General features: G+C 46.3%; 2 protein-coding genes, 2 long non-coding RNA genes and 1 other non-coding gene across 13 annotated transcripts; 1 reads left to right on the top strand and 4 right to left on the bottom strand.

The window, feature by feature from the left end:
- Positions 1-33,132: 33,132 nt before the first annotated feature.
- Positions 33,133-68,432, bottom strand: BRPF3 (bromodomain and PHD finger containing 3). 7 transcript variants are annotated; one of them, XM_042237073.2, is made up of 14 exons: positions 68,175-68,432; positions 66,880-66,917; positions 63,481-64,957; positions 59,990-60,146; positions 57,494-57,625; positions 55,641-55,769; positions 55,036-55,348; positions 54,016-54,318; positions 51,192-51,701; positions 47,557-47,650; positions 43,598-43,695; positions 40,630-40,727; positions 36,751-36,905; positions 33,133-35,434 (listed from the first exon to the last, which is right to left on the bottom strand). In XM_042237073.2, exons 3-14 carry the CDS (start codon positions 64,929-64,931, stop codon positions 35,251-35,253), a joined length of 3,624 nt encoding a protein of 1,207 aa, XP_042093007.1. In that variant the 5' UTR covers positions 64,932-64,957; positions 66,880-66,917; positions 68,175-68,432; the 3' UTR covers positions 33,133-35,250. The 7 variants fall into 7 exon arrangements, 6 of the variants coding, with proteins under 6 accessions (XP_042093007.1, XP_060259111.1, XP_027815010.1 ...); XM_060403128.1 differs by having other exon boundaries at positions 63,481-64,936; XM_027959209.3 differs by lacking the exon at positions 66,880-66,917.
- Positions 68,433-68,753: 321 nt separating this feature from the next.
- Positions 68,754-107,872, top strand: LOC114109624 (uncharacterized). 2 transcript variants are annotated; one of them, XR_006057278.2, is made up of 4 exons: positions 68,754-69,131; positions 86,302-86,351; positions 101,446-101,568; positions 103,881-107,872. It is a non-coding gene; the product is annotated as an uncharacterized LOC114109624 (long non-coding RNA). The 2 variants fall into 2 exon arrangements; XR_003586237.3 differs by having other exon boundaries at positions 101,446-107,872.
- On the bottom strand, positions 97,936-97,997 carry LOC114109759 (U7 small nuclear RNA). Its single transcript, XR_003586338.1, has one exon. It is a non-coding gene; the product is annotated as a U7 small nuclear RNA (small nuclear RNA).
- A 111-nt stretch (positions 107,873-107,983) lies between the features above and the next one.
- Positions 107,984-116,346, bottom strand: MAPK13 (mitogen-activated protein kinase 13). 2 transcript variants are annotated; one of them, NM_001139455.1, is given in 12 exon segments: positions 107,984-108,294; positions 108,558-108,734; positions 108,825-108,903; positions 109,147-109,226; positions 109,823-109,894; positions 110,037-110,151; positions 110,279-110,326; positions 110,707-110,736; positions 110,928-111,036; positions 113,596-113,654; positions 115,186-115,315; positions 116,173-116,346. In NM_001139455.1, coding segments are annotated over 12 exon segments (1,101 nt in total). In that variant the 5' UTR covers positions 116,292-116,346; the 3' UTR covers positions 107,984-108,211.
- A 752-nt stretch (positions 116,347-117,098) lies between these two features.
- Positions 117,099-121,518, bottom strand: LOC121817392 (uncharacterized). The gene is made up of 2 exons (XR_006057277.2): positions 121,470-121,518; positions 117,099-121,110 (listed from the first exon to the last, which is right to left on the bottom strand). It is a non-coding gene; the product is annotated as an uncharacterized LOC121817392 (long non-coding RNA).
- Between the last annotated feature and the right edge of the window lie 3,694 nt (positions 121,519-125,212).

Below are 125,212 nucleotides of genomic sequence, written 5' to 3'. Positions count from 1 at the left end.
GGAGAGTCTTGGAAAGGCAGTGAGACAGGCGGGAGGATGAGGAAGGAGGAGGGAGCTACATCCTTCTATGGATGTTGGCGGCCGGGTTACAGAGGCAGCTGAAGAAAGATAAGCTAATGATGCCATTGCATCAGAGACTCAGAGGACGTGGGGACCGGTTGGATAGGCCGGATGAGTCATGGCTGATGCCCGTTTTTAGCCTAGTGCTGGGAGGGGTGGGGTGGCCTTTGAGAAAACTAGGACAGAGCTGGGGAGACTGGGTGGAGGGTGAGTTTACGACACGTCTGAGATGATAGCAGGACATTGGAACTTTGGCGGAGGGGCAGGGAAGGCTCCAGAGAAGGGGAGAGAGACCCCTGCCGTTGAGCAGCAGAGAAGGATGAGCAGCTGGAGGTGGGTAGGTGTCATGTTGAAGGAAGACAACCTTGGACAAGTATTTTTCCTGATCATCTTGCTCTTCACAGTGAAAGAAGAGGCAGGGCCACCTGTTGTACATGGACTGTGGGGGCTCCAGAAGGCTGGGACCCCACCACCCTTTCAAAGAGAGCACTGTGGGACTTCTCTGGCGGCTCAGTGGTCCAGTTGCAGGAGGCACAGGTTCAATCCCTGGTCAGGGAACTAAGATCCCATATGCCATGCGATGTGGCCAAAAATTTGAAAGAAAGCAAAGACAGTGTTGAGTCCCGCCTCTGTCCCTGGCCCCTTGCTCCTTGGGTCTGGCTGTTGGATTCGGCCACCGACCTCACTGAGGAAAGACATTCTTCAGTTCCATGGGGATGGTGGAGACCACAGCAGGCACAGCACAGCGTCTATGCGTGCGTGCTAGGTCGCTTCAGTCATGTCCAACACTTTGCGACCCTGGGGACTGTAGCCTGCCAGGTTTTATGCAAACAAGCAAACTAGAAACTCACTGGGAAGGCCCCATGGGAGCTGTCAATGTGTTCCCACACTCTGACCCCAGCAGAGAGCTCTGCACACCTGACTTGGGCTTTGGGGCCACAGGGTTCCCCCACCCTGTCCCTCATCTCATTTCCCATTGTTCCTGGTGTTGAGCTCAAAGCCCTGAGAACTCCAAGTGGATGCTGTCAGCAAAGGATCACCTCCTGACACCTGCATTTGAGTTATAAAGTCGGCTTGTAATCCTCTCAGGTGTTTTATTCCAAGTTAACTGCTCTTATGACTCATCAGCCTCTGAGGAAATCACATGTAAGAAACTGAGCCTGCTTATCACACATGATTCTAACAAGACAACCCAAAGGAATTTATAGAAGAACCTGGGCTTTCCATAAATATAAAATATGTGGAATCACCCAGGACCCCACTCTCGGGGAGAAAGGCGGCATTGAGATTCTGGGTTAGCTTCTCGTTGATGGTATACCACCCTTTACTTAAATCTTATAAAAATGTTTATTTAGTGAAGAACCTGGTTGTTTCTGGACATGAAAGAATATGACCGTCATAGTATTGTCCTTGAGTAACCTTGCCAATGACGTTTAACCTGAATCGAATGAAGGCCTAGCTTCTAGTTACAGTGAACACACAGTATGAAGGGAAGCCTCTTGCTCAGTCGTATCTGATTCTTTGCAACCGCATGGACTGTAGCCCACCAGGCTTCTCTGTCCATGGGATTTCCCAGGCAAGGAGCCTGCAGAGTACGAAGGAACAAGTTAAATGACGCCATGTGGGAACAAAGACAAACTGAAACCGGGGGAGGTTCTGGTAGATAGCATTGCTAGACAGCAGCCATTCCCAGCCTGCTGCTCCTTGCTCCCCTCCCCGTAAGCAGTTTAAAGGGCAGATACTTGATTTCCCAGCCTCCCTTGCAGCTGGAGACCAACATAAGAGACACTTCTGGTCAACGAGAAGTAAGGGGGAATCTGCTGGAGCTACGGCAGCCCTCTCGTACCCATCAAGGGAAACAGGCAGACATACTAGTGTATTAGTTATCTATGGCCTTGTCACAAATTCCTTCAAAATGTAATTCCTTCAAAACTTAATTCCTTCAAATAACATCTATGAATTTACACAGTTTCCAAGCTTTAGGAACCTGGTAATGGTCTCTCATGAGGTCCTTGTCAAGCTGATAACCAGGGTTGCAATCATCTCAAGGGTCGCGGGGATGGAAGAATCCACTTTCAAATGAGCTCTCATGGTTGTTAGTAGGCACCAGATCTTGGCTGGCTATTGATAGAAAGCTTCACCACATGGGCCTCTTCACTGCACAAGATAACAGCTTTCTTTTGCCAGAGTGAGAGGTGCAGGGGAGTGAGAAAGAGAAAGAGACAGAGAGTGTGAACCCCCGATGGAAGCCACAGTCTTTCTGCAAGATTCTCAGAAGTGATGGCATTCCTTTGCTATATTCACACCCCTCCCACATTTTACCAGGGGCTGGTCTGTGAGACCAGAAGGTGGGAATTCTTAGGGACAAAGGAGGCTGGCTACTTCACTGAGGATAGTAGGAGAGAAAGACAGAAAGAGCCTGGATCTTTGAGAAGATCGTTGAGTGACTGTCCCAACCCCCAAACCATTTGTACGTTTCCTTTTATATCAGATAATTGAATGCCTTTATTGTTGAAGTCACTGTGCATTCGACATTTGCTGCTGAAAACCTCAGGACTAATGCAAGGACTATTCAATACTTCTAGTAAGATGTAGAAATGATCTTGAGAAGAAAAGATAAAAACTAGTCCTGTGCCATTAGAGGAAATACTTTAAGGTATAGATAGTTATTATAGCTGAAATCTGAACATAAAAATTCTAAAAAATTCAATCTGAAAATTTCAGATGAATTTTATTATACCTTTTGGAAATTGTTTATCAACTATTTCTCTAGTTAGAAGAAATAGGATATTTTTTTCTTCCTTATTCCCCCTAAAAAACAAGTGGTGTTCTACTAATTAATTGGATAGTCCTCTAACATAGCACTTGACTTTTGAGCTGTGTGACTTGGTTTTTATACACTTGATCAACATATATGTATATCCTCTGTGGGGTGAAAGTGTTTACACCTTTTATGAAAAGTCTGTAATAATGATAGTAAAAGACTTAAGGTGAGAGGAGAAACTTGACACCCTTGAGATGGGGACAGGGCTTGCTAGGTTATGACATAACCCTGCCATGTTGTCCTTTCATATGACCTTGAGATCATTCATGCAAATGAAATTACACCTTCTTCTCATTATGAAACAGCTCAAACATACAGTAAAGTACTGAAAATAGAACAGCAAACAACCATGTACCTGCCAGACAGATCGAACTGATCTTAACATTTTATCACATCTTGGACAAATATTTGCTTGGTTTTAAAGAAATGAAATTTTACAGATAGAGGTGAAACTTCCTTTCAACTCTTTCCTGATTTTGCCCCTACTCTTCCTCCGGTGGGAAACCATGTCCCAGATTGGAAAGTCTTTCTCTTCCATGTTTTCATATTTTTATTACATGAGTATGTTTTATAAACAATATACAGTATTGTTGTACAAATATTTTAAATTTCATATAAGCAAACACATTGACTTACTCTGTAATTTGCTGCTTTCGTTCAGCGTTGGGATACGTGGCTCTAGTCACTGCTCTTGGTAACCTATTTTACGACCATGGGACAATGTATTCATTATTCTCTTCCTGATGGGCATTCAGGTTGTTTCCAGTGTTTTACTGTAACCAACAATGCTGCAGTGAGAACTCTTTATTGTACATTTCCCTTTACACGATATGGGAATTTCTCAGATTACAATGTGGATTTATCAGTAGTATCTGTGGGATTTTAATTTATGGAGGTGACTGAGTGGTGACGTGGAAAAGCGAATGCCAGTGAAAGAAAATTTTTATTACTTACATCCTGGATTCGAGGAGGCTTGCCATGCCATGCATGGCCTCATGGAGAGCACCAGGTTTGGTCAGGAGACAGATGGGATGAGGGGAAGGCATGGCACAGAAGCTTGATTGTATTTTCTGCAAGAAAGGCAAGGAAAGAGCTTAGGACTGACTGATTTAAATAGCGTCAGCAGGCTCTGGCCTATAGAGGTGGTCTCAAGGTGTCTGGAACCTAGTCCTGGGTGATTAGGGGAGAGGAATATTGCTTCCTGGAGTATAACAGCCAGATGGAGGAGGTGGTTCAGAGTAAGGAGGTGGTTCTGGATTGGTTACTGTGCTATGAAAGGTGTGCTTTGAGCCCTTTGCTATCACTAAGAATTGGCCTACCCTAGGAGGAGTGTTCTCTCCTCAGTAGGAAGGCCACAAATGCCAGAGCATCATGAATACATACAAGGGGACATCCCTGGCAATTTAGTGGTTAAGACTCTGCTCTTCTATGGCCAGGGGTGTGGGTTTGATCCCTGGTCAGAAAACTAAGATCCCACGTGCCCGCCACCCCCACAATTATGTATATATATATTTATATACACACATATATGTTGTCATTCAGTCACTAAATTGTGTCCGACTCTTTGTGACCCCATGGACTGCAGGCTTCCCTGTCCTCCATCATCTCCTAGAGTTTGCCCAAATTCATGTCCATTGAGTCAGTGATGCTATCTAACCATCTCATCCTCTGCCATTCCCTTCTCCTTTTGCGTTCAATCTTTCCCAGCATCAGGGTCTTTTCTAATGAGTTGGTTCTTTGTATCACGTGGGCAAAGTATTGGAGACAGCAAGCTCAGCTTCAGCATCAGTCCTTCCAATGAATATTCAATAAGGTTGATTTCCTTTACGATTGACTGGTTTGATCTTGCAGTCCAAAGGACTCTCAACATATATACTAATATATATACACACAATAGGAAAATAGGGCACTTATTCAGTTTGACCAGTTGTTGCCAAATTACTCTCTGGAGCGGCTGTACCATTTTATGCTCCCAGTCAATAAGAGATCTAATAGCTTCTCTTCTCTTGGTATTACTAGAGTTTTTAAATGTTGCCAATTTGAAGGGTGGGCTACCCAGGTGGCTCAGTGGTAAAGAATCCGCCCGCCAAGGCAGGAGACACGAGAGACATGGGTTTGGTCCCTGGAGTAGGAAATGACACCCAACTCCAGTATTCTTGCCTGGAAAATTCCACAGGCAGAGAAGCCTGGCGGGCTTCAGTCCATGGGGCCTCAAAGAATCGGACACGACTGAACGACGGAGCAACAACAATCGGAAGGGTGTGAACTCACTGTTGTTCCACTGATATTTTCCTGATTATTTATGAGGCTAGGCATCATCTCACATTTCGTGTCCTTCCAGATTCCTCTTCTCTGAATTACTTATTCTTAGCCTTTCCCCACTGGGGTGAGGGCAGTTAATAATGTGTAGCCACGGATGCTAATATTAGCTCCACTAAATGCATTGTAAATATCCTTTCCCAGTTTGTGACCTGTCTTTTGACTTTTTAATGATGTCTCTATGGCACCAAATTTTAAAATTTTTAATGTAGTAAAATGTATCATTCTTTCCCTTTATGGCTTAAGTGCTTGTATCTTTAAGTCATAAAGATGCCCTCTCATATTAAATAGAGTCTTGGTTATTTTAAATGATTTACGTATCAAGCCTAAGCTATTCATTTAATCTCCCTTGAAAAACTGCCTCCTGGTTTGTCACCATGAGTTTTAAAATATTGGCTTGGCCAAAAAGTTCCTTTGGTTTCTTAAGTAAAAATAAAAGATATTTCATTTTCACCAAGAACTTTATTGAACAATGTGCTCACTGTTTTTTCCACTACCTCGTGCCATTTTTCAGACAGCTTCATAAAAATTCCATCTTCCCAAAATGTTTTATCTTTTTTAAGTGAAGAATTGTTCCACGTGCCTTTTACAGTCTTACAGGAATTGAAATATTTTCCATTATGAAAATTCCATAAAGACCGAAATAAATGGACATATGAGTGTGCAACGTCTGGTGAATATGGCGGATGAATCAGAACTTTCCAGCCAAGCTATTAACACTTTTTGCCTGCTTATCAGAGAAACATGCAGTCTTACATCATCCTTGTGGGAGATTATGCATTTTCTGTTGACCAACTCCAGAAGCTTTTCATGAAGTGCTATCTTCAGTTGGTCTAATTGGAAGCAGTGGTGTTGGTGGTGCTTGAGTTGCTAAGTCGTGTCTGACTCTTGTGACCCCATGAACTGTAGCCTGCCAGGCTCCTCTTGTCCATGGGATTCTCCAGGCAAGAATACTGGAGTGGGTTGCCATTTCTTTATCCAACTGGAAGCAGTACTTGTTGGAATTAATAATCTGATTTTCCAGAAGGAGCTCATAATAGAGACCCCTTCCTATCCCACATATACACATCATCCTCTTCTTTGGATGAAGACTGGCCTTTGGTGTGGTTGGTGGTGGTTCATTTTGCTTATCCCACAGTCTCTTCTGTTCCACATTATTGTACAATATCCACTTTTCATTGCCCATCACAATTTGTTTTTAAAATGGAACGTTTGCATTTTGTTTAAGTAGAGAATTGCATGTGGAAATATGATCAGGAAGGTTTTTAATCTAAATTATGTGAAACTCAAACATCAAAGTGATGAACATAACCAAGCTGGTGCAAATGATGTTCAGTGCTTGTTGGATATTTTGAGCATGTCAGCTATCTCTCACATAGTAATAACACTGATTGTTCTCAATTAATGTTTCAATTTGCTTGCTATCTACTTCAACTGGTATACCTGTCTGTGGAGCATGGTCCAGTGAGAAATCTCCAGCACAAAACTTCTCAAACCGCTTTGACACATTTCATCAATCACAGCGCCTTCTCCATACACTGCACAAACATTTTCTTGCATTTTAGTTGCAGTTTTACTTTTCTCATATAAAGCAAACTATGCTGAAAATGTTGCTTTTTCCCTTCTATCTTCAATATTAAAATGGCTACACAAAATTCACCAATTTTGATAATTTTGTTAAAATGCACGCTGATAATGGTAGCTGTCACAATACAATCTAACAAAACTGCTTTGAATCAAGTTAAAGACAACTAAGCGCTACTACAGCCAACTTATGGAGAGAAATGAATGAATATTTTACCAACCCAATAACTGCTTGCAGGGATTTATCCTGCAGAAATACTGATAAGGTTCCCTCCACCTCCTCAGTATATGCACAGGGTAGTTAAATAGAGCACCAAGTGTAATAGCAAACATATAGAAAATAACCTATCAGTGGAAATTAATTATAGTCAGTATCCATATATCACATAATGTAATTCTCTGCAGCCACAGAAAAGAATAAGGGAGATCTGGATGTACTCACATGGAAAGTTCTCCAAGATATAATTGATAAATAGAGAGCATTAAAAAAAAAAATCCAAAGAATAAATATAATATGCTACTATTTATGTCAAGAAAGGGGGAAAAAAGATTCTCTATGTGTGCCCACGTAAAATTTCAGAAACAAAGCTACTGAGGGTGGCCACTTCCGAAGAGGGGGACCAGGGTTTGAGGGTGGGAGGGAAACCCATTTTTCATTGCCAGCCTTTTCTGTTTTCACTGTTACTTGCATTACTGTAAACAAAGAAGAATTGCTGTGGGTGGTGCCATTTGCTGTAAGCTGCTATTTGTTTTGGCATTTGGAATATTCTGAGGTGAAGAAGGCCTTTTGTTCCAATAGCTGAGAAGAAATTGAATTATTAGAAATGGGGCAGGAGACTGGGCATCATTGGGACAGTTTGATTACATGTGTTCTTTCTGCAGCTGGGTCTGAAGACAGAAAGGGCAGTGCTTACAGCCACGTGCTGGTTGATGAGATCCAGGCTTGCCTTTGTCTTGGGGAGGGGGAGTTGTCTGGGAACCAAGGGGAAGTGTTTGGGAGTCTTAGGCGATGAGAGGTTGTCTGTGGGATGGGCGTGGGGTGTGGGGAGACAGAGGGAAGAGGTTGTGAGGCAGTTGGACTTGCCCAGGTCCCTGCAGCCCTGGGACCAGCTGTCTGAGTTGCAGCCTGGGCCACTGAAGGCTGAGTCTCCCAGCTGCAGAGTAGGAACAGACTCCGCATCCCTCCCCTAGGGGAGGAGGAGAGCCCCCACCTCAAAGGCACTGGCAGGCAATCCTCTGGAGAGGAGGAAAAGCTAGGCTCAACCTAGGAAAATTCTCACCCAATCAGTGGGAATTAAAGGCACCCCAAGTTTACCCTTGCTGAGATTTGAGCAGGGAAAGGGATTGGGTCAGCATCCACAGAACAAAGATAAAATGTACCCCAGGGTCAAGTCCAACGACCTTCCTCAAGGCAGTGCAGTGTAGCTGGGCAGGGACCCGGGCTCTCTGGGTTCAAGTCACAGCTGTGTCAATTCCAAGTTACTTAACGTCTCAGTGCCTTAGTTTTCTTATACATAAAATGGGAAAATAATAGTCACCTCCTAGAGGGTGTCCTGGCTTATGTGCTTATGAAGTATTAACCTTTGTAATTCCTCATTTACCACCTCTGTAAATTTCACTGTGGCTGGCACCCAGGGCAGTGACAGTCAGCATGTTGGAGGGTTGGGTCTGTATCTGAGGCGGATGCCCGTTAACCAAGCTCACAAACCTGACGAATAAGCTGTAACCAACTTGTTCATTCACACAGGCCAGTGCTTGTAGGAGGATCCATCGTCACCTTGATCTTCGCTCTTTTCCTCATGGAGAGCCCAGACTATACTCAGAGGCCCCTTGGGGGAATGGGGACACTTCTGTGCTCTTATTTATTTCTCTGTCTGCTCCCACTGCGTGACTGTCTGCCTCGTAGGGGAGGGCACTTTGGTACATTGGAGGCTGGCAATTCATCGTTGTCAAATAAATACCTGCTGAATGAGTAAACGGTCAACACGTGTTCCCTGGCATAAGCAAACACTGGAAGCAACCTGAATGCCCAACAACAAGTTGTTATTAAATCATGTCCCAGTCACCCCACAAAACCAAAGAGTCATTGAGAAGGATGATTTTAGCGACTGTATAGAAAGAGAAATGCTTGTGATGTAATCTTTGAAAAACAAAAGAAATCAAAATGGTCTGGGAACGATGTGGTGATCTTGATATTTTGTTAAGTGAAAAAGCAAGATGCCAGAAAAGGAATATGATGTGATGCCATTCATGTGAAAATGGAGACAAAGCTTGTAAGACTTATCTTCTAACTGTAAGCACAAAATACTTCCGACCAACAAACCAATTGACTGAAAACACCTGAGCCTCCAGGAAGGGGATGGAGAGGTGGACATCGGGGAACAAGCCACTGACAACTTATGTGCCCTCTGAATGCTGAAGCTGAATGTGCTTCTGATTTTAAAAAATCAACTAATTTAAAATACTTTCTGGGGGACTTGCCTGGTGGCCCAGTAGTTAAGAATCCACCTTGCAATGCAGGGGACATGGGTTCGATCCCTGTCCGGGGAACTAACATTCCAGAAAGCCCACACACAGCAACTACTAGCCCATGTGCTCTGGAGCCCTCATGCCGCAACTACAGAGAGTGCAAGCTCTGCTACGAAAAATCCTGCCTGATTCAGTGAAGATCCCACCTGCTATCATACAACCAGGACCTGATGCAGCCAAACAAACGAAAAAACCTTTTCTGGTACACAGCAAAGTAAAATAGATCAATATATTTTCTTTTTCCAGTATATTCCTCAACGCTAAGGCACAAAGCTTTTTTAAACTGTTTTATTTATTTATTTTTGTCTGCCCTGGGTCATCGTTCCCGCACATGGGCTTTCTCTAGTTGCAGCGAGCAGGGGGGCTACACTCTAGTGGTGGGGTGCAGGCTTCCCACTGCAGTCTCTTGAGACTGTCGCGAGAGAATTACAAGTGGATTCTCTTGTTGTGGAGCACAGGCTCTAGGGTGTGAGGGCTCAGTCGATGTGGAGCGCAGGCTTCGTTGCTCCACGGCATCTGGAATCTTCCCGGATCAAGGATCGAATGTGTGTCCCCTGCATTCACAGGCAGATTCTCACCCACTGCACCGCCAAGGAAGTCCTAAGGCACAACTCCAACACACACTTCAAAGTTTCTGACGTCAGAATACATCTCAATCAGTGGGCATTCCTAACAGGATCTTGGGATGGATTTTCCTGCCCCTAAAAAGCATTTGCTAAATTAATACTGAGTTTTAAAATCAATGATATTTTAGGATCAAGGAAACACAGTATATAAAAACGTGTCATCTAGAATGAAACTGTAACAGTATAAACCATTGTGTGATGGTATTTTGGGGATCTTCCTTTCTCAAAATAGTCCTGATTGATATTTTACATCATCTTTTCAAAAGTTTTTTAAAAATATACTTTTTAACATTTTTCAGGAGATAATCAATGGTTTTAAAGGGAGAGATCCCCCAGCACCAGGGTATAGATACCCACTAAGCTGTTCAGTTCAGTTCAGCCGCTCAGTTGTGTCCGACTCTTTGCGACCCCATGAACCACAGCATGCCAGGCCTCCCTGTCCATCACCAGCTCCCGGAGTCCACCAAACCCATGTCCATCGAGTCAGTGATGCCATCCAACCATCTCATCCTCTGTCATCCCCTTCTCCTCCTGCTCTCAATCTTTCCCAGCATCAGGGTCTTTTCAAATGAGTCAGCTCTTCACATCAGGTGGCCAAAGTATTGGAGCTTCAGCTTCAACATCAGTCCTTCCAACGAATACCCAGGACTGATCTCCTTCAGAATGGACTGGTTGGATCTCCTTGCAGTCCAAGGGACTCTCAAGAGTCTTCTCCAACACCACAGTTCAAAAGCATCAATTCTTCTGCGCTCAGCTTTCTTTATAGTCCAACTCTCACATCCATACATGACCACTGGAAAAACCATAGCCTTGACTAGTCAGACCTTTGTTGACAAAGTAATGTCTCTGTTTTTTAATATGCTATCTAGGTTGGTAATAACTTTCCTTCCAAGGAGTAAGTGTCTTTTAATTTCATGGCAGCAGTCACTAGCTGCAGTGGTTTCGGAGCCCAGAAAAATAGTCTGACACTGTTTCCACTGTTTCCCCATCCATTTGCCACGAAGTGATGGGACCGGATGCCATGATCTTCGTTTTCTGAATGTTGAGCTTTAAGCCAACTTTTTCACTCTCCTCTTTCACTTTCATCAAGAGGCTCTTTAATTGCTCTTCACTTTCTGTCATAAGGGTGGTGTTATCTGCATATCTGAGGTTATTGATACTTTCCCCAGCAATCTTGATTCCAGCTTGTGCTTCTTCCAGCCCAGCGTTTCTCATGATCTACTCTGCATAGAAGTTAAATAAGCAGGGTGACAATATACAGCCTTGACATATTCCTTTTCCTATTTGGAACCAGTCTGTTGTTCCATGTCCTGTTCTAACTGTTGCTTCCTGACCTGCATACAGATTTCCAAGAGGCAGGTCAGGTGGTCTGGTATTCCCATCTCTTTCAGAATTTTCCAGTTTACTGTGATCCACACAGTCAAAGGCTTTGGCATAGTCAACGAAGCAGAAATAGATGTTTTTCTGGAACTCTCTTGCTTTTTCCATGATCCAGCAGATGTTGGCAATTTGATCTCTGGTTCCTCTGCCTTTTCTAAAACCAGCTTGAACATCTGGAGGTTCACAGTTCATGTATTGCTGAAGCCTGGCTTGGAGAATTTTGAGCATCACTTTACTAGCGTGTGAGATGAGTACAATTGTGTGGTAGTTTGAGCATTCTTTGTCATTGCCTTTCCTTGGGATTGGAATGAAAACTGACTTTTTCCAGTCCTGTGGCCACTGTTGAGTTTTCCAAATTTGCTGGCATATTGAGTGCAGCACTTTCACAGCATCATCTTTCAGGATTAGAAATAGCTCAACTGGAATTCCATCACCTCCACTAGCTTTGTTCATAGTGATGCTTCCTAAGGCCCACTTGACTTCACATTCCAGGATGTCTGGCTGTAGGTGAGTGATCACACCATTGTGATTATCTGGGTCGTGAAGATCTTTTTTGTACAGTTCTTCTGTGTATTCTTGCCACCTCTTCTTAATATATTCTGCTTCTGTTAGATTCCTACCATTTCTGTCGTTTATTATTAACCTACAATAATCACCACTTCCTCAGCTTATCTTTGTTTAAATAATTATCAGACAAAGCTCTGGGCCCTAACTCTACCCGTGGTTATAAGGAAAGACCTATTATCCTTGGGCTTTTCCTGAGATGTCCATCTTCCAGGGATAGTTTGTCAAACCTGAGATAATACTTACTTGGCCACTGTGGGTGTCTATTCCAACAATCAGTTCAGACCTCGAGTTTTGATCGTATGACATGTGGGATACACTAACAACTGTCTAACTGATTATTTGAAGTCTGACAGGAATTGCCTTAGAAACTATTAGAAAATTTCATGTTTGCAAATTAAGCAGCGTTGATTCATACTCCAGGCCTACTGAATCTAAGGTCTGCTTTTAAAAAGACTCCTAAGAGATTCAGATGCACATTAGAGTTTGAGAAGACCTACTGTAAGCTATCAAGTGCAAATAGATGTCAGCTGTACTTCATTAATAAAAACAAAGTCAATAATAATTTTTAAATCTGTTTTCAGAGATCCTTATATTATCACCTCATTTGGTTTTTATAGCAAAGTACTAAGAAAGTTTTTAAATCCTGATGTATAGAATGGGAAACAAGATTCAAAGAATTAAAATGAAACTTACTACATTGAGTTTTGATTAGCCCTTTAATTGGGCAAAGGTTTGCTAATTCATTGCTCAGGTACTCCTGTGGTTTTTTGATGATGCAGACATCTGATGTCTAGCCATAATGGGAGGTAAGCCCCTCACATCCCTTTGAACATCCTTTTCCAGTCTCTGCTAGGATTGTGTTCCTTTTTCAACGCCCAGGACTGTCCTTCCCTCAGGAGGAGACAGATGACAGTTTGTCTGGCCCCTCTTGCTGCTTATCTGGGGGCCCAGAGTGGTCTTAACCTGGTCTCAACCTGTGGGGGGTGGGAGAGGAAGGTAAGGGAGTCTGAGACCAAGGCTGAAAGCTAAGCAGCCTCCACAGCCAGTATAACAGGCTGCTGGTCTAGGAAGCCAGATAGGTCCTTACATCAGCCTTGTGAGGACTTTTGAATTAGAACTCCAATTGAAATGGCCTATTCTGGACTTCCCTGGTGGTGCTGCGGATAAAATCCACCGGCCAATGCAAGGGACACAGGTTCGATCCCTGGTCGGGGAGGGTTCCACGTGATGCAGAGCCAACTAAAGCCTGTGTGCCACAACTACTGAGCCTGCGTCCTCGAGCCCGAGAGCCACAGCCGCTGAGCCCGCACGCTCGAGCCTGGGAGCCACAGCTACTAAGCCTGCGCGCTCGAGCCCGGGAGCCACAGATGCTGAGCCCGTGTGCTGCAACTGAGGAAGCCCGGAGCCTGTGCTCTGCGCAGGAGAAGCCAGAGCAGTGAGAAGCCTGTGCACCGCCACGAAGAGCAGCCCCCGCTCCACGCAGCTAGAAAGAAGCCTGAGCACGGTATCAAAAGCCCAGTGCAACCAAAAGTAAATTAATTTCTTAGAAAAGAAGAATGGTCCATTCCACTCAGAGGACCAAGACTAGAAGGCAATTAAGCTATGCTTAAAATAATTCAGGATAAGTGAGAAAAGAGCAGAAACATATATTTCTTAAGAAACCTAATAATAACTTAAACCTAAGAGTTAATTTTTTTTTAAATCATCACGTTGGATTTTTGGCTGTCTAATTGTTGCTTTGTTCAGCTGTTTGATGAGACATTGGAGTTTTGTTTCTAGAAAAGATGAGGAAACTGATTGCTTTCTAGCTCATTAACTGTATCTCCAAATTAAGCCCTGTATTCAGACCACATGAGCTCAGAACAGGAGCAGCCTGCCTGGACTGTTAGGAACCTAAGTTGGAAAGGAGAGTCCTGAGGGCTAAGCTCATAAGGCGGAAATAGCCACAATATACACGAAATTCTTCCTGAGTCAGGCGATCCAGTCTTGCATTTTTAATGTTAAATAAACATTTTAGAAAACAATTTGGCTATTTATCAAGAATTGTAGTCAGCTGTGTCTTGGGTGAGGCTGCCTTCAATATTTCTTTGAATGAGTTATTCCATTTCTGAAAATTTATCCTAAGGAAATAATCTAAGGCATTGGAAAAACTCTAGCCAAAAGAGCTCACCGCAGCACTATTTTAGATATCCAGCATTGAAAACCAATAGCACCTGAGAGGAAGGAAGTAGATAAATGAGCTACAGTGTATCTAACAAATGATTAAGTAGCCATATTTTAAATGATATTTACATTTAAAGTATACCTGGCAGGGACTTCCCTAGTGGTCCTGTGGTTAAGACTGTGCTCCCGATGCCAGGACCCTGGGGTCGATCCCTGGTACATGCTGCCTACTGCAACTAAGAGCCCGCAGCCATCAACCAAGATCCCAAGTGCCACAGCTCAGACCCGGCACAGCCAAAAAAAAAAAAAAAAAGGATATTTGACACTGAACTGGGTCCCTCTGTTGCCTTTCATCTAATATATGAAAATGGTTGAAACAAAAATGGAAGTCATAAGGCAAAGGTTATTTGTAGAGTACTAGCTATAAAATTTGGTCTAAGATATATCAGGAAAGGCCTGCCCAGATGATCCTTTATCCATCCAAACCCAAAGCCCAGCCATCCTTCAAGTCTGGGGCCAGCTCCCCATCCCTCCCTCCTCACAACTCCTACAGTACAGGTTGGCCCTTGGCATAGGCTGCCTTGTATAGTTGGTGCTTTCGTTCAGTATGTATCTCTCTTGCTGGGATCCTTAATATCAGTGTTTTAAACCTCTGGGGTTTAAAACCTGGGTTTTAAACCTCTTTTATTCTATACAGCCCACAGCTCAACCCCTGCACCCATCAGTCACCCCGCCTTACTGACTTTACTTCCAAGCTTTCCTCGGCTCTATTCTTTCCTTTCTGTGCCTCCAGTTAAGCCTCCTTTCTCACATGGGTTCCTGCCATAATTGTAGCAAGCAGTTCTGTATCAGTTATGGACGCTTTAGGCTGCAAATAACAGGAAAGTCAATCTGCAGTGGCTTAAACAATGAGGAAAGGCTCTCTTTTTTTGGCTGTGCTGGGTCTTTGCTGCTGCATGCGGGCTTTCTCTTGCTGTGATGAGCAGGGGCTGCTCCCCAGTTGCGGCTTCTCATTGTGTTGGCTTCTCGTTGCAGAGCGTAGACTGCAGTAGTTGTGCCCCACAGGCTTAGTTGCCCCGAGGCATGTGGGATCTTAGTTCCTGGACCAAGCATCAAACCGGTGTCCCCTGCATTGCAAGGCGGATTTTTAACCACTGGACCATGAGGGAAGCCCAAGGCTGTTCTTTTTATGTGAGAGAAAAGCCTTTTCCAGAAAGGGCTCCAGAAGACTCTCTCTCAGGGTCCACTAGCCAGCAGTGGGTCACACGCTCATGCCTTAGCTGCAAGGAAGGCTGGGAAAGCCATCATTTGGCATTTTCAGTCTCAGTGGGATGCAGACTCTGTCAGCAGGACGAAGAAGAGAGTAAAGAGGCAGCTTCTGTTAGGGTAGGGAACCAGTACACTTGGTTTTAGCCAAAAGCCCAGGAAACAATGACAGGGAACCAGTCCTGTTAGCCCCAAACTCCCTGCCTTGGGTCTCCCCACTCTTTATTCCCTCCCCAACACCGCCACAATTCATTCATTCATTCATTCAACTAATGATTAATTCACTGTATTTGTCAAGTTTGGCGAGTTTATGTTCCAGCCATAAACAGCAAGGGGGAAGACAGAGTATAGAGATTGGGACCACCTTTTACCTATTTCCATCTGAAAGTGACATTTATCGATTCTGCTTACATTTCATTGGTTAAAGCAAGTCCTGTGGCCACACCTAACTTCAAAAAGGCACGGAAGTGAGCTCATCCTTCAGTGCAGGGTAAGCAGCAGTAACAGTTAACCAAATCCATTGACTATATACTAAGAGAGGTGCTAGAGATGTATTGGTAAGCAAAGTATCTATTTTGAAAGCATTTTCAAAAGACTAGAAGGAATCGGCTACCACTTCCATTATGCACTCAGGCTAACATCTAGAGACTTCAATTGTACCACATCTTACATTTTTATTGCATTAAAAAAGAAAAGCCTGTCTGCCTGAATAGGCTGTAAAACCTTAAAGATGTCTTATCCCTCATTGTAAACCTCATTCCTACAATTGTGTCTAGTACTAGTAGAAACATAATAAATGCTTGTTGAATGATGTATGAGATGGGATGGGCTCGGCTATGGAACTGGAAGCCCAGATGACGGTGGCTTAAACACACAGGGTGTGCATTTTAACATAGTGGGAAGTCTAACAGCCAGCAGCTGCTGGTTTCTTGGTTCAGCAAAGTCATCCAGGATCTAGACTCAAGCCTTACACGTTGGTACACCTGGTTTGTTGGCTTTTCCTCCCTGGGATTGTGCTTCTTGATCACAAAGGTGTTGCCACTGCTCCACATAATATATCTATTTTTAAGGCAAGAAAAATGAAGAAGAAGGGGCTGCAGCAGCGGGCTCTCTTCCGGTGACTGTACGTTCTAGCAGGGAACAAAAGGTTTCCTAGAAGCCACCCAGTAGCATACGTCTCATGGCTAAAACACGGGTCACCCCAAGCTTCAAGCAAGTTCAGATTTTTATGATCTGGTTCTTTATTGATTTTTCATAAAATAAAGGACCCTCATCACTACTGTGTCTAACCATTATTGAGTGCATCTTCAGTTCATGCTGGCACTATAGAATTTTCACATTCAGTTATTGCAACCCTGTGACAGATGTATTATCAATCTATTTTACATATGAAGAAATTGAATCCCAGAGTAGCTTGTCTAACATGCTCACTTACCAGCTAGTATATGATGACTCAGGAGTTTGAATTCCAGTGTCTGAGTGCAGAGCCTGTGATCCTATCCTCAGTTCAGTCGCTCAGTTGTGTCCGACTCTTTGCGACCCCATGAATTGCAGCACGCCAGGCCTCCCTGTCTATCACCATCTCCCGGAGTTCACTCAGACTCACGTCCATCGAGTCCGTGACGCCATCCAGCCATCTCATCCTCTGTCGTCCCCTTCTCCTCCTGCCCCCAATCCCTCCCAGCATCAGAGTCTTCTCTAATGAGTCAACTCTTCACATGAGGTGGCCAAAGTACTGGAGCTTCAGCTTTAGCATCATTCCTTCCAAAGAAATCCCAGGGCTGATCTCCTTCAGAATGGACTGGTTGGATCTCCTTGCAGTCCAAGGGACTCTCAAGAGTCTTCTCCAACACCACAGTTCAAAAGCATCAATTCTTCGGTGCTCACCCTTCTTCACAGTCCAACTCTCACATCCATACATGACCACTGGAAAAACCATAGCCTTGACTAGACGGACCTTAGTTGGCAAAGTAATGTCTCTGCTTTTGAATATACTATCTAGGTTGGTCATCACTTTTCTTCCAAGGAGTAAGCGTCTTTTAATTTCATGGCTGCAATCACCATCTGCAGTGATTTTGGAGCCCCAAAAAATAAAGTCTGACACTGTTTCCCCAGCTATTTCCCATGAAGTGATGGGACCGGATGCCATAATCTTCATTTTCTGAATGTTGAGCTTTAAGCCAACTTTTTCACTCTCCTCTCTCACTTTCATCAAGAGGCTTTTTAGCTCCTCTTCACTTTCTGCCATAAGGATGGTGTCATCTGCATATCTGAGGTTATTGGTATTTCTCCCAGCAATCTTGATTCCAGCTTGTGTTTCTTCCAGTCCAGCGTTTCTCATGATGTACAAAAACTTGAGGTTTAGAGGGGAACAGAATGCTCATCAGACATAAGCCTTTTAGTTTGTAGTGCTGAGGTAACCTGCTCAAGGTCACACAGCAAGCCCAAATCAGAGCCAGGTCCAGGACCCAGGAGTCCTGACCCCCAGCCCAGAGCTCTATCACACTGAGTTGCCGCTATTTAGAAATCTCATGTTAGTTCACTGATCTTTAAAAAGACAAAAATGCCAAGTGGGATCCTGTGGACAATTCAGTTACAAAAAAATATATTTGACCTAAGGTTTGGCAAATTAGAACAAGTTGTTTCCTTTTTTGGAATCAAAACTTTGTGATTAGTTGGTTCAAACTCTTTTATCCATCTCAGTGGAAACTCTATTCTGTACATAAATTTTTAGTTCTCAAGTGATAAAGAGAAAGGAAAGAATGTAATGGTCAGAGCCTCAGCTCGGGCTTACCAAGATTACTTTAAATTCCAAGCCCATGACCCAGAAATGCCTTATTTGTGGTGTTTAAACACGTCCTGTGTAACACAGCCTTGGGAAGCCTCTTGATAGATGAAATGTGTGCAGCTGGAATCCCATTTCTACCACCAGCTAGTGTGGGAACTTATGACCTGGGCCCACTGTGAGAACTGAGCAGAGCTAATGTACAGAAAGCATCTGGGATACAAAATGGGATAAACCATGCCTCATTTCCCCTTCCCTGTCCTCTCACACTTCCCCTGCAGACGTGGGGCTGAAACACCTCTAAGCATACGCTTTGACAAGCAGCGTCTCCCTCACCACAGGGCTTCCTGTTTCAGATGGTCAGAGTTCCTTTTGTCGACAGGACTCAGAGCCTTCAAGGGAAAGTTTGCTTCCGTTGAGAAGTCATTTTGGTGTGGCCTTCACGACCCTAGAGCATCAAGGTTATAAACCTAGGCTCTTGAGTCGCACAGAGGCTCCGTCACTTCCTGTGTGTGAAGTTGTGTAGCCTCCGTGTGCCTCTGTTTCCTTCTCCATACAGTGGGGGTAATAACAGCACCAATCTCAGGGGCCTGCTGTGGGGATGAAATGAGGCAACGTATGTTGCTCTGTAAGCACATCATTCAGGTTTGCTGAAGCCTTATCGGATCCTTCCGTCTAAGACAGACTGCGACCTGCGAGCCTCTACCAGAGCAACGCAATACAAAGAAACTGTAAGGGACTGAAACATAATTTCAGGCATGCTCAGTCAGGGAAATTATGAACAATAAGATACAAAAAGGCCACAAACCTTCTAGCTGTTTCTGAGGTGCTAGGGGCCAAAGCAGGATGAGCCTTGAGCATGATTCCTGTACACGGTACCACCAAGAGAGTGGGCATACCCCCCAAGCCATCCCTGGCCCAACCCCTAATCCTCCCCTACCCTCACCCTTCTAGCAGAGCGAGCGAGGAAACCTGTCACTTGTTTTTGCTCCTTGGCCCTGTAGCCTGAGTCCCAGTAAAGCGTTGCCTGAATTCCTCGTCTGGCTTCTTACCAACTTCGCTGATTAAAGAGTCCAAGGACTCGACCTGGTAACATATCTCTTCCCCGGCGTTTTTCATGAGTGTTCAGTGTGGGTTAGACAACATGTTCTCTGGTTCTTTTAAGGGCAAGGACAACTGGGCAAACGACAGGCTGTGACACAGAGTGGGGCAGCGCTGCAGACAGCAGCAGAGAACTGGTGGCTGCAGGGTAGACCCCTGGGCCCACAGGGCTCCGCCTCCAGCGCTCACCTGTCCTGTTCTCTGGGCTTCCGTTCTCTGCTAATCACAGCTATTCAAATGTTTTCTCAGAAGTCTTAAGTAACCAGCTCTAGCAGGAAGCGACAATTTAGTAAAGGTTTTAGAATTCTGTAATTTGGGCTTGCGAATGAAGAACTTTTTCCAGATCTTCTCCCAGAACAAGAAGAGCCAGTCAGGAAGGAACAAGTTTCTCCTTGGACAAACTTGAGGAGTTTGCCTGTCCTCCTCATCCTGCTCCCTCTGCTCTGGGCCTTTCTCGTCACACTGTGACTTCCATCCTCCACTTTCCCCCTGTATGCTTAGTCGCTCAGTTGTGTCCAGGCTCTTTGCGACCCCATGGACTGTACCCCACCAGGGTCCTCTGTCCTTGGGAATTCTCTAGGCAAGAATACTGGAGTGGGTAGCTGTTGCCCTCTCCAGGGGATCTTCCCAACCCAGGGATGGAGCCCACGTCTCCCACACTGCAGGTGGATTCTTGACCGTCTGAGCCACCAGGGAAGCCCCACCATAAACGAGCTCTCAGATCCTTCTCCAGCCTCTGAAAGAAATCCATGCAACGGACATGCACATTCACTAATGTGCCTCCAGGATACACCAGGCACTGGGCTGACTCTGGGACAGAGTGGGCGATGAAGACACAGCCCCTGCCCTCCTGGGGCTGACATTCTTCCGAGCAGACAGAGGCGCGCCAAGTAAACAGGAAAATACACCGCAGAACAGGTGGAGCTGGATTTGACTGGGCTGGAGTTTTGCCAAGTGAATACAATCTAGCAAGTTTGAGGTATGGGAGGGGAGGGTGTGGGCAAGAGAGGAGTTGCAATAACTAACCATGGAGTCCAGGTGGGGAAAGGAGGAGAGAAGGGACCTGAAGGGGGCGGTGAAAGGTGGTGGACTATGGGGCCTGTGGGAGTAATGGCTTGAAGAGCTAAAGAGAGGTTTGAGTGGGATTTTCAGGGGGCCTCAGGGTTAAGTGCGGGGCTGAATAGTGAGCCAGGGAAGACGAGGTCACTGCAAGAGAGCAGGCCAAGGAAGAGGGAGGCCAAGGCAACAGTGGATGGGGTGAGTGGATGGCGAAAGCACGGAGCAGAGTGGCAAGACCGGGTGGACAGAGGACAGTGGGGTGGGAGTGAGAGAGACACTTTAGGACCCTTTGGGTGTGTGAGCTCCCCCTCCTGGGTTCCCCATCTCTGTGAATGAACGACTTTGCTTCAGGCCTCCCCTCAGTCTCAAAAGTCTGGCTCAAGAGTTAATGATTAGGAAATGTGAACACATAGAAACAAAGAATAGCTGTCGGGCTGGGAAACTCATAACAATTTAGGCCATAAATCAGCCTCGTAGCGGTCACTGAACTCCCAGTTCCCTGAAAGATACAGATAACGATGTCTGACACGCATTCCTAAATTGTTTTTATAGAAACCAGACACTCCTCCCACCTACCCCACCCTCTACCACTGATGAAAACTGCTGACCGTAAGCACACACAGAATCTCAGGCTGGTTGGGACCAGAAGGTTTATGATGTTGACTCCTGAAACATTACCCCATGACCTCACCACTCACCAACAGACAAAAGAGCTGATCAAGCACCTTGGGACCCACACCCCTAATATTGCCTTAAAAAACCCCTCCCTGAGAGCCACTGGGGAGTTTGAGTCTATGGAGTGTGAGCTGCCCATTCTGCTTGGTCAGTGATAGCAATCAACACTGTACATTCCTTCCCACAGCCTGGTGTCAGTGGCTGGTTTTGCTGTGCAAGGGGCCCTGAAACAGGAGGGGAGGGGGCAGCACACAGCCTTTAAAAGAGTGACGAAGCCTGAGGACACAGACTAAACTGACTAGAACTGAATAGGTCCAAGTCAACTTCCACTAGACCTTGATCCTCGGTACAAGCCCACCGTAACACATCAGCTGGCTGCCATCTACGGGGTCACACAGAGTCGGACATGACCGAAGTGACTTAGCAGCAGCAGCACATCAGCAGGCTACGTGACGCACCCATAGGTGCCAAGACCAAACCTGGGCCCGATTCCTGGAAGTCTCCACCTCTTTCCCAAATGGTTGGAATAATCCTCCCACTCATTAGCCTAGGAAATTACCCAGCCCATAAAAGCTAACCATAGCAGGTTTTGAGGTGGCCCACACTGTCGGAGAAGGTGATGGCACCCCACTCCAGTACTCTTGCCTGGAAAATCCCATGGACAGAGGAGCCTGGTAGGCTGCAGTCCATGGGGTCGCTAAGAGTTGGACACGACTGAGCGACTTCCCTTTCAATTTTCACTTTTATGCATTGGAGAAGGAAATGGCAACCCACTCCAGTGTTCTTGCCTGGAGAATCCCAGGGATGGGGGAGCCTGGCGGGCTGCCGTCTATGGGGTCACACAGAGTCGGACACAACTGAAGTGACTTAGCAGCAGCACACTGTCTGTGGGGTATGTCTCTCTCTAAATAGATCCACTTCTTACCTATCACTTTGTCTCTCAATGAATTCTTCCTGCAATGAGACAAGAACCTGAGCTTCATTAAGTCCCGAAACCAGGTGTGTGATCTCAGTTGGAAGACCGTGGATTTTGGCTGGGTTCAAGTCCCAGACATGTGGGTTGAGTCCCAAACTGGGTTTTGGCTGGGTTGGAGTCCTGACACGGGGGTTCAAGTCCCAGTCTGAGGTGAACGGCATGTGTGTATGTTCAGTCACGTCTGAGTCTTTGCAACCCTATGCACCATAGCCTTCCGGGCTCCTCTGTCAGCCTTCCAGGTTCCCCTGTCACGGGATTCTCCAGGCAATAATACTGGAGTGGGTTGCCATTTCTTCCTCCAAGAGATCTTCCCGACTCAGGGATTGAACCCGCATCTCCCGCCTTGGCAGGCAGATTCTTCTACCACTGAGCCACCTGGGAAGCTCTGAGGTGAATGGTTTCAGATCAGAATCCAGGTTTAGTAACAGGAGCTTAAGACCCTCAGATGATTCATAAAATAGTGATGGTGGTGAGGGGAGGAGTTTGTAAAGTCATATTTAATAGTGTGATTTAATGTTACATTTGGGGACAGTCCCTTTTGCTTTTACCATAAGAACTATAGAGAAGGAAGCTGTTCATGGCATGAAAAGCTCATCAAAGGTTGAGCAAGACCTGGGAATATCTTGTTTCATCCAAGATCAAAGCTGTCAGCCTAAGGGATATAGTTCTACTTATGCAACAGTAAGCAACTCTTAACTGGTGGGAAGGTATCTAGCTTTTTTTTTTCAATATTTATTTTATTATTTGGCTACACCAGGTCTTACTTGCAGCATGCAGGATCTTTTAGTTGTGGCATGCAAACTTGTACTGTGACATGTGGGATCTAGTTCCCTGACCAGGGACTGAACCCAGGTCCCCTGTCTTGGGAGCATGGAGTCGTAGCCACTGGACCACCAGGGAAGTCCCAAGGTGTTAGTTTTATAGGTGAAGGATCTTCCTCTTTTATTTGTTTGCTTGTTTTTCACTGCTTGTCTTGTGGGATCATTAGTTCCCTAATCAGGTATTGAACTCAGGCCCTCAGCAGTGAAAGCTCAGAGTCCTAACTATTGGACTACAGTGGAATTCCCCCAAGGACCTTCCTATCATCCCTAAAATACTAAGCAGAGAGCCATCATTTCAACAGAGTCTTAAAATGATATTATAATGACAATTTATTAGTGTCATATATTAAAAGCCACTGATTGAGAGTCAGTGGTATAGACTAGTTAAGAAAGCAGGCTCTGCTTGGGTTTAAATCCCAGCTCTGCCACCCACCACTCATTTAACCTCATTTATATGAAGGGGATAGGGCCTCCCAGGTGGCGCTGGTGGTAAAGAACCCACCTGCAAGAGACACAGAAGATGCCGGTTCAATCCCTGGGTTGGGAAGATCTGCTGGAGTAGGAAATGGTAAACCATTCCAGTATTCTTGCCTGTAAAATCCCCTGGCCAGAGGAGCCTGGAGGGCTACAGTCCATGGGGTCACAGAGTCGGACTCAGCGGAAGCAACTTAGTACATGTATGAGGGGATAATAATGTCACTTGCTCCTTCAGCTTCTGAGAAGTATATGCAGAGAGGTTCCCTAGAGTGTTTGCGAACTCAAAAATGTTGGGTAAATATTCTAATAATCTTTCTAAACTTTGTTGGCAAATAATAAATAAGAAAATAAGGCTTGGAAGGCCCTGGCCATTAATATTTCTGTGTGTGGAAAAACAGCCAGAGAGTAAGACTGTGGCAAGGTTCCAACCTCAGAGTACGGCCCAGGGGGAGTGAGTCTGGGAGTAAGGGGCCCTGGATTTCCGTTCCTCCTCTGCCTGACACCAAGGCCAAGTATGACCAAGGGCAAGACGAGGTGGCTCTGAATCTCAGCTTACCCACCTGTAAAGTGGGGATGATCATCCCGCCAGGCCCACATAAGGTTGTTTTGAGGACCAGGTGAGGGGATGTTCCATGAAGTGAGTGGTAACTCAGTTTACCTGTGTTGAGTGCCCCACCTACTGTGTGCTGGGCACAGAGGTTTGGAATTCAGCCTATTCACTCCCCAAAAAAGTACCCAGAAGACAGGACATGTACCCAGATAGCCAGAGTCTATGGGAGAAAGTGCTAGGAAAGCCTAATTATGGAAGGGAGAAGTCTCTTTATGGTTGAGTTGATGGGCAGATCCAGGGGAGGACGTACTGAATGGTGCCCAGCGCACTCAGCGTCTCCCCTCCTAGAGCCTCATTTAGCAGATGTACGTGCTCGTGCCGGACGACCTGAGGTCAAGGCTGTTCACTGTTGGCTTTATTGCTGCACAAGTTCAGAAGCCCCCTGAAACACCTACCAAAGACAGCATACGTGGGCTCTATAGCAGAATAAGGAAAAGCTCCTTGTGAACCAACATGTTTCCTTCCCCTTCCTCTGGATGCTCTCAGACCCTCAACTTGCATCTACCACAGTCATGATCATGGCTTCCCTGAATGAGCTTCCCTAGGTAACAAAGAAAGCTATGACCTGCAGGTAAGTGAACAGAGACCCCACCCCTCCCCAAGCCCCAGGGGAGGTTTTTGTAAAGCCTTTTGTCCTCCTTTTGTAAAGAGCCTTATGGGGCCTCCTTTGGCCCAGGCTTACCGGGGCAGCACAGCCAATAGGCGCCGGGCTGGGATTTGTCCTAAGACTTCCTCGTTGATTTATGTATCTGCCACCCCCTCCCCTTTGAGGCTATCCATTGTGTAAGGGTGGTGGTCAGTTTTCTTTTCCTTCCCTTGGTGAAAGTGTTAGCTACTCAGTCATACCTGACTCTTGGAGACCCCATGGATGGTAGCCCGCCAGGCTCCTCTGTCCACAGGATTCTCCAGGCAAGTATACTGGGGATATTTCCCACCGAGGGATTGAACCTGGGTCTCCTGCGTTGGAGGCGGACTCTTTACCATCTGAGCCACCAGGGAATTCTTGAGGCAGGGATGGTCACAGGAAGGAGATGCCAGGGTAGGCATCCTAAGGAACCGTGTGGGGTGGGGTAGAGAGGGGGTGGAGCAGAGCGGCAGACAAGTGGGTTCTGGATTGGTTCAGAGAGGACGGGGTGGGGGAGATACACACCATCACGTGAGAGAAACAACGCTAGACAGAAACAGCTCCCATCTTCAGAACTCGGGAAATTAAGGGAATTGCCAGGAACAGACGGACAAGAGGGCCAGAGAGGAGCAAAAACTATCTTCCATTTTCATCTAAATGGCTCAGAAGTTTCCTGTGTCAGAAACCTACACACAGACTCCCTCACAGATGGACACACTGCCCCATCTCTATACAAAGCTATTCATTGCAGAACGGATTGTAAAACAGTGGAGACAACCGAGCGTCTATCAATAAGGAACTGGTTAGTCAGATTTTCATATGATGGGACACTCTTCAGTCCAAGAAAGAAGGAGGAAGTCTTTGCCACTATCATAAGGAACAATTGTCAAAATATATTTTAAGCAAAAAAAAAAAAAAAAGCAATGGTGCATAATCAGGGAAATAAAAAGTTAAATCAGAATGAGTTACGTATCAGTCTGTAAAATTTTAAGAACTGATAATTCCAAGCATCGGCAAGGGAGTGAAGCAAAGGGAACTCTCAATCAGCTGGCAAGTATGTGAACCGACACAACCACTCTGGGAAACAGTGTGCCTTTATCTATTTGAAGCTGACAATGTGTTTTCCCTCAGCTCAGCTCAGTCACTTCGATCGTGTCCAACTCTGTGTGACCCTATGGACTGTAGCTCGCCAGGCTTCTCTGTCCATGGGATTTCCCAGGAAAGAATACTGGAGTGTGTTGCCATGCCCTCCTCCAGGGGATCTTCCTAACCCAGGGGTCAAACACATGTCTCATGCATTGCAGGCATATTCTTTACCAGTGAGCCCCCTGGGAAGCCCCATGTGTGTTCCCTAGGCCCCTACAAATGCCCCTCAGAAATCCTTACCCCAACCACCCCGCTAAACATACACGTACACCAGGAGAAGCAATTAAGAACACTCATACCAGTGCTGATTCTAGTAGCAAAAAATTGGAAGGAACCCAAAGGTCCCTAAATAAGTGCAATGAAAAATTAATTGTGGTGTTTTCATATGATGGAATTCCACACCAGAATGAAAATGACTGATATCACATAACTGAACCTCAGGACTCTTAATCTAATCATGGCTGGGATACAAGCAAGCTGTAGAAGATTGCAAGCAATAACCTTCCTTCTCTTTAAAACCCCAAATGGTAAGACCCTACACAATACTTATTGCACGATGGCGTAAACATTTGGCAGGACTATAAAGGAAACAAAGGCATGATAAGCCTAACATTCAGGATAGTATTTAGGAGAAGAAAAGGTGAAGGTGAGAAGGGCCACAAAGAGGATTTTAAAGAGCCTCCTTCCTTGTCTAGAAGAGGTAGGTAAGTACCAGGTGGTTTATTGTATCATGGGTTTTTAAAATTTATATATATTGTATCCTGGAGAAGGACATGGCAACCCACTCCAGTTTTCTTGCCTGGAGAATCCCATGGACAGAGGAGCCTGGCAGGCTACAGTCCATGGGGTCACAGAGTCGGACACGACTGAGCACGCACATATATATTGTATAACTATTATTTTATATATAATCAACATTTAATAAAAACAATTCTAAAGCATGAGACTTGGGACCTCCCTGGTAGTCCCAAGTGGGGTTAAGAATCTGCCTGCCAGGGAATTCCCTGGTGGTCCAGTGGCTAAGACTCTGAGCTCCCAGTGCAGGGGGCCCAGGTTCGATCCCTGGTCAGGGAGCTAGATCCCATATGCTACAACTAAGACCCAGAGCAGCCAAATAAATAAATAAAAAATTTTAAAAAAATGTTAAAAAAAAAAAAAAAAAAGAATCTGCCTGCCAATGTAGGGGGCACGGGTTTGATTCCTAGTCTGGGAAGATCCCACATGTTGCACAGCAACTGAGCCCGTGTGCCGCAACTACTGAAGTGTGCGGTAAGCTATGCGTACCGCAACGAACAGTAGCCTCCGCTCGCCGCAACCAGAGAAAGCCTGTGCACAGCAGTGAAGACCCAGAGCAGCCATAAGTAAATACTCTTTTTTAAAGATAACAAAGTGTTAAATAACAAGGCCTAGACCAGTGTGAACCATTTGTTTAAAAGAGGAGACACACACACACATGTGCACATGTGCGCATACACCAATATTAAACTACCTCTGGAAGGTTCCCTATAATCAGAAAAATCAGTTGCTTCTGGAGGGGAACTAGGAGGCTGGGGACAAGAAGCAAGACTTTCCTGAAGATTTAAAATTTTGAATCACATATGTCGATTGGAGTTAAAAATAAGAAGTAATAATAAAATGTGAAGAAAGACAGAGAGGAGACCGAGAGGGGAGGGAGGAAGGGAAGGGAGGAGGGACAGGGGCAGGAAGAGGAATGAATGGCAAGGCTCTGGCGGCCAGAACCTTCTGAAACCTTGCGGGTGTGCCCAAATCTCAGGCGGAGCCAGAAGCCCTGCCAAACAGCCCAGGGAGGCCTGAGTCCTCATCCCCCAGCTTGGCCTACACCCCAACATGCTCTTGCTCCTAAAAACAGGGCTGGCCTCCGTGAATGCCCACATCAATTCGGCTCCGCAATCTTTTGTTTCCAGAGCTGTTTCCAAACAAGACTCCCTCCCCGAGTCTCTTCCCCTGCCCCTGCAGTCTTATCTCAGACCTTTGGTCACCTGTGATCTGAGCAATTCCTCTGAAGTCAATTCCCTGAGCCTTCATCCTGGTTGGCTCTGAAGCGTGCATCTGTGTCACCAAGGTCAGCCAGAAGCAAACGGGCCCTTTTCATCCCCTCTTTCATCCCCCTCAAGGACTCAGTGTCCTTGGCCTACCGCCTCATTGAGACCTGCTCGCAATTCTTTACCATGCTGGAATACCAATAACTCAGAGGAAACAAGGGTCCCAGGCGTCCCCAAGGATCATGGCCTTGAGAGGTAAAGGGATGAAGGGCTAACGCGACTTCAAGCATCAGCCATTGCGGGGGAGGAAGGATTTGAATGCAGTGTGCCCGGGGTGCCTTCTGCCCTGCTTGTACACAGGATGCCTGATGGGGTGAAGTACTGGAGGTGCGGGTCTGCATGAGAGAGGCTCAGTCCCCCAGAGCCCAGTGGCGAGGGATGAGGACAAGGGGGCGAGGGAGGATTGTGTGACTCTGAACCAAGAAGGTCCTTATTCCCCAAAGAGCCAGTACAGGGATCTGCGTGGCTCCATAGTAAAGGTGGGTGCTAAGAGAAGGCTGTGCCACACAGGACAGGATTAGCTCTCCCACCTTACCCATCCCTTCAGTGAGGGGTTCTGCGGTTGCAAACGCCTTAGCTGTTCATACCTCTGTCTTGGAAGCAAGATGGTATCACAAAGGAAGAAAGAAGCCAGGCAGTATGATGGCACTCAGCGGAAGCTGTTCAGCAAGCAGGGCTAGCGCCAACGTCGTGGGCTGACAACACGAGTGTTGGTGACGATGTGGAGCACCTAGGTTTGCCTGCATGGCTGCGGGAGTGTAATCATCCAACCAAGGGAAAACCGTTTGGTAGAACCTTCCAAAGCTAGCAATTCTACTCCTGGGGATTTTCTGAAGAGAAATGAGCGGTGTGTCTACCAAAAGACCTAGATGAGAATGTTCATAGCAGTGTTACTATGACAGCTCAACGTGGAAACAACCCAATGCCCACCAGTGGGAGAATGGATAAACAGTGTAGTGTTTTTGTGCAACAGAATACTACCCCAAACAAGCACAGCTACGTGCATGACATGGACAGAGCCGAGACACGGTGCTGAATGAGAGGAGCCGGACACAAGAGCACACATTGCATGGTCCCATTTTACAAAGTTCTTCAACAGGCGACACTGATCTCTGCTGTGGAGTCCCACAGAGGAGTTACCCTCGGCTGGGGGATTGGGCAGATATTGACTGGGATGGAACATGAGGAACTTTCTGGGAGGAAATGTGCTATACTTGGGTCCTCTGGACTGTGAAGCTGGGATGGGTGGGAAGACTCTCCTCAGGGCCCCTATTTAACCTGCATTCTCACCCACCAGGAGCCATCAATGTTACATTATATCCCCAAACTATCTCTGCTGCTGCTACTGCTGCTGCTAAGTCGCTTCAGTCATGTCTGACTCTGTGCGACCCCATAGATGGCAGCCCACCAGGCTCCCCCGTCCCTGGGATTATGCCCCCTCAAAGGGGCCAATATAAAGAAGGAAGAGGAAGGAACTCAGCCATTGCTTCTCAAGCGAGGGGAGTTAGACTGAAACCACTTCCAACCAGCCTTATAGGTGCCAAGGAACATGAGGAAATGTTCTGTATTTTAATCTGGTTAAATCCGTGGCTTCATGGATGGAAACAAATATAAAAACTCAGAGATTAAAGTTTGTGTATCTTAATTACTATATGTAAAGTAATATCGAAAACAACAAAAATATTCTTGGTCTGAAGCCCCACTGCTCTGGCCCCCTGGCCTGCCTGCTCGGCAGCAGGGCGCGTCCACCTTGGAATGACCGTTCGTGTCAGGTGCTGGCGCTGCCCCAGAGAGCAGACAGAGGGAACTTCTCAGGCTGCAGAAGAAAGCATATGGCCATTTGGGGGACACCTCGCTCACAGTGTTTGAACATGGGGTGGAATTTGGTCTAGGACTGATTTCCACAGAAATGTACCCCAGTAAGAAAGTTCTTGGGATGGAGAACTACAGCTCCCATTCAATCTCAGTTGTTAGCGTCTACAGACATCTTAGCAAAATAAAGGGAACAAACAAACATTGATGGGCAATGGTTGGCATAAGCCAGCCCATGATACTCAGCAAGAAAGGATAAGTTAAATTTGGGCAGAAAAGTTGTTGGGCCTTGTGTTCCCATCATGCTGAGCACTTCTGCAGTGACTGCAGAAAGCTACCAGCTGACTTCTCAGCTATCCAATACAAGAAACTAAAATACATGCTCTATCTAGGGCGGGGGGGGGGGGGGGGAGGAATGAGACTATAAGGGAATTACATTAAAATGGTGGAAATGGTTATTTCTGGGTGGTTAAAATAGTCTTACTTTCTCCGTTGTACTTAGAAAAAAAAATTTCCCCAAGTTATATAGCAATGAACAATCTTATATTCTTTTGTGACCAGCTCAGATAAAAATCGTTCATGGGTCCTCTGGACTGTCAAGCTGGGACGGGTGGGGAGACTCTCCTCAGGGCCCCTATTTAACCCACACTCTCACCCACAAGGAGCCATCAATGTTACATCCCCAAACTACCTCTTTGTCCCCTCAAAGGGGCCAATATAAAGAAGAAAGGGAGAGGAAGGCTCAGCCATTGCTTCAGAAGTGAGGGGAGTTAGACTGAGATCACATCCAACCAGCCTTATAGGTGCCAAGCAAAGGATATACCATGTTCTTTGAAATATTAACAATAACCTTTCTGAAATTTTGGGGACATCTGCCTTTTTCTATGTCATGTAGCCTATGAGTCCTGGCCCTCTAAGAATATTAAAATTGTAGACAATACTAAAATATATATAGTATAGCATAATATATATATATATATATTTTTTTTTTTTCTTCACTCTTTAAGGGAAAGAACAGAAGGGAACCCCCAATGCCAAGGTCAAGTCAGAGACCCCTCCAGCTGTGGCCCAAACATGTATCTCCTTGGCCCCTCTTTCCCACCATACAGTGAGGTGGAAACTTCTTCCTCATCTTTTGGAGAAACCATTTTTCTCCTCCAAAGACCTCCTCCCCTTGTTCCCGGTAAAGGCCAGAGTGGCTGCAGTTGGCAGGACCAAATGTTCACACTCCTTGCCCTACAGACACCATGGATAGCCTGAACAGCCAGGGGCAGACAAGGGCCCCCTACATTCCTGTCCCAGAGCTCAGCAGTCCTACCGCCTACCCCCTCTTCTCTCAAAGTCAAAGCTCACAGCCTGGCCAGGTCAGGAGAGGCTGACAGGCAAATTCACACTCAAGTGTTAATGGCAACTGTGGCATTAATGAAAACGACCAAGCTGTCCAGGGTCTTGGCAAATGCTTTTAATATTTTTTAACTTGTTAGGAAAGATTTTCTCTTCCTAGCCAGGGTGCCCTCACAAGCTCCAGTACTGTATTTCAGATTTGAGGCTATGAATTTAGCTTTGATAAAAATATATCAAGGAAACTTCTACTCACCTCAAGGGCTCTGAAAACGTGGGCGTGAAGAGAGTAGAAAGTGCTCGGCTCTGGTCTAGCGCTGCCTTTTCCTGCTCTGTGATGCTGAGCACACCTGGCCTGCCTCTCTCTGTGAAATGAGTTGTTGGCGGGGGTGTGTGTGGCTAGGTGACTCTTAGGGCTCAACACTGTCCACATGAGGCCCTCCTTGGGGACTGGACCCCTCTGAAGGTACTGTCTCCAACCTGCCCCCAGTGCCAGTCTCTAGATACAAGGGGCTTTTCTCCACTCTGTCCTCTCCCCTCTCTCTCTCCTTGACCATTCTCCTAACTACCCTGATGGGCTTCAGTGACCACACATTTCTGTCATCTGCTCCTATGTTCCTAGGGAACTCCAAGTCCAGTTCCTCTTGTTTGCTGGGGGCTTTTCTCAGATGTCCCACAGGCAACATAAACTCATCAAAACCTACTTTTCCTTCCTCCTCACCTGCAAACCCACTGCTGGTCACTCCAGGCACACGATGACCCTGCATAACACTCCTTTTTGACTCTGATTATCAGTCTAATTAGTTGCCAAGTTTTAATCAAGCTTCCTCCCTATTCAAATCTTTCAATGGCTGCTGCCACCTACCATGCACTACTGCTCACCCTGGCTTCGGGGTCCTCTTTTACCTCAGTCTCAGAGAGGCTCAGAGAGGTCCAGCACCATGCATGAGATCACGCAGCAAGTCAGTGACAAAGCCGTTAATCCCAACACACGGTCTCACTCCCTAAGGGGATGGCGGTTATTGGAGTTGGAATACACACCAAACCTCCCAGAGGCCACCATTTGTTTAAGTTGCTTCATCTGTTTATAATGACTTCTTTTTCACCCCTCTCTGTTTAAATCCTACTCATCTGGTCATTTTATTTTATTTTATTTGTAATTTCTCTTTAAATTGCTTTTATAATCCAAAATAAAAATTTATGTATAGGTATTTTTAACCCCAATTTTCAAGGCTTGAATTAATTGCTTCATTCTTCTGGAACCATTTTGAGAGTTGTCTGCAATGTTTATAAATCAGGTTGTTAGCATCCTGCACCCTAACATGTAATACAAGAGCTATCAGTACATTAGAGATATTTTGTTAATGTTATACCAGAGTGAGAACCTTTATACTTTAGTGACTTCAATGATAAGAATTTCCAAAGCCCTGTGGAGGAGGTGACTCCTGTATTCTCCAGCCACACACTGAGACACATAACTCGCAGCCAAGCAGAGCAGCCAGGCAGAACCAGAGGGAAAAACTATCCTAGGCCCAACAACAGAGCAGTTGGCCCCAAGGAATACTCCTGTTTCTGCTCAAGATACTGCTTTCCAGAAATGGTGGAGCCAGAGATACAGAGAGGGGAAGGAGGTACCGAACAGGCCAGCACAGCCAGATCCTTGTCCCAGGATTCTGCCATCATTTCTTGGCTGGCTGATCTCGGATAAGTCTTTTAATTTTGCTGGTCTGTTTCCTTGTCTGCAAAATGAAGACTGGGTAAGCTCAAGGTTCCTTTCTAGTTGTAAAAGTAACCAGGATCATGTTCTGCCTCTCTGAGTCCTGGCTTGCCCTCTATAGAAGGGGGACAGCAACAATGACAGAGGAGGTGGGAACAGCCTAGAGTCTCCAATTCTGCAAGCCTGGTGAACAGGTGCCCGGTTTGTCCAAAGGGCCATTTCTTCTGCTGAATGTGGAGCACATTCTCCTGAAGGAATGTGGCCACAGGGCAGCTGAGGTGCGGGAGGCAGGCTGGACCTTCCACAACTTGCAAAAGGCAGCGCTGCTAGGGGGGAAAACATCAGAAACCATCCTCGCCCCTCTTCCAGGGGTCCGCGAGACAGACAGACAAGCAGATAGACAGAGCACTCTCTAGCTGGGAGTCTGCAATGGCTAGTCAGCCCCATTCTTTTTTTTTTTTTTTTTTGCATTTTTTCAGACAGATATTTTAGTCAACCCCATTCTTAATGCAACCATTGATGGCCCTGGCCTCCTGAGGAGGGAGAGGGCTGCAGAGATTAGGTGAAGGGCAGGCCCCACTGACAACCATAAACACACACAGCAGCTGCTGCCCATTAGAACATTTATTTCTCAGAGAGAAAATAAGTTTAAGACAGTCATATTATAGTAGGTAAAATTAACTTTTGTATTCTTTACAAGCATAGATTTTTCTCTGTTTATTACCTCTCTTATACCATCTGTTATAAACAATTCTAGAAAGCAAATAAAGTTACTTTCTACAATAAATAGAGCATCGTGTGCTTCACAGCAGACGCGACTGAGACACATAGGCCCCATGCCACAGCAGGATCTGAGCCGTTTCCCGTTCTAAAAGAGCAGTTTTAAAAATGAGACTCAGAGACGGAAAGATTCAAAGAGACTAAGAAAAAGAAAAAAGGAGAGAGAGACTAAGAAAGAGAAAGTGTTGGGAGGCAGAGACACACAGAAAGAGAAAGCCCCAAGATCTTACAACACAGGTTGAGACAAAGGTCACAGAGTCCACAGCCGACCGACTACCTGGGGAGGGGGGACGTATTGGCTCCTTTAAATAAAACACTGTGTGCATTTAAAATACTCAGCCACACAATGGAGGACTCCAGTAATGGAAACTATAGGCCTGAATAATTTAGAACAGTATTTTACAATTATATACACCATGTCCTTCCCTAGCCATAGGCATTGTAGTTTTATTATTGTACAAAATCCAAAACCCCGTCCTTTATTATGTTATAGAGAGTTTTGTTGGTTCCCTTTTAAACTCTGGCTCGTGTCCCAAACGTATAAGAAGTCGTGGCGGTTGGTAGGTTGTATTTTTAAAAAGTCAAGTGCGTAAAAATGGCAGTGATCTCCCCAGTGACTTCGTTTTGTCCAAAACTCCCCTATGAAAAATTTAAAACAATTAAAAAGAACATCAGGTTAAAAATCAACATGGCGATCAGTGGCCGGCAACCTGGCCCTGCAACTTTGGTGCTTAAGAGGTGAAAAGAAACATCAGAGAACAGACATCGAAGCCTCTGAAAGTTGTGTTGGTTTGTCAGTCAGCATTCCCCCGTTTCACAGTTTTTGTTTTTTTTTTTTCCCTTCTGTTTTTGAGAAGGTAAAGGTGGAGAGGGGGTTGAAGGAAAAGAGGGAAGGGGACAGAGGGTTTGAAAGAAAAGTGCTGCGTTCCTTGAAGTTTAGAGCAGCAGAGGCTGGGCAGGGCAAGCACAGCACAGGAACATGCTGGACTATAGGCCCCTCGCCATCCCTGGTGGTAACGAGAGCCTAGAGGCTGCAGGACAGAAAATGAAAACCCATGAGGAGGCTAGGAGGAGGGAAAGGGCAGACCCGGCCAAAGGGCACAGCTTCACCCCAACAGCCCACAGAATCCACATGGACAGATGGCCACGGGCACCAGAAGCCTGGTCTGCTGATGGGAGCCCGCCCAGCCTAAGCCCACCTCTCTGCAAGGCAGAGGCCCGAGGCCCCGCCCCAATCCAAGGGGGCAGCTCTCACAGTCTGGCCTCTGCTGTTTGCCTGCAGCACATACAAGGGGAGGGGAGGTATGCTGGTGAAGGGGTCACCCAAGTGGTAGCTAGCAGCTGGCCTCAAAGGGAATGAGACATAAAAAGAAAAAAGATCAGTTTGGTGATGGTTTCTGTCAGTTTGGCACAAGAGAAAGCTGGGAAAGGAACACAGGAGAAACAGAGGCTGGGCAGAAGATGGTTCAGGCAAGAGGTAGGAGGAGGGGTGATGGAGGGAGAGGGTGAGCTCCGTGAGATTCCCACAGGACCCGAGTGTATCCACAGCACCTCTGGGGTCAGCGTTAGAGCCTCGCTCACCCTGAGGTGTAGTTAGCTGGGAGTGGGTTGGAGGGCACCAGGCACACCCTTGAGCAAGCCCAAGACCTCTTGCTTTCCAGGGCCAGGTTCATCTCTGTGGCTGGGCCCAAGCTTCACAGCTGTTTCTACTTCTAACTGGTTCTTCAGTGGACCAGCCCCGGGGGAGCTCAGGTGGGAGTTTTTGGCACAGCAGGCCCACCAGGGGAATTACGCAGTTAGTAAAAACTGGGGCCTTGCCCTTGGGGAGGACACAGCCCAGTCCCTGGCCTGCCATAGGAGGGGGAAGCTGCCAGCCGTATGCCTGGCTGGGGCCGGAAGAGGCTTCTCTGTGCCCTGCAGGACGGAGGCAGGGTGGGCCCCCCCTCACAGGTAGCTGGAGGTGACGAAGGAGTGGGGCCCCCGCACTCGGCTCAGGTGGATCATCGCACGGTCGTAGGCCACCTGAACTGACTTGCGGATGCTGGTCTTGCGGCCTTCCAGCATCTTGAGCTTGTCCACAGTGTCTTCCACACCGAGGGGCAGGACTTTGTCCCTTGGAAGCCACTGCCTAAAATATAAGCATAGTAAGAGGCCTGGACCGTAGTGGGTCCCACAGGAGGCTCCTCTGGATTCACCTGCCCATGACCAGCAAAGCCAGGGGGAGGGGACAGGGAGAGGGAGGCAGACTGGGACGCTGCGGGCAGGAGGCCACAAAGGGACTCATTTTGTAGCCAGGCCCTTATCTGGGCCCCAGGACACTCGGCTTAGAAGGTTGCCGGAGGGAAGCCCATGTGCCCCTTGGGAGACTAGCTAAGCCATCTGGAGGGCTCTGAGCCTCGCCCTGCCTTGGGGAGTCAGGCAGCTATGTCGAAGAAGTGGAGCTGATGCCAGGAATCAGTGAAATGATTTCTGGTGGGGCCTACACCTGTAGTGTTTAAAAGATCCCTGGGTGAGTTGAACATATGGCTGAGAGCCCAGCCTCTGGAGCCAGATCCTGGTTTATATCCCAGTTCTAGCTATAGGTTCTTGGCTTTCTGAGCCTCACCTTCCTCATCTGCAAAATGGATTGGGAGGGGATTAATGAAGATTTAAATGAGGATCAAATGAAATCACTCATATAAAGCAATCTGCCTAAGGACATGGGGTAAATGCTTGACAGATGATAGTTATCAGCTAGTCCTGCCTCCCCACTCTACAGAAGCAGGGGTGAAAGAATCCTCCTGCTGACCTTTTTAAACCATGAGCAGACAAGCCCCTTGGAGTGCGTTCTGCACTTTCCACAACTGCCCCCCACCCCCCCAGGACCGAGACACGCATTCCCGCAGCCACTGGGAGCAGTGGCAGATTATAGGCTCTCAAGTGAGTCTCTCTCCAGGAATCACCCCCACCAGGGACAGCCAGCATTCAAGGCCTGGTTGATGTTGAGGTACAGGGGCACAGCCCCCATTTCTAACATCTCTAATGAGCTCAAATAGATCAGCTGTGGCCTCTGCAGCAAGTACACTGCAGTTCAACTGCTTTCTCTGCCTAGGGCTGCACTCCTCACCCTTCATGCCCACAGCTCTTCCCAAGAAGCCTCTAACACAAATCTCCATCTCAGAGTGCTTCTCAGAGACTGATATACCAAACTCCTCAGTTACCATTAACACTGTTCATCACTGTTATTCCTAAATTACTACTAAATTATTACTAAATTACTACTATCATGGCAAACGCAGAGACTAGCTGCTGGCAGGTAACCTTCTGCTTTCAACTGAGCACAGAGGCGGAGTGGCTGAGTCCACAGCCCTGTGTACCCTCAGCATGTCAGCATTAGAACAGCATCCCAGCCAGGCTCCCCAGCCTGCATCCTGGCGCACCCTTCCAGCGGCAGCACGCACTCACCAGGTGCGTTTGTTGTCAAAGAAGAGGACAAGGAAGAGCTTCTCTCCAGCCTCGGCCTGTTTCTGCTCGCCCAGCTTCAGCACATCCAGGGGGGGAACAGGGATGGGGACACCATTGTGCAGGAGGCCCTCCCGGGGCATCTTGGGGTCGATGATCTGAAAGCAGAGGGCAGAGGATTCAGCAAGGGACAGACGGGGTAAACTGTGCAGCCTGCTGCGGGACTAAGCACTGAGCCACTCTACACCAGAGCTATGCAGCGGACTGGCCCTGCCTGACTCGGTGAGGGAGGGGCTGACCTCTTCCAATGACCCTCAGTACCCCAAACGTAAATCTCGACTCCATTTCCCCAGACACCATCCTAATCCTTCAGCTCTTTCCAAAAAGAAAGCTTGCTCCATCAACTGTCAGGCCCCAAAGCTGAAAGAGAAGTTCTGGGAAGCCAAGGTCATGGATTATCAGAAGTGAGTGGACTATCTCTGATGTCCAGGTCAGATAGATAAACACGTTCCTCCCAATGTCCCTTAGGGGAGAGAGGTTGTTTACTTCCCTGCCAATTTCCCTTTAGAACCTGTATAATTCATTTCAAACCCTCAGGGGCCTTCCTAGACACCATGGCTGTGAAAAAGGTTTTGCCTCAGCTAGAGGGTCCATCCCCTTGTTTCACCTAAACATATCTTCTGGTTACCCACCACCTTCCTGTCTATTATCCTTCTGGTGTGTAGACCAGATATAACTTTAACATCCCATGGTAAGATTAGAGAGAAGCCAAGAGACTGAGCTTGGAGGGCTGCTGGAGAGGGGAGAATGATGTGGCTGGAAACAAGGGCCACTGGAAGAATCAGTCCTTGAGGCTGCATGCTCCACAGGGGCAGGGGCTCAGCAAAATGCCTGGTGGCATCAACACAACAATAACTCACCAGTCTATGGAGTACTGACACTGTTACTGAAGCTCCTAATTAGTCACATATCATCTTATTTCATTCTCTTGCTAATGCTGAGAAGTCTGCTGCCTACAGAGGAAAATGCCAAGCACAGAAGGATACAGCTGGCTGGAACAAAAACCAGGCACCTGGACTTGGGGCTTGACTGCCCACCGCCTCTTGCACAGCCCCCTGCTTTGGCTGATAGTGTCTGTGCACCAAGGCCGGGGAGACTTGGAAACTTACCGAGGAAGCAGCTTTCCCCAGAGATGGAAAAATCGTAATTCCTATACCCTGTCCCAGGGGGCCTCTTCTCATAATAATAAATTGCTCTATTTACTTTTGGGTGTCTGCCAGCTTCCTTACATCTGTCTCAAGATAAGCAGCTAAAAGCAGGTGCTCTGGTTAAGAGTTTACTCTAAGGAAGAACCACCCCTACCCTGTCCCCAGCTGTGTGATTTGATAAAAACTCTTAACTCTCAGCCTGTCTGTCCCTCCTAGGACTGATGCTAAAGGTCCTAATGGGAACCACCAGACAAGCTCTCCTGAGCTTCCTCAATCACCAACAGTGGGGCTAGTGCCTGGCTGGGAAACTGGAGGCAGACTGTGAAAAATGTCCCCTTCAAGGGCAGAAACAAGATGGGCAAGTCTCCCTCTTAAGGAGAGGTCACCTCTCTTTTTAAAGAAGACAGAGGCAAATGTACTCCAAAATAATAAATAATGGGCCACACTCACTCAAATGTTACGCAGATGTAAAATAACATGGAAGTAAAGTTTATGATAACATTTAACATATTACATAATAAATGTGTACACCCACTATTTTTACAGCTATAATAAACAATAAATAGAAGGAACAATACAAAATGCTTATAGATGATATGTCAGGATGCTGGAGGTTTGTGTTGATTGTCTATACAAGCTTCTATAATGTAGATATGTAATTTTTAAAGAAAAACTTTTTTTAAAGAACAAGAGCCCCAGAAAATTAAAAACCATGGTCACTATATGTGCAAGTACATATTTAAGTACATAGAGGAAAATGACTGGGAGAGTAGAAACCAAAATAAAAACAGAGGTTGTGTTCAGGTGGTGGCTAAATTTAATTGCAAAAGAAAATTATAATTAAGAAGATAATTAAAAAGGAAAAAAAGAGACTAGTTTTAGACTGACTTCTTTGTTTTGGGAGATTTAAAAAGATAAAACCAAACCTGCATAGCCTTAACCTCTTCTTCAACAACTAACCTGGGGGTCTCACCGAGAGCAGAGGGCAGAGCCTGTGAAGGCAGCCCCAGGCCCAACCTCCCCAGCGCTGGGTCACAGTGTGGATTTCCCTCCTGCCCCTGCTAAGGAGTTGGGGAGGCTGGCAGCATGGGTTCCGATTTGACTCCAGCGAGTGGTATAACCTCTGGGAGCTAGTTTCATCACAAGTAGAAAAAAGATCAGAGTTCTTGCACTCTTTACCTGAAGAAGCTGCTGTGAGACCAGAAAGAGCCATAGACACAAATGAGCAAGGAGAGGCTCAGAGCTTTGTGTGCACACATAGGCTGGCAGGGTGGTTCTCAGCTCCCACTACAGATCATTGGGGAAGTTAAAAAAAAAAAATATTCATGCTTGGGTCTGATTTCAGAGTCTAATATGGTACTTTTGAGATGGGGCCTCAGTATCTGCACTGTTTAAAAAATTCCCCGAGATGATTCTGCTATGTCTCAAAGGTTAGAGTCAGTATTTACCAGGGCCAGATGGACATGACCTTCCCAATCAAGATGGTAAAAATAGAATTTTTAGCTACTATTAGTGGGAGTATAAACTGGAAAGTGAAAGTGTTAGTTGCTCAGTTGTACCCAACTCTTTGCGACCCCATGGACTGTAGCCCACCAGACTGCTCTGCTCATGAGATTCTCCAGGCAAGAATACTGGAGTTGGGTAGCCATTTCCTTCTCCAGGGTATTGAACCTGAGTCCCCCACACTGCACGCAGATTCTCTGCTGAGCCACCAGGGAAGCCCCATATAAACTGGGGTTGCCCCTAACTTTCTAAGGGGCAACTTGGCAATTTGCATCAGAATTTTGCATATGCCCCAAAGAAGACATTCCTAAGACTTCTTCACTGTAAAGAAATAATCATAGACGTGCACAAATGTTAAACTACAATGATGCTTACTGCTGGCTGTTTGTCATAGTGAAACATTCAAAATGATCTAAATGACCGACAAGAGAATGATTAAAATAAGGTACATGCATACAGCTGAAGACGACGTAGCCGTGACAGTGATGCCAATGAAGAACGTTTGATGGCATGAGACACGCACGCGCATGGTGTGCTGTTAAATGAAGGGAAGGTTTGAACAGCACATGGTCTAATATTTATGCATTACACAACAAAAAAAATCAGGGCTGAGGGTATACATCAAGAGGTAATCTCTGAACAGATGGGACTATGGGTGACTTTGAACTCAGTGGCTCAAAACACAGGCTTTGACATTACACATTGTCAAATTCCAACCCTGCCACTTAAAAGCTAGATGACCATGGGTAACAGATCTTCAGTGTTTTCCCCTACAAAATGAGAATAATCATACCTTTCTCCATATTTCAAGGACTTAGCATAACAGACATTTAGCCAAACAGCTAAGCATTATTAGCAGATTTTATAATTCTCTACAATGAGCACATATAACTTTTATGCATAATAATAATTTTTCCATTTAGCAAATAAATATATTCTATTAAAACCCTAAGAGCCCTAGCCTCTGTCTGCATACTGTAACCTATTTTAAGTACCCTAAGCCTAGCTGGTGTGACCCACCCAGGCTGGGATAAAACCTCCCTCCCTTCTGCAGCTAAAGGCACCCTGACTCCCAACCACACTCTGCTGGCTTGATCCAATCAGATAAGCCCTCAAGGCAAGGTAGGGGCCAGAATCCCCCAGGGGAGGGAGAATGGAAGGGCAGACTCACCAAGGCAGGGTAGGAGGGGTAACCTCGGCACTTGGCCCACACCAGCTCCAGGGGCTCCAGGTCTCCGCGGTCTTCAAAGGGCATCAGGAGGCTTCTGCCTGGGGGTGGTGGAGGGGAGGAGACAGGGGGGCTTGGAATAGCTCCCAGGAGGCCTGCCTGGGGCCTCCATTTGACTGGAGCAGTCCAGGAATGAGTCAACAACATCCCCTCCACCCTTCCTCTTCCCTACCCTCTCCTGAGTTCTTAAGACTAGATTAGGGGTCAGCAAACTTGTTCTTTAAAAGGTCAAATAGCACATATTTTAGGGTTTGTGTGCTACATGTCTCCACTGCAGCTACTTATCTCTGCTGTTGTATCATGAAAGCGCTCACAGGTGATTCCTAAGGGAATGAGCACTGCTGTGTCCCCATAAAACAATTTCTGGACACTGAAATTTGAATTTTGTATAAATTTTTGTATTACAAAATATTAATATCATTCTTTTGATTTTCAATCATTCAAAAAAAATGTAAAAACCACTCTTAGCTCATGAAAGTGAAAGCGTTAGTCACTCAGTCGTGTCCAATTCTTTGCGACTCCATGAACTGTAGCCCACTAGGCTCCTCTGTCCATAGAGTTCTCCAGGCAAGAATGCTGGAGTGGGTTGCCATTTCCTTCTCCAGGGAATCTTCCCGATCCAGAGATTGAACCTGGGTCTCCTGTATTGCAGGCAGATTTTTACCAAGTGAGCCAACAGGCAACAGGTTACAGTTTGCTGACTTCTAAACTAGAACCCTAGGTTGATGTTCCTTGAAAAAATATAACTACTTCATTACCAGGAATACAGACTATACAGCAGCTTGGCAAAGCCACAGACTGCTCTCTGGGCCTCCCTGACTGGTGGGCCCCCAGATGACAGCTTCATGGAAAAGATGCCTAGGACAAACATCCCAGAAAAACTACCTGCTAAATGAGTTCTTTTCTGGCACGGCCACACCTGGCTACAGGTCACCTTGCTGCACAGCACTGAGCAGAGGTTCTCTCTGTGCCTGTTTTGTCAGAATCTTGCACAGGTCCTGGGGCAGGCACATGTCTTCAGCTTTCCTTGTTCTGCACCTAACGCACTCGCACACAATGGGTCCTTCACAAACATCTCTGAACACAAAGAGGAACCTCCCTTCCCCTTCCCAGCCTATAAACTAGCAACAGTGAGGGGACCACACTCGACTAAGGAAAAACGCCCAAATTCCAGAGTAGAAATTATGTTCCTAAGGAAACATTACCTCCCATGTTTATATTTTTAAAAAAAAATGTATCACTGGTAATGAGGTCTTGTTTTCTACCTACTGAATCAATAGCAATAACCACAAAAAGATAAAATCCAGCATGACTGAAGAGGCAGGCTGCGGGGACACTGGTGCAATCATGTACTGCTGAGGAAACTGCGGACCAGTCTAATCCTTTCACAACACAATCCTGTGGCAAGTCTCAAGAGCCATAAAAAAGCATGAACCATCTGTTCCAGTAAATGCTTTCCCTGGGAATTTGTTCTTAGAAAAATAACTTTTAAAATGACTGAGAGGCATTTGGACAAAAATATAGGTTCACTGCTTTATGTATAGTGTTAAAAGGTGGAAATAACCAAATGTCTAACAATGAAACAAGTACGTACATTACAATACATTGATTGGAAAGTTAACATTGAAAAAAGCAAAATATGAAAGAGCATGAGTTCTGCTTTAGCATTCTGTTAAAAATGTGCCTGAAATACACGAAGGCAACGTAGAGAAACGAAGACAATGGCGGTAAGGTGATGGAACAGTGAAAGGTTGGTTTCCTTTTTAAATCTCCTTTGGCATTATTTTAATAATTACATGGTTCTTAAAATAAGAATAAAATGTCACTACCTGAAGCACATAGTATGTGCCAAATCCATTCCCAGTTATGCATTAGATGCTGTACAAGTTAATCCAGACATGAGCCCTGCCTTCTAGGCACTAACAGTCAGACAGCAAGGAAATATGCAGGCATGCATTCATCATACACATATGAAAAAAGAAATGGATGCTAAGGGAAAATAAAGCAGTTGGGAATAGGAAATAGGGGAAGAGAAGCCCTGAAGCCTGTATGTTAGATGGAAGCTTCAAAGACAGGGCCTCCAGAGTGCACGCCCTCCACGGGACGGCTGGACACAGCTGTGCTCCGAGGACAGCTGCCCTGCACCTGCCCCACCTGAGCACCACCTAGTCCTCTCCTTTGGCTCCACCCTGCCCTTCATTCCCTCAGGCCCAGGAGATGACATCCAAGCACTTTACTGTTTGGACCTGCTGGAATAGACTTTCTCATGGGGAGAGGGGTGGAAGTACTGGATCACATGAAATTTAATTACAAGGTCATGTGTGAAATTCAGTAACATGGAGCAGACTGGAAATAACTATCAAGAATACAAATGCATACTTCCTTCAACATAGCAAGAGTATATCTGTAGATATACTCCCCAGGGATACAAAATGAGCTTTGTACCTGGTTGCTCACTGCAACACTGACTGACAACTTCATGAAAACAATCTACATGTCCATCTGCAGAGGGCCGGCTGAGTACGCGACAGCACTCCTATGTAGTGGGGCATCAGGCAGCCAATAAAAAGCACAGACGAATCTCCAAGATATATTATTAACCGAAAAAAGGCATGGTTTAGAGGAACGTGCATGTCAGGCTTCCCTGCTCACTCTTGAACATATGTACAAGTTTTTGGCTTGTGTACGTATGGATTACATCTGGAAAGACACAAAAGAAACCACTAAACACTGGCTCATTCTGACTTTTTTTCACCAAAGCATGCGTCACTTATTTAAAATAAGATGAATTATTTAAGAGGAAGGAGACATCTCCCTGCCCAGTGTCCCTGGGTCTGGAGGAGTTCAGGGTCTGGCTGTGGTTCTTCAGAAGGCCTGGTTCCCCCAGAGGCACCTGTATAGCACTCCTTACCTGAGCTGTTGTAGTCGGAGTCTCCATTCACACCTTCCAGGAAGGGTACTCGAGACAGGGCTGGCTTCCCTCGGCTGCGTTTGGGAGGTGTCCGACCACTGCATATAGGGAGGGAGAGGGGAGTGAAATGAGCAGTTTAAATGGCTAACACATCCACTTCTGCTGTCTCATGTCTGCCAGGGGCAGAGTTGCAACAACTCTTCAAGGAGAATGGTTTCTCACCTTCCCCTAAAAATTCACACAAACCCATGACATACTTCTGACCAAAATGTTCCCACGAGGCTTAACGAAACATTTCACCCGTGTGGAAGGACTGAACTTGGAAAGTGAAGCCTGCTCCCCTGCCTGGGGATATTGGATTCACCCAGAGGGTAGATCACCTCGGGCACTTGTCAATCCTTCCACAGTCTAAGCAGTCAGGCCACGAGGAGGGCCTGTTCTCATATCCGCCCAGAATCCTTTACTCTGTGGTTCACACAGCTTGTCTAAGAAACCAATTTCTTTTTGAGGCACAAAAATCTGCCTCATTCCCAAATTTTCTATAATGGACATGCCTTACTTCCTTAATTAGGAAAGACATTTTTAAATTGGAAAAACAATCTACTTCTCACTTCTACTTTATGTGTGTGAAGTTTTTCTTAGACAGAGATGGATTTTTTTTTAACAAGCAAGCAGACGGGGTTTTTTTTTAATACGGTTATTGCAAAGAGAAAAAAAATCATATATTAGATAAAGACTAGATGGTAATAGGCAAAAATGAGACTAGTAATATAAGAATAATGATATAACTGGAACCCACATAGACACTAGTATTTTTAAATTGCTTCCAATGCAATTTCTAATGTACCACCATAGTTAGAAGCCTTTGGGCAAGAATGATGTGGCTATGGGTTTTTTTTTTCCAATCAAACTTTAAAAACTATTACTGCTATATGCTGCTGCTGCTAAGTCGCTTCAGTTGTGTCCGGCTCCGTGTGACCCCATAGATGGCAGCCAACCAGGCTCTGCCATCCCTGGGATTCTCCAGGCAAGAACACTGGAGTGGGTTGCCACTGCCTTCTCCAGTTACTGCTATATAATTATTCCAATAACAAAAATGCTTAAAAGACAGGCCAACAACCTGTAGCAGAGCAGAAATGCGTAAGAAACCTCTAGTAGCATAAGAGGTTGAGGTTAAGACTGGTTGGAGAGTAGAGTGCTCCTGTTTTACTGAATCATAACTGACTTTATCATGGTTTTACACAGAAAACCCAGCACAACCAGAACCTAATCAATCATAATCCTTCACTAACTAGCAGGTTGGGAGCTTTATTCCTGCTGGTCAGGACCTGTTGGGGAAAAAAACAAAAGAACACCCAGTTCATATTCAGGATTCAGTTCCCATGCACCCTACAAAAATCTGTCACTGGGCTTAGAGAATCTGAGTCCCTATAAAAATGTAAGAAATGGTAGTTCGATTAGGAAAGCCTCTCCAAGTTTACATCATGAATCTGGGGAGACATCTCCAAATACAACAGAGGAGGTTGCAACCCAGTGGCTATGAGAGAAACTCTGGAGCCAGACTACCTGGGTTCAAAATCTGACTCTTCTACTCATTCATTCTGTTACCCTGAGCAAGTTAGTTAGCCTCTCTGAGGCTTGTGTTCCCCATGTGGTAGTATGAGGATTTAATGGGTTAATATACAGAAAGCACTCAGTGCAGCACACACTAAATACTCAATAAATAGCAAGTATATAGTAAATATTGTTGTATGTGCAGGCTCAGCCACTAAGTCGTATCCAACTCTTTGTGACTCCATGCACCAGACTCCACAGGATTTTCCAGGCAAGAATGCTGGAGTGGGTTGCCATTTCCTCCCCCAGAGGATCTTCTCTACCCAGGGATGGAACCGAAGTTTCCTGCATCTCCTGCATTGGCAGGTCGATTCTTTATTACTGAGCCATCTGGGGAGCCCAAATATTATTATATAAAAGGCACTAAATTTTAATGTCTCACTTTAATATTATAAATTACTAATGTTATACTACAGGAGGATGAGCTCTGAGAAGGATGAGCTCAATGGGATAGGATACAACACCAAAACTAGATCCCTATTTCCTTGTTTTACAGAAAAAAAGCAGAAGTGACTCAATCATGGCTGGCATTTCAACCTTCTCTCCAAGTTACCCAGGCCTAAGCAGACAGCCCAATCTATAAGTATTTTGTTTACTGGTTTAACATTTATCTCTCCTTTCTAGAAGATAAACTCCATGAGAACAGACATCTTATCAGGGCTTAGAACAGTGCCTTGCTCAATTAATAATTGAGCAAATGACCCATAGAAAAGAGGGCAGCTCCAACTTGCTCAGAAAATCATTAGAAAAGATAAACCCAGAGACAGGAGGGGAAGGGGATGGGATTAGTAACCAGAAATTCTTTCAAGGTTCTTTATCCTACAGTCATATGATCCCAGTCTAATTAATAAGGAAAATCTTCCTTTATGTACTTACCACCACAGTGTTAAGGAGGGAGGAGAGAAGGGAGGGAGAGAGAAAGAGAAAGAAAGAAAAAATTCTGTGGTTTAAGTTCTAAATCTCCTATTTCAAACCCTGAAATTCTACTGAGAACCACTGAGTTAAAGAGGAAATGCCTTCCAAGGGCATTGTTTCCACAGTAAGCAGGAACCCAGAGATACTGGTGGCTTTGGCATGCTCTGCAGAAAGGCAAGCAGTGTGAAGAGGCAGGCTAGCCAGAGCCTGGCCTGGCTTGCTCCTCTGGCTCACAGCTGGGAAGAGTGCCCTTTGTGGAGAGAGGAGCCCAATACACCTTCCACTTTTAGTCATGGGCTAAGCGGGGACAGTGTGATAACCCCACTCCTAACTGAGTTTCCAGGCACCCTATCTTTGAAAGGAGTCAGGAATTTCAACCCAGGACCAGGCTAGCAGCATCCTGTAAGATTCTGAAACCTCTGCCTCTTCTCTATGCCTAGTAAGTGTTTACCCATCCACTCCCCTTTTTACTCTAGGGCTGCAACAAAGAGAGAGAAAGCTAGGACATATCTGCGGCTTTGCGGGGAAAATCTCAAAGCCCCACTGAAAGCTGGCCCTTGCTGTGGTCGGGGGGCAGCCCAGGCCCAAGGGGCAGCGCCAGGGTAAAGCGAGAACCCAATAGAACCTACACCCAACCTGCCTCGGAGGCAATTCAAACAAAGACACAGAGTTTTCTGGTGCTGTCCTGCAACTCCTTCCCCTGCTCTGCAACCAGGATCCATCCAGTCGCCATGTGGAGGAACCACGAGGTCAGCCTTCAGGATAAGTCATTATCCCTTTGTGGCACAGAGAGTCTCCGATTTCCAAGAGTCCCACACTCCCTGGTATCTTGCAGAGGACACAACACAGAGCAGAGATTCAGTAAACTCTTAGACTTGGAAGATACTCGAAGGTTCTGCTCTCAGATATCCTCCCTTTAGGTGAAAAAATGGGAAGAGAAACCCACCCCTTCCCAGATCAAGGATGGTAGAAGAGCTAGGGCCTCTGTCAGAATAAAGTCAACACCAACCTTCTTATCTGCTCATTTCTTACTCCCACACCACACTTCTAAAGAGGCCATTGCTATGACACCCCAAAAAGCAAAGGACAAAACCATCTATAACTGGGTTATCTATGGGCTGGGGAGTGGGTGGGAACTGGCTCAAATGCCAGCTTCCCTGGGCAACACAGTCCTGGCTGGCCCCACCCCCTGGAGCCCATTCAGCTCTACAAACCCTGTGAAGCATGAGCCCCACTCCTCCCCTGCAGTCAGATCAGGCCTAACAGTCAAGAGCTACCAGAATCACAGACAAGTGGCTTCAGGAAATAGCAGGGGTAGGGAAAGGAAAAAAACTTGAGATCAGCCGGAGGAGGTTCGATCTGCAGCTGGAAGGAAATTAAATGGAGAGGTAGCAGAGCTGCCGGCAAAGCTCTGGGACAAGGGCTCTTACCTGCAAGCTTCAAAGGCCAGTCCACTGCCGAGACCCAAACTACATTCTGAGTCAGATCCACTTTCGGTGTGTTTTCCAAAGCCGTTGGTCACGCCTGCCAAGGACACACAGAGTGAGCCTGAGTGCAGAAACCCCCAACCCCTGACACGCCACAGTGTGAGGCAGCTGCCTTGGGAGGGCTCGGGGAGGAGGGGTGGAGAGGCCAGCAGGCCCCTTCTCTAGGGAAATGGGTCTCAGGTGGTGGAGAGAACCTGATGAAGTTGGGGAGACGGTGGGTAGCGCAAGGAGCAGACACTGCATTTTCCTTCCCATCCTTCTGGGTATTCTTGAAGGAAAACAGCCCACAACTCATTCTAGTTACTGTCACTTGACTCCAGTGGGAAATACCAAGACCTCCTCACTCTGGCTGGCTCACGAGACCCTGAATCTGCTTCTAATTTCAAGCCTCAATTATCGGGGAGTCTGCTCTGCCTCTTGGGGAGCCCACCCACCTTGCCTCTTTAGATAAACAGTCACACACCCTATCCATCACATGGCTGGCAACAACTAGCTTCATTCTTTGGGGATGGTGTCAGGGGAGGCTGGGGCCGGATAAGGGCTGTGTCAGCCACACCCTGAGATATCTAGCAGAGCTAGTCAAAGTTGAGGATGGGGGAAACTTTCCAGCAGATCCAGAGAGATGAGACCTTCCCAGGATGGGGAGTCAAGATTCCCTGGGTTCTACACTGGGCTCTGAAATATGGGTCCCTTTTCCTATTTAAGCCTTGGCTTCTCTTTTCCTAAAGTGAAGGTAATACTTTTTCACTTATAGAGGATGCTATTAAGTATGAATAAGAGAAGGTCTGGTTACAGCAGGAAGCCCTTCAGAGGCAAATGAAGACTGATCATCCCAGGGACATAACTTTCATCTGCTCTGAAATCTTCAGCTCTCTATCTACCTATCCAATTCCCAACCACAATCCAGAATCCTACAAGTCTTGAGCCAAGTGCTCAAGAGCTCAAAGTCACATATACCTCAGCCAGAAAACAAGTCACACCTGTGAGAGCAGGTATCTGAGCCAACATATCCGTGCCCTAACCTGGCTCTGCCTCTAACATTACCACCTCAATTTAAATCACGAAAGCCAGCTGTGCCTCATTTGTAAAGGATCAACACCTGCTTTTGTGAGACTCCACTAAGGCTGTGCAAAAATATTCCTAGGTACCAGGTAGCTGAGAGAGTGGAAGAGAAACAGACTTCAGCCCCAAGCAGTGGGCCCGCAGGCTGCATGAGCCTGGTATCCAGATCTATTTCCCTATGGCAGGATCTTTCATTTTTAGTGCACAGTGCTGTTTGGCTGTGCCTGATATAGCTCAACAGATGACAACAATAACTGCTACCATCTACCGCTATATACCAAGTGCTTTATATAGGCTGCTTCCAATCCTTAAAGCCCCGCAAAGGAAGTATCACTAGCCTCATGTCAGAAATAAGGAATAGAATCAGAGGTTAACTGATATGCCTCAGGATACCCAGCTGGCAAGAAGATGGGATTCAAACTCAAGTCTGCTTAATTAACTTCAGGGCTTCCCAGGTGGCATAGTGGTAAAGAAACTGCCTGCCAATGCAGGAGACATAAAAGACGCCAGTTCGATCCCTGGGTTGGAAGATCTGGAAGAAGGCAAGGCAACCCACTCCAGTATTCCTGCCTGGAAAATCACATGGATAGAGGAGCCAAGCAACTTAGCGCACACACACAGCCTACTTCAGGCTCAAGTTCCTGACACACATACATACCACACACACAGCCTACTTCAGGCTCAAGATTCTGGCTCAAGTTCCCAACACACACACACGGCCTACTTCAAGCTCAAGTTCCACACAGACACACACAAAGCCTACTTCACGCTCAAGTTCCTGACACACACACACACACACACCACACACACAGCCTACTTCAGCCTCAAGTCACACACACACACACACATGCTACTTCAGGCTCAAGTTTCTGGCTCAAGTTCCCAACACACATACACACACAGCCTACTTCAAGCTCAAGTTCCACACAGATACACACAAAGCCTACCTCAGGCTCCAGTTCATCACACACACACATACAGTCTACTTCAGACTCAAGTTCCACACACACACACACACAGCCTACTTCAGCCTCAAGTCACACATACACACGTGCTACTTCAGGCTCAAGTTCCTGACTCTATATAGGCTCAAGTTCATACATACATACATACACATATACCCTATTTCATACATAGATACATACACACACACCCTATTTCAGGCTCAAGTTCCTGACTCTATATACCATCCTCCTGCTCTAATACAGGCAAGCTTGGGCCAGATGGGAAGGGAAGGTATTGCTTGAAACAAAGTGTTAGGCAGGAAGCAAGCAAAACAGAGAAAAGCATGTGTTAACCACACAGTCCAAACCCACCACATAACAAGACATGAGAAGCAAAACCCAGGGGAGGCCCCTCCCTGCCAAGTGAGCTGGGCTTCCATACCCCACCGGGACTAAACTGCTCTGTCTGGTAACGGAGACCCTGCACATTCAGGCCCACCTCGCCCAGTGTGTTGGTTCCTGACGCTCCAGGAAGCCCCTCTCCAAACTGTTCCTCACAGGCACTCTGTCCTTGGTTCCATATACCACGGCTGGAGCCCTTTGCTGCTTTTTACCCTGTCCTCATCCTCAGGGCCAGCTCAGGCACTGTCCCCTCATGAAGCCTTCCCAACCCTCTCAGCTCTCATTCCCTGACACATAACCACACACTGTCCAGCACTGGGGCATCTCTGCACCTCAGAACAGCATCTAGTCTCCCCAGTGGGCCATGGACTCTTTCCGTGCTGCTCCCGAGTCTGCCTCATTCCTCTCAGTGAGCAGCCTGTGCTGGACATGCACTAAGGACTCCTTGGTGACAAGCCCTGAATACCATCTCCTAGGACCCCTTGGCTCATTTTGCTGTGCCCACAGATTCTTGTTTCTCAGACACGCAAGCATGTTTCCACACGCAGGGCCCATGCACTTGCTGGTCTATTTTTTTGGGAACATCCTTTTCCCAGATACCCCAAAAGCTCACACCTCTGGCTCCTTCAGATCTTTACTCAAATGTCACCTCCTCAGAAAGCCTTCCCTGGCCACCCTCTCTAATACTACCTCAGCATCCCCTGTCCCTCTTCCCTGCTGGACCTTTCTCCACCACTTCTAATATGAGATACAATTTACTTATTTGCTTTCAGTCTAACTCCTCTACAAGGGACTTATCTGTTTTATTTAATGATTTCCCCCCCACACACAGTAGTGCCTACAATAATGCCTGATATAAATATTTGATAAATGAATGAACTAAAATGAAGGTCGGAACCATTTTATCACATACAGCTTTGTATTCCCCTAAGGGCCAAAGAGAGCCCTTAGGGCCAGACACAAGCTGGCCCTCTCAAAACACTTGCTCAAAGCCCGCTTCCCCAGGCCACTGCTCGTGTGCCAGGCCCAAGTGTGCGCTGTGGAGCCAGCCTCAACGCTACTACTGGCATCCACAGGGGCCACTATGGACACAGCTGACTGGGGAGGTGCTGGCTGCCAAGCAAAGCAAGAAAGCATAAGAGGAGCGAGAGAAGCCTCAGGCGAGGTCACCTGTCTCTTCCTCCTGCTGGGGGGACCTCTCCCCTTCGCTTTGACTACAGCTCCTGCTCCTCGGCCGCTTCCGGGAGTGTCGTTCATCCTCGATGCTGGCGGGAGACATGGGAGAGTCCGCTGTGCCATGGTCCTCACCATTCTCCAGGGCCCTGTCTGGGCTCCTCTGGAGCTTAACCCCGTTTCTGGCCTTCTTGAAGAGGACTGATGTGCGGCGGCCCACGCCACTGAGTGGGGCGCCAGTGGGGGATGTGTCGGGGGCCATGAGGGACACTCTGTTGATGCCATTGTCACTGAGCAAGCGTTGCAAGGGCTCACTCCCTAGCTGCAGAGGTGATTTTTCCAAAAGCTCATCTTCTTCCGCTTTTCTGGGCTTAAGGAATTGGCTTGGAGGCTTGCTATCATTGATGGGTTTCAGAGTGGGGGGGTCTGGAGGCGATTCTTGCTCAGACAAGGAAGGTGCAGGTCCAGTGGGTTCCAGGGTTGGTGGGGGAGGCATTTTGGAGTCATCTGTTAGAGAAAAAGAGAACCTGCTTGAACATTTTAGAAAAAGTCTGCCCCTACAAGTCAGATAACGACACTGACAACTCAGAGCCCAAAGCACAGGCTGTCAGCACACTTGAGACGCATCCCAGCTCTCAGATTTGAGGTGAACAAAAGGTAGGACTAAACTACGTCGATGTGCTTCCCAGGTGGCTCAGTGGTAAAGAATCTGCCAGCCAAGCAGGAGACATGGGTCCAATCCCTGGGTTGGGAAGATCCCCCAGAGAAGGAAATGGCAACCCACTCCAGTATTCTTGTCTGGAAAATTTCATGGACAGAGGAGCCTGGTGGGTTACAGTCCATGGGGTCGCAAAAGAGATGGACACGACTTATCGACTAAACAGAAGCAGCAGTAAGTTTTGTATACACTGCTGCTGCTGCTACTGCTGCTAAGTTGCTTCAGTCGTGTCCGACTCTGTGCGACTCCATAGATGGCAGCCCACCAGGCTCCGCCGTCCCTGGGATTCTCCAGGCAAGAACACAGGAGTGGGTTGCCATTTCCTTCTCCAATGCATGAAAGTGAAAAGTGAAAGTGAAGTCCCTGAGTTGTGTCCAACTCTCAGCAACGCCATGGACTGCAGCCTACCAGGCTCCTCTGTCCATGGGATTTTCCAGGCAAGAGTACTGGAGTGGGGTGCCATTGCCTTCTCCGTTGTATACACTAGTAGCTCTAAACCCTGGCTATGTATTAGAGAACCTGAAACCAAATCACTAAAGATGGAATTCTTTTTTTTAAAAAAAAAAAAGCTTTCACCAGGTGAGTCTGATAAAGATAGGGTTATAAACCCCTAAACCCTGATTAATCAATAATTAGATAAGTCACCACCTCATAAATTAAGGGTCTACAACTCTCTGCTGCTACTGCCAAGTCACTTCAGTTGTGTCCGACTTTGTGTGACCCCATAGACGGCAGTCCACCAGGCTCCCCTGTCCCTGGGATTCTCAGGCAAGAACACTGGAGTGGGTTGCCATTTCCTTCTCCAATGCATGAAAGTGAAAAGTGAAAGGGAAGTTGCTCAGTCATGTCCGACTCTTTGCGACCCCATGGACTGCAGCCTACCAGGCTCCTCCGTCCATGGGATTTTCCAGGCAAGAGTACTGGAGTGGGGTGCCATCGCCTTCTCTGCTACAACTCTCTAGACCCAGGTATTTTCCCATCTGTCAATGTATTTTGTTTCATATCATGCAAGTGAAGCAAGCAGGACAAGCAGAAAGAATAAGCTTACAGATAGGAAAAATGAGAGCAAAGAATTTAAATCAGAGGCTCCTAAACAAGTCTGTTCAACCTCCACCTTGAAACTTTTACAAATTGAGACTTTTAAGACAGCTCATATTTCCCTAATCTGAGTTTCTGGAACATGAACCCTAGAAATTTTTGAAACCTCTAGAAGCTGTTGCAACTGGTCCACTGGGCGTGACTCTGCACTGCCTCAGCCCAGAAGTGGGGATGGATACAAATGGGATGCTGACTGCCACACAGGGAGCTGGGAAAAGTCACAATGGACATGAAGCCCTCTAAGGGCTGAATCTGACCTCGGCCACAGCCCCACTCTCTGCCAACCTAACACAGAGTGGGCCATTCCCTGCAATTTGGCCTCTTTGCCTCTGAAGAGAACTTCCAACTTTCTGGACTGTATGGATGACAGGCCCTCCTGAGTTGACAATTCTGACCCCAGTGAAGTGGAGAGGATGGACAGCAACTCAGGTAAGAGAATCACTTCCCCCAGCGTCTTTTTAATATGAGGCCTTTCATCTTGGGATGGGCCTGTAGATTTGGCCAGCTGGAGTCAAAGCCATGAGCCCAGACCATCTTTAAGGTTCTTCTTTTCTATTCTACTATACCATAACCTAACTTGCTCCAAGAGCCTCTCTACATGATGGGTAAGTTGAGCTAATATTTAACTGGTATGTACAATACGGCCATACCAGGTTCAAAATACCAAAATACTTCTTACTGTTAGTAAACAGCCACTGGACCTCAGCATCTGAAAGTCCCTGAATCTGCTCACAATCCAGTAGCTGAAAATCCAAATCAGTGGCCCTCAGGAGCCCCCTCCAGGACAACAGCTAACATCTACTCTGACTGATAGATTTTGGTCTCAATGGATTACTAAGTATTTTGAATACCATCTCTAGGTATGCATCAAAGTGTGACCCTTCCCAGGGCTTTTGCTTGCCCACTAGGGTCAGAATTAGGGAAGGATGCTCCCACAGTGGGATTTCAGCTTAACCCTCCCTTTCCCGAGCCCCAGCCCCTTGCCTGCCCATGACTGTCTCTCACCTCTGTCCCCATTGTCTTCTGGCTCCTCCTGCGGGGCCTGCTCCAGCACAGCCACATCCCCTCGGGGCCCTGCTGGGAGCTCCCCACTGGACACAGTCTTGTTCAGTGATGGTGGTTGTGGCGGTGGCGGCTGCGCCAGCTTCTGCCGAAGAGCATTGATCTCCCGGCGCAGCAGGCGGACTCGGCGAGTCCGGGCCCCACTAGACCGCATGGCGCTCACCAGGTCCAATTTCTCCAGCAGTTCCTTCAGCTGCACTTCTGGGGACAAGTGGGCCCGGTTCTCTGGGATGAGGATGTTGTCCACTGCCAGGAAGAAAGGAGGACAGAAGGGGCTGAAGGACCTGCCCAGGCCAGGGCAAGGGGAAGGGGATTCCTTCAGATCCAAAATATTCTCCTGGAATGCCTGGGTCAGTGGATTCCAGCAGCATCACTGTGGGGCCTTGGCCCTGCGGCACTGCTGCCAGGAGGGCGGCCATAGGGATAAGGCCAGAATCTGGGAAACGTGCAGGAAGCAGTTCAGTCATGGTTACAGGCTTGTGGAGTAGGAACAAGGCAGCCTGGCCATCCCCCAACCTGAGTGACTGTTTGGCTGCTGCCATCAAGAAGCAGAGAGCAGGGGCAGGCAGACTGGGGATTTCAGAGGCAATTCCACTTTTCTGATGCTCCACCTGCATTCTTCTGAAAACGCCAGACACCACACTGTACTCCTGCTGCCCAGGCTCCAGTGCCACACAGTGGGAGTCCAGGAGAGGAAGACCCCTTGTGAAGCTTTAGTTTTTAAACAGACAGCTAGTACCTGACTCCCGTCCTACCATTCAAGAAAGGCTTGGTGAATAAAACTTTAACTCCTGGAACGATTCTAGCCACAAGCACATGGACCTCAGCCTGTGCCTACCTCCAGTTTTGCTCCTATAGTCTACCCGGTAGCCCCCAGGGCCATCCTAATCTATAGTTCTCCAGGCTTTTATACCTGTGCCTCTCCTGGCCCCTCTCTCCTCCCCACCCGTCCCGGCTTCTCACCGTCTTCCCAGGAGAAGCGGTAAAAGTCCTCCGATTTGGGTGACTCGGGCAGATGGGTGCCCGTCTCAGGGTCATAGCCGATGTTCTCTGCCTGCCGCCGGGCGTGCCGCAGGATGGCCCCTCCCAGGTCCCGCAGGCGGACAGCTGCTCGGTGGAAAATTGTGTCTTTAGCATTATACTTCATGCAGTTGGTAACTATAAGGTTAAAGTCCTCCTCAAACTCCTCCAAGGTGTGGTACAGGTGGGACTCCAGCTTCCGCCTCATAGTAGAAAAATCCATTGGCTTGGATATGAATTCCAGGTAATCTGGAACCTAAACATATAAAACCTGTACAATTACAACAACCATTTACTAGCCAAACAGGCGCACCCTTCACCGGCACTCTTGACTCCCCGTTTTCTGGCTTGGCCACGCCAGACTCATTCATAGCCGCCGGGCCCTGGACCACCCTGCTCTGCTGAGCCATCACCATGAGCCAGTCTACTAGCCTTGCCAGACTCCCCCAGGTTTTGTACACCCTGTGCCCCAACCCTTTCCTGGCCTACTCAGACCCTATTTCCATTTCAGGCACGGCTCATTGCTCAGAAAGTAGTGGGGAACTTGCCTCACTCAGGTTGACAGGCTCGGCAAAGATGTGTGCGGGATCCTTCTCCTGCAGCAAGTCCAGTGTTGTCCTCAGCAGAACGTTGAATGGCATCAGCTCCAGCTCCATGGCAGCTTGCTGGATCTTGATCTGTGGGAAAGGTGGGGAGAAATCAGGACATCCCCCCTAAAGAGGCATGGAACTTTTTCTTGATAACTTGATTTTCATCAGTCATGTACAACAAAGTTTCACAAGACAGTAAGCTAATCAGTACTTGAGTTATCACTGTACGTAGCTTAGAAACAATGATACCAACAGCTACCATTTTGTGAACCTTTCTTATGTATTCAGCTCCGTAACAAAACTTATAGTACTAACAGTTAATACTTTTATGGTCCAAATAACATTCAAGATAGGTACAAATGAGGTATTTTACAAAGAGGAAACTGAGGCATGGAAGGACTGGCCTGAGGTCACACAGCTAATAAGAGGCAGAGTTGGGATTCACAGTGTGTGCTTTTGACTACTATGCACACTGCCTTTCTACTTATATCACCTCAGTTAATCATCACAACAACCTTGAAGGAGAAACTGTTATTATCTATGTTTTACAAATATGGAATCTAAGGTTTGCAAGGAATACAATGAGGAGTTACTAACCCAAGGTCACCTGGCTAGAAAAGAACAGGGATGGGATTTAAACTGAGGTCTGACTTAGCTCAAGAGGCACATGATATAAAATGTGCCTTGGGCCACAATTCCCATCAAATTGACCCTTGGGGCATTTAGGTTGGCCTAGCATGACCAGGGCCTCAAAGCTCACCCCCTCAGGCAGCAAGCAGCCAGACACATTCGCAGCAGTGTGCTATACAAACGTTATTTTCCATGTGTCCCCTAATGCGAAAAAGGTGGGAAACCATAAACTAGACTATGAGACATTCCTGCCTCTTGACTACATTCAAACAGGCCTGCCTGCATCCCCTACCTACTTCCTTTCCCCTTACATTTCTCTGAATCAGAAATGGGAAAAGATGCTCAACTGGGGGATTAGGCCTGGGATGGCAGAGACAGTTTGACTATAAGGATAAGGTCCTTATGTACAGCAAAAGCTGCCCAGTCTCAGAGGTGGAAATTCAGGCTATTCAGCCCACAAGAGAAGGGTTTGTGCTGGGGCTGAACGGTGAAGCAGAGTTTGGAGAAATAAAGAAAAAACATCTTTAACTTGAGCCTCTGAAGCATGGAAGTAACAGCTGCTATTCCTGGACCAGAAAGAACACTTTTGGCTCGTCATCCATTCAATTAATAGTTTTTGCTCACTGTCATATGCAGGGTGCTGCAACAGACACTTTAGGGAAGCAAACAGTATCAATAATGATGCTAGCAGCTGATACTTCTATAGCCCTACTGTATGCCAGGCACTGTTCTAAGCTCTTTATATACACTAAGTCATCTAATCTTCACAACCTTATGAGGTACGTTCTATTAATATCCTCCTTTTATAGTCAAGGAAACTTGAAGTATTAAAAAAAAAAGACTATAAGTGTTTAAGGGTCAAATGAGAACCCTCAAGCTCTCAGTCAAAAGTGATACCCATCTGAATGGCCTGAGAAGCTCTCCAAAATAGTCAAGGCCAGGCTCCTCCTGAGATTTCATAAGTGAGAAACTCCAGGGATGGGCTCAGACATATAATATTAAGCTTAAGCTTGAGGCCACCAGAAGCTAAAAGCTCCCCAAGTTTGAAGCCATCAGTAGCACCACACCCAATGCCTAGTAGGCAGGACTTGGAGCCCATAGTGCTGGGCAGGAAGGCGACAAAGCTGACACTGATGGGGGGAGAAAAAGACTGAATGAGAGCTCTTGGGGCTCCTCCTCACCTGCTCCCGCTTGAGCTTTTCTCTTTTCCGAATCAGTTCGATTAGCAGCCGTGCCCGCTCCAAATCGTGCCGGAGCTTCTGCCAGTACTTCAGCTCTTCCTTTACGGCACTTGTCTTCTCATCCTGCTCCCGCTGCAGGAGGGGAGGGAAAAGAATGAGGAGTTGTGGGCTTCTCTCCTGCCCCAAGTCCTCTCCCTGCTCAGCCTCACAGGCACTCTGCAGCTAAGAGCCCCATGCCCTTCCTGGATCCTCGGCTCTGGAAAGCCCTTTCACCCTCTTCCATCACATGCCTTCCTCCTGTGCTTCCCCAGTCCTACGACAATGTCTCTTCACTACAGCACGACCACCACTGCTGGGGAGAGATAGGACTACCTCCTCCTACCCTCAGGGACATCAGAGAGCAGCTGTGAATCCTCCGGACTGGAAAGAATTTCAGAAGGAAACTAATAGACACCTCAGGGTGGAAAGAATTTCACCCTAGAGCTTCGACTTGGCTAGAAAATAAAGTGAAGTTTTTACCATAAGCTTGTACCTACTTATTTCAACATACTTTAAAATACCACCACTACCACTAACATCAAACATGTGATTCTTGCCTAGAAAAACTACAATGTAGTTGAGGCCCAGGGTTTGATACACAAGGGCACAGCAGCATAAAGACAACAAAAATTGATCTGATAAACTGAATATAAAATGCTGAGAAGATATAAAATAGAGAAGATCTCAATGGGTGGGGCTCAGGTAAGGGATTCCTGGGGTGAGCAAGCTTACTAGGATTTCACATGTAGTGATGGACGTGGATGAGCAAAGTGTTAAGAAAGGCCTCTTTTGGAACTGAAGGGACCACAGAGCTGAAGTATGAAGGCACAATCAGTGATTCTTTGCTTGTTGAGAAAAATGGCCGGCCAGAAGAGAGGAACTAGAGAACCATACAAGCCAAGGAAGATCCAGGATCCAACTGGCAAGAAGTTTCAAATGCCAGGCAAAAAAGCTTAGCTGTAGCCTGCCTGAAGGGGGGGAGGGGTGAATATATTCTGGAAAAAAAGAAATGACAGGATGGAAAATAGTTAAGTGAATAAGGCAGTACCAGTGGTGAAGCAAAGAAAGAATTAGAGGCTGGAGACCGTCTAGAAAGCTACTGCTGAAATTAAGGGGGCATGGGTGAGCAGAGTAGTTGTAGAATGGAGATAAAGGGCCATACACTGATTAACCCCCTGAGACAGACTGAGGGATGATTAACTGTAGCTCCTAATGGGGGGGAAGAGCCAAAAGTAACTCCAAGGTGGACAACATCTGAGGTCAGGAGGAAGGAGCTTCCATATCAACAACAGAAATACATTTATGGAGACGAAGGAAGATACTGAATCAAGTTTTCAATATCTGACGTACAGGAAACAACATATACATGGACACCTACAGTTCCTCTGCCCCAGAGAGACTGAGGGCAAAAAAAAAAAAAAAAAGAGGGGACAAGACAAGAAACCTGGAGCTACAGCCACACAATTATGGACAACTACAGCAGTAGACAAGCTCTCCAAGCCAACGGGCAGACAGACAGCAGGGCCCCTGGGAATATTACCACTAAGGAGTAAGAATTAGGGTCAGCAGAGGGTGCGTTCAGTGGGGTACAGGAGGTGGGAAATGGTGTCACAAAGAAACTTTAAGACAAAGTGACTGTGCTGTCAAATATTGTCCAAGAGTCTACAAGGTGAGAGAATATGAGGGAAGACTTGCTGGGCTGGAAGGGTGTCACTATTCTCGAAGAAGCTACAAGGGAGCAAGCAGACCATTTCAAGGAGAGAGCAAATATACACTTCTCTTTCAGGACTTTAGTTACAAAAGGCAAAAGTGAAATCAGACAGAACAGAGGACAGCAGAGTCATGGGAAGGTTTGCTTTGTCTCTGAAGTAAAGGTGTAGGAATATTTAAAGGCAGAAGTAATGGAACAAGTGAAGAGAGAGAGACAACTAAATATGCTTTTAAAAAATCTCTCAGGGTGCCTCCACCATGTTGGAAAACACTGAACATGCAGCAACTCCAGATGCTAATGTCTACAAGGCCACCCAACTGGGCAGGCTGTGTGCTACAACTTAGACAGTTAATTTGTGTATTTCTTATGGAACATTTTTTGGCAGATGGCAGTATCGTGTCTTATGCAAAGTATGCTTTTTCCTAACTCATATATCATGGCCACCTAACACACACTTAGCCCACTTCTTCTTTTCTGCAGTATCTAAAGGGGTTTCCCCATGTACAGGGAAAGTTGGGCCTGCTCTCCACTCTCCCCTAGAATTTGCTCCAAGCCAAGCCTCTCATCTAGGAGGATGTCTGGTCTAAAGAGCGTTACAATGCTGGAGGTCATTCCTGGGGTGGACCACCCAGAGGGGTGAAGGCTACAGGCAAAGGCTCCAGAGGGCTCAGGGAACACTGCCCCACCATCTCTCCTTCATCACTCTCCACCTCCCTCCACTGCCCTCAAACCACTACTTCACTTACCTGCTCAGCGTTCCTTTGAGACTGCAAGTGGGAGTGCAGGCGCCGGATGAGGGGGACACCATTCCGTGCCTGCCGCTTCAACAGCCAGTAGTTGTGAAGCCGTTGCATGAACTGGGTTTTCCTCTGAAAGGAGAGACCACTACAGATCTTGTTCAACCTTGAGTAGAGGCACAGGGAAGCGAAAGACACGGTCAGTGGGCAGCCTGGATTACAGCCTCCTATCAAGACCCCGTGCGTGGTTCATTTCTGAACTTGGTAGAGGAAGACAGAATAAAGTAGCCAAATGCCTCACCTCAGAGAAAGGTTTGAAAAGGATGGCAAAGTTAAGCAGCTCAGATTCAGCATGAGATATTTCACTTGACTGTCCATCTCCTGCCTTGCAGGTTCCAAAAGAACCCTCCCCCAGGAACCCAGACCCTTTAGTCCTGGACTCCTAAGACATAGGTCTGTGCCCCAATACCCTCACTCTTTTCTTGATAAAGGAAGCAAAAGGCAACAGGAACTTGTAAAAGCTGTGGGCAATGTAGTCACTATTTCCTGCTCTTCTGTGGCTAAGGGTCCCATCAGACCAGGGAGTAGTCCACAGCCAAGCTGGAAGGAAAATTAGTAGGAATATAGCAGGCTACTGCCCTCTGAACCCAAATGCAACCCTTTGGAGTTGTCTGACCTCAGGTTTTTCATTAAAAAACTCAGCAGCCTAAAAATGCCTAATTTTGAAACAAATTGAAAAAAAAAAAAAGAATCTAAAGACATAAGAGGACGGAGAATCTGAAAATTTAGCTGGCTCCACAAAGAAAAATAAATAGTATACAATATCACTTATATGTGGAATCTAAAAACTATGAGAATATGAGAATTCCCTGGCTGTCTAGTGGTTAGGACTCAGTGCTTTCACTGCAAGGGCCCAGGCTCAATCCCTGGTCAGGGAACTAAGATACTGCAAGCTGTGTGGCATGGCCAAAAAATATAAATAAATACAAAATATAACACACTGGTGAACATAAAAGAAGCAGACTCCGAGAGAACAAACTACTGGTTCCCAGTGTATGGGGAGGTGGGCAATACAGGGCCAGGGGAGTGGGAGGTATAAAATACCAGGTATAAGATAGCTCAAGGGTATACTACTGTATAACATAGGGAATATAGTCAATATTTTATAATAATTGTAAGTAAAAATTAATCTTTAAAAATTGTATGAAAATAAAATTTTAAAATTTAGCTGGCTTAACTACCCCAAAAGAGAAGTCTGCAGGTTAGGATTTAAGCCAATAACACATGAGGGGGTGGGGGGAAGCAGTAGGAAAGGCATTAATGAGAGTTCATAATCTCTACAACAATGTTCAGACTGCAAGGTGGGTCACATTATTCTGTTTCAAATGATGGAAAGGCAGAAGAACAGCCTCTGTTCTTGGCTGAATACACTGTTGAAGCCACTAACGCAGCTAATAAGATGGTGAAGTTGGGCAGGATTTGAACCCATGATCTCTCTGCTATACCATATTGTGTTCCCAAATTGATTAAGCAAGGACTCAGTGCTCCTCTGGCTTTTCCTCTGCTTCTCTTACTCTAACTTGCACACTTCCACTGAAAGGAAGATAACTGTGGCTAAACAAGGAAGGTGGAACCTAAAAAGTATGTTCATGTTGGGCTGGACATTGCTCACCTAGGCCTTGCGCCTTTCCATGGTCAGACATCCCTGCCCCAAAGCCAAGCTGACAAAATCAAGGCCTAGGCCTTTCCCCAAAGAACAGATTCCCCCACCAACACCCATGCCAAGCACACCTGCCCAGATGCAGGCATCCCCCTCCCTCTACAACCTCTTGGCCATGGAAGGTCCCAATAGCATTTGTGCAGGCAGGGAAAAGAATAATAATAAAATAGCAGTAGCAGCAGCAGCCACCATTTATTGAGCGCTTACTATTTGCCAGGCACTGTGCTGAGTGCTTTACTTATACTATCTTACTGATTTCTCCCAATAACCCTTTAAGGTAGGCTCATTTACAAATAAATACACTAAGGCTGAATAGAAGTTAAGCGACTTGCCAAAGATCACACTGGTAGTGACAGAAGTTCAAGGTTCAAATGCAGGTCTCTCTGGTTCTTAGTCAGCAGGACCCTGCTGGACCCTGCAAGAAACCACCTACAAGAGCAGACCTGACAACCAAAAAGTCTAGCCCCAGGGCATAACCACCAGGGGACTAAGCATGGACCCACTCATCCAACAGAAGCGGGGAGCCTAGAACAGCTCTGTGACTAGAGGGCCCATTTCCTATTGACTAAATCTAACTCCAATCATGGTTCACAAGAGCCTCTCCCTCTGGATCTTCTGTCTTCTTGTCTTCTTTCCAGATGGACAAGTCTGACTGCCTGCTTCCCGCAAACAACTCACTTTCCTCTGCCCACCAGTACTCCTTTCTCCCTGTCTCTTACACAAAGAGAGACAGACAGACAACAGGAACAGAACCTAAAGGCATCATGAGCCCCAGCTGGTGGTCCAGGGTCTGTCACTTTCCCTTGGTTCCTTCCAGCCCTTAGAACAGGACTTGGCATATAGTAAGTGCTCAATAAACATCTCGTTGAATGAATAAAGGAGTGAACAACTTTACCTCCCGTGGCCGCAGTTTCTTCATCTGGGGGTGTGGGAGAAGGTGCAAGGACTATGTTAGATGAATAATCTCCGAGACTCCTTCCTGCTCTAACACTGCAGTCTTTTTAATGAACATCAACAATGAGATGAGCCTCCAATGGAAAATCTTCCCTGTCTCTTGCTTCTCTGCCAAGCTCCCATCCCTCCAACAGCTCCAGATACCTCTCTGATTATTTAAAACAGGCTTGGTGGGAGCCAAAGTTTCTTAGTTATACTGCAGAACTGATCTTTCCTCTACATCTAAAAGTTTCTTAGGAGGAGACACAACATATCTTTCCCACACAATAACCCTCTTATGCAAAGTCCCCATCATTCCCAGGATGGAGCTTTCTGGACAGCAGATACCCATACTGACCCTTTGAAACAGAGGTTCTCAATTGGAAGTAGTTCAATCCCCATAAGGTTACTAGAAACGTATGTAGGGAGCATCTGAGGTTGTCACAAAGATGAGGCAATTAGGGAGGAGATGTGAATGGCACTCACACAGACCAGGGATGCTAAACATCAAGAAATGTATGGGATGGTCCTAATAATGAATTACCTCCTATCGAAAATGCCACTGGTGCCCTGTTGAAATATTACCTTAGACATCCCGTCGCCTGGGTTTCTAAGCAACTTAAGTGTGTGTCTCACCTTGAACCAAAGGAAATACATTGCTTTGAAGGGCACAATCAAAACCACAAACCAGACTGGGCGAGCCCAGGGTCCAAAGGAGAAATCTAAATCTGAGAGCACAGAAGAGAACAGGAATTCACCAACATTAGGGAAGGAGGTCTGGCTCAGGGCCAACACCAGCCCAAGAAGAAACCATGTGTCCCCAGGGAGACATCCTGGGCAGGCTCACCTGTAAGAGGGTATCCGTGGGACAGTGACCATGGGGACAGTGGAGGTCGTGTCTCGACCCACTTCCTCTGGCTCCTTCTTGATCCTTTGCTTCAAAGCCATCTTGTTCTTCTTGGACACTCCCTTGAGGGGGCCACCTACCCCACCCTGCCCTTCACCTTCCTCCTCCTCTTCTACCTCTTCCTTTTCTTCCTCCTCCTCACAGGCCTCCTTCAGCCCTTCCTCGTCCCCTGCCTCACTCAGGCTTCCAGGAGAGTCGCCCTTCCTCCTAGCAGTGGCAGCACCTGGCGGTGAGTGGGCCTCACAGTAGGCAGTCTTGCGCACTGTGAAGATGGTGCCATTGAGGCTGGTCTCACGCATAGGCTCAATCTTCATGAAGAGCCCGGCCCTCTGTGCACACGTCACGTGGAAGGCCGTGTAGCAGTTCACCTTATGGCACTGGATGGCTGCACCTAGCCCCTTCTGCTTGCAGATATAGCAGGTTAGTTTCCAGCGGGCAGGTGGGATGTTGTCGATGCCCTCAATGGGCTCCAGGAACACGGTGTTAGCAAAGCAGACTTCAGGGATCCAGATGGCACACACCACATGGGCCCAGTGCCCATCACTGGTCTGTTTGAAGGCGCCACCCTTGTTGGGGCAGAGGACGCAATCCACAGGCCGGGAGGGAGACTGTAGGCAGCAGCGGCATAGCCACTGGCCCTCAGGGATGTAGGGGACACCATAGCACTCCTGGTGGACAGCCAGGTTGCAGATGTCACAGAAGAGAATGACGTTGCTGTTGTGGCATTCATCATCCAGGCACACACAGCAGAAAGCATCTTCATCAATGAGTGACTGTTGGGCCCCACTACTGCGACTTTCCAGGTACGATTCCTTCTCAAGCCGGTCCACCAGCAGCTCAAAGGTGTCTGCCGACACCAAACTGTACCCATCTGCTCGCCGCTTCTCGTTTACCAAGTCCAGCCAAGCGAGGTCCTCCTCATCCATGTCATACTCGACTTCTGCATCCAGATCTTCAGGTGACTTTTCAATGTAGCGGTAGTAAGCAGCAGGCAGCGGGGGTGCTTCTGGCTGACTGCCTGAGTCCACCATGCGGAAGCTGGGTTGCGGGAGGTGGAAGGAAGAGCCAGATGCATGCTTGGAGCAGGACTCCTTCTTTTTGCCCTTGGATGAGGGTTTTTTGGACTTGCCAGGGAACTGAGGCTGCTCACTGTTTTCCTTGTTACTATTGCATTCGGTGATATCCTGGGCAGTCAACTCATCCTCTGTGATGATCTTGAGCGGATCATAGATGCTAATACGATGCAGGCGTCCATCGATGTCCACCTCCACAATCCGCTGGGCCTGGGCATACGTCAGGGTCTCCCGAGTGGGTGAGCACTTCAGACTATAGGGGGATGGGGAGCGCCGGCCCTCGGCATTCGGCCGCGACTTCCGGCGAGGCTTCCTCATGGCACCTGGGAACCAATGAGACAGACCTAAGGAGAGAAGGCCAGGAGACTGAGCTGGATGGTTAGGCACGCATGCACTCATTCACCTTTCCTTCTGATCAGGTGGCCACTGGTAAACTGGCTATTTCCTCAGCCTGAGCACCCTACCCTTCAGGCATCATTTATAATGGCTTGCTCCTTCACCTCTTCCAAGCCTTTCCATAAACAGTGCTTCTCAGTCAGTCCCTCTCTGACCATTCTACCCAAAACTGCAAATCTCTTTCCCTCATCAGTCATCTTTCATCCTGCTTTGTTTTTCACTGTTACTTACACTCACCAATTTTTGCTGTGCTATTTAATTTACTTATTTGCCATGTATATTTTCTTCCTTCCACTAGAATGTGGGCTTTCCAGGTGGAACTGGTGGTAAAGAACCTGCCTGTCAATGCAGGAGATGTAAGATAGAAGAGATGCAGGTTCAATCCTTGGGCTGGGATCCCCTAAAGGACATGGCAACCCACTCCAGTATTCTTGGCTGGAGAATCCTGTGGACAGAGGAGCCTGACAGGGTACAGCCCATTGGGTCGCAAAGAGCCAGACACAACTGAAGTGACTTAGCACAGTACAGCACTAGAATGTAAGGTCCATGAGGAGAAGGATTTTTGCTTGTCTTGTTTCCTGTTGTATCTCCAACAAGTGTTAGCTGAATGAAACGAGAAGCCAAACATACGTTATCCCTACCCTTGAGGAGCTCTGTCTGACTGAAGGGACAAAAAAGTACAGATCACTACAGGGAAACATGGGGAGAGAGCTAACGTTCTAATAATGTACATAAGGCTGTGGGACAGCTAACTATGAAAAACGGGGGTGGTGGTTAAGGCTTAGGAAAGGAGTAAACAAGAATAGCATCCATTTATAAGCTCTACACATGAACAGTGTAGAGCCATGAACAGTGGCCCCCATGGGGGATCAAAAATCATAGGTCTAGAGCCCTTTCCCAATCGATCTTACCATGATCAGAAACCCTATCCCCTGATCACACTCAGGGGTGAACGGGGTGAAGGTACCTGAAATGTCTACCACATGTGGTCTAAGCACTTCAAACTACAATGTGCAGGGTATTCTCTGCAAAAGACAGCATTCATGATGCATTGGTTAGAACATCTCCAAGCAGAAACCCCAGAAGCTCTGGGAGTGGCCTCAAGTGGCCTATATGGGACTCTCACTGGACCCAAGGCCAAGATAATGAAGGTAATATCTGACATAAACTCTCAATGTATCTGTTACTTCAAAGTCCCTCTCTCCCAAAATACATCGTCTACCCCTGTGCAACAAGGAGAAAGCTCTAAATTTTTCTCACATTGTTTTCTGGGATGGAGAGAATTATGACAAGCTCAGAAGGAGCTGTGGTTGCAATTACTGAGGCTATCAGTGCTAGAAAAGACCTTTGAGGATATGATGCCCTGAGGTATAAGCAGAGACTTGGAAGGCTATGAACAAGGAGATGATTTTAAGGAGACAAAACAGAATCTGCCCCTTTGGTTGCAAGATCTACCATCTTTATAAAGTGTAGATGGTGATGATAATGTAACACACTTTTCTATAAAGCCCTTTTGCTTTTAATACTGTTCACAACTGTTTTGGAAGGTAGAATAGATATCCTCATCCCCAATTTACAGATGAAGAAACAGAAGCTCAGAAAGGTATTATTCCACACAATGCTAGTTAACGATAAAGCTACAATTCAAACCCAGATCTTTTGATCTGCTCAATTCATCTCACTAGGATGTAAATACACCACAGAGATGTCATGGTCTGGTACAAAAAGAGGCTCTGAGGCAGTGCAGATTGTAATCTTGGCCCAGTGTGACCCCCAAGAAAGTCACTGAATCGTTCTGTGCCCCCCTACTTCATCAGCAAAATGAAATTAATCTCTCAAGGGTTGCTACTTGTTAATAAAGTACCCTTACCATTCTTGCTCAAAATGCCTTTCAATCCCAAAGTGTGACTGAAACAAAAACAAACAAAAAACAACTTTACTGAGGCACAGTGCCAGGCAAGCACAAAACGTATTTGGAACCAAAGGAAAGAGAATCATCACAGCAATTCTGTGCAGGTTCCAGAGACCCTTGGCCACTCCATGCCTGACAAACGCCAACTCCCTGGGGGGCAGCCCACGCTAACAGACCTGCTTTATTACCCTCCCCCCTCCTTCAATGGCGTGGAGACCCCTCCAGAGTAAAAATCTACCTCAGTACTAACTCAAAATGGCCCAGAGAGCAGATGAAGCCCCTCCTTTGTCAAAGTCATGGTATATTGCCCCTCCCTACCCGCTATCTGCTACCTCCTGGGCAGCTCGTAGCTCGGGTCTCTCTCAGCCGGGCGGCAATATCTACAGAGACTTCTGCTGTCCTACCCAAGACGCTGGGGGGCAAACTCCAGAGGGGGAAGGGCTGCTGCTGAGGAAAAGAAGTTTCGCCCGCAAGGAGCTTACAGTCTAGTTTTTTGGCGGGAGTTTCTCATCCCACACAGCCCTTCCCACATATAGAGCTTCAAATACCTCCCAACACCCTCAGGGGTCTACCTGGCACCCCCTGAGCCCCGCCTCGCCCACTCCACACAGGTCCTCGAAGAACGAGCTTCTGCAACTAGACTGTTGCCCCTGCACCCCACACGAAATACTCATGAGACAAGAGAGAACCCCAGCCAAAGCTCCCTGCCCCTTTAAAGGGGCACCTCTTCCAGAAGAATCTTAATCCTTCAGCGGAGAAAGGAGGGAAATAACATCTCCTCACCAAAGGGGAGGGGGCGAGCGCGCCAGAGACAGACTGACGCGGAGTCCGACCCTCAGACAGAGAAAGCTAGCGCCTGCGAATGAGCGGGGCACACAGGCGAGAGCCCATTGGCCACCTCACCTACCCGTCAAGAGGAACTGGGGGGCCAAGGGACGTTCAGGGGGTGGAAATCTCCTCCGGTCTGACCAATTGGAGAGTGTGGAGGGGGCGGGGCTCGGTGGCTTGGCTTCCAGGACCGGGGGGAAAACAAGATGGCGGCTGCGGGAGGGGGTCCTCGCTTTTCAGCTCCCCCCCTCACTCGCCTTCTCCTTCCCCGCCGCCACCCTGGCTCCAGGAGAGAGCTTTCGCGCGGCCTTCGTCCCTGTCGGGAAGCCCCTCGCTTCCCTCCCCCACCCCGCTCAGTCCCTGATCTCCATAGGCCCTGCTGCCCTCGCCCCCGCTCCGTCTGGCCCCGCTGCCGCCCCCATTACCTCAGCCGCCGGCCCGGCCCTACCGTTCGGGACCCCTGGGCGCGGGCGGGCCAGCCGTCTAGCAGGTTGGCGCGGCCCGGGGAGCGGAGCGCGGCCTCCTCCCGCGCTGGCTTCCGCGGCCACCGCCGTGCCCCCTCCCGGCCCGCGCTGGGGCCCCGGCCCGGCCGCCGCCGCCGCCGCTCCCGGGGGAGGAGGGGGAATGGAGCCGCCGCCGCCGCCGCTGCCGCCACGGAGCCCGGCCGAGGGGAGGGAGGGATCAGCCCCCAGGCAGGATCCGCCCCTCCGGCCTCCCCCCCTCCCCCCGCCACCTCCACCCCTTCCCTCGCTCCCTCTATGGCTCCGCGGGCTCTCCCGCTGAACGGGATCGAGAGCGCGAGAGGGAAAACAGGGGAGAGAAAAAAAAAAAAAAATCCCCCCGCCCGTACCCGGCGCGGCGGCGGCGGCCGGGGCGGTGCGGAGCGGAGCGCGGAGCCGCTGCCGCCACAGGGCACGGTCCCCTGCTCGGCCTCACGGTGGCGGTGCGGACGCGGCAGGGGCGCGGAGCAAAGGCGGGATCTGCGCTCGCCGCAGCCCGGGTTCACCCCGGCCCGGCTCGCCTCCTTCGGGGCGAGCCCGACCAGAGAGCTGGAGGACGTTCGGATCCAGCTGGGGAAGACACAAGTCCCTAACTCCTCTTAGAGTGGTTGGTCATCCCCTCTCCCCAGCCCTGCGGGGGAGGAGGCTAAGGTTTGGAGCGACAGCCCCTCTCCCCGAGCTAGAGGGTCTCTAAGCCAAGAGCAGTCATTGAAGACAAAATCGGTCTGCAGTTTTTCTGTGGTGCAGGTGCCTGCACTACTTGTAGAAGTCGTCCCCACCCCACCCCCGTGTTCCAGTTCAGAGGACAAAGGTCTATCGATGTCCATACCTTCCCCCAGTGAGGACAACCGGGGAAGACCTGCCTGCCCCTCTTGTGTACAGGTGAGCGTCTTATTCCCCACCAGACATCCTTTATAAGAATCAGACCTGACTTTTCTTCCTCTCCCTTCTGGGTTTTTAAAAGCGTAAACATAGAAGTTTGACAGTCTTACTTAGGGACGTCTGGTAACTCATTTGTCACCATAGACACGGGAAACACTCTCCTTATACCTGTTGGCTAGGAGTCGGTTAATTTAATGCAAAAGCGGTTTCCTAATAGATGTTCAGACTCTCAGGTTTCAAAAATCAGCCCGGCTTTTGCTTTCGTATATAAATTCAAGAAAAGGGCGCGTTTGCCACCCCTCTTTTCCTATAAATTGGAAAGCTTACCGCATATGACTGAAGTCTTAAGCACCAATATTTAACGATGTTTATAAAGGGTGTATGGATAGACTGCCTTTAAATGTGAAGATGAATGACATGTTTTGAAAGCGATACCTCTGCCCGCGCTGGTGGTGCAGCTTGGTAAGACTCACAGTTTCTTGCTTGGTTCTGATGATCAACAACACAGATTGTAGAGTCAGAGGATGAAGAATAAAGGCTTTAGGACCCAAGTCTTCCAAATGTTTGAACTGAACCAACTGCAACTTTTGAAGTATAGATGTTTATCATTCTAAGGAATTTAAACATTGTATTTTGAATTTGAAAGTTTGATTAAAGACGCTCATTTGTATAACAAAGATGTTTTCCTGATTACATGATAGTACCTTCTGACAAAGTAATAGCAAAAATACTTTCTTAACCTTTAAGCCAAGAAAGGGCAGGGCATTGTTTTGAAAGCTGTGATGGTAAAATAGTATGAATTAATGTCAGGTGTTTTAAGGCTAGGGGGAATAATCATTTGGAGGGGAAATGTGGAAAAAAGATGATTAACTGTAGAAAGGAAAGCCCCAGAGACAAGAGACTATTACAATTACTTTTAGTTAAAGAAGCAAGAACACTGAATTTCATTCCTTGTTCTTTTAAAATGTGAACTATAACCATTTCTACATATAACTAGTAACTTTTATTTCTTGATGGATGTTCTCACATTTTATTTAGTACAATTCTCATTGGTGTGATTGGGAGCTTTTTCCACTAAAGTTAATGAAAAATACTTTGAGGAAAATGTATTTAAATGATTTTAAATGCTGTTGAAAATGCACTGTTAAGCTGTTACATATAATTTCCAGGTTTTTCTATTCGAAGACTTCATAGAAGACCTTATTCAGCCTAAATGTTTCTTTTCTATTTTCAACGTCCACTTTCTTAATGGTAACATTATAGTTGTCCTCACTTATATTTTTGACATTTGAAATTGGTTTCTGTTAGTATAACTGCATATATAACTGGTTCACTATAATGTAATTTTAAATGTAATGTGGGACAATTATGTCATTAAAAACAATTTTGGAACATGTATCAAAAATTCCAGAGGCACTAAATTTAATTCAGTTTAATCTTTAGCTATTTTGAAGTGTTTAAATTCACCAGCCCTTGGCCTTTCCATTAAACCATACAGCAGTTAAGTTCAACAGACAGAGGCACAGACCTTTGATTCCCAATAGCAGTTTTTAATATCCTCCATTTTTTAAGTAGAGACTAACTTAATTTTGAGTAGGAGATTGTTTTACCACTTACACCCAAAAAGGGAACCATGAATACAAAAAGTGTCCCCTTAATTTTTTCTTCCAGCATCTCAGGATATCTTTGTCAACAATTTACTATTATCATTAGTTTACTGAGGCAAGAAACCTCTGATGGGTCAGATACAATACCTACTGGATTAATGAAATATATGTGAATAAAAGAGAATAGACTTTGATTGTTAAATTATTTTTAATAGAATATTCTTTCTTTAGACCTTGGCCAAAAAATTCTAAAGCCTAAGTGGGAAGAATATGGGAGGTTGGAATCATTGTGATAGTTTTATGCTGTGATGAAAATGCTTTCTAAGAATATGTTCTTAGAAAAAGGAAAAAAAAATAGCTGTGCTAACAACAAGCTTTAAACTGAATACCACACTCTCTAAATTTAATTCCATTCACTTATTCCTATAACAGACATTTACTGGACACCTCCTCTGGGTCCAACACTGTAAAAGTTGCTTTGGAAACTAATGACAAAATTTCAACCTATAAAGGGCATAGTGATCATATGTAAACATAGAGTCTGTGTGGGTTTTTTTTTTTTCCCTTAAGTAGTATGCAATCAAGATGGTAGCTAGAAATAATTAGAAAATATATGCAGGAGAAATTAAATAAAGCAGTGAACAGTGTAGGGTTACTACTATTCAAATGAAGGATAGGAGACTTCTTTTAGCCTGGTTCTAAATAGTGATGGATGTGACTTGGAGAAAAGAATATAGAATGACATTATTAGACTGGTGCCTGGGCAGCCCAGGCAAAGGGACAATATGCAGGAAATAAGGAAATTATCCTCGCTGGTCTGTATGGGGAAGATGTTAAAAGAGAAAAAGTTGAATTAGATATGAGATATGGCAAGGGTGTAGGGATAATAAAAATAATAGCTAACACTTACTTGCAAGATACTGTGCTTAGTGCTTTACACACATATTATTTAATATCTTGGTTGAACTTAGAAAACAAACTAGTTTAATTAATAAAGGAAATCTGTTGATTCTCATAACCAGAAAATCCAGGGGGGCATCTGGTTTTAGGTAAGGTCAAGTCAAGAAATTCAGATTATGTCATTGGGACACAGTCTCTTGCAGTCTCTCAGCTAGCCTGAACTAATAGCTGTGGCCGAAAGGACATGATATTCTGATGAGACTGTGGTCATTGTTCACTACCAGAACCAGAGGACGTAGGCACAAGATAATTCTCCAAAGAGATAGTGGCCACTTTTAGAAAATAGGTCCAATATGCTTGCTGTATCTCATTTGTCTGTAACTCTATGAAATTATTATCATGGTCCCCATTCCACACAAAATAAACTAGAGCCGGCAAAGTATTAGGTAAACTAGGAGGAATTTACTCTAGGTAATTGGGTGGTATGAAAATAAAAGGATACTAACCAGAGTGGTGGAAGAGATGGTAGAAAAAGAGGAGGGAAAGGAAGGGTCAAATCAGAAGACAAATCAACAGTTTTTTTGAATGATTGGACATAGGAACAAAGGAGAAGATGAAAGACAAATCTAAGAGAAAAAAGGAATCTAAACTCAAATTTAGGAGGTTTTGACAATGCTGGTAGGGTCATTGCAAAGTAAGAGGTGGCAAAGTGTTACTCAGGAGTTCCTTTTGGGTCTGAGGGTCTGAGGATTGAGGAAATGATGTCAGCTCAAGTTCTCTGGAGCCTCTTTTAGTGACACTGAAATACATATGCATTCAGTAATTATCTGTGAGCTGCAGGTAAGGTTCTGTTTTATGCCTGTGAAGAGTACAAAGGTGAAAAGGCTACACTCTCACATTTGAAGTCACGTAAAATCTAATCACAGGAATAAAACAAGTATATTAATAACCAGAACGTGCAATAGCATGTAAGCACCTCAGGTGAGATGCAAGCAAAGTGGCATGAGAGTTAGATAGGCGAGACAAGAGGGGAAGGCTCTGTGAAAAAGGTGCCAGCTGAGCTCCACCTTAAAGCTTGGGTTCAGTGTTAACTGGGAGGATGGTAGAGGGAGTGTGATCTAGGCTAAACACCAACATGAGCAGAGAAAGGTGAGATACCACAATATTGATTCAAGGAACAGTGGGTTACCCTGTTTGACCAAAAATGGGAGGTATCACAGTAAAGACTGGAAGGATAAAACAAAATCAGAACATAGAGTCTGTTATGTAGGGAACTGGATGTGAGGGGCAGTGGTTCCTCGTGATTTTTAGAACAGGGAAATGGTTTGACTAATTCATGCTTTAAGATCCAGTAAGGCAAGAGAGTAAGATACAATATGGTTTAAATTATCCAGCTAGTATGGCTCACATTATCCTCTCGACTTGAATTCTGGCTGGAACGTTTTACTGTATACTTAGTGAAATACTAACCCACAAACCTGAAAGTAAAAATTATGTGGCAAGTGTAAATTGTTCAGCCTGATTTAATGTCCTTTCGTTTTAACCTTTGATTAGCATTTCTGTTAAGTCCTAAACATTTTCTAAACTTTAACGAACTTGCTTTTGGCCGTGCTGGGTCTTCGTTGCTGTGTGTGGGCTTTCTGTAGTTGCAGTGAGAGTAGAGGGGCTCCTTTCTGGTTGCACTCTGTGGGCTTCTCATTGCAGGGGCTTCTCTGTGGGGCCCGGGCTCTGGGCATGCAGGCCCAGTAGTTGTGGCTCGAGGGCTTAGTTGCCCTGCAGCATGTGGAATCTTCCTGGAGCAGGGATCGAACCCCTGCGTTGGCAGGCAAACTCCCAACCACTGGACCACCAGGGAAGCCCAGGTCCTAAACTTTTAATCATGTGTGAAGTCAGGACACCATAAAATATGTTATTTCCATATTTTAATAAAAGAAAAGCGTCAGTACCCTGCAAGTAGCCACCTACTTGGTATAATTTTACTAAAGAGAGAAAATACACAAAAATAATAGCTCTTAAATAATAATAATAATAGCATCTACCAAACCATAATCTATATTTTAACAAAATCCCTCTAGGTGATTCATATGTGTGATGATTAATTTTGTGTGTCCACTTAATTGGGCTAAGGGATAACTGGTAAAACATTATTACTGGTTGTCTGCGAAGGTGTTTCTGGAAGAGATTAGCATTTTAATTGCTAGACTGAGTAAAGAAGATCACCCCTACTAAAGGGGATAGGCATCATCCAATCTGTTGGGGGCCTGACTAGGACCAAAAGGTAAAGGAAGTTTGCATTTGCCCTCTGGTTGAGCTGGGACATTATCTTCTGCCCTTGGACATTGGTGGTCCTAGCTCCCACGCCTTTGAACTTGGCTGAATCATACCAGCAACTATCCTGGTTCTCCAGCTTACAGATGACAGATCATGGAACTTCCTTGCCTACGTAATTACTTGAACCAATTCCTATAATATCTATTGGTTCTGTTTCTCTGCAGAACCCTAACTAATACAATGTGCATATTAAAGTTAAGTAGCAGTGGATTAGAGGATATTCGATAATCCCAGGATTAAAATGTGCTAAGGTCCTTGCATTGTCTGGGGAAAGGGAAAAGCTCAAGGGTTAATATTTGCCTTTGATGAGTCAAGATTATTTGTTGTAATGTATGATTCCATATATTTGAAATTCTTGAAAATGCAGACGAATCTGTAGTGACAGAAAGTAGATTGGTGGCTACCTGGAGGTAAAGGAGAGGACTGACTATAAAGGGACTTGTGAGAATGTTTGGGAGTGTTGGAAACATTCTATGAATTGATGGTGGTGGTAGAGAAACATTGGTCAGAAGTTATCAAACTACTGGATAGCCGTAATGTATTTCACGTAAACTGTGCTACAATTAAGTTGATTTTAAAAAAGACTACCTGTTGTAATGTTTTTGTTATTGTTGTCTAGTCACTAAGTTGTGTCCGATTCTTTTGCGACCCCATGGACTATAGTCCACCAGGCTCCATTTCCATGAGATTTCCCAGGCAAGAATACTGGGCTGGGTTGCCATTTCTTCCTTCATGGGAATCTTCCTGACTCAGGGGTCTAACCTGCATCTCCTGCTTGTCAGATGGAAACCCTGCAATGTTTAGGCTGACCATTAAAAGAATGAAAAAAAGAAGATATAACTCACAAACTAGTAGAGAGGAAAAAAGGAATCATATATATTCAACCAATCTAAAAGAAGAAAAAGGAACATAAATAAGCAGTAAGAACAAAAATAAGTAATAAGATGTTGGCAGATATTGTATAAACTCAAGTCTGCTCTGTAGAAGGAACCAGGCTACAATGAGAGGGACATTTGAGGGAAAGTTTAATAATAGATGGTTAACATGTATGGATTGAGCACATGCATTTACCTCAGAACTTCACTTAATGTGTCAGTGGGCTGCTGTCTATGGGGTCGCACAGAGTCGGACACGACTGAAGCGACTCAGCAGCAGCAGCAGCAGCAGCAGCAGCAGCAGCAAAGCATTAAAAAATCCGCAAGATAATAAAGTCCATGAGAACAAAAAGAGGGGAAGGAAACAACAGCAGATGAGAACTATCAATAAAATTTTGGAGAATGGAAGAAGATGGATGAACAAATAAGAAAGCTAAAGCATAAGTCTACAAAAAGAACTGGTAAAAATCAGCTAATTTACATTAGACCCACTAGAAAGGCTTAGAAGTAGGAAACTGCAGTAATTCTGAAGAACTGTATGTGCTGGGGGAGGGAGGTGGTAGTGAGGTGTTGGTAATGGCTTGGAGAGCAGGCCTAAAAGTAGGATTGCCTGAAAAATCTGTTGAAAGGGTGGTTAGATGCCACCAGATCTCCCCAGTACTCCTTGGAGATTTCCCATCTCTGAACAATGAACTAAGGAGAGCTGGACTTGGGGATTCCAGGCACCAATGAGGGCAGAGACCAAGTGCCATTCTGAAAATGGCAGTTAGAATGGTACTCTTAAAAAAAAAAATGGTATTCTACATACTGAATGATGAGACACCCCTCCCCACCTCCTTTCCTTTCTCAGGGCTGATAAAGAGGAAGGAGAAAGCTGATACAAATTGATGGGAGCTGGTGGTCCAGAAGGGGGCTGAGAAAAAATCCCATGAAAATAGTTTATCCTTTCAAGTGAGGAATTGAAAAAAAATGTTTTCATAAGATGAAAATCCTCAGGGGCCCAGCCTCTTCCCACACCTCACATTTTAGAACACTGGGAGCCAAGTGTATATTCAGTTCAGTTCAGTCGCTCAGTCGTGTCCGACTCTTTGCGACCCCATGCCAGGCCTCCCTGTCCATCACCATCTCCCGGAGTTCACTCAGACTCATGTCCATCGAGTCCGTGATGCCATCCAGCCATCTCATCCTGGGTCGTCCCCTTCTCCTCCTGCCCCCAATCCCTCCCAGCATCAGAGTCTTTTCCAATGAGTCAACTCTTTGCATGAGGTGGCCAGAGTACTGGAGTTTCAGCTTTAGCATCATTCCTTCCAAAGAAATCCCAGGGCTGATCTCCTTCAGAATGGACTGGTTGGATCTCCTTGCGGTCCAAAGAACTCTCCAGAGTCTTCTCCAACACCACAGTTCGAAAGCATCAATTCTTTGGCGCTCAGCCTTCTTCACAGTCCAAGGCTCACATCCATACATGACCACAGAAAAAACCATAGCCTTGACTAGACAGACCTTAGTCGGCAAAGTAATGTCTCTGCTTTTGAATATACTATCTAGATTGGTCATCACTTTTCTTCCAAGGAGTAAGCGTCTTTTAATTTCATGGCTGCAGTCACCATCTGCAGTGATTTTGGAGCCCAAAAAAATAGTCTGACACTGTTTCTACTGTTTCCCCATCTATTTCCCAGGAAGTGATGGGACTGGATGCCATGATCTTCATTTTCTGAATGTTGAGCTTTAAGCCAACTTTTTCACTCTCCTCTTTTACTTTCATCAAGAGGCTCTTTAATTCTTCTTCACTTTCTGCCATAAGGGTGGTGTCATCTGCATATCTGAGGTTATTGATATTTCTCCCGGCAGTCTTGATTCAAGCTTTTGCTTCTTCCAGCCCAGCGTTTCTCTTGATGTACTCTGCATAGAAGTGAAATAAGCAGGGTGACAATATACAGCCTTGACGTACTCCTTTTCCTATTTGGAACCAGTCTGTTGTTCCATGTCCAGTTCTAACTGTTGCTTCCTGACCTGCATACAGGTTTCTCAAGAGGCAGGTCAGGTGGTCTGGTATTCCCATCTCTTTCAGAATTTTCCACAGTTTATTGTGATCCACACAGTCAAAGGCTTTAGCATAGTCAATAAAGCGGAAATAGATGTTTTTCTGGAACTCTCTTGCTTTTTTGCTGATCCAGCGGATGTTGGCGATTTGATCTCTGGTTCCTCTGCCTTTTCTAAAACCAGCTTGAACATCAGGGAGTTCACGGTTCACGTATTGCTGAAGCCTGGCTTGGAGAATTTTGAGCATTACTTTACTAGTGTGTGAGATGAATGCAATTGTGTGGTAGTTTGAGCATTATTTGGCATTGCCTTTCTTTGGGATTGGCATGAAAACTGACCTTTTCCAGTCCTGTGACCACTGCTGAGTTTCCCAAATTTGCTGGCATATTGAGTGCAACACTTTCACAGCATCATCTTTCAGGATTTGAAACAGTTCAACTGGAATTCCATCACCTCCACTAGCTTTGTTCATAGTGATGCTTTCTAAGGCCCACTTGACTTCACATTCCAAGATGTCTGGCTCTAGATTAGTGATCACATCATCATGATTATCAGGGTCGTGAAGATCTTTTTTGTACAGTTCTTCCATGTGTTCTTGCCACCTCTTCTTAATATCTTCTGCTTCTGTTAGGTCCAGACCATTTCTGTCCTTTATGGAGGAACAGTCCCAATTAAAAAAAATAAAACTTGCTACCTTTTGCCTTGTACTGAAGCCTACCAGATACCAAAATACTCCCTCCCTTCCCCCAATACACAATTTTAAACAACTTTTTATTACCTCACTCAAAGTTGAGTAGACAGTCAATAAGCAACATTTATATGAGGAAAATCTCATTAGCGTCATAGCCCAAAACCAAGAAACAGAGGGGAAACAGAAAATCAAATCTTAACAAACAAAAATCTCAACCTCAAGGAGTAACAGCCATGAAATGGGAACATGATCATATTTAGAAAGGAAGTGGGGGAGGGAAGAAGGGAGACTGAAAAGACGCTGTCCAGAAGAAACCTAGAAAATTTAAAATAAACTGTGAAAGATTTTCAAAGATACTGTGGAAGATTGGGAAGGTGAAGTTGAAGTCTCAAAGAATAGAGGGAAAACAGGAAAGTAAAGAGAAAAGAGAATTTGAGGATGAATTCAGGACACACAACATCCCATTTATAGTAATTCTAGAAAGGAAATGATTGATTTTCCCAGAAATGAAGGTCTTGAGTTTGCAGAATGAACAACTTCCCCCTGTACCCTGGTACAATGAATGCAAAAAGATCTTCACAACATTAGTGATAGAAAAATAAAGGATCCTAAAAGCTTTCAGAGAGAAAAAGCAGGTCACCTAGAAAAGATTATGAGTCCAAGGTACCAGGTTAGAAGGCATCAGAATAATCCCTTCAAATGCTGAAAGAACACTGTTTTCCTGTATAGAAGTCTATACCATGCCAAAATGTCTATCAAGTGTGGGAATAGTATAAAGACATTTTCAGACTTGCAAGGTCTCATTTATCTATTCTTTCTCAGGAAGCAACTGGATGATGTTTTCCATAAAAATGATGCAGGGGAAAAAAAATCAAGAAAAATAAAAATCATGGTATCCATGAAATGTGTATGCTGTGTGCTAAGTCGCATCAGTCATGTCTAATTCTGTGTGACCCTGCGGACTGTAGCCCGCCAGGCTGCTCAGTCCATGGGATTCTCCAGGCAAGAAAACTGGAGTGGGTTGCCATTTCCTCCTCCAGGGGATCTTCCCGACTGAGGGATTGAACCCATCTCTCTTATGTCTCCTGCACTGGTAGGCAGGTTCTTTACCACCTGGGAAGCCACTCGTGCTATAGGATCCCCAGTTATGATGAAAGGAAAGTTGTTTGGCAGGCTTAGAGTGCAACCATTGCAGTTGGAGAATTCCAGAAGTGATTGGAACGGATAATTTACCAGATATATTTGACCATATAAGAGGAGGCTTTCAGTACTGAGAAAGAGTTTAGAGAAATGGCAACCCACTCCAGTATTCTTACATGGGAAATCCCATGGACAGGAGCCTGGTGGGCTACAGTCCATGGGATTGCAAAAGAGTTGGACAAGACTTAGCGACTGAACAACAACAATAATAAAATTAAAATTTTTAAATAGGCAATTATTAATTCTAGCAAAGACAACCCATGTGAGAAAGATATAATTTCAGTTGAGCCTATATGGCTCATTTACAAGCATTTATACAATCATCATAATGAAAAACCATAGAGATTTAACTGAAAATTACGATTAAAACTTTTTTGAGACTATGAGGTGAGTGGTAGGAGATATAAGTTAAATCCTCATTATCTGTAGTTGAAGTATAACTATAAAGTTGAAAACTCAAGAACTGATAGTAAAAGTGTGTTATTCAGAAGTGGAAGTTGAGTACTGGGAGAAACTACTAAAGAGCTTGCAATTGTCGGTTGTGGATTGGGAGAGAAGGAGTTGGGCTGAAACAGTGATCTCCGGTTTTACTTTATTTTTAACTAACTTGTGTAATTTTGATTGCCTCGGGTCTTTATTGCTGCACATGGACTTGCTCTGGTTGTGGCGAGCGGAGGCTTCCCTCCTCGTGATGCACAGGCCCTGGGCACACGGCCTTCAGTAGCCGTGGCACGCGGGCTCAGTGGTTATGGCTCGAGGGCTCCAGAACGTGGGCCCTAGAGTAGTTGTGATGCATGGGCTCTAGTTGCTCCACGCATGGAGAGGCTTCCTGGACCTGGGATCAAACCAGTGTCCCCAGCATTGGCGGGTGGATTCTTATCCACGGTACCACCAGGGAAGCCCTGGTTTTATTTTTAAGCCTTGGTATTTGACTTTTAAAAAACCTGTAAGCTCATAAAAGTTAATATGAAATATACTTAAATGATATTACTTCAAAAGTTAGGTGGATGGATTGAAGAGTGGCTATAATAAATTAGCTTTCCAATTCAGTATGTCAGAAAGAGTATGTGTTATGCAGAAAAGGTATTCGGTTGGCCAGAAAGTTTGTTTGGGTTCTTCTATAAGCTGTTACCCGAAAACCCAAATGACCTTTTTGGCCAACCCAGGATTAACATAGCAGACCTGATTGCTCTCCTTTGAAATGCCTGCTTACATGGGTGGCATCTGGGAGCTTCCTGGATTTCAGGAAGGTTCTCACCACCCTCACTGATAAGAGTGGGTTCACTGTGCCTAAACTGTTTGTGCAGACAGTATGGCTTACCGTAGCCATCTGCTTTCCTTCTGGAGTACATGTCACCAGGCAGAGGGTAATCTTTGTAACCAACCCCCAATAAATCTCCTGTTCAGTCTCTGATGAGCTTTCCTGGTAAACAACTTTTGGCATGTGTTGTTACAACTCATTGTTGAGGGAATTAAGTGCATCCTGTGTGAGAGAGAACTCTTGGAAGCTTGGTCTTGGTTTCCTCTAGACTACGCCCCATGTGCCTTTTTTCTTTGCTGATTTTACTGATTTTGTTCTGTATCTTTTCTCTGTAATAAATCATAACCACACATACAGCTGCATGTTGAATCCTGATTCCTCCTAACAAATCATGGAATTTGGAGGTGGTCTTGAAGACCCCAACACACATTTTTTTTTTTTACTCCAAATACCCATTAAAATATTAGTGTAATTGCAAGATGTGTGTTTGCAAAAGCAATAAAACCCAACTCTTGCTGTCTCAGGGGAAAAAATAGCATTTATTGGAAGGGTTGAAGCAAGGGCTCTCAGAATTGAAAGGAGACTGGGGGAGCAAGCTAGAATGTCATTGCCACCACTGCTTATATACAAATAATGTCTTAATTTTTTTTCCGTTAAGTTACTGGTATTGGAAGTACAGTTTATTGTTGCCTGTCCATTTTGTATTTAGCCACCTTGCTAAACTTTCTTATTATTTCTAATAATGTGGTTGGTTCTTCAGGGTTTTCTCTGTAGATAATTGTAGGTGATAGTTTTGATCTTCCCTTTTCAACATTAGGTCTGACCTACCTTCTTCCCCCTTTCTTTCTTTCATCCCTTCTTCCCTTCCTTTCTGCCTTCCATCCCTTTCTCCCCCCACCCCCACACCCCTCTCTGTCTTACTGACCTTCAGCACAATGTTAGAGGCAGTAGATGCCCCTACCTTGTTACTCCAGTTCTAAGGAAATGCTTCTGACATTTCCCTACTAAGAATGATGTTTGGTTTTAGTGTTATGTGAGATACTCTTTAACAGACTCAGATCATTTCTATTCTCACTTTGCTAAAAGCTGTTTCATCATGATGAGTGTTGAGCTTTATCAATACTTCTTCTGCATATATTAACATGATAATTGGTTTCCTCCTTTACTCTTAATGTGAAGAATTAGTTCTCTAATATTAAACCATTCTTGTATCTCCGGAATTTACCTGGCTTTGTCATGATTTATTATCTCTTTTATACATCACTGATTTGATTTGCTAATGTTTTAATTAATGTATTTGCATCTACGGTCACAAGTGAGATTGACTCTAATTTGATAGTTTTGGAAATTAAGTTTTATTAATCTCATAGAATGAGTTGGAAATATTTCCTCTTTTTCAATTTTCTGGAAGAGTTTGTATATGAAATGAACTGTTGCTTGGAAAGTTGGAATGTTTTTCTAAAATTTTGTTCATCTAAGTTTTGCAAAATGTTTTCTTTTAAATCTCCGCTGCACCTATAGTTATGTTCCCCTTTGCATTACGAGTATTTTTTCTTCTTTCTTATCCCTTTTACCGCAAGTCTCCATCAATTTCATTAGTTTTCTACCCCTAGATCACTAGCTCCTGGCCTTGTTGATCATCTGTAGTTTATTTTTTCTGATTGTTGCTCTAATCATTTTAATCTGCTTCCTTTCATTTTATTCTGTAATTTTTCTAACAAGTTAGGTGCCTGGTTTTTTTTTTAATTTTCAGATTTTTTTCGTTTCTAATAAAAGCATCAAGATGATAAGTTTAGCTTGAATTACCACTGTTGTTTGTTTCTCAAGTCTCGATATACAGTATTTTTATTATTGCTCAATTCTAAATATCTTTATGCTTCTATTGTGATTTTATCTTGGATCCAAGTGTTTGAAGTGTGTGTGTTAAATTTTTAATTTTGCAATAACTGTAGATTCACAAGCACTTATAAGAAATAATAGAGAGATTCCATTACATTTTATCCAGTTTCCTCCAATAGTAGCATCTTGCAAAACTATAGGAAATATCACAACCAGAATATTGACGTTGATGGATGAGAATTCAGCTGTTAATCTTAGTGAGGATTCCTTATATGTGAGTAACGATATCTGTCTTGCTGCTTTCAAGTTTCTCTTTGTCCTCGTTTTATGACAGTTTGATGTGATGTATCTAGATATGGGTCTGTTTGAGTTTATCTTAGGATGTGTTGAGCTTCTTGAGTTTCATGCATTTGGGGACATTTTGGGCCATTATTTACCCCCAGTTATTTTTGTTGTTGTTGTTCTTTTCTTTCCTTTTGGGACCTCCATTATGCACACGTTGGTACACTTCATGGTGTTTCACAGGTGTCTGAAGCTCTGTTCATTTTTCTTTATTCCTTTTTTTTTCTCTCTCTCTCTCTTTCTTTTCCTTAGACTGGAGAATCTCAGTTGACATATCTTCAAGTTTTCTGATTCTTCGTTCTGCCAACTTGAACCTAGAGTCATGCTCCTTTAGTAAAAATTTTCATTTCAGTTGTTGAACTAAGTTCTTTTCCTTTTTTGGCCATGCCACATGACTTGTGGAATCCCAGTTCCTGACTAGGGATTGAGCCCGGACCACAGCAATGAAAGTGCTGAGTCCTAACCAATGGACCACCAGAGAATTCCTCTGAAGTTCTCTTTTTATATTGGGATTTATGTTTATGTTGGTTCTTTTTTTAGTCTTTATTTGGTGAGACATTCTTACACTTTCCTTTAGTTCTTTAGACATGATTTCCTTTAGTTCTTTAAACAAATTTATAAAAGCTGATTTAAATTCTTTGTCTAGTGAAGTCTATCCATCTAGGCTTTCTGCCAGTTTCTATTAATTGCTTCCTCCCGCCCCCTGTCCCCACACCACCTCATTTATGTCATATTTTCCCGTTTCTTTGCATGTCTCATGTGTTTTTTGAAAACTAGGCATTTCAGTAATATAATGTGGCACTCTGGATATCACATTCCCCGCTCTTCCCAGGGTTTATTGGTGTTGCTGCTGCTGCTATTTGTTTTAGTGACTTTCCTGAACTAATTCTTTAAGTCTGTATTCTTTGTCATGCCTGGCCACTTACAGTCTCTGCTTGGTTAGTTTAGTGATCAGGTAATGAATGGACAGCTATTCCCTTACATGCCTTGAATTGATAAGTCTCCTGGCCTTTGCTGGTGTGTGTGTGTGTGTGTGTGTGTGTGTGTGTGATGTTAGGGTATAGGGTGTGTGTGTGTGTGATATTAGGGTATAGGGGTGTGTGTGTGATATTAGGGTATGGGTGTGTGTGTGTGTGTATGTGTGATATTAGGGTATGGGGTGTGTGTGTATATGTGATGTTAGGGTATAGGGGTGTGTGTGTATGAGATGTTAGGGTATGGGTGTGTGTGTGTGTGATGTTAGGGTATAGGGGTGTTGTGTGTGTTTGGGTGTGATGTTAGGGTATAGGGGTGTCTGTGTGTGTGGTGTTAGGGTATAGCTTCAAGAATTCAGCACACTGTTGACAGCTGTGCCTTAGTCCTTACTTCCTGCTTGTGCAGAGCCTCGAGGTCTCTCAGCAGTGAGTGAGATTAGGGTCATCTCAGGCCTTTCCTAGGCATGCACACAGCCCTGCGCATACAAGTGGCCTTCTAGATATCCAAGAATATGTTGAAACTTTTCAAGTATTCCTATAGATATCTTACTCCGAAGTTTTTCCTTTTAAGGTTTTGGTCAGCTTCTTTCCCCTTCCTAGTTGTTATCACCTAAAGCACCTATGATGTTACACAGTTGCCACTGGCTATTTTCAATAAATGCTCCAGGGAAAAGGGTACTCAAAGTGAATGAGCTCTGAGTCATTTGAAACAAACACAAGCCCTACCAGTGGTGGTTTACAGGGAACTGAGGAGGCAAAGGCACCCCACTCTAGTACTCCTGCCTGGAAAATCCCATGGGTGGAGGAGCCTGGTAGGCTGTAGTCCATGGGGTCGCTAAGAGTCAGACATGACTGAGCGACTTCACTTTCACTTTTTCACTTTCATGCATTGGAGAAGGAAATGGCAACCCACTCCAGTGTTCTTGCCTGGAGAATCCCAGGGACGGGGGAACCTGGTGGGCTGCCATCTATGGGGTCCCACAGAGTCAGACATGACTGAAGCGACTTAGCAGCAGCAGCAGCAGCAGCAGCCAGGCAGGTCAAATAATGACGGTTATTTGGGGACGGAGCCTTTGAGAAGCTCCAGGCCTGTATTAGCCCTTTCAGTGACTGCTAGGCTGCTAGTCTTCATATTGTTGTTCAGTCGCTAAGTCATGTTAGACTCTTTGAGACCCCATGGACTGCAGCATGCCAGGCTTCCCTATCCTCCAAACTCCCAGAACTCACCCAAATTCGTCTCCACTGAACTGATCATACTATCCAACTGTCTCATCCTCTGCCTCCCCCTTCTTTTGCCTTCAGCCTTTCCCAGCATCAGGGTCTTTTCCAAAGTGTTGGCTCTCCCCATCAGGTGGCCAAAGTATTGAAGCTTCAGCATCAGTCCTTCCAATGAATATTCAGGGTTGATTTCCTTTAGGATTGACTAGTTTGCTCTCCCTGCAGTCCAAGGGACTCTCAAGAGTCTTCTCCAGCGCCACAATTCAAAAGCATCAATTCTTAACTACCAATATTTCATGATATGAATGTACCACAGTTTGTTTAACCATTTATCCATTGAAGGACATCTGAGTTGCTTCTGATTTGGGGAAAACTGGACATCCACCTGCAACTATCTTACACCATACACAAAAATTAACTCAGAATGGATTAAAGACTTGAGACTCCTAGAAGAAAACATAGGCAGTAAGTTCTTTGACATCAGTCTTGGCAATGATTTTTGGATTTGACACCAAAAGTAAAAGTAAGTTTGATATATGTGTCAAACTAAAAAAACTCCTGCACAACAAAAGAAACCATCAACAAAATGAAAAGGCAGACTATCTAATGGGAGAAAATATTTGCAAAGCATAGATCTGACAAGGGATTAATATCCGAAATATGTAAAGAACTCAAACAACTCAATAGCAAAAGACAAAACAACCCAGTTTTTAAATGGGCAGAGGATCTGAATGAACATTTTCCCAAAGAAGACATACAAATAGCCAACAGGTACATGAGAAGCTACTCAACATCACTGTCAGGGGACTGCAAATCAAAGGCACAATGAGATATCACTTCACACACTTTTTTTTTCTTCACACACTTTAGAATGGTTATTATTTAAAAAAAAAATCAAGAAGTAACAGGTATTGGTGAGGATATGGAGAAAAGGGAATCTTCCTTCCAGCCACTCTGGAAAACAGCATGAAGGTTTGTCAAAAAATCAAAACTAGAACTACCAAATGATTCAGCAGTTCCACCTCTGAGTATTTATCCAAAGGAAATGAAAACACTTGAAAAGATATTTGCATCCCTATGTTCATTGCAGAATTATTTGCAGTAGCCGAGAGATGGAAACATCTAAGTGTCCACTGATGGATGAATGGATAAAGAAAATGTGTTGTATAAGTCAACTGTATATATATGAATATTCAGCTATTAAAAAAGAAGGAAATCCTGCCATTTGTGATTACATAGATGAACTTTGAAGGCATTATACTAAGTGAAGTAAGCCAGATAGAAAGACAGGTATTATATGATATCAGTTATATTTGGAATCTCAAACAAACTCATAGAGACAGAGAATAGATTGATGGTTGCCAGAGATGGGGTTAAGGGTAGGCAAATGAGTTAAGGGAGTCAAAAGGTACAAACTTCCAGTTACAAATAAGTCCTGGGACCATAATGCCTAACATGTGGACTATAATTAATAATATTGTATTGTATGCTAAGAGAGAACTTAAAAGTTCTCACCACGGGACTTCCTTGGTGGTCCTGTGCCTAAGACTCCACATTCCCAATGCAGGGGGCCCAGGTTCAATTTCTGCTCAGGGAACTGGATCCCTCCCGTGTGCCATGACCAAGAGTCCTAAGAGTCGAATGCTTCAACTAGAGATCCTGCATGCTTTAACTAAGACCCAGTACAACCAAATTAATACTGTTTTTAAAATTCTCACCACAAGAAAAAAAAATTGTAACTATGTATGGTAATGAATGTTAACTGGACTTATTTGGTGATCATTTTGCAGTATATACAGATAATGAACTAATTGTGCATCTGAAACTAATTTATATGTCAATTATATCTCAATTTTTTTTTTTTTAAGAAAAGCATTTTCTTTGTGTTACAGGACTAAGGCAGTGGCACAGAGTTATCCATGAAATCAGGTAGACGGTAGAGGTAAGCAATGAGTGGTACATAGATAAGTCTTCCTGAATAGTATAAAAAACTTAGAACTCTTTTACTCCAACTTCCTGGCCTTTTGATTACATACTACAGTTTTCTAGTATTTTAGACCTATTCTTTTGAATTTAATTGTTGTGGCTAAGTAACAAATTCACGGTGAACTTCCCTGGTGGTTCACCAGTAAAGAAGCCAACTGCCAGTGCAGGAGACGTGGGTTTGATTCCTGGGTTGGGAAGATCCCCTGGAGAAGGAAATGGCAACCCACTCTGGTGTTCTTCCCTGGGAAATCCCATGGACAAAGGAGTTTGGTGCGCTACAGTCCATGGGGTTGCAAAGGGTCGGATATGACTTAGCAACTAAACAGCAAACTGCCCATACAGATGAAATTTGGGTTGTTTGAGGCTTATTGTAAGCAGTTCTGCTAAGAATAGCTTTATGCACATACTGTTTTGTACACATGGAAGTATATCTGTGGGATAAACCACCCAAAGTAGAATTCCTGTGTCAAAGGCTATATGCATTTGGAAATGGGATAGCTCTCCATAAGGACTCTGCCAGTTGAGACTCATATAAACCACGTGTGAGAGGGCCTGTTTTCCCACAGCATCATTTTAGCAAGCTTTTAGATTTTTGCCGCTCTGATGGGTGAAAAAATAATATTTTGATACAGTTTTAACTTGAATTTCTATTATTATGAGAGAGCTTGAGCATTCTTTCATATGTTTAAGGCCATCAACCTGGGAATTGACAAGAGTATGAATGTATTAGTTTGTACATACATTTGTTAAGAATGGCGGAACTGTGCACTTTAAATCTGGGCATTCCCTGTGTATAAATTATACTTCTGGTGCCATTTGAAAATTGCATTTATTTATTTGGCTGCATCGGGTCTTAGTTGCAGCACATGGGATCTTCACTGTGGTGTGCAGGCTTAGTTGCCTCTTGCCATGTGGGATCTTAGTTCCCTCACCAGGAATCTAACCTGTGTACCCTGCATTGCAAGGTGGTTTCTTAACCACTGGACCACCAGGGAAGTCCCTGTAGAACCATTTTGAAAAAAATATTTTTCTTTCTCTATTTAATGAGTTTGTCGAAAATAATTTGACCATGTAATGTGTGGATCTATTCCTTGACTCTGTTACATTGATCTCTTTGTGCTTTTGCCTGTGTTACACTGTCTTGATTTTCTTTGCTTTATTATAAGCTTTGAAGGCATGTAGAATAATATCTCCAAATTTACTTTCCTTTTCTGAGGTTATTTTGAGTATTTATATCCTTGGCAGTTCCACATAAATTTTAGAATCAGCTTGTCAATTTCCATAATAAAGTTATGGAGATTTTGATTAGGATTTCATTGAGTCTCTATATCAATTTAGGGGGAATAGCTTAAACAATATCAGTCTTACAGTCTACTCATAGACTATTTTTTCCATGAATGTGTGTCTTTAACTCAGAAACGTTTTATAGATTTCAGTGCAAAGGTTTTGTGCATTTTTATTAAATTACCCTTAAGTATTTTCTGTGTTTTAGATGACCATATAGATGACCTTTTGCTGGCTATTCTTATTTGTTTTTTCATAACTTTGGGGATGAAATTGGTAGTAAAAAGAAGAGAAGGTGTGGAGAAAAGGGAACCCTCTTGCATTGTTGGTGGGAATGTAAATTGATACAGCCTCTATGGAAGACAGTATTGAAATTCCTTTAAAAACTAGGAGTAAAACTACCATATGACCCAGAAATCCCACTATTAGGCATATCTCCTGAAGAAATCAGAATGGAAAAAGATATATGTACCCCACGGTTCATTGCAGCACTATTTACAGTAGCTACGGCGTGGAGTAACCTGGATGTCCATTGACAGATGGATAAAGAAGCTGTAGTACATATATAAAGTGGAATGTTACCCAGCCATAAAGAGGAATACGTTTGAGTCAGTTCTAATGAGGTAGATGAACGTAGAGCCTGTTATACAGAGTGAAGTAAAGTCAGAAAGAGAAAGCAAATACTGTATACTAACACATACATATGAGCTCTAGAAAGACAGTACTGATGAAGCGGTTTGCAGGCCAGCAGTGGAGACACAGACGTAAAGAACAGACTTACAGGCGTGGGGGCTGGGGAGGAAGGAGAGGGTGGGACAAATGGAGAAAGTAACGTGGAAACATGTACACCGCCATATGTAAAATACATAGTCAATGGGAATTTGCTGTTTGACTCAGGGAACTCAAACAGGGGCTCTGTAACAACCTAGAGGGATGGGATGAGGTAGAAGACACGAGGGAGGTTCAGGAGGGAGGGGACATACATATACCTGTGGCTGACTCGTGTTGACGTATGGCAGAAACCAACAGAATATTGTAAAGCAATTATCCTTCAATGAAAAATAAAAAAAATTTTTTTTCAATGAAAAATAAAAATTTTTAAATAAATCATTTGATATTTTTAAAGGGAAAATCAAAACCTTTTTGATATTGTCTTTTAAACTCAATATTCAGAAAACTAAGATCATGGCATCCAGTCCCATCACTTCATAGCAAATAGCTGGGGAAACAATGGAAACAGTGACAGACTCTGTTTTCTTGGGCTCCTAAAATCACTGCAGATGGTGACTGCAGCCATGAAATTAAAAGACACTTGCTCCTTGGAAGAAAAGCTATGACAAACCTAGACACCATATTAAAAAGTAGAGACATTACTTTACCAGCAAGGTGCATATAGTCAAAGCTGAGGCTTTTCTAGTAGTCATGTATGTACGGATGTGAAAGTTGGAACATAAAGAAAGCTGAGCGCCGAAGAATTGATGCTTTTGAACTGTGGTGTTGGAAAAGACCCTTGAGTCCCTTGTACTGCAAGGATGTCAAACCAGTCCATCCTAAAGGAAATCAGTTCTGAATATTCATTGGAAAGGACTGAGGCTGAAACTGAAGCTCCAGTACTCTGGCCACCTGATGTGAAGAACTGACTCATTGGAAAAGACCCTGATGCTGAGAAAGACCGAGGGCAGGAGGAAAAGGGGATGGCAGAGGATGAAGTGGTTGAATGGCATCACCGACTCAATGGACATGAGTTTGAGCAAGCTCTGGGAGTTGGTGATGGAGAGGGAAGCCTCGTGTGCTGTAGTCCATGGGATTTCAAAGAGTCGGACACAACTCAGTGGCTGAACTGAACTTATTCTGTAATAAGGTCTATTTTCTGAAGCCTTTTGTGTGCTTATGTGTGTCAGTGTTTTCACTCTACTCCCCACCCCCTCCACCCCACTCCACCCCCATGCTTGCTAGGTCTTACCCATTTCTGTTAGTGTTATTCCTGAGTATTTTATATTTTTGTTGCTGTAGTGAATGAGGCCTTTCCTTTCAGTGTATTTTCTGATTATTATTTGCATATGTGAAAATTACTTACGTTCTACTTTACTGGATTTTATTATTATTTGTAGTAGTTTTCAGTTGATTATCTTGCATTTTCCGTGTGTATAGTCACATCATGTGCAAAGAGTAATAGACCCCCTCCTTTCCAATTTCTGTACTTCTGAACTCTTTTCAGTCTTCGCCCATTGTGTTGGTAGTATCTCTAGTATAATATTAATAACTGTCTCAGTAGTAGACAGACTTTTCCTAATTTCAATGAAAATGCTCCCACTGTTTCCTCATTAAGCATTATATTTGTTTTGGGGATATAAAGAGAATCTATCCCTGTTTTTAAAAGGATTTTAAAATCAAAGATGGTTTGTTGAACATTATCAAAGCTTTCTTAGTATCTCTGAAAATTATATCCTTATACTGAACTATCTTTGTATTTTAAAATAATCTTACTCGATTGTAACGTGTTGTTTTTAATGTATTCCTAGTTTTTGTCTTTGCTATATGTTACTTAGTGTACTTAGGCAGTATTTGTATGATCCCTTTCTGTTGAAGGTAGACATATATTTCATATATATGAAATATAATAGAGTGTATCACTCCCATGACTATGTTTATGTAATGTGGCAAAGACTAAGGGATTTTGTTGATGTAATTAAGTCCCTAATCTGTTGACTTTTGACTTGATGAAAGGGAGATTACTTTGGATAAGCCTTACCTGATCAGGTATAGGCTTTAAAAGAGAGTTTAGGGCTTTCTCTGAAGTCAGAGCTTTCCTGCTGCCTTTGAAGATGTCAACTGTTTTGAGTTTATAGCCACAAAGAAATGAATTCTGCCAACAACTATGTGAGCTTGAAAAAGGATGTGATCCCCAGATGAGAGTGCAGCCTGACTGGCACCTTGATTGTTACCTTGTGAGACCCTGAAGACCCAGCGTTCAGACTCCTAAGCAATGGAAACCGTGAGATAATAACTGTATATTGTTTTAAGCTGCTGTTTTTGTGGTAATTTCTCTCTTTTCTCCCTTTATCTTTTCTGTGCTTCTGTCCACACAAGCTTCTGACCAGTTGCCTTCTGCCTGGTGGTTGCCAGCGTTCTCATCTCTTGTGGTGTGTAAAGGATGTAGGTTGCTCACTTCAGGATGAGCCCGTCACCCACAGGAAATGTAGTTTTACTAATATTTTCTGCGATCTGTCACCTCTGGCCTCTTTCTGTTCACTTAATCCCATCTACTTGATCCCCATGCGGCTTCTGTGATGCCTCTGGCAGCACTTAGGCATTTTTGACTTGTACAGATATCTGTCACTCAGCTTTCCTGAAAATGGAGTTAACAGGCTTTTAATCCTCCATATACCTTACAGTTTTTGAAAGATATCTTAAAGAAGAGAGAAATTGCTCTCACCAACCCCTCTTTACCACAAGCCGTGACCTTTTATTAACCCTACATACTAGATATTTTCATTATCACCGTACAAAATGTTTGCTCAGATTTGCCTACATCTTTTTTTTTAATGCCTTCCACTCGTTCTTGCATCTTCTCACTGGGATCTTTTTCCCTCTGCTGTAATTATATACTTTAGAAATTCCTTCAGAGAAGGCTAGTTGGTATTTGTTTATCTGAAGATATCTTTAGTTCATGGTTTTTCTTGAAAGATCATTTTCTGGTTATCAGGGCAGGCTGAGAGCTGGTTTTCTCTTGGCACTTCGGGCACTACGCCAGTAGTCTCGATTCACTGTTGCTGTTGAAAAGGCTGCGATTAGTCAGTTTGTTATTCCTTTGCAAGCCATCTGCCTGTTCTCTTGAGTTGCTTTTGAAGCCTACTCCTTGTCTTTGATGTTTGAGTTTTACTATATCGTGCTTTAGATGTGGTTCTTTTTTATTTATCTTGTTTGGTATACATTCTTCATTCTGTATCAGAGGATTCGAGTCTGGAAAACTCTCATTAATTGCTTTTCCAAACATTGCTTCTCTCCAGTCTCTTCTTCTGAGACTGATTAAATTACATTAGACCATCTTGTCCTATCCCTCATATCCTTTTAAGCCCTCTTCCAGAGCTTGTCAGCTTCTTATCTCTCTGTGTTCCAATTTGGGTCTTGTTTTTCAGTCATAGGATGACGGCGTTTTTATTTCTTTAAGCATTTCATACATTTCAAAAGACTATGTCAAGCGAAAGATGCCAGACACAAAGGGGTATGTAGCGTCCAAGTCCGTGTTAATGACATTCTGTAAGAGGCAAAAGCCATAGGGTCAAAATTCAGATCAGTGTTTGCCAAAGACTGGGAGTTAGGGGAGCAAATTGACTTCGAAGGGGCATGAGGGAATTTTGGAGGTAAAAGGAATATTTTATGTCTCAGTTGTGGTGGTTATATGACTATACTCCTTGAACTGTACACTTTAAAAGGATAAATTTCAGTATAGTAAATTACACCTCAATAAACCTGGTTTTTAAAAATTGTATAATTAACCACAACTTACTTTCCAAATATAAATAATGGAAATAGAGAAAAGGAAGGAAAAAATTCATTAAAATGTATAAATGTATACACAGCAATGAAAGAAATATGGCTAGAGGTGATGTCTTTATTTTGTAACAGCTTATGAGAATGCAATTGGCATGTATGACTTTCTCCTTCTGTAATTTATGCCACATTTGCTTTGCCCTCACACAGGCACCCAGTGATTTGGGGTTTCATATCAAATTTACCTTCTCAAGGCATCTAGCCCTTGATAATTCTGTCCTTTGTGGGTGTGGTGGTCTTAACATTAGCTTTTTCCACTTGATTTGGTAGTATAAGTCCTGCTCTAGAACGACAGATCGGATTTCAGATTCTCTCATGCCCAACTTTGAAGCTATAACATTTTTACTTTGATTGTCAAGATTCTTCAGGATCAGTTCCCCTAGCTAACACAATGACCCCTTTTCCACCTCACTGTTTGTGGCATAAAAGCCCCAAATGACCAACATTGGAAACATTGTTTTTTCCCCTTATAGTATTATAAGGTGTTGGAGAAGACTCTTGAGAGTCCCTTGGACAGCAAGGAGATCCAACCAGTCCATCCTAAAGGAGATCAATCCTGAGTATTCTTTGGAAGGACTGATGCTGAAGCTGAAACTCCAATACTTTGGCCACCTGATGCGAAGAACTGACTCATTGGAAAAGACCCTGATGCTGGGAAAGATTGAAGGCGGGAGGAGAAGGGGACAACAGAGGATGAGATGGTTGGATGGCATCACTGACTCAATGGACATGAGTTTGAGTAGGCTATGGGAATTGGTGATGGACAGGGAGGCCTGGCGTGCTGCAGTCCATGGGGTCGCAAAGAGTCGGACACGACTGAGCAACTGAACTGAACTGAGTAGTATAAGCTCTTGTATCCCTAGTCCCAAGTCAGCAGAGTCCCAAGTCACAGAGATAAGCAGCAATTATTTGGTAGGTCATTTCACTTAGTATTGAAAGTCTATCCCACCTCCACCTCATAGTTTCCATACCTGCAATTAGAAGAAGCAATGTGTGCCGATACGTTGCTTTATGATTTCAAACATGTAGTACATCCTGCAGGCCAGCACCCCAACCTCATGAGGTGTTGTCTCAGTTGGAGACTCGCCTAGATCCTCAGTAGGCCACTCTGCTGCGCTGTACGGCAAGCTGCTGGTCTAGGCGTGGAGAGAGTATGAGATACCACTGCATACCCATTAGGATGGCCACTGTCATCAAATCAGAAAGCAGCAAGTTTTGGTAAGGATGTGAAGAAAATGGAACCCTTTTGCACTGTTGGTGGCAATGTAAAATAGTATAGCCTCTGTGGAAAACATTATGGTAATTTCTCAAAAAAATAAATTACCATATGAGTCAGCAATTCCACATCTGGGTATATACCCCAAATAATTGAAAACAGGATCCCAAACTGATATTTGTGCACCCATATAAGCATAGCAGTATTATTCACAATAGCCAAGACATGGAAGCAACCCAAGTGTCCATCAGTAGATGAACAGATACAAAAACGTGGTACACACATATTATTCAGACTTGAAAAGAATTCCACGATATGGTGTAACATGGAAAAACCTTGAGGACGTTATGGTGAGTGAAAAAAAGCCAGTCCCCAAAAGATGGATATATATCTAAGTACTTATATGAAGTACTTAGAATAATCAGAATCATAGGGAAATGGACAGTTACCATTTAGTATATATCTTACCACAGGTAAAAAATAACCTAAGGGACTTCCCTGGTGGTCCAGTGGTTGAGAATCCCCCTTCCAAATGCAGGGGTTGCTGGTTTGATCACTGGTTTGGGGAATTAAGATCCCACATCCATGGGGCAGCTAAGCCCATGTGTTGCAACTACAAGCCCATATACCCCCTCCATAGACCCAAAGCAGTCAGATAAATATATATTTCATGAAAACTGGGGTAGAAAAGGAGCAGTAGAAAAATATCAGTGTTAATCCCACACAGAATTATTATAATGAATCTTACGTGGCCTTATGTAGCATGATAGTACAGCCAGTGCTTTCTGAGATTTGAACAAATGGTTGAGGGAAATGCCAACTAACAATATAGATGAGAAATGTTTACCAGAACACCTCATTAGCCAATAATGAAGCAAAACAAAAGAAGCAAAAATTAAAGGTATAGCGAGTGTGTTGCCTTCAGTAACCTGGCTGCTGAGCAGGTATGAGACCTAGTCCATCACATTCTGCTCACGTTCAGCTGTGATTATCTTGCTTGTAACTTAAATCCGCCACTTTGATTCCTGTATAGCTCAATTGGTAAAGCATCTGCCTGCAATATGGGAGACTTGGGTTCAGTTCTGGGTTGGGAAGTTCCCCTGGACAAGGAAATGGCAACCCACTCTAGTATTCTTGCCTGGAGAATCCCATGAAGAGAGGAGTCTGGCAGGCTACAGTTCACGGGATCACAAAGGTCAGACACAACTTAGCACTATCTTCTTTCTTCTTTAGTTAATATTGGGGATCTGGGTCTTTGCTTTCCTCATTTTTTCGGGGGCTGAAGTCAAGCATATTTAGACCTTGCTTCTCTTTGAAGGTTTAGAGCAGGCACTGTCTCCAGCTGAAGCAGCCTTTCTTGACAGCTATAACCACACACCACACCACCACCCCCAGTTACTCTTCCTGCAGCACATTTTGTCCTGTGGTTTTCTTTCTTTAGTGTGTCACTTTTGGTTTTTATACCTGAGACCTCTGGATTGCACTCTGTGGTGGGTTAAAATGTGTTCTCCAAAATGATGCAGTGAAGTCCTAACCCCTGATACCTGTGACCATGACCTTATTTGGAAGAAGGTCTTTGCAGATGTAATTAGTGAGATGAGGTCACGCTGGAATAGGGTGGACCCTAAATCCTCAGGTGTCCTTAGAAGGAAGATAGAGATTTGGAAACATATACACACACAGGGAAGATGGTCACATGAAGACAGAAGCAGAAGCTGGAGTGATGTAGCTATAGGCCCAGGAATGGCAAGGATTGCTGGTAACCACTAGAAGCTAGAAAGAGTCTGGGGAGGAGTCTTCTTCTCCCTAAATTCTTCAGAGGGAGCGTGGCTCTGCTAACATCTTGATTTCAGACTTCTGGCCTCCAGGAACCATGAGAAAATGAATCTCTTTAAACTATAAAGTCACCTGGTTTGTGGAAGTTTCTTACTGCACCCCTAAGTAACTAATACACTCTCTTTGCCTAAGCTTAAGTTAAACATGTCAGACAGAAATTATGTGAATGATTTAATAGTTTATCTTTGTGAAAGCATACTTAATCAGAAACAGCAGTCAGTTATAAAAATTACCTAGCAAGTCCATCAAACACATTTCTTACTGTTATTGTTTTCAAATGAAATAAAATATTGAACACATGAGTGTTAGAACCTTTAGAAACTCAAATTACTCAATTACAAAAGGAAAAGGCAAATAGGAAGAAATTAATTTGTTTTTCATTTCTGATATAAGAGATTTTGTCAGTTTAAATTCTGTAACTGAAAATTTTTTCTTAAATTTTTCCTTAGTAAGTCTGCAAAGAAAATCAATAAAGAAGGCTGTTAATTAACAAGTGAGCACTGGATATGAATTTAGATCAGACAGACTGGAATTACAAAGTTTGGGAAGTGTTTGCTCTTTTATGTCCTGAGATTGGTTCTGGAAACTAGCAAATGCTGCCTCCTTATCTTTTGCTTTCTTCCCTTTTATACCTCTGGCAGTATTTTGAGGATTAAAGAATGGAGTGATGGTTGTCCAAAAGTCAGAGGACACGGCTCTGAGATCAGAGACACTGGAAAACTGAAAAAGTAGTTGTCTTTTACTGACTCTGGGCAATGTTTGCCCAAGAGGGACGAAAACTAGTATCTGAGAAATAAAGTATTCAGAAATAGGGCTGCTGAAATAGGGAAAACCAGAAAATAGCCCAGGGACTTCCCTGGTGGCCCAGTGGTTAAGACTTCGCCTTCCAGTGCAGGGGTCTGGGCTTGATTCCTGGTTGGGGAGCTCAGATCCCACACGCCTAGTGGCCAGAAAACAAAACATAAAGCAGAAGCAGGACTGTAATGAATTCAATGAAGACAAAAGAAAATAGCCCAGAAACTTCTAGGATGCAGTCAGAAGAGGGTTGTACTGTAAAGAAGAATGAAAAAGGCAAGCATTTCAAGTCAGATGAGTATATAATAGAGGATAGACTCTAGCTGACCTTGGATTTGGTGATGAGTTTTTAGGTATAACGCAAAAAGCAGGGTCATGAAAGCATAGACACATAAGTTGAACTTTGTTAAAACTGAAAACTTACACTCTGCAAAAGACACTGTTGGGAGAATGAAAAGATAAGTCACAGACTGGGAGAAAATATTTGCAAAGCATGTATCTGGTAGAAGACATGTATCCAAAATATACAAAGAACCCTTAACAGCAAGAAAACAAATTTTTTTTTTTTTTTTGGCTTGTGCTACATCTTAGTTCCTGATCAGGGATTGAACCTAGGCGTTCGGCAGTGAAAGCACAGGGTCCTAACCACTGGACCACCAGAGAATTCCCCAAACAACCTAATCTTTTAAATGGGAAAAAAAAATCTGAATAGACACCTTGCCAAAGAAGATGGCCAGATGGGAAGTAAGCACATGAAAATATGATCTACGTAATATGTCTTTAGGGAATTACAGATTAAAACAACAACGTGATACCGCTACACAACTATTGGATTGGCTAAAATCCAGAATATTGACAGCACGAAAGGCGGATAAAGATGTGAAGCAACAGGAGCTCAGTGCTGGCTGCTAGGAATGCAGAATGACGCAGCCACTTTGGGAAACAGTTTGAAAGTTTCTTATGAGGTTGAACAAAGGCTTACCATGCAATCCAGCAGTTGTGCTCTTAGGCATTTACTGAACTGAGTTAAAAACATGTTCTCACACAACAACCTGCGTATAAACTTATAGCAGCTGTATTCATAACTGCCCACTACTGGAAGCAACCAAGATATCCTTCAAGAGGTTAATGGATGGACAAACGGTGGCGCATCCAGACAATGGAATGTTGAGTGAGAAAAATAAGCATTAGCAAGTCACAGAAAGACATGGGGGAACTTTAAAGGCATATGGCTAAACAAGAAACTAGTGTGAAAAGGCTGCCTACTCTATGAATCCAACTCTATGGCATTCTGGAAAAGGCAAGACTATAGAAACATTAAGAAAATAAAAAAAATACTAGCTGCCAGGGCTTCAACAGGCAGGATGTGGGATGGGGTGATTAATAGATGGATTCACTTAGGGCAGTAAAGTTATTCTATATGATACTATAATTGTGGATACATGATATTGTGCTGTTATCAAAGCACGTGGAACTGTGCAACACAGAGAGTGAGCATTAATGTAAACTATGAACTGTAGTTAATGAGAGTATATCAGTACTGGTTCAGAGATTGTAACCATACCACAAGATGTTTGTAATAGATATGTACCTATGTGTTGTAACCAGGAAGGATTCACCATGAAAATCTACTAGAGAATACATTAATATATTCATTATATAAACAGATGCAAAAGGGAAAACATTTTTACAGAAAAGGCATTCAGTGCAATTTAAGTCATGCAATTAAAAAAAAACTAGCAAATTAGGAAGAAAGTTAACTTCCTTAACCTGTTTAACTGTATCCACCAAAACCCAGTAAACATTCATGCTCAATTGCAACATTGAGTATTTTATTTTTTTATTTTTTATTTTTTTGGGCTTTCCGGTGCAAACCGGAAAGCCTGCTAGACAAATTCTAAAAGAGCTGTAACACTAACATTAAGTATTTTAGTAGCAAACTTCCTTTGAAACAAGGCAAGGTTGTCCACTATCTTATCCTGATACAGACTAGGTATGACCTTTGCTTTTCCCCACTGTTCATTGTTAGATAAAGAAGCCAAAATAAGAAGACATCCAAGGAGCCCTGCCTTCAGAAGAATATGTGTTCAAACAGATAAACCAAAAGTTTAGAACAAGCGCAATAGACATTAAAATAGCTAAGGAAGGATATTAGTGATATGAAACACACAAACAATGAAATAGATATATTGGGTGTGTTCTGTCAGTATGCATGCCTTTTGAAGCTCTGTTATTAGGCGCAGACACATTTACGTGTTACGTAAGTGTTACATAATCTTAACGATTTAAGGTGGTTGTGTCTTTCTGATGGAAACTGGCCCTTTGATTTTATGAATGCCCCTCTTTGCCTCCCATAACTTTGTCCTGAAATCTTTTGGATTTGGTATGCTCTAGTCACTCATGCTGTCTTGTGTTTGCTGTGTTCAGAGTCTATGATGTTTTATCCTTTTACTTTCAATCGACCTGTGTCTTCCTTTAAAGGACTCATGTAGATAGCAAGTTGTTGGGTCTTTTCTACCCTTTTTGACAGTCTCTGCCTTTCATTTGTAGTGTTTAGGTTATTTACATTAATGTAACCATAAGTATGGTTGCATTTAGGTCTATTTCCATCTACGTTTTTCTTGCCTTTGTTTGGGTTAATTGAATGTTTTACTCATTTTGTTTCCATTCTTGTTTTGCAGTAGTTTTTAGTGGCTCTTCTGGGGATTATAATATGCATCCTAAATTTATCAGAGTCTACTTGGATCTTACATTCTGTCATGTCACATTAAATATGAGAATCCTGAAACAGGGAAGTTCTTTCCCCAGCTTATCTTTTGTGCTATTGTCTTCATATTTGTTGAATGGACATATATTATAAACTCTGCCATGTAGTGGTATATTCTTCACTTTAAGTACTCATGTCTCTTTCAAAGAAACTCTGAGAAAGAATGTGCAGTTGACTTTTGAGCAATACAGGAGTTAGGGGTACAGATCCTCTATGCAGTCAAAACTCTGTGTATAACTTACAGTCAGCCCTCCATCTGTGTGGGTCCTCCGTGTCCAGGGCTCTGCCACCATGATCCTAACCTGCCACGGATCATGGAATATGATGCCTATCTAGTGAATTTTTCATTTATGGTTTTCACTCTAGAATTATCTTTTATTAATAGTTTCTAGTTCTCTGATGAATTTGACCACTTGCTCATTCATTATGAGTGCATTTATTAAGGTTCTTGAACATATATATTATAGCCACTTTGAAAGCTTCATCAACTAATTAAATATCTGAGTTATTTCAGAATTGCTTCCTAGTGACTGCTTTCTTTTCACTATGGTTCACATTTCCATGCTTATTTGCAAGTTCAGCATTAAAAAAAAAAATCTTCTAATACTGAGCATTGTAGCTGATACATTGTAGAAAACCTAGATTCTGTTATCTTCCTCTAGAGACTATTTTTATTAGGCAGTTAACTTGGCAGGCATAAAATTTCAAATTCTGTGTCCCTTGAGATGGGCAGCCTCTAATATTTCTGCTCAGTTCTTTTAGTTTCCAGTTGTCTTTTTCCGGTTGTTTTCTGCTGGGCTCCTTGGAGTATCCCTTGTACATGCACAGGTCAGGAGTCAGCCAAGGGTTTGGTCAGATTTTATATGCATTCTAAAGAAGCCTCTGTGGATCTTTCTTGGATTTCTTTTCTAAACTTGATTCTCTTGACTTGTCAAACCAGTAAGACCAGCAACATCATGCTTGAATTCTGGTCATCCTATGCTAGAATTGTTCTGGGTAGTGCCTTCATGCAAAAACCCTCATAATCACAAGTCTTATCCACTGCACCTCCTTTCTGTCAGCAGTTAACTCCCTTCCAATTTTTCTTCCTTTTTTTTTATTCTCTCCAGTCCCTTCAAATAATTGTATTCTTTTATTTTACCCAGCGTCCATATTTATTGTAATACAATACAGGATACTCCGCAACTACTGGAAGTAGAATCTCCAGCTTCTTTTGATGTTGTCGTTAATTAATTGCCTCCCAAATGCTAGTGGTAAAGAACCTGACTGCTAATGCAGGAGACATAAGAGATGCGAGTTCTATTCCTGGGTCGGGAAGATCCCCTGGAGAAGGGCCTGGCAACCCACTCCAGTATTCTTGCCTGGAGAATCCCATGGACAGAGGAGCCTGGTGGGCTGCAGTCCATGGGTCACAAAGAGAGGAACACGACTGAACCAAGTTAGCATGCACGTTAATTAATTGATTGAATTTTAGTTGTGCTGGGTCTTTGTTGCTGGGCATGGGCTTTCTCTCCAGTTGCGGTGAGTGGGGGGTACTTTTCATTGCAATGCACAGGCTTCTCACTGTGGTGGCTTCTTGTTGCAGAGTGCAGGCTCTAGGCATGCAGGCTTCAATAGTTGTGGCACACGGGCTCAGTGTTTGTGACTCATGGGAGCTATAGCACACAGGCTTCAGTAGTTGTGGTGCACAGGCTTTGCTGTTCCACAGCATGTGGAACCTTCCCGGACCAGGGATTGAACGCCTGCCCCTGTATAGGCAGGCGATTCCTATCTACTGTACCATCAGGGAAGTCCAGAACCTCCAACTTTTGTTTCAAAACACTCACGTGAAGATGTCTGAAATTAAAAGAAAGATCCAAGGTAGATATATACATTTGGTATTCACTGACATATAGATCGTATTTAAAGCCATGAGAATAGATGAGACCCTTAAGAGGTGAGCATAAATGTAAAAGGGAAACGAGTAGAAAGAGGTCTTTAAAAAAAAAATTAATCCTCATTAAATTAAAAGTAATAACAGATGCTATTTATTGAGCCCTGAGCAGAAGACTTTCTATGTATCTCATTGAATTCATCCAACAGTATTTCCAGGCAAGAAATGAAGGCTCAGAGGGAAGTGGTTTGCACGTGGTCACATAGGAAGTGGAAGCAAAGAAGAGGGACTAGTGAAGGAGACTATGAGAAGGAGCAAACCATGCGGCAGGAGAAAAACCCTGGGTGTATTTTTTAAACTCTCAGAGTCCCAGTTTCCACATCTGTAAAATGGGACTAGCAATGACCCTGTCATTAGAGGATTAGAAACAATGTATGCCAAGTGCCCGAAACAGTGCACCCCGGAAACATCCACCTAGAGGACAGCTCTAATGCCCGTGAATGTTCAGTTTGTTGTATTTAGCTTTACTATTTCACGCAAATAGAATGAAGGTCCCCAGATTCCTCACCCAGGGATCAGTGGACATAGGGGTGGAAAAGACTGAGACGATCAGTAAGGAAACGGGCAAGAGGAAGAAGGGCCTTCAGGATGCCTGTCTAAAGTGGGCTCTGTGGACCGACCAGCATCCAGATGGGAGAAGTGAAAACCGTTTCCATGACCCCTAGGACGCCATGTGTCTGCAGGATTGATGAGTGGACTCTCTGGGTGTGGACAGTACCTCCAGGCCCTTTCAGGGAGATGGGCTCAATCCACACAAAAGGAAGAAAACCTGCAAATCAAGCCGAAAGGTAAAACTTTTATTATTTTTATTTTATTATGTTATTTATTTGATCATAACCCAGTGTTTAAAATAAATATCCATGAATCTATTCTGATATAAATAAGTTGCTGAATAAATCTCCCATTCAAGGGAACTCCAAATAATTTCCCTTCTCAAGGAATGGCAATGTGAAGAGGGAGGAAGTAACCGAACAGTGGAGAGATCTGGCTAACACAACCTTACTTAAGTATTCAAGGTTAACACTGACAGTGATAAATCATTTTGACACTAAATAACTAAACAACAACAAACTCATGACATAATATGATCACATTTTACCCATGTGACCTTTGTCCCCAGAACGCATTATCCCAGTCTTACCATGAGAATGCATCAGACAAACCCTAACTGAGAGACATTTTACAAAATACCTGACGAGTACTCTTCAAAATTGTTAAAATTGCTGAAAATAAGCTAAGTCTTAGAAACTGTCACTGCCGAGAGGAACCTCAGGAGACATGTAGCGAACTGAATGGGATCCTGGAACAGCAGAGAATAGGTAAAAATTAGGGAAATACAAAAGTATAGAGTTTAGTTAATGATATATCGATATTTATTTATTAGTTATGATAAACATAGCATGCTAATTTTAGATATTAATAATAGGGAAATTGGATATGGAGCGCACGGAAAAAAAAGTGTGTAGTCGCTCAGTCGTGTCCAGCTCTTTGCAATCCTGTGGACTGTAGCCCGCCAGGCTCCTCTGTGCATGGGATTCTCCAGGCAAGAACACTGGAGTGGGTTGCCATGCCCTCCTCCAGGGTATTTTCAGGACCCAGGGATCAAACCCAGGTCTCCCGCGTTGCAGGTGGATTCTTTACCATCTGAGCCACCAGGGATGGCAGCTTTTATATAAATCTAAAACTATTCTAAAACTAGAAGTTTATTTTATATATTTAAACAAAGTTTAAAAGGTACAGCTTAATACTAGACACAGAGAGAGTTTTCTGGAATCATTTTATTCCTGATTGTTGGAGAGGTGGCTGAAGTCATGGCTTCACTGTTTAAAAAAGGACAGGAAACAGGAGAGACAGGTGTGGACAATGGCAGGCAGGCTCCTGGACGGGCAGAGAAGGGTGTCAGTTAGTTGGAACAAAGGAAAAATCTGGGAGAGAGGCAGAGAGAGCCACATGTCATCTCGCCTGTTTTTTGAAAACTCACACCTAGGCTGAACATGTTAGAAACAGTTGAACAGTGGGCTTTTAACCATCAACCTTAAAAAGGAGTGAAGGGAAGGAAGGAAGGAGGGAGAGGAGGGAGGAAGAAGGAGGAGAGAAACAATTTCCATTTCAAAACATTCTTACTTAAAACAACTTTCTGGACTGTTAGCAGTATTTCACAATGCAGTCATCTCATTTTGGCAGCTTGATTGATTTCCTGATTTTCAGGAAAACTGAGCTGTCATCCGGTTCCTACTTGGCTGTTTTACCGACATGAATATGCAGTTCTCACAAAATGTGAAATGGCTGCTGAAGAAGTGAAGTATAATTCTTTCTGACGTGTTGCTCCAAGTCCTCCCCTGTCTCAAAGATGAAGAAAGCCAGTGGAGAAACTTTCCTCCTTTCCCCATAAAAAAAGAGAGTGAGGTTCACTTCTTTGGGCGTTTTCCACGTGAACTGAAGGTTCTGAGCCCGTCTGCCGGGTGGGAGCGGATGGGAATGGGTGCGCCTCCGTGGCTTTCTGTGAGGCCCATGCAGCTGCACCGGAGCTCAAGAGCGGCGGCTGTGGCGTGGATCTCTGGGTGCTCCCAAGAGCATGACCGTCATCAACTTGTGTTTCTGAGCACCCCCTGGTACAAGAGCTAATATTGACTCTCTATGCACTTTCCCCTCACCAGTCCTGTGAGGTGGTAAGCCCTTCTATACTCTTTCAGAGAAAGAAAATGAGGTTCAGAGGAGTAGATACCCTGCCCCACAAACTTATCACATGGTGTGATGGTTAGTTTTATGTGTCAGCTTGGATAGGCCGTATGCCCAGTGGTGTCCTTAGACCCTAGTCTAGAAGGTGCTGGAAAGAAATTTTGTAAATGTGATTAACATTTACAATCTGACTTTATGTAAGGTGTAAATGTTTGCAGACCTCATCTAATTAGTTGAAGGCCTTAAGAGCAAAAATTGAGTCTTCTTAGAAAGGACAGAATCTGCCTCAAACCTATAAGGTGTTCTGCCTGAATTTCCAGCTCACTAGCCTGCCCTTCAGATTTCAGGCTGCCAACTACTCCCCACCCAGTTCCATGAGCCAGTCCCTCAAATCCATCTCTCCCTTCTCTCTCAACCCCAGGTATTTTCCGATGCAAACCCCACAACTCCACGCTTCTCAGCTCCACCCTCTGCTGCCTCCTAGATCTGCCTGAGAAGCTGCAGATAGTAGGGCTGTAATATAAGAGACCGAGGTCAGGTACTAGGGCTGTAATATAAGAGACCGAGGTCAGATCTCTTGAGGATCCTCTGAAGGAAGATTTAATATGAAGGAGACCAGTTGAGTGGAGAAAACCACTGTTGAGAAGGAGGACGTGACAATGTCAGGAAGATGGGGTAATCAAGGAGGGAAGAGCATGTGGCAGAGAAAACAAAAATAATGGTTAATGCTTAGTAAGCGCTTCCCATGTGCCAGGTACTGTTCCGAGTGCTGCCCTTATGTTAATTTCTCTAGTACTATTAGGCTCACTTTACAGATGAGGAAACTGAGACCCAAGGTCACAGTTTCTGGTACATGGCAGAACAGCAGGGAGCTGCCTGCAGAGCCCAACACTTAACCCCTTAGGAAGCCACACAGGGAAAGAGGGTAAAACAGAGGTGCCACTCTTCTGACAGGATGAAAAGGCGAGGCTGGACTAGGCTGTCATTTCTAAAGCCAAGGCCGGATCTTGCTTGCCTGGAAGAAATCCAACCACGATCTCTGTTGGGGTTCCTCCTTGGAGTTATACAGAAGTTCTGGGATCTTATGAACCCCGCAATATGAGGAAAGTTCCTTCTGTTCATGAATCTGTACTTAAAAACCCTGAGGTGCTGCATCAGTTAAGAATGTGTAGGCTTTCCATGGTGGCTCAGCAGTCAAGAATCTGTCTGCAATGCAGGAGACCTGGGTTCGATCCCTGAGTCAGGAAGATCCCCCGGAGGAGGGTATGGCAACCCATTCCAGTATTCTTGCCTAGAGAATCCCATGGACAGAGGAGCCTGGCGGGCTGCCGTCCACAGGATCGCGCAGAGTCGGACACGACTGAAGTGGCCAAACAGCAGCAGCAGCAGCAGGCTCTCTCCACAGGAGAAACCCTGAATAATTTCAGCCAAGACCAGGAGACCTTGGCTTATGGTTCAGCCTCCCCGAGCATACTCAGCAGCCTCCTCCTGAGTTTTTCCAGGGTGTTGACAGGGAGCTGGACACAGTCCCAGAAGAATGTGGGCACTCATGGCCCTCTGCCTCGTTCCGGTCAGGAGAAACCACCTGCTAAGCCTCACCACTTCTCAAACGCACTTCCCTTCCTCACTCCCTCACCTTCATGCCCTCCCGGAGTCTTACTAAAATACTTTCAAGGGGCAGACCTTCGGGAAAACAAAGAGCAGCAAGTGTCTTCCTGGGAGTTTCTCCTCTTGGCCAGTTGCCACAAGCCTGTCTTTTGTATCTGTTGAGGGGATGGGGGCAGTAACGCAGGAGCGAGGGGCACACAGGCTGGTCTCAGTGGGTGACTGCGCTGCCGCCGTTGTGGGGAAAGAACAGGGTGGTGCTAAATAGGAGACCTGGACCCCAGCCTCTGCTCTGGGCCAAATGTCTTCATCAGGAAAACTGTTTAGAAGGAATGTTGTGGGGGTGGGGGTGGGAGGAGTCCACCTTCTTGGAAACTAGATACAGAGGCCTCTGCAAGTTGCTTAGCAAAATGCCCCAGTCAGACCCATCCCTCCCTGGATGGTAAGGCTGGGAGACAGGGGAATGGCAGGAAGTACGTGTTGTAGGCATCCGGGGGCAGATCTGGGCATTTCCAGCCTGGCTCCATGATCATACAAGGTGAGGTGTTGGGGTACAGGTGGTGGTGGAGGGGGTGGTGATGGTTAAGAAGTAGCAAAGGATCCCTAAAGTTGCATTTTTGTATCCAAGACAGAAGTTTTTAACTAGGGTTCCTGAACCACAGCCTGTACACTGGAATTCAGAGGTTGATGAACTGAGATTGGAAAATATTACAGCTTAACCTCCACTCACCTCCATTTTCTCAGTTATGAATAAAGGCAAAAAAACTGCAGTTGCATTAGCAGGGCCAGTAGAAAGCCATGCTTTTTCTTTCACATTTGCAGACATTTTGAAACATTGTTTAAACTCATTTCTACTTCAAGTTGACAGTGGTTTATTGGGCTCATCCCCTCGATTCTTGTTATTTAATGTGTTAAAGAAACCCATATATTACAACCTCACACACTTCGATATTTTCACAACTGTATTTCATCATAGCTAGTTTCCTTTGTGATCCCTTTATGCAAAGGAAAGTATTTTGAGAAGGGATTCACGGCACAAAAAAAGGTCAAGGGCCCCCAGACCAGGAGCGGTCCCTATTGACACGCTGGCCCAGAGTGAGGATGGCTGCCCAGCTGAGCACAGGCTCCCACAGGAGGAACCAGGTCAGAATCCCACCAGGCACTGCTCCTGCTCCAGGAAACCTTGGCGTAGGACGCAGGGGTGAGGCATGACCGTGGCAAGTCACTGAGATCTTTCGCTCGATGGAGTGGCCTTGGGCCTCTGCTGCCTGTTGTGAAAAAGGAGATCTCCAGCCTCTTTACCTTCAGCTACGTGAGGATGGAGCCCCAAGCTCACTGTGGAATAAAGGGAAGGGAGCACTCAGTTGTTCTTAGGGAGTTTTTTCAGCCCTGCCCTTTTCTTTTTTGCCATGCTGTGCAGCACTCAGGATCTTAGTTCTCTGGCTAGGGATTGAACCCACGCAGCCTGCAGTGAAAACACAGAGTCTTAACCATTGGACCACCAGGGAAGTCCCCAGCCCAATTTGAGGAAACAAAAGCCAAGTGTAGGGAGAAGGGACAAGAGAGCTTCTTCCTCCTGCAGCTGCGGTTGTATTTTCTTGGCTCAGGGATGAGAGGAAGGTGTCAACCGGTGAACCAGTATTGGTACATTATTATTAAAGAAGGTCCACAGCTTGCCTGAGGGTTCACTCTGTGTGTTGTACAGTTCCACTGGTTTTGAAAAATGCATAATGTCATGCATCCATCATGACATCATTCAGAATAGTTTACTGCCCTAAAAATGCCCTGTCTGAGCCTCAGTTTTAATATCTCTAAAGTGAGAAAGTGAAACTCCTCTAAATCCCCTCATCCTCCCATTGTAGGTTTCTAATTTAGGCCTCTTGACAAATTAAAGTGGTACTGAAATCAACAAAATGTTCTTCTAAGTGTGACCTGATATCCATCAGAATCACTGGGCTTGGGTTGAGGTAACGGGGTCCTCGTTCAAACCTTCTGGGGTCTCAACCCCAGACCCGTTAAACCCAGAGCCAGAGCCCAGGAATCTGCATTTTTAACCAGACCCTGGTGCACAGGGAAGTTTGAGACCCCAGCAGAGAATTCAAGCCTGAACACAAGGATCCAATCCATTGTCAGGTTAAAGCTCAGGACGATGTACAATTCCCCAAAGGGCGAAGGAGCAGAACTGTTTTCCTGGAAAAAGCCCATTTCTGCCTTCCGCAGCTCCCAGTCAACAAGCCTGCTGTCGCTTCACATCTTGATTGCTGATCACTCACCCAGAATAACCTGCATGCAGTGTTTCACCAGCTGCAGCTCTCTCTGCAACTGCCTTAATTTAGCAGCCAGTCACATTTGGCTCCACAGCAAAGGGGCTCTGGGAAGGGGCCCCTCCCTCATGGCCATCTGTTGTGGATTGAATAAAGTGCCCCCCAAATTCATGTCCCCCACCCAGAACCTCAGAATGTGACTTTATTGAAAATAAGGTATTTGCAGACATAATTACCAAGCATTAAGATGAGATCATACTAGATTAGGGTGGGTCCTAAATTCAGTGACTGATGTTCTTATAAGATCAGTCACAGACAGACACAGTAGTGGAGAAGGCCACGGGAAGAGGGGCAGAGGTAGGGGCGATGCAGCGACATGCAAGTCAAAGAACACCAAAGGTTCCAGGAGTCACCAAAAGCTAAAAAGAGGCCAGAAGAGATTCTTCCCTAGAATCTTCAGAGGGAACACAGCCCCGCCAACACCTTGATTTCAGACTTCCAGCCTCCAGAACTGTGAGAATAAATTTCTATGATTTTAAAGCCGCCCAGTTTGTGGTAATTTGTTACAGCAGCCCTAGCAAGCTAATACGCAGACCGCCACCCCAGTTCAGTCCCACTCCAGCCATGAAAGAAAGGACCCCCCACACACAAGCAATTCTCCACATCATGTGCTTTAATTTTCCCAGCCAACACCTCCAAATTCTGCGTCGAGGAAACTAGGCCTGTTTCCTACACAAGCCCTCCATCCTCTGCTTGGAAGGCTATAATCCAAGACGGGTTCAGACTTTAGTAGTGATAAATAAATATTGGTCCCAGGGGCAGTGCCTGGCAGGTGGTACCACGAGGCCATTCCTGGGCTCAGCCGAGGGTCGGGCTAGAAGGGTCACTGCAACTTCATGCCACTCCGGCGCCGAGAGTCCTTCCGGGCAATGGGGCTGAAGTTCACAATCTCCTTGTAGATGTGCTCTGAGGAAGGCAGGGGGTTCAGGGGGTGGTGGGTGCTGAGGGCAAGCGCCTACCTCCTTCCCCAACAGACATGGTGCAAAGCGGGAAGTCTGCTCAGCCCAGGGAGAAAGAAGTGCACGCAGGAGACAGTGTTTGCTCAGAGAGAAAGAGGCCACAGTCTCCAGGAGAAATGCCAGGGCCACTGAGGCCAGGCAGGGAAACGAGGCCAGCAGAGGCGAGGCTGAAGGCTGCGGTGGGGAGGCGCTGAGGCGCCCGGCCCTTACGCTTCCATTCGTCCACTGTGAGTCTCTCACGTTCTAAGGAATCTTCGAGCGGCTGCTGGGCCTCTGTCTCCTCCTCAGGGTCCCGGAAGGGCTCAAAGAAGGGGTGGGCGAGGGCCTGCGAGGCCGTCAGGCGCTTGTCCACGTCCAGCTCCAGCATCTTCTCCAGCAGGTCTGTGGCTGCCGTCACGGAGTGTGAGCCTCACGCCCCAGGCCCGGGAGAACCCAGCCCACCCGCGGGGACACAGACTGCAGGCCCCTGAGACTCACCCTGGGGGCTGGCACGTGGGAAGAGCTGAGAGAAATCCTTTCTGGGGCTTTGTGGCAGGGACTGGATGTAGGATTTGGCCTGGAAGACAGAACAGCACTGAGTAATCCCCAGTTGTCAGCTCCTTGGGACTCAGGCCATAGGATCTAGAGCAGGGACCCCAGAAAAGCTGCTGAGCAGGGCTGAGGGCTCAGGTCCAAATCCAAAGTGAGATAAAGGCAAGAGCACTTACCAGGGCAGAGGGGCGGTGGGGTGAGCCCATCTCCCTGACCCTGGCCAGCCAAGGGCACAGCCCCAGCCAGCCTGGGCCCATCTGCCACTCACCGCCTTGTCATTCAGCTTCTGCACAAACTCGGCACCCGGCACCCCAGTCACTTTCAGGATCTGGGTCAGCTGGTCCAGGTCTTGGCAGCAGGTTAAGGCTTGGCCTCACTTGCTGGGGGTGGGGTGGGGTGGGGGTGGTCTGGAGCTGCCCTTCCCGCTGCCCCTCCATCAGGCCCGCCTAGAGGGGTGGACCATCCAGGCTCCAGACCCTCACCTCCTCCTGCTTTCAGGAGGGTAGGTTCATCCTTCAGGATGCAGGTGAGAGTTGCCACCTGCCAGGCTGGGTTAAGGGTCCCTCCCCACAAATGCTCCTGCAGGTGCCACCTTCCCAGCTTCATCCCACTCCGTCACCTCCATGCACTTCTTCGTCTGCTCCCCCCCACACCCTTGCATTCCGAGTTTGGCAGGGAGACCCCGTCTCGTCTCCCCAGTCCCTGTATGGCACACGGGGGTGCTCAACTGGTGTGTGTGGTGCCAAAACATCAACTCTTTGTCTGCAGGATGGTGGAATCACAGGTGACTGGTTTTCATCATTTTGTTTCTCTGCACTTTAAAATTAATCCACTGGGAAGCATGTATCACTTCACATTAAGAAAAAGAGAGAGATTTAAGTAATAAAGTGTCTGTTGAAGGAATGAATCCCTGGATGAAGACTGGCTTCTCCAGCAAAGGATACAGTCTTTCCCCTTGAACAGCGTCTTCCCTGTCAGCATCTCTGCCATGATACAGCCCACAGACCAGATGTCCACTGCAGAGGGAGGGGGAGGAGGTGTCACCTGGACCGGCTGGCCAGGGCCCGACCGTCTGTCAACCCAGAGTCTCCAAGACAGGCTTGAGGCAGCCATCAGAGAAGACCCCCAGCCCACTCCCCGGGGCAGCCGACCACTGACCGGTCTGGTTGTAACGCATCCAGCTGAGAATCACCTCAGGGGCCCGGTACCAGCGGGTCACCACGTAACCCGTCATCTCCACATCCGTATGCCGTGCCAACCCAAAATCCAAGATCTACAACTCGGGGCACAAAAGAAAAACAGCTCACTGAGGAGAGGGGGCTCCTGGAGCAGCGTCTGGGGGCTCCGGTGGGAGAGGGGCCCACCCCGAGCCCAGGCTGACCCCACCGGGGCCCACTCACCTTCAGCTCGCAGTCCTCGTTCACAGCGAGGTTGCCCGGCTTCAGGTCCTAGAGGAGAGATGGGGCGCTGGGTGGAGGCAGAGACGAGGTGGCCCCACTCAGCCGCCACCCAGCACGCGGCCCTGCCCTTTTTCTGGGTACCGGGCTCCTGTGCAGAGTGAGGGTTGGACCGGGTGTCCTCTAGGGTCCATCCAGCTCTAAAATGCTCCTGATTCTTGGAGCCTGAAACACCCAGCTCAGCTTCACTGGTGACAGTTTCCCAGAAAGTTCCCCCAAACACAGCAATTCTGAGCAGGCTTTCCTGGGCCAAGGCTGGGTCTGAAAACTCTCTATCCCTGGCTCCCCTTGCGCCATCTCCCCCCTTCCAACTTCAAGAAGACCCCAGGGGTGGGCAGGGCCTTTGAGGATGTAGCGGAGAAAGCACTCACCCTGTGGACGACCCCAGCTGAGTGGATGTACTGTGTTGGGGAGAGAGAGGGAGAAGCGTGAGTCCAGTCCGGCTTTCACACCAGGGGCTTCAGGCTGGCTCAGAGACCGCCTCTGCCCTGCCATGGCATGTCCTCCCAAACCTTCAAGGCCTGGCCTCCCCCAGACCCCAGGTCTCAACACCCAGCCCCCCTCCTCTGCCCTTTGGTAGGCTCCCACCCACCTTAAGACCCTTGAGCATCTGGTACACCAGGTACTGGATCTTGTCCTCACTGAACTCCATCCCCATGATCTTCTGCAGGTCCGTCTGCATGAAGGGCATCACCAGGTAGCTGCAAGGCATGAGGGCTTCCTGAACAGTCCTCAGCCCCAACCTGCCCCAGGTCCCAGCTCAGAGGAGGGGCACAGGGCTGGGGCAGAACAGAGGCCTTAGAGATGACCTTCGTGTGCGAGAAGAGCCAGCCCCACAACAGCCAGCCAAATCCCCAGGCAGTGGGCCTCTCGGCTCCTGGCTCCCAGCCTGGCCCTGGCGGCCGCCCTGTTGGCAGAGCTCAGGGTGTTTCAGCTGGAGCTGTGCTCAGGAAAACCAAATGCAGCAGTGTTCCAGCTCTTCAAAGGTGTCCTCTCCTTGCCCTCCTCCACGCCCCACAGAAAGCCACTGCTGTGAGTTAGAAACATCTGCCAGGATTTCCTTCTGCTTCTGTACAAATATTTTCTCCCCACCTCAGAGGGTCATGAGCTGCCATGAAAATCCTCAAACATCCAAAAATGTCTCCCTTCCAAGAAGGAAACAATAAAACAGTTTCTAGGAGGGTAAAGAAGGAAGAAAGAGATAGTTGAACCATTACCCTCTCTTAATGGGATTGCAAAACAGGTCAAAGTCAGCAAAATGTAACTGCTACTCAAGGCAGTAACAGCAAAGTACAGCCCAAAAAAGGATAAAGATCAAGAAAGGAATTAAAATAATAAAAGAATGGGGAGGCCATCTCCATGAGCCTGTGACTTCCGGTTTCTTCCACCTGACTGTGCCCCCTCCCACGCACTGGGACCCCCTGCTCCAGGCACAGGCTCCTCCCCACCTTCATGTTTCACCTCTACGTGGAAACTGATTCTTTTCCGCTTACAAGCTCACTGACGTCCTGCGGTGCCACAACCACCCTCCCTTAACCTTATTTCTTCGCGTACCCCACTCCTTCTCTCTCTTTCCCTCCTGATCAAACTTCTAGAAAGAGTGGTCCTCACCTGTCCACCCCACTGCCTTAATGCACAGTTCCCTGACAACAGGGTGTCTGTTCCTGCCCCACCAGCCCAGAGCACACACCCACGACTCCCTTTCTTTCTACTGGAACTTGTGCAAAGCTTGACACCCCCTCAAGATTTTCTGCGAATCCTACCTCTGGGCAGGCGGCCTCAGCTCTCTGCCTGCACATTCTCGTGTAGCTTCTCTTTCATGTTGGTATCTTAACCCACAGCATCGCAGCAGGCTCTACACTGGCCTGTCCCTGGGCTTCGGCTCTCATCCACCAGTGATTATTCAGGCCCAAATCCACATCCCTGGCTCAGACCTTCCTAAACTCTGGGTTTATTTGCTGATTAAACACTTGAATGTTCATAGGCTTTTCAAAACTGAAGTGTCCAAAGTGGAGTTCATTATCTTTCTCCTAAGATGTGTTCTTCCTTCACCTGGTATTCCGAGTAGGAACCTGGCATCCCTGGCTCTCCTCACCACTGCCTCCCAAGGGATACAACACTCTGACAGTGCTGCCTCTCGATGGGGCTCAAGTCAGCTCTTGGGACCCTGTCACCTTGACTGCATTTAGACCAAGGTCTAGTTCTCCCAGAGCTGTGTCCCTGGTCCTTTCTTGCTGCTGCCAGAGTGCATCCCCCAAATCCGATCTGACCACCTCACCTCGCTGCTCAAAACCTCTATAGCCTTGAGGCTGCCTGTGGAATCAAGTCTGGACTCAGCCGAACTAAATCAGCCACTGCTTCACTGCACATCTCAGGATGGCCCAGCCTCTTTCACACGTGCTTCATGGCCTTGGTCCACGCAGTTCCTTCTCCTTGGGATGCCTTCAGCCCTTCAACCTCAGGCAAACACTGACTCATCCTTCAGAGCTGAGTTCAGAGTTACCTCCTCTGTGAAGCCCGCTGAGGCAGCTGGCAGTTCCCGGCTCTACCCAGACTTAGAGCACTGACCATCACTGTCAGTATTCACCACTGTCCGTCCTGGAGGAGCTGGTCCACTTTAAATTCCCAATGCTAAGCCCAGCAGCCGGCATTGTAGGGGGGAAAATCCATTCAAACTCACTGCATTAAACTGAAAACAAAAGCATCCTAATAAAGAGAACTGCGGCTACAGTTGAAATAGGACTGGAAAAAAAAATCCACCCTCTCAAAGTTTCCTAAATTTTAGCAGGTACTGCACTAGCAAAGCTGTGCATTTAGCAACTAAATTTTCGTGTTCTGTGTAATTCTGAGAAACATCCCCATTGGCTGGGGCAGCCAAGGCTTTGTGATCCTCGCTCCATTCTAGGAAGAGTCCTGAAGTCCAGACCCACACCTGCACCAGGACATGGTGAGGGAGGCTGATGCAAACCGTGTGGGGACTGGCGGCGATGTCTCCGTGGTGTTGAGGGTGGGTAAAGCAAAGCAGATGAGCAGACAGCTCTGTGTCAGCCAGGCTCCGTAAAAAGCCCTTCCCACCTTTTCAGGCCAGCCGTTCTCTCCACCCTGGGCTGGATCTCTCCCCAGCCCAAAGGCATACAGCCTCCTGGGACAGAAGAGAGAACCTGGACCCTCCCCTTACTTGCCCGCGCCGCCCCTCCCACCCCGCCCCAGTGGCAAGTAAGGTCTGCAAATATCCCGGAACCCGGCACAGCCCGACTCACAAGTCATGGAAGTTGCGCAGGGAGGAGGCTGGGGTGAAGACATCCAGGAGCCCAATGACCTAAAGAGAAGATGGCCAGTGAGGGCCAGGCAGCCGCCGCACCCTGCATTTGTCCTCTGAGTCCCCAGGCCTGCACAGGACCACCTGCCCTTTCCTAGAACAGCACCTCCAGCAGGAGGCAGGTTCCCAGCCTTCTGGGAAGAAGCAGTTAAAGGGGCAGAGATGGGAGAGGGATTCCTCCACCTGGGCAGGAATTTGCAGTGCACTGTGATGGAGAGTCAGGCTGGGATAAGAGATGGTGGACGTGTCTGTGCTCACTGACCCCAAGTCTGGGGTCAGGACGAACAGCACACCCAGTCTCCGCTCAGGCCGGGAACCTTGAGTGGGGAAGGGAATCGAGGAGGGGACAGAGAAGGGATCTTCCAGCCAGCAGGCTCCCTGTCCTTGACCTTGGGTCTCACCACATCTAACGCTGCCTGCCAAAGGGCTGATTCAGAGCTGGGGCAAGACTTCCCAGCTGGAGGCCATGGGGAGGAGCTGCCCGAGGAGGAATGGGACTTAAAATATGCACAGTGTTTTGAACTCATTGTTTTAAATGCTTGGGTTTCCCTGGGTGGTTTAGCAGTAAAGAATCCACCTGCAATGCAGGAGCCGCAAGAGATGTGGGTTTGATCCCTGGGTCAGGAGGATCCCCTGGAGGAGGAAATGGCAACCTACTCCAGTGTTCTTGCCTGGAGAATCCCATGGGCAGAGGAGTCTGGCGGGCCACAGTCCATGGGGTCGCAGAGTCGGACACAATGGAAGCGACTTAGCACATTTTTAAAAACGCTTGTCTGCCAATACAGGTATCCTGCAGCAAAGCCTAGGGGCCAGGCTCAGCACTGGGTCACTAGTTTCCTGGCTGTTTCAATTAGACAGGACAGTCTCAAGGTCGGGCTCTGGGGCCTGGAGCCAGGTTGTCTAGGGTCAGATCCCAGCTCTGCCACTGACTAACCATATAATCTGTCTGTCCACGGCCATACCACCCTGAACGTGCCTGATCTCGTCTGATAACCTGTAAGTCTTTCTGTGCCTCAGTTTCCCTGTCTGTATAAGGGAGTAATGATACTTATATGATACTGTGAGGATTAAACATTCTAGTTTCTGCAAAGTTCTTAGAGCTGTGCCTGGCACATAAGTGCTCACAGGTTTCTATTATCCTTGTTGTAATTATGTGGAAACAACATTAACCAGGATACTGGGCACCAGGTCTCAGATCTAGAACAACTACGGAGTTCCTCGGTGCCCATTTCCTCATAACAGTGAGACACCAAGTTCATTCAGCTCCACTGCCAAAAATTCCTTTGCACCTTACCTGGGAAGTAGGCGGGGTGGGTCCTGGCACATAGTTTTAATAATCAGGTGAGGAACAAGGATCCAGAGGAGCAGGGAGGAGGTTCCCTTTCTGCTGGCGCTGTTGGGTCAGCATCTTGGGGTATCTTCCGTGTGTGCGCGTGCGCGTGTGCACACACACGGAGGGGCTGGTCAGGACCCTCTCTGGGGCTGCCCTCCCGTCCCTGCCTCCCCGAAGCAGCCCCCGGGCCCAGCCTACGTTCTCATGCTGCATGTGTTTCAGCAGCAGCAGCTCCCGATAAGCCCGCTTGGCAAAGATCTCGGACTGGAAGGGCCGGCTCAGCTTCTTGATGGCCACCTTTTCCCCTGACCGCTTGTCGATGGCTGAGCTGTAGGGTCAAAGGCAGGTCAGCAGGGAGCACGCCCCCCCACCCCCGGCCCCAGCCCGGAGGCAGGCAGGGCTCCAGACCCTGGGTGGCATCTGCCAGGCCATCTGGGGAGCCACGGCCATCCTCACCCCAATCCCTCTGGGCCAGCAGCCTAAGCTGGGAGGAGCTGATGCCCACCACCGGGAATGTGAGTTGCTGAAAGCACAGTGGGACTGGGGGAGCGAGGAGGGAGCAGGCAGGATCTGAGAGAGGTGCCCTGCACCAGGGTCAAACACAAGTTAATATCAACAGGATCCCAAACAACTTGGCAAGTCACTTCTTGTTTGCCTCTCTGTGTACCCATGTGTATTAAATAACAATCAATCGGGATTCGGCGAGATGAACTCTGGGGTCCCTTGTAAGTCCTGGAGAAACAGATTCAGTCCTAATTCAACCCACAGAGACCCCCCAGCAAGCAGGTGCGAAAAGCGAACTGGCGCCTGGGGCGACCCCATGGCCAGCCTCCACAGCCCGAGGCTGCTGCTCCACTTCGAGGTCCAGTTGCTGCCTCCTCCAGTCCCAGGGCTCAGCCTGGCAAAAGCACCCGCAAAAGTCTTCCCAACCCGCAGGACTCTGGGCCTCGGGGTCCTTGATCAAAGGTGGTGGGGGCACAGCTCCGCGCGCCCAGCAGGTGAGGGCCCCCGGATGCGGATCCGGGAAGCAGATCCGGGGTGAGGGTGGGCACTGGTCTGGCTCTGGCTCTGGCGGAGGCCCCGCCCGCGTCCCGGTGCCTGGGCGCCCACCAGCGGCCTGGCCCGGTGCCCCGGGCGCCCCCGACGCCCCCGTGTCGCGCAGGCGCGGGGGAGGGGGTGTCTCACCACACGGAGCCATAGGCCCCGCTGCCTATGTGCGTCAGGGACACGTAGGTCTTGGGCAGCTCCCAGGCGGTCTTGTTGACGTCCTGCTTGTAGAAGCCCTTTTTCCGGGTGAAGCTCATCCCGGGCACTCGGTGGCGGCGGCCCCAGCGCGGTGGCTGCGCTCGCGGCCCGCCGGGCTCCCAGCACCTGGCCCCCGCCCGCGGGGCCCGCCCAGGCCTGCCGCTCCTCCCCTGCGCGAGGGCGGGTCCCCGTCCAGGCCACGCGGCCCACCTGCCGGCGCGCCCAGGTGCGCTGCGCGGCCCCGCCCGGGCCTGCCCGGCCGCGGCTCCCGGGAGCCCCGGGCTTCCGCCAGGGTCCGAGTTCGGAACCCCGGCCACAGACCCGCGCGAAGCGGCAGGTGCGCCGCGGTGCAGGGGATGGGGTGCGGGGCGCTTCCCGCCGGGTGCTGCGGTCGGCCTGGGGGCCCATTTGCCCTAGGGGCCCCCACGGAGGGCTGAAGGCAGGAAGACAGCCTCCCAGCTGCTGCCAGCGGAGGATTCTGTAGGAAGATCTCGGAGACTTTTAAGACAATTTTGGGGGAACAAAACCCCACAAAAGCCCATAACTTGTTTGGCATGGGAAGTTTCAAACATACGAAAGTAGCCAGTGCTTCCCACATTTGAATGCGCACACGAATCCCCCGTGCATTTCATTGAATACAGATCCTCGTTCAAGAGATCCGGGGTGGAGCCAAGATTCTGCATTTCTCCCCAGCTCCTAGGCCCAGGGATCTCTGAATCACATGTTGATAAGCAGATTCTAATGACCCTGCATAACCCCAATTGCGAACCCCACAGCTTCAACGAGTACATCAACTCTTAGTCAATTTTGTTTCCTCTACATACTTCCTCCCGCATTGTTTTGAAGCAAAACCAGGCATCCTATCATTTCATCTGAAAATATATTTTCGTATCTCTAGAAGATAAGGATTGTTTTAAAAACACAACTACAGTATCTTTTTTACACCTAGAATGAATAACAGTAATTCTGTAATATGAACCATCCGGCCTAGATTCACATTTCCAGTTTTGAATGAGCTTTTGCTGGCTTCCCACTGCCCTGTGAAGGCAATGACAAGCCTTCGGCCACCTGTGTCTGGGTGATTCGTGCATCCTGAAGAAGATTCTGGGCTCAAATTAAATCACGGAGACCTCCCATGAACAGGGTCAGCGGCAGAGAATGGCTGCAGGAGGTCCAGATGCCTGACCTGGCTCGGCTGACCCCTTGCTGGCCTGGGAATTGGGTTGTGGAAGGAATGGAGATGCTATGCTTCAAAGCCAGGGAGCTCCCCCTAGGGAGTCTTCAGAACCCAAACCCTGTGCCACAGCCCCACACAGTCCTGTGGCGTCAGACCCTGGGGGGCCTGGGGGAGGGAGGTGCTGGGATCCCACAGAAATGCCCAACAGGCATTGTGGGCAGGGGATCTGTCTTACGTGCATCGGTCACACAGTAGGCTGTGAAAAACTATGGAGAATGAGTGGGAGAGTCAGCCCATCAGAGGTGAAAAAAATATTTATCTGATGAACACTTAACTTGTGTTTGCCGTGTACCAGTCATTATTCTCAGTGTTTTACATACCCAACTCCCTGAATCCTGGTGAGAGGCCTATGAGTCAGTAGTAACTCTATTATCCTCATTTTCCAGATGAGGGACCTGAGGTCCAGAGGAGTTAAGTCACTTGCCCAAGGTCACACAGCTGGGAAGGGACAGAGCTGAGCTGAAGACCATCTGGTTTGAGACTCCAAGCCTATGCAGGATCTCTGGGTTGAGAGGCATTGCTTCTTAAAGGAGATGGCCTGTGCTTCAGATTATCTGCCTCACCCATCCTAAGGACATGTCTACGGATCAAACCGTGTCTCCCTCATACCTCCTGCCCTGGGGATCTGACAAATTCCCCACCCTCTCCCCTACCTGACCTTCTACTCCAGCCCTGAGGCCCTGTAGGAGGAAAAGGGAAGGGGCTCGGGGCCTGGTGGAGGATGGGGGGCTGCGGGAGTTTTGGACCTTGGGGGTCGGTGACCCCAAAGGAAGGCACTCTGATTCTGAAGTTGGCATACGATCCTGGAAGCCAGAGTCTAGGGCTGGGTCCAATCCAGGAGACTCAGTTCTCCTTCTGCGTTGAGGATCCCATTCTCCAGGGAAGAGACAGGCCTTGAGCCTCTGTGCTTGTCTTGAAAACCTGACTGTGACAGAGGTGAGCCCAGAAAGGTGACGAATGCCAGGGAAGTAAGCGCTCATTGCCCAAGTGGGTGCAATCCTGAAAGGGCACGAGCTGGCCACTCAGGCTGTGGTCTGGAAGCCTCTTAAGCAATGGTCAGGAAGTGACTCAGGCCCCAAACTGCGGATACCGACCCCCCCTCAGCTTCCAATGGACCTGTGTTGACTCAGTAGCCAGGCAGCCTTGGAGAGATGGCCTTAGGTGATACTATCTGGAAGGTTGTGAATGGGAGAGGAAGAGGAGGGGGTCACTGAGGACCTCCTGGGTGCTCCCCATTCACAGCCCCTGGGCTCTCTTCTGTTTGAGCTCCTCCGAGGCCCCTCTGCACTTCTCCTCCCAGACACTGACCCTGTGTGGTTGGTTTCTATCCTGTTAACATTAAGGCAGGGGGCAAGGAAACCAGCTTTGGAATGAGACCTGCACTTCCATCCTGCCTCTGCAGTGCCAGCTGTGTGACCTGGGCCAAGTTCCTTCCCCTCTCTGAGTTTCGCTGTCCTCCTTGTAACATGGAAATGATATTAAAACGTGCTAAGTATATTAAAAGGGTCCTGGGGATGGTTCATTCTGAGTGCAGTGAAACATCAACCCAGTGAGCTAGGGGCTGTCAGTATCTCCAGCCAAAGATCCTCCCAGAAACACAGCTGTGAGTGAACAAACTGGGTTTGTCACTGGTTGCATCAAGGGAGAACACGCATGTGGGAACCAGGCAGGGGGGCAGGGAGTCGTCTCAGGAAGGGAGTGTTGGAAAGGACTTGTTGCAAGGTTAGGTCATTTGGTAGAAGGTGTACGGAAGCCGGACCTTGTTCCAGATGAGATGAAATCAGGAAGTGGAGGTGATTTTATGGTTTGGTGTCTTAATGAGTCTTACCTGGAAGGAGGACCAATAGAATGAGGAGGGAGCCGTAACCGGTAAAGCGGCAGCAGCCTTCACTCAAAAGTAGCTGGATGGGGGTGTTTGGTCATGTTTGTGGTTTGGACAACACTTCTGTTTTCTCTGTGCTTAGACATGATTACAGAGTGTCTTGTTTTTGTCTCGGTCCCACTGTGGTCACAGATGGCCTTGCCTGCGTTCAGCAGGAGCACATCAAGATGAGCTGTGCCAGGCCAGCTCTGAGCAACGCCAGGACCTGGCTGACAGGCCTGGGCAGCTCCCGGGTGTCAGGATACAATGTTCCCCTCCTACAGATGGACAAACTGAGGCCCAGAGCTGTTAAGTAATTTGTCCAAAGTCACACATGACCTAGAAGGTGCTGGACATGGTCTTCTAACATGGTGTCCTGCTCCAGAATCTGCACGTTTAACCGCCAGCCAGGATGCCCAGCCAGTGAGTGTTTGGGAAGTGCCTGTTCTTGTGGTGCTGTCTTCCCAGTGAGTCTGTGAAATGCTGGAAGGCAGGGACGTGGTGTGGGGCATCGTTGACCGCTTAGGGCTCTGCATTGCCACTGCAGGGAGGGTGGGGTCGATCCCTGGTCAGGGATCTAATATCCCACATGCTGTGTGGTGCGGCCAAAAGAGAAAAGGAAATGCAAGAGATAGAAGTCCCTGCCGGGAGGAGCTGACATTTTAGTGGCGAGGCAGACCAGGGACCAATAAGCACATGTACAGTATTGGGTTGACCCAAATGAATTTGCTGATATTTGACAATTTTATGTGGTTCAATCACATGTAATGTCAGGTAGTGTTAAGCGCTAGGAAGAAAATACTTCCCTCGCAGCTCATTCGGTAAAGAATCTGCCTGCAATGCAGGAGACCCTGGTTCGACCCCTGGGTGGGGAAGATCACCTGGAGAAGATCACCCACTCTAGTATCCTTGCCTGGAGAATCTCATGGACAGAGGAGCCTGGTGGGCTGCAGTCCGTGGGGTCTCAAAGAGTGGGGCACGACTGAGCGACTAGCACTTACTTACTTAAGTATATATAAAGAAGGACTTGCGAGGACTGTTTTGAGACGTGGGGAGGAGTGGGAGAGGCAGAGGACTGTCAGAGGAGGCGTCACTGGAGCAGCACCTGAACAAGCCCAGGAGTGAGCCAGGAGGATCTCGGGGCGGGGGGAGCAGGTGTCTGCCTTCCAAAGGGGTCCCCTCTATTCCCCCGTCTGACCTGCCCTCCCCCTCCTCGCTCGCCCCCAACAGTCTCCGTCAAACCCTCCAGCTCAGAACACCTGGGGGTAGCTTCCTGGCCTCTGGTTTACCTGGTTGTCTCCCGCCGCCCCCCACACCTCTTCCACTTCGAGGGGATTCAGGCCCGGAACGGAACATCCGTCCCAGGAACAGAGCATCAGACGCCCTCTGCTCGCCGGCGCCCCTCCTCCGTGGAGCTGCCGGCTCAGCCTCCTGGCTCCTGGCGCCGACCTCGTCCGCTCTCCCTGCCTCGGCGTTAGCACCCCCTGGTGGACAGTGCCGGGTACGGACGGCTCTGCTGGACTGGCGGCGCCCCGCGCAGCCTTCGCGGGACCCAGACAGCAGACCGCCCTCTTCACACCCTACATCGGCCTGTCCCTCCCAGCCTCCCTACTCCACCCCAAGACCCACCTCCCTTCATCCAGCCTGCAGGATTGGGCCTCCGATCCTTGAGCCAGTCCTGTGCAGAAGTAGCCTGGGGTCCATCTGGTGGAAGATTCCAGCCAAGTCTGGGTCTCAGCTCTCTCTGATCTCTGCACTGTCCTTTGTAGCATCTGTCACACTTTTGAAACACTTTATTTTTTTTGGCCACGCTGGGAGGCATGCAGGTGTGTTTGTGCATGCTCAGTCACTTCAGTCGTGTCCAACTCTTTGAGATCCTACAGACTGTTGCCCGCCAGGCTTCTCTATTTGTGGGATTCACCAAGGCAAGAGCATTGGAGTAGGTTGCCATGTCCTCCTCCAGGGGAGCTGCCCGACCCAGAGATCGGGCTCTGCTTGCAATGGCTCCTGGATTGCAAGCACATTCTTTACTGCTCAGCCACTGGGGAAGCCCCTTATTTCCCAGACCAGAGATCAAACTTGGGCCCCCTGCAGTGGAAGAACAGAGTCCAAACCACCGAACCATCACTTTCAACTCACCTGCATTGTCCTCCGTGAGGTGTCCATCTCCCCCACTGGAAAAATGGCTCTGTGAGGGCAAGGATAATGTCTTGGTCACTGCTGAGCCCCCAGCACCATCCTGGCCCCCAGCAGATGCTCAGTACAGTAAGTCCCCTACATGCGAACCTTCAAGTTGCAATCTTTCCAAGATGGAAACGTGTGTCCCATCACCTCAGGCATGAGTGAAATTGCAGCTTGCCCTGAAATTGGGTTTCCCCGGTGGCTCAGATGGTAAAGAGTCTCCCTGCAGTGTGGGAGACCCAAGTTTGATCCCTGGATCGGGAAGATCTCCTGGAGAAGGAAATGGCAACCCACTCCAGTATTCTTGTCTGGAAAATCCCAGGGATGGAGGAGCCTGGTCAGCTTCAGTCCATGGGGTTGCAAAGTGTCGAACATGATTGAGTGATTTCTCTTTCTTTTCTTTCTGCAGTTGTGTTAGTTGGGCAGCTAGCTAACTTGGGTTGGACTCTCATAATGGAACTCATTTATATGTAGAGGACTTACCGTAAAGATTTAGTGAAGGATGAAACATATAGTTTCATCTCTTGTGGGTACCAGAGGCGGTGAGGGGTTGTGGTGTGAAGACCCAAAGGGCGGACCTGAGGGAGCAATGTGGGGGAAGAGGCTTGGCGTCTGTCTCCCGGGAGGCAGCCAGGGTGCGGGCTCTGTCGGTCAGACTCCCTGCAAGTTCACTGTTCTGCCCTCGTTCCCTGAGGTGAGGCCCTGGTGCGTCACGCTGCATGTGCAAGGCTGGATCCCCGTGTGGTGGTGAAAGGCGCTAGATTAGGAACCAGGGTGCACAACCCGAACTTGGGGACCTCTCCTCTGCCCAAGAATTTGCATGCAACTTCATTCCAAAGTGGGCCCCTCCCTGTCTACGGCCCTCACTGCTCCCACTGAGGTTCTGGATAAGCCAGACCTTCCACCCTTTGAAGTTGCCCTTCCTTCCCGGTCTTTTAAAGACCAGCTCTAAACTCACCTCTTCAAAGAGGTGGTCCCCAGTGAACCACAGACCTGCTCACCCTAGACCCCAGCTGCTCTCCCCCACGCCCCCAGGCTTTGTGACGCCCACATTCTTGGGTGGACTTGTACTCTCCCGAACCAGTGGGGAGTAGATGAGGACTGGGAGGCAGAGCTGGGTTTGAATCTCATGCCAACGCATAGAGCTGTGTGACCTTGAGCAGCTGAATGCATGTCTCTGAACTTCCTCATCAGTCCAGTGGGAGGGAGAGCAACAGGGAGAGCAACACCAACCCGGCTGGGGGGTTTAATGAGCCTGGGGATGCCGGGTTGCAGGCCTCTGCCTGGTGTTCCCTCCCATCATTCAGGGCCTCCTCTGAGAGGTCCCCCCGACCCGTCACAAGCCATACCCCTGCTGTCTCTCCCGGCCTCAGTTTCCTTCAAGCCTCTATCTTACATGTTGTGTGAAAAGTGAAAGTGTCAGTCGCTCAGTCGTGTCCAACTGTTTGTGACCCCATAAACTGTAGCCTGCCAGGCTCCTCTGTCCATGGAATTCTTGAGGCAAGAATACCAGAGGGTTAAAAAAACAAAAATAAAAAGAGAATACTGGAGTAGGTTCCCAACCCAGGGATTGAACCCGGGTCTCCCACACTGCAGGCGGAGTCTTTACTGTCTGAGCCACCAGGGAAGCCCATTATTTGTCTTATATATACATCCTTATAAATGTCATGTCTACAAGAGTCAGAATTTTATGTTTTGTTTGTTGCTGAATCCTAAGTTCCTAGAGCAGTGCCCTGCATACACTGAATGGCAGGTGCATAGTAGGGGCTTTATAACCGGGAGCTACTGTCATTACCATACATCTCTGTTTCGTTTGTAATGGGTAAGTTGGCCAAACTCATCTTTATGCCCGGGGCAGTCCTGGCTCCGATGACCTGCCGAACTTGGGTAATGGGGTCACTGGGCAGCCTCGGCTCTGGTGTGACCTGCCCCGGGCAGAGGTGGTTGTGCACGCAGAGTACATCTCAACAACCTGCTCTTCCAGAACAGAGGTCACTGGGTCAGCCTGCTCCACCCTCTCGATGTAAATATCCAATCCCAGGACATACGGACCATCCCCACGACCTTTGTCAGAGTCAAAGAAATCCAGGCAAGACTAGTCAGGCTCTCGGCTATGGCAGAGGCTTGGACTCTGATCCTAGCTCTGCCTCTGACTTACTGTGTGACCTTTAGTAAGTCACACTGCCTCTCTGAATACTTATCTTTCTGTTTTATGTATTAAAAAAAATATTTTTGCTGGAGCACTAATTATTTGCCAGAAATTGTTCAAAGAGCTTATGTACATGTAACTCATTTCTCGCAAGAACCCTATGAAATGGGATAATAATTTCCTTTATTTTACATATGACAAACATGAGGCACAGAGAGGTGAAGTGACTTGCCCAAGGTCATGCAGCTAGTAAATAAATAGCAGAGCCAGGATTCAAGCTCAGGAGTCTCACTGCAGTCAGTGCTAGTAAGCACCGTGCTCAGCGGCATTGGATGGTGCCCGTAAAGAGTCACCCTTTGCTTATTAGGGAATCTGAATTTATTCCTCCTGATGGCGGCTCTATTATTTGGTAGACACTAGTTTTTCTAAAGACTCCATTTGGCTTCCTGAAACAAGAATCTCCAGGGACTTCCCTGGCAATCCAGTGGTTAGGAATCTATGCTTCCACCACAGGAGGCAGGGGTTCCATCCCTGGTCAGGGAACTAAGATCCCATGTGCCACGCAGTGTGGCCAAAACACAAAAGAATCTCGCTTCCTACCCTTCTCCAAATCTAATAACGGAATCCCCTTGACTTCCAGAAGGAAACAGCCAGTGGTGTGTGGGACAATCAGCGTTGGGGGATGGGAGCATCGATGCCTAGTGCTTGTCTATCTTGGCGGTGTAAATACCTCCTCCGTGGCCAAGTTCACACTACCGACCTGACGTCACTGAACACAGAATTGAGAAGAGAGACATAAAATCAGCTCCCATGAGCCACCATGAGCAGCTCCAGCAAAGATGTGGCAACAGGGATTAGTAAGGGACTCCTAGGGTACAAACCACCAGCCGGTCCCCTTTACCCTGCCTCACAGGCCCTGCCAGGCCTCCCCTGAGGCCACCCTTGTCCTTCCTAACCCACAGGGGGCTGGGGATCCAGCTTTGGTGGCCTCAGGACGGCGCACCAGCCAGACAGCCTGAGAGCCGAGCTGAGCAGGTGTAACAGGCGAACCAGCTGTGACTAATCTTCCTGGTTACAGCAGCCTTGCCTCCTTGTCACTCCCCACCCTCTTAGCTCCCAGTTGCCTTCAGGATCAAATTTAAAGTTCTTAGCCTGTTGGACAAGGCTTGCCCCCATCAGGGCCCTGCCTTTCTTGCTAATCGGATCCTTCACACGTCTGTGCTAGCCGTCTCACAAACATCTTACTCATCTCTGTCGCCACACCTCTGCTTGAGCTGCCCTTCTGGAATGCCATTCCTCTGCTTTGCCAAGGAAGGAGAGGACCCTCATGCCTCAAGGCCTGGCTCAGTAGCACTTCTTGGGGCTGGCCACTCCTCCCCACAGGCCTCTCCCTCCTCTGACTCCCGTAGGATCATGGCTCAGCAGGCCTAGACTTGAATTGTCGGTTATTTCAAACAAAGTTAAAGTCTAAGTTTCTTGAGGGCATGAGTGTCTTGTTTCTCTCTGTCCTCAGTATCTACTCAGCAATGCTTTATAAAGCCTTAATCCATTC

Source organism: Ovis aries, chromosome 20 (assembly GCF_016772045.2).
Source record: "Ovis aries strain OAR_USU_Benz2616 breed Rambouillet chromosome 20, ARS-UI_Ramb_v3.0, whole genome shotgun sequence".
NCBI classification, from domain to species: Eukaryota; Metazoa; Chordata; class Mammalia; order Artiodactyla; family Bovidae; genus Ovis; species Ovis aries.
Note: the sequence above shows the minus strand (reverse complement) of the source record. Positions and strands in the feature narration are given on the sequence as shown.

Bases quoted from the DNA above. Each gene is read 5' to 3' on its own strand.
- BRPF3 (XM_042237073.2), bottom strand. From the start codon at position 64,931: ATGAGGAAGCCTCGCCGGAAGTCGCGGCCGAATGCCGAGGGCCGGCGC. The intron at 60,147-63,480 runs GTGAGCCTGCCC...CCTCTACTCAAG, and splicing joins CCACGGATACCCTCTTACAG to GTTGAACAAGATCTGTAGTG. The intron at 43,696-47,556 runs GTAAGAGCCCTT...CCCTATATGCAG, and splicing joins CTGGCCTTTGAAGCTTGCAG to TGGTCGGACACCTCCCAAAC.
- MAPK13 (XM_060402987.1), bottom strand. From the start codon at position 114,370: ATGGACTGTGGCCCGCCAGACTCCTCTGCCCATGGGATTCTCCAG. The intron at 111,037-113,595 runs GTGAGTCGGGCT...CATGCCTTGCAG, and splicing joins CTGCGCAACTTCCATGACTT to CTACCTGGTGATGCCCTTCA. The intron at 108,735-108,824 runs GTGAGTCTCAGG...CCGTGACGGCAG, and splicing joins CCCACGTGCCAGCCCCCAGG to CCACAGACCTGCTGGAGAAG.